The sequence below is a fragment of the Thalia democratica genome, chromosome 4 (genome assembly GCF_965202585.1).
Source record: "Thalia democratica chromosome 4, ktThaDemo2.hap1.1, whole genome shotgun sequence".
In the NCBI taxonomy this organism is placed as follows: domain Eukaryota; kingdom Metazoa; phylum Chordata; class Thaliacea; order Salpida; family Salpidae; genus Thalia; species Thalia democratica.
Window position 1 is genome coordinate 52,168,338 of NC_139168.1, and position 129,625 is coordinate 52,297,962.

Here is a 129,625-nt window from a genome sequence, read left to right on the forward strand (position 1 = left end):
TATTAATACAACTGTTTTTTGTTTTATCTTAATTTTTAATATATTAACAATTAGAATGTGTTGTTTATTTTATTAGTTCAACACTAGCTTTTAGTTTTTCACTACTTCTAGTAATTTATTATAGGCTAATAACTAACAGCTTAATTAAGTTATTTAGTATTAACTTCTAAATGTCCGAAATTCGTTATATGAGACATTATTAAAATGTCAGGTTTCAGTTAAGATTTCAGATCGGTAACGTACGGTTAAGATACAGTCAAATTTCGACCCGCTAAATAACTTGAAAACTACTTGTGCAAAAAAAAAAAAAAAGTTTTTTGATACTTAATATTTTAAAATACACTTTCAATTTGGTTTTCAGTTCACAATAGTATTTCCTAGATCACAATAATACTAAATTATTTTATTACAATTTTGATCGAGTTGTTTGATTTTATTAAATGTTATTTATTAAATTATGAAGCCCGCAACTACAGTTTTTTAACGAGTTGAAACTACAAAAGATTTTTTTAGTAAATATTAATTGCTGGTTACAAAAGTTGTCCACCACTACCCTAAAAGTTTCATTAGTTTCAAAACAATTCATATTTAAACAGGATTGATACAGATTACACAAGGCTTTTTAATAATCAAGTATTTTAATACACTTTACTGGGCGTATAAGAAAACAACTGTAACTTATTTTCTCAAGCCCTGTAAACTACTTTGAAAACAGCCACAAAAACTCTTGCATAAGAAATACCAGACTAAATTACATTTCAAACACAACTTTTTTGGATCAAAAGTTTGTACTCAAGAGAAAAACTACTTTGTAAAATCGTGGGGGGCGATTATTTTTCAAATTTCTGAAAAGGGGGCGATTTAGTAAATGAGTTTGGGAAACCCTGCTTTAGAGGATGAAGTAAAAGAGTTAAGGTTGGTGAATGAAGAACTGGAAAGACAAAAAGTAGCTAAAACATTAAAAGATGAGTTACAACTGCTGCGGCGCAGAAACAAAGAACTAACCAGGCAGATGACTCAAGCTGACCAGAGTTAAGAGATAGGCGAAAGAATAAGTAGTTCAGAAAATTAACAAAACAGTGTTGGCATTGGGCAAAGTTTTTCCACAACTGTAAGAGAACCCTTGCACTACAGTAAATCACCAAATTATTTAACCAGAGAAACTAGCACAAATCGTCCTGCTAGAAGTACTAGATAAAATCTTTCTACAACTGTAAGAGAACCGTTGTACTTCAGGGAAAGACCAAACTGCAAAGAAGAATATGAGAGAGTGCGAAGCATAAACCATGACTCAGTTAGACGGGGAGATCACAGACTCAAGTGGCTGAAGACTTTCAAATTTGACATTGAAGATGCAAAAGCTCAGTTCTCGTACTTCGAGGAGAGAATGGCCAATCATGGCACTACTGATAACGCAGAGAAATACTGAGTGCTTCGCGAATTTTGGCCTAATAATGATATGTCAGCCTATATACGATGAATAGAACCTAATAATAGGAGTTTTAGAAGTTTACGAAGATATCTCATGGAAAAAGATAGATTACTACCAAGGGTCTTACTGTCAAAAAAAAAAGCATCAATCTATCAGTGAATGTGACTTGAACAACGAAGTCAGCAAGTGGTTGATGGAATTAGAAGATAATGAAGTTTTACACAAGTCATTTAAAAATAGATTATTAAGTACAGATTCACTTGGGTTGGTTAATTTTGAAAGATGCGCAATGGACATGTGTGATGCTGACTTGAGAAAAACTAGGGATGCAGCAAGGGAAGTTAATTATTTTAACAAACCTCAACAAAAACAGCAATTTACGTTTCAAAAAAGAAATGAACCACGAACTAGACAGGTCAACTATGGGTACGGTCGTTTAAGAAACTCGAAAGGCTACAATGCTACTCGGTGCGATAGCCCTAACACATACCCAATGAGAGACATTATTGCGCCATTGACATCAAAAAGCGGCCACCCGTCCTCCTCACAGTTAGAGGAACAGAGGATGGGAGTAAATGTCCTCTCTCAGAGACTGTTATGACTAGCAGAACCAACAAGTTAAAGTCAGTCTCGGAAATTATTGTCGTCTACGAGAGACAAAAGCAATAATTTACTTGGTGAAGATAGTAATCAGAATATAGGATCAATGAGCTGTGGACCAAACCGGTGAAACTGCTCCACCCCACTTACATCAAACTATAATACCAGTGATAACCGTACTGCAAACAAAGAGAAAACAAAGTCAATATACAGTTGTTGGAAATAAGGACGAAGTAGATTTTAGAGATAGTGTGTCAGACAACATTGTAAAGGCCACAGAAGGAAAACAAAGCCAAAAAATGTTTGTTGAGAATCAGGATAGAGAGAATTCTGACTTTGAAAATTCTAGACGGCATGCAGAAAAACCTCTTCTAGTTACTCAAAAGTTTATCAATGATAGACAACTAACGACGTGCTTAATACAATGATAGACAACTAACGACGTGCTTAATACAAAGGAGAGTAACGTACAAAAATGGATGTTTACAGTTAGGAGGGCTCCAGCAGTCGACTCAAAAGACCTACAACAAAATCTACAATTTGTAGTAGATACCAGCAGCAATGTTGTGTTCCTCGTGGGTACAGGAAGTGAAGTATAAATTCTACCTAAGCAGCTAACAAATGTAGTCAATAAAAATTTTCTACCCCAAAGTAGAACGATTCAGGGAATAGGAAAGGGCGTAGTCCACCCTATTAGTAGCGCCAAAATTACCCTCAAGCTAGGAGATTTAAATGCAATCAAACACACTTTTTGGATCCTCCAGGAACCAGGAAACCATGGTACGATTGGTTTAGACGTACTGATGAACCATCGTCTAACCATATCACCGGCTTCAGCAGAACTATATGAAATAGGGTTAATACGAGTAGCCAAACAGTCTTATCCAAACGAATTGGTTACATAAATGGTAGTTTCAGTTAACAAAATGGTGGTCACTGACCAAAAGTATTCCTCATTAGAAGAGAAATCCAAGAAACTGGTAGAGGGATTTCCAGAAATCAACAGAGAGCCAGATTACAATAAAAGTGCAAAACATGATGCGTCACTTCGACACGGAGGGTCACTTTGGCACGGCGACAAAATGACGCGGTGCGTCACTTTGGCACAGCGACAAAATGACACGGTGCGTCACTCTGGCACGGTGCGTCACTTTGGCACAGCGACAAAATGACACGGTGCGTCACCATGGCACGGTGCGTCACTTTGGCACGGAGACTAAATGACACGGTGCGTCAGAATGACACAGCGACAAAATGACACAGTGCGTCACTGTGGCACAGCGACAAAACGACACGATGCGTCACTTTGGCACAGAGGATCATTTTGGCACAGCGACAAAATGACACGGTGCGTCACTTAGGCACGGTGCGTCAGTTTGGCACAGCGACATAATGACACGATGTGTCACTTAGGCACGGTGCGTCACTTTGGCACAGCGACAAAATGACACGATACGTCACTTTGACACAGCGACTTAATGACACGGTGCGTCACTATAGCATGGATTAACAAACTTATAAGCAAAACTAAACTTCTCCTATAAAAGTTTGTAAAATAAAAAGTTTCTCCGTGTAAAATTTTGATAGTAATTAGTTAAACAAAAGATTTATTATATTTTTCCAAACTATAGTAGCTTGATACATTTGAAACTATATATAATACATTGCTAAAAAATTTAAGTCATAGTATAAAAACAAAAATATTCTTAAGTTTTATTTTTTACGTTTCACGACTTTTCATATTTATGTAATGAATAAAATTTAATATTTTTTTTAGACGTTTAATTAATTATTATCAGGAATTGTTATAAAAAATAACTAAGATTTAATTTAATACAGAGTTATTTCGTAGTAAGAATAAGTCATGCGTGTTTTAACTCTAGTTTTTAAAAATACAGAGTTAAGCTGCTTTTGTAGTAACTAGCCATTATTATTTAAATATGTATTATATTTATATTCAACAAAAGTTAATAAGTTAGGATGTTTACTTAAAACTCTGTATTGAAAATGTTTAATAAACTTGTCTAAAAGCAAATAATTAAAATACACGGTCCTGGAGCCCAAATTTATGAAAAAGTTAAAAATAGTATTATGAACAGTTGAGATAAATTATGAGTCTGATGCAACCATTCATGCGCATTTATATATTTATCACTTTGAAAAAAATTTATCACTAGAGGTTATACATACAACATTGCTGCTGCAGCCTTCCAATTAAAGCTGCAGCCATTCTATTAAAGTTAATACTATAAGTCTTTTTTATTTTTACAAAACTTTTTAGTCTGATATATATAAAAATTAACTTTGAGTATGACAGATATAATAGTATTTTATTGCATATAAGGATTTCATTGCATTTATATTTAATAAAAAATAATTAAATATATTTCATAATAATACAGTAAAAGCAGATTTTAATTTGCTTGTAAAACATTTATGCTACTTTTTATTCTTGAGTTTTATTACGAAGTCTTAAAAAACTCGGTTTTGTTTTAACTCTGTTATGAAAATAATATTTAATTTTCTATTTTCAATCTTGCGAATAAAAAAAGGAGTTTTTTGTAAAAATAAAAACATTTTCTAGGATTTCTAAAAACTTTTTCTAAAATTTTAAAACAATATTGTTTATTAATTAGGAGTTAATTTCTTTCTGATGAAAAAGTAAAACAAAAAAATTTGATTTACTTTTGATATAAAATAGACAACATTTTGAAAGTATAGGGCAATCGGCAGTAATTGGTGAATCGATGTTCTATTTACCTAATTATGATGGGCAAACCGTGGTCTCCAATATCTGTATTGAGACATTGGAGACCACGAGTTGCCTGAGCTTTAGGAATATTCTAATAGGAATCAGACCCCTAATCCATTAAAAAACGCAACGAGAAAATAATTTAGATAATTACTAATCAATGTTTGAACGAGTTTAAAATCTTGACAATATCGATTGCGATAATGTTTTATTTTGCGAAGTTTTACTATTATAATAGTAAGAAAAATTGTACTTTGTTAAAGCAAGTCTACAATTGTATTACAAGTGTGTGAAAGTAGTTTATTGAGTTTTGTTTAAAGAGATGCTTGATGTAGGGAATGTTTTGCTAAAAAATCTAATTTATTTGCGGTTATTTGTACTTAACTTTTATCTATGCATTTTTAGTGCTTAGGTGCACAATTTTATTTGCGAAAGAGCACTATATTTCTACTTCTAAGTGCACGATATATGTTGCAACTAACATAAGTCGCATAGAGGCACAAAATTTCGATGTTTTAAGTCAAGTACACAATGATTTTAAAAAGATGTTGCTACTAACGTAGGTCGTCAGGGAACCCAGTATTTTAGTTCAATATTGCAACCTATTAAGTCGCCAAAAGAGTGCAAGTATTAATTTTTTTAAGCATGATAACGTAATATGAGAACCGCATTAGAATTTAGAATTACAACAGCAGAAAAGTTGCTTTCGATAACGTCTGAGTTTTAGTTTATAAAACAAGTTTTCCTCTGTATTTACATCTACTAGTTTATTGTTTTGATGTGCTGAATGATTGATCTAAAATGAAGATTGTATTTTTTTAATCAGAATGTTGCTAAAGTTTAAAAATATGTTTATATGAGTTTTTATCTTACTAGTCGTAAAATGGTAAGTCATTTTCTAATTTTAATTACTCGCTTCAAGTTCTAGTACTAAACTGTGTTTAAGTTTTTCCATTCGAAAGAAGTAAAAAATAAATTCCCTTTAATTTTGGCAGTCGTATTTTGTTAAAAAAGTTGCTGCTTTTGCATCTTTGTGAACGTTGTTTGATACAAACAACTATTTGTCGTTTATTAAGCACAGCTTTTAAGCACACCTAACACCTTACTACTGCTTAAAAATGAATATGTTGTTTATAAGTACGACGATGGACAATAGAAGGTATAAACATTATGTGTTTTACTTTATTTTATGAAGTCACAATCAAAAATTCCTGCGGTCTTTGTTTTTAAAGTCAATCAATGTGATTGTTGCTTATTCTTCAAAACCGGTTAGAAGACAGGAAACCGAAAAGATTCCTAGAAAAATAAGATCGTTGACCATACCAATGAAGATTGAAGTTTCACAACAAATCGTTCCCTCTCTTATTAACCACCGTGTCATTTTGTCGCTGGGCTAAAGTGACTCTCCGTGTCATTTTGTCGCTGTGCCAAAGTGACCCTCCGTGCCAAAGTGACGCACCCTGTCGTTTTGTCGCTGTGCCAAAGTGACCCTCCGTGGCAAAGTGACGAACCGTGTCATTTTGTCGCTGTGCCAAAGTGACGCACCGTGTCGTTTTGTCGCCGTGCCAAAGTGACCCTCCGTGCCGAAGTGACGCACCGTGTCATTTTGTCGCCGTGCCAAAGTGACCCTCCGTGCCAAAGTGACGCACTGTGCCAAGGTGACGCACCGTGTCATTCTGTCGCCGTGCCAAAGTAACCCTCTGTGCCAAAGTGACGCACCGTGTCATTTTGTCGCCGTGCCAAAGTGACCCTCCGTGCCAAACTGACGCACCGTGTCATTTTGTCGCTGTGCCAAAGTGACGCACCGTGTCTACTTGACGACCGTGTCATTTTGTCGCTGTGTCATTTTGACCCGCTTCCTGATGGAAAGCCTACTAAGAGGTTGTGAAAGTTTTACATATGTCTTTTTGGATGACATACTCATTTATTTCGAAACTGAAAAAGAAGACGTCATGCATGTGAAAAAAGTACTAAATGTATTATCTCAAAACGGTTTGTTTCTCAATACATCAAAATCAACTTTTGCAAAACCACAACTTGAATTTCTTGGTCACTTTGTAGGAGTCAACGGAATAGACGTCTTAAGTACAAAAGTTAAAGCTATTAGGGAGTACCCCGTACACTTAACCCGCAAAGACCTCAAAAGGTTTTTAGGGTTAATAAGTTATTACCACAAGTTCATTCCCAAAATGGCAGAGGTAACAGCACCATTGAACGAGATATCAGGGGCCCAAAAAGACCAAGAAGACAGTACTACAACTTAAGGAAGAACATGTGCGATCTTTTGAAAACGCAAAATTTGCACTTGCTGAGGCAGCAACTTTAGAGAGTACGAAGATCACAACAAACCCCTAATATTGTTATCAGACGCCTCTGAAACTTATGTGGTGGCAGTCCTAGAGCAGGAGAAAGAAGATGGGAAAATGGACCCTCTTGAGTTTTTTTGAGAAGCCTACTAAGGTTAACTAGGGTACGCTCTGTTTTCTGTTTAGAACTTTGAGCTCTTTTCTTAAGTATGAAACACTTTTATTCAAGAATTATAGGTAGAAAACTCATAATTAGATCTAATTGTTCAGTTTTGGTAAATGCGGTAAGAAACAAGCTTAAAACCAACTACCATCTGAACAAAGATATTTTCAGAGAATCAAAGAATATGACCCTGAAATGGTACTCATACCAGGATCAGTAAATATCGTCGCTGATGCATTCAGTCGGTCACCCCAAGCAACGTCAATGTACCTCAGACGTCATAAATCAGAATCAGATTATAAAGATTTGTTTGACCCAGAATCAGAAATTGAAGAGGAGCTGCACTCTCAATCAGAAGTTGGCCACGAGGAAGTAATTGGCGCAGAGAAGATTAAAAAGAAATCGATTGCAACACTCCAAAGAAATGAGCCCAACCTGATAGAAACAGCCCGAATTTTAAAGAAGAAAGTTGAGCTTCATCAACCAGAAAATCTAGCTGTTTTAGTTGAGGAAGGTAATAATCGAACAATTTTACCTATTGAATTACGAATGGCAGCTTTTAATGTAACTCACCAACGATAGCATTTAAGATTAAACAAACCCACAACTAAAGTTGCACAGGATTACTTGTGGCCAACTTTGAAATAAGATGTCGAACATTGGACTCGGTCATGCGTGGAGTTTCAAGTTATCAAAATAGCCTGTCACAATAAACCTAAAATTGTTTTTTATCCGCAGCGAACTGAGCGTTTCCAGTTTGTGCACATTGACACTATAGGTCCAATGGATGTAACCTCAGAAAACAACAAATATATTCTCACAAGGAAAGATCAAGGCACATGTTTATTAGTCACTATTCCAATGCCAAACAAACGGTCAGAAACAATACTAAACGCATTTATTCAACTTTTATGTGGGTACTTTGGAGTTCCAAAAGTTATCATCAGCGACAACGGAGTATAACTTAAGAATGGTTTACTTGAAGAAGCTTGTGAACAGTAGCACCATACAGTCCCCAAACAAATGGACTCATTGAGCGCCAGGACCGTGTGAAAAATCAAGCTCTTCGTACAGAAACAATCAAGACAAACTGGACATTAAGATTGCCTGTATTAATAGAAGGGAGACCCTTTACACCATCACAATACGCACTTGGAGCGTGTGTGAATCTACCTGGACAGATATTTATGAACAAAACCCAGGGGAAGTAATGAACTGTTCAGAAGCAGACATGCGACTCTTCCTTAATGTAATGGCAAACATTTGTAAGAAAAGCAAGCAGTACAAGAACGTTAACATCTATTATGAACCAACACTGTTCAGTTGCAAAAGGGTTTGGCTCAAACGGGTAAACAAAAAAAAATTAAATACCTTATATCACGGCCCATACGAATATGGATGCCTCCGAACATAGTATGCACATACTAATAAAAAATAGAGAAGAAAAAGTTTATATTAGAAACAGTAAGGCTTTCATACCTCGCGAAAATCGAGACTTAGGTGATGATGAAACTACAAGAGAAATCCCGTATAATCTTAGAAGGCGAGAAATGATAAACTATGCAGAAAGTATTGATTTTGATGAATGCAACTAGTTTTTTCCATAAGCGTAAAGATAGCAACCACTACCTGTATTGTCCACAAGACTAAGAAATGGGACTACATTACCAAAAGCTCGGATCAACTGAGCCTAGAATTGACTCCTAGGCTTCATTTTTTAACAATGGCAGCATCCAAAGGTAGCAAGAACGTCCCAGCTGACGGCAAGAAGAAGCATTTCGTCGCAAGGAAAGCTTTATTATCTACGTTTACAAAGTTCTCAAGCAAGCGCATCCCGACACTGGAGTATCCAATATGGCTATAACAGTTATGATCTCTTTTATTGCCGCTGAAGCTTTATGTTTATCTCAGTACAACAATTCATTCATTATCATGTCTGGTATTAGTAAAGGAAGAAAATATTTGGGAAAAGGAGGCACCAAACGCCATCGTGAAGTCCTTCGTGACGACATCCAGGGTATCACCAAGCCCACCATTCGCCGATTGGCTCGTCGAAGCGGTGTCAAGCGTATTTCAGGTTGTGTTCTGAAGGTATTTTTGGAAAATATTGTTCGTGATGCAGTCACTTATACTGAGCATGCCAAGCGTAAGACAGTCACCGCTTTGGACGTTTTATACGTATTGAAGCGTCGAGAACGTGCCTTGTACGAATTTGGAGACCGAGGTGGTCATGGAAGAGAGAGATAGCCAGTGGAGGCAGCAGCTTATGCTATAAAAAAAGAAGAGGAACTTTCAAAATGAAGTACTTTTTATGTTTGTTGTAAAAACTTTTTTTAAATGTATATGTAAAAGTTTGTTGAGTATTAAACATTTAATTTTTAAACTTTAAGTTTAATTTTTATTAAAAAACTATAAAAACCCATTCAATGGTCTTGAGTTTTAGGAGGGAAAATGTAACAAAGTTATTTTTGATTTTGATTTCTACCACAGTAATTTGTAATTTGACGCTAAAGAGTATTTATGTTTGATTATTGATTTGTGTATCAGTTGTTAAAAAAAATTAGTTACTGTAGATTTTGCATTGCTTTGTTTAATAAACACTTGATCACAGTTATTGTTAGAATTTTATATATATTTTTAGCAGTAAATAACTATTGGTTTTTTGTGATAAAAGTTGTAATGAGTGACTCAGATAGTAATTTTAGAGTTAAACGCTCAAAACGTGTGTCTAAAAAAAGAAGCAAAGATATTACCCCTAAAGGTAAAAAGCCTAACCAGGCTGGGTCTATTACAAACATAGTTTTAAAAACAAAACTACATCACTGGATGGAAACATAAATATTTTAATTACTTAAAATATTGTTAGTAATATAAAATAAACTACAATTATATTTTTACTTATACAAAACACAAAAAGCTTAAAATGATAGATAAATGAATCATTTTTATCTATTAAAGTTTTATAAGACTTAAATAGTAGTTTTAGAAATCACAGAGTACCTTTTTATGATGTTTTATGTACGGTAATTTATTTGAATATTTAGGTAAAAAAAATTCATGTTATAATAAAAAAGACACTTCTTTTCTCCGTATCCCTACTATACAGCTTACATCAGAGTAATACAAATAAAAAGTTAGATTATAAATGCTTACATTTTGTAAAACTTTAGTCAGTGATTTTTAGAGTTATGGAGCTAAATTAGGCGCACAAACAACTTATCAACTATGTTGCAGACAAAAATTGGGTATAAACTAAAGTTATCACCAATATATAAGCACTAATACTTATTTTTACAGCATCAAAAACTTTTTAAAATACACAAAAAGATAACAAGTCATTTTATCAAACTTACTATTTTCTATCTTACTACTTAAAGGCTAAATTTTTTTACCTATAAACAATCCTATTTACTGACTATTTACAGATTTCGCAGTGGTACTACAGTTTCTATCCTATATCGGTTACTATACAGCAAACAAGTTGTTGCAAATTTGAATTACAAAGTGCTTTTGTCTTTTGTAAATAATGAAAAAAATATGCTTTCAATGTGTACTAACTTGTTGTACTAAGTGATAGAAAATTGTAGTTCTTCTTTAAAACCTTTTTACTCATGTCTCCTAAAAAATACTTCGCTCTTAATACCGCAGTCAGTAGCTAAATAAAAAGTTTTAAATTTTTCTCAGGTTTTTCCGGTCATCACCTACGGCATTTAGCCTCTTGAGCTCGCGCTTTCAAACGTCTGTGTAACGCAGTTTTAGTCAACCAACTCACTGTGTAGCGTTTACCGCTTGTAGTTCATACTCAATATGTTACCGAGCCATCGAACCTGTGATTGCTTCGGGTGGTGTACAAAGTGGCAAGACATAGTCACAACAAACAAAATAATTTGTGCTGATACTTAGCTTAGGATTTTCTTAAACTCTTGTATATAGTCTAGCGAAGGTTTCAGAACTTTGCCATTGCTGCAATTTATTTCAGCGTTTATTGATGCGTTTAAATGAAAACTTAGAAAATTGTATAAAACTATTTCTATATTTTTTTTTTACATTTTAACATGTTTATAAACCTATATGCTGCTGTAAAAATAAAATTTTATTTCTAAGTTTAAACAAAAGCTAAGTTGTTCTGTCATAATGTCATTGTTTTTATTTTGATAAATATTTTTTTAAATTTAATTCAAGTGTCTTTTTATGATAGCAAGAAAAAATAAATATACTAGTTTTATATTTATTGAAAAAAACAATACTAGTATCATTTAAGTTTTCATTGAACTTTTACTGAGAAGAGTTGTTTTATATTTTATTATATCATATGTTAATCTTTTTGTGGAACAGTTTTTACTTTATAAGCTAATTAGAATCAAAAACTTAAAAACTACAATCAAAAACTTATAAAATTTACAAACAATATGCTGCTGTGAAAAACTCAATATGAAATATTTAACTAAAGTAACTTTTTTCTGTTATAATTTTTAATAAGTAATACTAGAATGTAAAACTGTTTATCTAAAAACAATTTTTATTCAAAAATATATAAGGTCTTATTTAAAATTTGCTTACTTAACAACATTACATGTAAAGAAAAGTTTTTAGCTGTATGAAAATCTAATTTAAAGTTTTATTAAGTACAATTAATAAGTTAAAAATATCTAGTTTTTTATAACCAGAGAATGTTTATATATAATTCTTTCAAATAACATTAAAAAACTTAGTTTAAAAAATCAAAAAATCTTTAAAACTACTTTAGTTGTAATCAGGCATTTAACTTTCTTCAAAAATATTAGATTATAAATATTTAATTAGTAAAGTGTTGATGACTTGAAAATAAGATTTTAATATATGTTAGTGCAAAATAAAATACGCAACTTTATGAAGTAAAACTTTAACGATACTAATGTTTTTTTTAACTATGTCAAAATTATTAGTGTAAACTTTAAACCACGCGACGCCCCTGGTTTAAAGCAAGGAAATGAAAAGCCTAATTCAAATTTAAAATAAGCATCCTGTTACTTTTAACATGTTTTTGTATACTAGTTAAGTTTTATTGTTGACTCAACGTTAATTTTACTTAAGAATTTTAATTTTGTTTTAATAGTAATCAAAAACAATATTTATTTGCAAATTAAATAATAATTTCAGATAAAAAGAATACTTAAAAAAAACCTGATTATTGCTACACTTTCTTAGACTTGTGCAATCGTTTAAGCTAGGAACGTCTTGACATGTGTAGCAGAACTTTACTCGTCTTAGTGTTGAAGCTGATTTAAATCCTGCGTAAAATTATAACTTAGTAATTGTTAGACGACAAAAGTCAGAAAAAAAAACGGTTTAGACCAGGGGTCGGAAAACTGCAGCCAACAAAGAAAAATGTTGTGGCCCGTGTTGTGGTTCTCAGCCAAAAACATATATTTTTTAAAATATAAATTACTTCTAAAACAGGCCCCCTTCAACAAGTGGGAAATTATAGTGATCAGTCGAAAAAATATGGTTTTTGTATTTAAATAATTGTATTAATTTTAAGCACATCAAATGAAAAACTTGTTTTTTTTTGTTTTTTTTTTTCATGTTTTATTTGGTTTGCACTCCTCTGTTTATAAAACGCATACTTGTTCCAAAATCTTTTAATTTAAGCTACAGTTGTAAGAATGAAAAGAAAACATTTATCTGAAAACTAAAATATAAACATGTAAAGTGCTAAGTTAAAAGGATAAGCGTATAAATAATTGTTTTCATGTGAAATGTTGTTTTCTATTTTAACTTACAAAACTATTAAATCAAATTCTTTAGGTTTACTTTATAGTTTTTTACAAGCTACTTAAATTAAGTTTAAGTTTTAATAAATAAAGAAGAAAACAAAATTGTTGCTTACCATTTATACGTTGTAATACTACTTGCCAAACAATTTTAGATATTTTTTTACAAAATAATATTTAAAATAATGCTGGATTTTATATCACGCATTGGTTACATAGTTTATATAAAAATACTTAAGTTTAAAACGTTTAACTATTTTTGTCTACTTACAAAATAACAACTAAAGAAATATTTGAAATATCCTTTTTAAGACTTTACAAGTTTCAAGCAATATTTTATACTTCTAATTGATTAGTTCTATATTTAACCCAAACTATAAACTTATTTCAGAACTTAGTGCTAATTTGATCCAAAAAATTTAAGCACTTAACTTATATAGTATTTTTTTTAAATACTTGTGCATTTATATTAAAGGTGAATCTAAATTTTTAAAAAAATAGTAAAAAAAATTTATGTCTATACAATGTGTTATCAAATCATTTTTATTATTTAATATACTTTAAGTTCTATGTTGTTTCCTCAGATTTTTTTTTGGTTTAACATTTTCAACAGATGTTTAAAAATTAAAAAACATCAAAACTAAAAAAAAAACAATATATTTTCGTTTAAGTCAAATTACACAGCAAATATGAAATCTTACTTACTATTATAAGATTATCATTAATAATTTCGTGCAAGTAAAGTCTGATATAATTGTGTTTACTTTTAATATTTAAGTATTATGAAAAGCTTCATGTAGTGTATAAGATATAAAGTTTAACGCTAAATTATGTTTAAAGTATAAACTTTCGGTTTAACTATTTATTATTAAATGCTTGATTTCATTTCCAAAAAAAATACAGTTTTTAGTTTGCAAACATGTAATTTTAAGATTTTTTTACTAAGAAAACTTAAGTTATTATACACTAAGTATAAAAGCTTTAGAAGTTTGTATCTTACTTTTCTAACTGAAGGAAAAATATATATGTTACTAAAACTAACCTAAATAACAAACTAAAATCAGGATATAATTTGACAAGTTCATCTTCAAATACCGGAAAATAAACTCTGACAGAAAATTATGACACACAAAAACAATAGAGAAAATAATGAAAAAGACAACGAATACATGAAAGTTTAATGAAACTTGAACATGTTGTATTAGTTGTTATTCGTAAACTGTAAGTTTCTTAACATCAATAAATGATGACAAACATTCTTATACATTCTTATTCATTATCATTTAAAAATTTGAGATAAAGCTATACAAAAAATTGTTTAACTTTTACAAATTTTAACAATCCTATAGACTAAAAAAAGTTCAATGATCCAGAGTTTATAAGCTTTTATTTAAGATATTTTATTACTTATAATAGTTGTAATATTTGTTTATAAATTATTTAAAAAAATAAAATTTAAAGATATTCAAACACCTATATTTTGCTGTTTTACTGATTGAGTTCACAAAAAAGTTCTGCGACGCTAATAAATGATTACTGAAATAAAGCACAAGCTTAGCACAGAATATGTTCTATAAAACTTATCAATAGTTTTTAAATTCATTATTCTTTATGTTATGTTTAAAATACTTTTAACATCTGGTCTCCAATGCAAAACTGATCAACAAAAAGGAACTAAGGTAACTAGAGTCTGACAACTAAACTGATAGTTAAATAAACTTTTTTTTTAAACTACTGCTACTACTACAACTGTTACAATTTTATTACTTAAATACTTTTTTAGTACTAATTGTTGCTAAACAGAAATTTTTTTGATTAAAATTTAAATTGAACATAATATTCGATAAATAATAACTTTTTTTTTATTATTGCTTTTCTACTTAAAAAAATTTTGCGCATAGTAAATTATTTTCAATGCATCCTACAGTGCACATGCACATAAGTTGAAAAAAGTGTTTTTTTAATGATGAATTCAAAAGTTTTAAGGTACATTTTTAAAGTAATTTATCAAAAATGAGTAAAAACACTAATATACATTGTTTGTTGAACGATAAAAAAAGCGTAAAAAAAGTTTGGTCTAAGGACCTGGTGTACGAAAAAAGTTTTCAGTTATCGAGTCGTACACCACAATTAATTTATTATTTTAGCATAGTAGTTTAAATTTTATTTTTCGAAGAACAAATTAACTATTTTCTTGTTTTTGAAAATTTATACTTATTTATGAACAAAGTAATTTGTGGTTATATAAATTTCTATTACAAACATTTAAAGCTATAAGAATAACTTTGTACTATTAAATTACTAATGAGAGTTTGATAATTTATATAATACTTAAATGGCTGTTGTAACACAAGTGTTTAACTTATAATTTTAATTAAAAACACCTTAATTTACATATTTTTGCAACATTTTCCGTATTTTTACCACCAGATTCAATAAATATTAATCATGAAAAAATTAATATTGTGCAAAGAATACTTTTACTGTGAATAAAAAACTTGATACGTAGTAAAAATGTATGAATAGTATTATAATTGTTTTTAAAGCTAATTTTTGACAAATTTTAAGTTGTTTTAATATATATTTTTACAAAAAAAAAGTCGTTAGAGCTCAATAAGATTTTTATTAGTATAAAAAAGTATGTATTAAACTACTTTCTAGTGCAGTGAATCTCAAAACTTTTAAAAACTTGGCACACCTAATCATTTAATAAACAGAAATTCTGTGCGAAAAAGTTAGTTCAGTAAGGACTTTTCGTACAAAAAATAACTAATACTAAGTTAGTGTTTTGCTTTTGTTTATACTATTTTAAATAAATTAAAACACCTTAAAAAGTGTCAGAAAAATAACTTAAAACTGAGTTTATACAAAATGTTTATTTGATTAGAAAATACTTTTACAACTGATCGAACTACTATGCACTGCGCATGTGTATGATTTAAGAAACACGAGTTAAGGTGCACCAATTTTTTTCTGGTTTTAACTCTTCATACAGTTTGAAATTTTTAAACCACCGAGTTAGAAGTTCAGAACCGAGTTAGAATTAAACTTTTGCAGATTTTTAAAAACTTTAGAAATTACTAGTCTAACAAATCAAAGCTATAATAGATAGTCTTTTTACATAATTTCTAAAGTTACGAATAAGTTTTTTTGGAAGATGACTCACTTGATGTCAGTTTAGTGCTCAAGTTTAACAAATTAAAGTGAAAGTAACTAAAAAAAATAACTAAATGAAAGTTTTTATTTTATGTAGGACCTGAGTTTTACTAAAAGTATAAAATAAAAAAGAGTTTAGTGGAAGTGAAAACTAATATACTTTAAAGCAAAGTTTCTCAAACTTGTTTTATAAAACTCCCCTATGGCAAAAATTTTAAAAAATAATCGCCCTCATTTGTTGGATATCGCCCATTTCCTAATTACTTACCCAGTTACTTTTTTTTTCGCCTCCTTGTAAATTAAAGTCCCTTAAAAGCCTAAATTCACCTTAAATGGCGATATTACCTACTTTTAGAAAACCTGTTAGAAAGGCTCATATTGTTCTAAATACGTTTTTCATCTGATGGAAAAAACGTGTCGAGTAGGTAGAATAGTATTTATGACTAAGTAGTTTATTCAAAAAAGTTCGGATGAAAAAGTTAGAAAGAATAGAAATTTTTGTTTTATCCCTACTACCTAAAGATTTAGAACTTTTTGGTTGTTTGCATAACAAAATCTTATGAAAAGCTACGATAGTATAAAATCGGTAGAAATTAAATTGAAGACTTAATAACTAGACTAGATAGCATTTGTTAACCATAGCACAGTTGGTCCACAACAGGAAACAAAAAAAAAAGGTTTTATCTTTAAAAAATTTTGGGTTGAAAGCTAACATTCTAGCGGGTTTAGGGCATCAAACTAAGCTAAAAAATACCATTTATAACAAAAGTTATGCCAGTTGGCTAGAGGCAATTTGGAGGATTTTTCCTTAGTTCAAATTTTGATGCTTTAAAAATCGAAAATCAATAATTAAATTTAAAAAAAGTAAAAAACTGCATCAACATAAAAAAGTGTTTAATTAAAAAATTGACTTTTAAGTCTTGTCTGACAAATTGAATAAACACTCTTATCTGTTTTGTCGGGAGCCGATCACTTCTAACCCGCTATCATTTCTAACCCGATCACTTCTAACCCGATCATTTCTAACCCGATCACTTCTAACCCAATCATATATAACCCGATCATTTCTAACTTGATCACTTCTAACACGATCATTTCTAACCCGATCACTTCTAACACGATCATTTATAACCCGATCATTTCTAACCCAATAACTTCTAACCCGATGATTTCTAACAAGATAACATCTAACCCGATCATTTCTAACCCGATCACTTCTAGCCTGATCGTTTCTAGCCCGATCGTTTCTAACCTATTTTACTTGTTTATTAACTTTTTTTTTCAGGATTTTATGCAAAAACAAACAAATCTTAATAAAGTAATTAAAACAATTAAAAAAAATTCAATTTTTAATTTCTTTAAAACATAACGATTTAATATGTTACGTAAAAAGTATTTTTTATATAATTTTTTATTTTAGTATTAACTTAACATAATATTAATTTACTTATTTTACCTAATCTTTTGAGTTGTATAAACTAATCTAATAACTTATATTTATAACTCATATATAATGATCATTAAATAATCTAAAGTTTTTGTGTTTTCAGAAATCTGTGAAATAATAACTTTTAAAAAATATCAAGAAAAATATTAAAGAAGTTTTTACTTTTAATCGTGTAAAATTATTTTTGCAATTTTAAACTTAGTTTTTAACTTAAATTAAAAAAATTTAAATTTAGTTTGCTCTATATACATCATATTTTAAAAGAAATATGAAAAAATCAAAATGACAAGTTTTCGACACTTAACTTTTATATTTAAGTTTAATATACAATATTTCTTATTTAATCTTTAGATATAATTTACCATTGGCTAAAAGAAATAAAATCTAATTTAAGTTCTAGTAAATGACAGGATCTATTTATAAAAAAAAAACGTTTACCTCTACTTTTTACTTTGTATTTAACAGTATACACTTTTGTTTTAAGAACTTAGAATTTAATGATGATAATTTTAAATGAAATTACCATACTAATTACGATTACTAAACTTTATTAATTGTATTATTCTAATCAACAAAAAACATCGGCGAAAGCCTGCAGAACAGAAGTCCGGACTTTCGTCTGCCGTGAGACAAGCTCAAATTTAACAAAAGGTTTGATCATGCCAATTCGATCATCAGACCACAAGTTTCGGTAGACTGTATTATTCTAAGTTTCATATATACTCATACTATACTCTTTAAAAATGGTATATCGTATAAATTTGCCCTAAAATTGAATGCAACTTGCCAATCTGGTCTCCATACTTAAAATTTATACTAACCATATAGAATCTCTTCAATAAAAGTAAAGAATAGTCTTTAATCGCTGCAATGCTCATTATATTTCTTACATTGACGACTATCAAAACTATTATACAACAGCTATACGTCATTTATCAATCCTCAAAAGCATGTAATGTCGGCTGACCGTCTAGCTTTTATTTCATTAATAAATTTCTACTTATATCTAAAGCAAAAAAAGTCACTGAAACTTAATCAGACTTTTTTTTTTAATTTAACAAGTCCGAGGAGGATCGTATCTCGTCTCGTTAATCTTCTTAAAATACTTCACTAAAGCTTAACAATATCCGGAATTTTATATTACTTAATTAAACTTTTTTTGTTTTATTTACGACTTAAATTAGTTTTTTGTTTTATTTACTTTTTTTTACAATCACTTTATTAAAAAAAATTAAAACAACGAAAGTACTAACAAAATAACAACTTGAATAGAAAAATACTTTTGTAAATGAAAACAAAAAAGTTATATTGTTAAACTAACTATAATTACGAGCAATAGCTCGTAAAAACTCCATCACAGTTCTTTTTTCACTTTCGTCAACTATTTTTTTTTTGTGGTTTTCCAGGCAGTATACTTATTTTTCTTTTTTTTACAGAAAGACAGTTTGATGTCTATTGACTTTGTTATTGGTGGTCATCTGTTTTCTTTTCTATGCTTAAACACAAGTGAAAAAACAGGATTACCACATGATTACACAGACTGAAATCTTCTGTGCCACTTTTCAACCTGGTCGTTGGTTCTATGCTCATTGTTTCTAGTTTTTTTTTCATTCACATTACAAAACTTAAAAAAACAAAAAAGGGCTTTAAAACAGTGGTCGCCCAACGTTTGAGTCGAGCAATATAAGGACTCTTACTAAAAGCTCCTAAAATAACTAGTAAGCTTAAAGTTTCTTATAAGAGACAACAACTTTAAGTATAGATGTTTACTAAATTTAGCTATATTTGTCACAGTTGCAAATAATAACTAAATTAGTATCAAAATCAGGGATAAAAACTAAAAATTATGAATTAAAGTGTACCTGTTATCAATAAGGGCTTTAAGAACAGAATGGTCATGATAGGACTTTTGTAGAACCTATTGTATAGGTTTTGATTAAAAAAACATATAAAATAACAAGAAATTTGTAGGAGCAAATGACCAATGACTACCATTAACTAAGTTAGAAAAATTTAAGTTGGCTTTTCTGTAAAAAAAAAAAATGTATTGCCTTGAATAACCTTTAAAAAATAGTTTATGAAAGGGAATAAAGAACTGCGATGGAGCTTTTACGAGCTATTGCTTGGAATTATACTTAATTTAACTGTTCACAAATTAATATATTGTGACGTAATTATTAGATGTAATGAATTTATTTTGTTCATTCATTGACAACAGTAAAATTTGAATCTGTTATTCTTTCCATTAACGTGAGAGTTTGTTTATATTATGATTTGTTATTTTGTTGTGTATTTTAGTTTACTTTACTTATTTTAGACTTAGTAATTACAAATATTATAAAGTTTTATAATAGTCGGATTTAATATTAAGTATTTTACCTATTATTAACTATTATCTGCAGAAAATATTTTATTTTAATGAAAACATGTATACACCTACTTTATTCTATGCTTCTATTCTTTCACTACAGTAATTATTTTTTTTACAGAATCCAGTTGAAGTGTGTTGATTGGTTAAAACACAGAAACATATGTTGGTACAATAAAGGAAGATTACTGTACAATTTGTTTTTATATTTAATTTACCAATAAATAATTTGATTATTTGCTTTTTAAAAAGTTCTATTTTTATTGGTTGTAACTTCGTTTGTGCTTTTTTTATTTCAATTCTTTGTAATAAAGTAAATGTAAAAAATAAATTTATCAACAAATATTAAGTCTTCTTTGAGACAATATAATCTAAATTTTATTATATGAACAAATTTAGATTTATTATTTTGTTTTTATAACAAGTCTTAATTAAAATGTCTAATAATAAACAAATTTTTATAATTGGGTTAGATATGATCGGGTTAGAAGTGATTAGGTTAGATATGATCAGGTTAGAAATGATCGGGTTTGAAATGATCAGGTTAGAAATGATCAGGGGTTAGAAATGATTGGTATTCAATTTAGTCAAGTATTTTTCGAAAAGACGCTATAGAATCTTATTTTTTTCATTTGTATTATAATCCAATAGTTTTAATGAAAATTTTTTCTGTAAATATAATTTAAATTTATTAGAAATTTTCAGGTATAATATTAAGGCTTTATTTGAAAAATCTATTATACATTATAAGCTCTTACAAAACAAACCTGGTTAAAATATGAGTTTAATAGCCTTATTTTATGTTTTATACCAATTTACTTTTAACATAAAAAATGCATAGAGCAAAAATACTTTACAAAAGCTACTACATAAGTTCTGATAACTTTTGTTCTATTAGCAATTTTTTTTTATTTAGTATGAAAATTCAATAGATAAAACCTTTGACAACATTAAAATTTAATACTTGTAGAGATGTAAAAACATTGAGTTTTTAAGAAATATCAATCCCTATTTCCAGTTAAACGCAATTTGGGCCCACAGTGCATGGTAATCATATAACACATAAACAATAAAGTTATCGAGCTATTAGTTTGAAAGTTACTTAAAAACTGCTTAGATATTCAGTCAAATAATTCGTTAAGCCGACTAATAAAAGTAGACAACAGTGTTTATAAATAAAATAACTTTAAAATAAAAAAAGAAACTATAATATAAAGTAAATTTTACTTAAAGAAGGTCGCAAGCAAAGTATTAACTGTAATGATAAAAGTAAAAACACTAAATAATAAATAAATTTGTACCTAACCCTACCATTTTTCTAAGCAGTTAACATTAAATGAAAAAATTAAATTTTTTGAATAACTTATTTGAAGTTGAGCTTTAAAAAAAAAACCTGTTTGAAATGTCGTACTTAATTACATCTAAAAATAAAATATCATAAGTTATAAGTCATATCCAACACTTGTTGATAAAATAACAAAACGTATTCTGTAATTTGAAAGAAAGCTTGAACTAAAAAGACTAAAACTATATTGTAAAATACAAAAGTGAATAGTAAAAGGAGCGCAGACTCTGCCCCGCAGAGTAAACAACAATGTATTTTGTCAAAGGTTTTTACATGTAGACACAAACGCAGTTTTATCATTTTTTTGTTTTAAGTAAAAATTACTATTTGGAGTTATTTGAGAACTAAAAGATTAAAATTGAAATTTTGTTTTATTTGCACTTATATGGTTAAAATTTTAAATATATAAAACTGACGAAATTTTGAAGTTTAATGCAAGTTGTATGCAAAACAGAGGATTTTCTCTAAAGATGTTATGAAAATAATACACTTATGAACGGTAGTGTGCACTGTGCATATAAATTATTTTACAATCTAGTAACATGATACAATATTTTATAAACCCTGTTTATCATGTCTTTTTCTATTAAAAATAGCTATCTATAACATAAATTTACGGTTCTCAATATGCTACTGTTATTTAAAGACACTAAAAACAATAAATACTAATAATACTAATAATAGCTTAAAATAAAGACAAATTATACAGTAATCTATCTTTATTGTACCGACATATGTTTCTGTGTGTTATAGGATTAACACACTTCAACTGGGTTCTGTAAAAAAATAATTACTGTAATGAAAGAATATAAGCTAAAGTAGCTGTATACATGTGTTCATTAAAATTAAAATAATTTCTACAGAATTTTAGAAGTGATAGTTAATAACAGGTAAAATACTTAATGTTCAATCCAACTGTTATAAAACTTTATAATATTTGTAATTATTAAGTCTAAGTTAAGTTAAGTAAACTAAAATACACAACAAAACAACAAATCATAACATAAAACATTTACTTGAATGGAAAGAAAAACTAAATCAAATTTATATACCGCTGCTAATGATTGAACAAAATATATCTAATAATTACGTCACGATATATATGAACATTAGGACATCTATTTAATATGCACAGTAACCTCTCGCTTATTTACGCACATTGTGTCCCCAGAAAAAAAATGCGTAAAGATACGAGAGATCGTAAAGATACGAGAGGTACCAAACATACATGGCTGATTTTTGATATTGTTTCTAGCTAAAAGCAGGCTCAGAACTTTTCCAATTTTTACAACTTGTTTACTTCATTTATAAATATGAAAAACAAAAGATAAAACTATATAAATTAAAAAAAAAGGATTTAGATTTATAAATAAACATATAAATTTATATAATATATAAATATTAGTGATATGTTTTCTTAAAAAAATACAGTTGAGATTTGTGTTAAGTGTAAGCTCTATATTTATTAAGTATCACAGCTACTTTTTGTTAAGAAGCTTCATTAGAATCCTTTTTTAAATGTTTATTCGTATATAAATCAATATTATTTATTTGTGTTTTAAACTCTCATTATTTCATCATACGTTCATTATTTAACACAGTCATATTTATTTCAGAAATTTAATTTAATCTCTTATTGTTAACAAAATTTCTAATATAAATGTTTATCAATAAGTCAAGGAACATAAGTTTACAAAGTCTTAATATATAGAGAGGTGATTTAGCATCTAAAAACATATTTTAAAACAAAAATATGCTATAAACCTAATTTGTGCAATATTAAAAAAAATATTTTTTTTGAATTTTTTAGAATTCTAAAATGCGTAACTAAACGAGAGTGCGTAACATCACGAGTGCGTAAAGATGCGAGAGGTTACTGTATTATAAATTTAGTTAATTTAGTCTTTATATTTGGGAAAGCAGTAAAGCGCTTTAATATGAAAAGTAATTTGTAATCTATTTTGAAAAAAAAGTAAAACAACAACCATTAAAAAGTGAATCAATAAATTTAACAACGGTAAAGACAATAATAGTCACAGGAACTTGATATAATGTATATTTCATATATTAAATGTTTATAATGATTAATTTATAACAAAATCAAAGTTTGATGCAATTAGGAAGCAGATTTAGATTAAATGTAAAAATTTAAGAAATCAAAGCACAAAAAACAAACTTGTTATTAAGCTTACAAATCACTGACCGATAATTAAGTTACGGCGACATACATAAAACCACAATGACTTAAATTGCATATATACTGTATATAATAATTATTAAAATGATTAATTATATATAAATTTTATATAAATTATATATATAAAATTAATTACCACAGAAATTTTTGTGTCAAAACTTTATTCCGACTAACGGCGTTTCACTGCTCTCAAATAAATTTAAGAACAGATCTACGGAATCTATAAAATATTAACCCACATTAGAAAAAAAGCATGTATAATTATGTCTAATGTTTATCTGAGTAGTAACTATAAACGAACTTTATGGTTTAAAAACAAAGTTTGGAATTAAAACATAAAAGTATAAAGTTGTCTACAAAAATTACAAATTTAATAAAAGCATATACTAACCTCAAAAAAGCTCTAAGAATAGACAAGTTTTTTAAAATTAAAATTAAATTAAGTTGTGCAGAAATGTTACGTCATAATAAATTTAACAAATTAATCAACAATTTATGCAGCTTAAAAACAATTAGTATTAAACTTATAAGTGATTGTGATTGTATATGAAAATGTTGTGATTTAAATAAGTGCATAAGTAGACAGAGTTATTTAAAGTAGAATCGTCGTTGTGGGGACAAATATTCGATAAATCATGCCGCTTGTTCAAAAGTGGGTCTTTATCTTCTGCTGCAATTACTGCTCTTTCTGTATTGCAAGTTGGGCAAATTCTACTTACTCCGTTGGGTGCATGTTTGATCTTTGAAACAATACTCCACTCCATGTTTGGCGTTTTACCGTATCTGTGAAAAAATCTCCAGATATAATCCGATAAACGCGTGCTTTGTTTTTTATTTATATTTTTAAAAGTATGTTTATGGTTAGCATATCTATCTTTGAAACTACCTGCTGTACTTTCGATATAAACTTTATCAGGGCCCTTACTTTCAAATTTAACTTTATAAATTACATTTTTAATTGAACAATTACCTTATAATGGGCAGTTATCTTTATTTATTTTACGGCAATTACATTTTTTAGGCATATTACTTAACTTATCACTATTAGGCTTAGTTGGTTTTGAATATTTATTTATAGTAATATTGTTATGCATTTTACTTATACTTTTGGCACAATTATCACTTACTTGTTCTAAGTGTTCTTTTACCATTTTAGCAATACTTCTAGTTATACGTTGATTTTTTTAATCTACACTATTATTAATACTATTGATATGAATATTTTCATTATTGATACTGTTTATATTATCATTACACCTTATATCTTTTATGTTTAAAGTTTTAATATGTTTTTTATTATTTTACAATAATTAAAATTATCACTACTAGGATTATCATCATTACTACTGTTATCATCGCTACTATTAGATTTAACTGTTCAAAAATATAGGTTTAATTGTTTGCTAACAAAAGATCCTAGTGAAGTAACTTCACTGGAATATAAATAAAAATAAATTGTACAGTAATCTTCCTTTATTGCACCAACATATGTTTCTGTGTGTTAACGAATCAACACACTTTAACTGGGTTCTGTAAAAATAATTACTGTAATGAAAGAATAGAAGCATACATGTTTTCATTAAAAAATATTTTATTTTAATAAATATTTAGAAAATATTTTATTTTTATTAAAACTTGTATACACCTACTTTATTCTATGCTTCTACTCTTTCATTAGAGTAATTATTTTTTTACAGAACCCAGTTGAAATGTGTTGATTCGTTGAAACACAGAAACATATGTTGGTGCAATAAAGGAAGATTACTGTACAATTTGTTCTTATCTACTATAAAATTTGTTATTTTTATTATTACTGTTATTATTAATATGATTAGTATAATAAGAAATATTTTATACATCCACGTTATTACTAACTTTATTACTAGAATTATTATTTGAATTAGCTTTGATATGTCTATTTTTAAAGTTTGAAATTACTGTTTTGTTGTGCGATTGTATTAAAGTTTTAACATTACTCATGCAACTATAAGAAATCATATAGAAGTCATCCTATTAAAAATATTATTATAAAAGTGGCTATCGGGGAAGTGTTTATCGACTAGTTTTAAAAATTAATTACCTAAATTTATATTAACTGAAGAGCAATGTGGAGGATTATACTATATTATATGTCGGTTACGCGGTTTTTTATCTACATCTAGTTTTTCATATTTCAATTTACATTTAAAACCTCGATTTTTTAATTCAGTTTCGTACGGTGCTTTTATTTCGTTAAATATGCTTTCATTCAAAGAGAGAGTACTTAAACGTTTTTGTGTCATTACTGGGAGGCTTTTTTTTACGTGATAAGGGTGGTCAAAATTAATATTAATAAAGAATTTGGTTTACGCTACGGACAGTAAGTGTTATTAGATAAACTTAAAGTAACATCTAAAAAACTCGTTATTTGCGCTTCTTAATCTAAAGTTATTTTAAAACGGATATCAAACATCAATTTAAACGTTGATTTTTTAATTTTTTTGTAAACAAAGGGTTTGAAAGATCAATGACACCGAGTCCACCATCTCTATACAATCAACAATTATCAAAAATACTTTTGAGTTTATCTAGAATGTATAACCCTACAAGAGCGCATACCTCCGCTCCATGAAAACTACCTATTGGTGTATCAAAATAACTATCAGTGTCATTTTTCTTCCATACGTCATCACCCGAAAAAAGTCACACAAATGAACTATAATGTCTGTATCTGATCTATTAAAATTAGAAAATTGGGATGCATAATCTAATGCGTTAATTAAGTTTGCTTTTGTAATAGACGGATAAAATTCGACTATATCAAAGCCAAAATAACGCTTACTACTTTTATTGTTAAACCATTGTAATAGTTCACCAGTATTTTCCATTGGATTAGAATAGTGGCTGTTCTTACGTCTTTAATTATACTTGTTAAATTTTTTTTTAGATATTTTACCAATATGCGTTTTACTTATTAGTCTGCACTTGACTGTTGCAGAAAAATTATCTTTGTGATCCTTTACTGTTATATACACTTGCAATCTTTCTAACTTAGGTATACGTTTACCAGTAATATTATATTCATTTAAAAATTCTTGTGCACGGGAGTTTATCGTATCAGCCGGATTATTGGTACATTTTTTATAGTTTTTTGTGATATTGTCTAAAAATAACTTATCATAATTTTTTCGGATGGATTTTATATAAATTATTAGTTTTATTTGCAAAAATGAAAAGTTTATTAGACTTTTTTCACTAAAGAATTAATTTTGTTAAGTAAAATATATTGAAAGTTATTAGTTTTACCAGGTTTAAGTTCAATTCTATTAATTAAATCAGTTAATTCAGATTCAAATGGTATTAATTTTACACAGATTGGTGCCGACTTTTTAGTCGGGAAAGGCACAGATTTAATTATTGTACTTAATTTACTTGTGTTCAAATGAGCAATGTTAAATTGTTGTCATTTAATTCTTTAATTAATTCTTAATACCTGTTTTTCCTGTATTAATTTAAATTTATTTAAACTCTTTCTTGCTATATCAACTAGCATTCGTATACTTGTTCAATGTTATACAAAAATGGTAGACAGCTTTTAACAGGGTGGACATTTAACCTAAAATTTTGACTTAAAAATACATGAAATTAAGAAAAAAAAATAATTAAAACAATTTTTTTTCACGAAAATCACTTTAAAGTATCATTATAGTATCTTTAAATTAATATTTTTTATTTTAACCCTGAACTTCATTTCTCAACTAAAAAATACAAGATGACGACTTCTACTGTCAAAAACAAGGAAGAAAACTATTTGAAAGTTGTAAAAAACTTCCAAAATAGCAGCGGTCACCCTGCTTTTAAAAGTAAACAAGCACATTCAATAGAAATTATTTCATGTACATAGGAATTCTTCCGTGTACGTTAGATTGTTAAATAAGTCTTTGCAGGCCAAAAAAAGTTCTACAAAAAATCAATAACAAACTGTATTAAGCAATAAATTAAATAAGCATTACTGTATAGTTGAAATAAAATTAGACCACATTTGTAAATAAGCTTTTTTTTAAGTAGAATTGTAATTATTTTTAGAACTTATTTTAAGCGTATTGCAATCTAAAATTTTTGCTAGACTGGCAGTAATTTTTTGACTCTTGTTTCAAAATAAAACAGTTTTTGAATTTAAAATCAGTAAACCAAATAGATTAAAACAATACTATACTAGCAGTGAAATTTAATATCAATTATTTTTAAATGTTTAAACTATCCGGATGTAGATTTGAATAAATGGTTTTGATCCAGCAAATCACTAGTAGTAAGTATGTAACATTTTTTAATTAAATAAAAAATTAAAGACCTTGAAAAAAATTATCTTAGAACCTTATTTATGTCAGGAAACATTAAAAAATATCAATATTAATATTTTTTTTTTTAACTTCACTGAATAGATGACTGACAAATAATTGATTATTTAGTGTTTAAAATAAATCATTTGTTTTAGAAATTATAGAATTATACTTAGTTTATTATGCTAGGTTAGTTTTTTAACATAAATAAAATCTCAAGTTTTAAACTTTTTATTCAAAAAATACTTGAAATTGTACTTCAAAATAAGTTTGTTTCAAATTGAAACTTTAAGGAAGTTTTATTTCTAATTAAAAACTTTTTTAATACACTATTCCGGATTTTTGAGCTACAACATATTATAAAAGGTTAAAATTTAATTTCTTTAAATATATCTTTTTTTTTATACGAGCTTTAGTTAAAACATTTTATTCTTATCAAATTTGTATGTGGTCTGAAAAAGTATATTTGTTTTTTAATATTAAAATTGTACAAAAATAAAATACTGCATGTTTCTAATAAATTATCTTTTTATTTTTGGAAATTAAAATTTTTATTTTTTTTAATTCTAATAATTATAAAAAACCTAAAAGACATAACAAAGTTTAATCTAAACAAGTATTTTAAATTAAATTGAACTTTTTTTTTAATTTTTATAATTAATAAAAACCGAATTAGTAATAAAGTTTGAAAAATAGTTTAACTTATTTTATTGTTCTTCGATACCTCTAATATTTTATCGTTATATTTTAATTTTGTTCCGGTTGGACGAAATTTTCTTTTTGAAGTTTGATTTTCATCAGAAGAATTGCATTGTATTTTGGCAGGAATAGTTTCTTCAAACTCACGATTATCGACATATATCGAGTCTGGAATTCCAAATATATTAAGAGTATGGCTTTGAGATGAAACTTTTGCAATAAATTCGTCCATGTGATCATTTAATTGAACTTTATCATGGGACTGTGACAAAACTGCAAACAGATATTTAAGGTGCTGACCGTATTTTTTTCTTATTTCATTGGATTTGTATTTTTGTAATCTACGCATAAGTTCATAAACTATTGCTCCTTCAATATCACCAAGTTCTGGTAATTCTTGATCAGTAAATGACTTTTGCAAATAGTCATATATATGAGAGAAATCTGGTCGTGGTAATTTTTTTGTTCCTTGCCTACCACGTTTTCGGGTATTTATTGGCTCGTACTGACCTAATTCAATTACTCCTTGAAAAACATTAGTAACATTCTTGTCACTTTCAAGGGCTTCAGCTAGATTTGTCCATTTTTCAGATGTTCCTTCACCTAACTCTTTTTTATTAAATGCTTCTATGCATAAATATCTTCCTGCATCATCAATTTGCTTAAGTGTTTTATTTGAAGGTAGTTTTTTCTGAATTTTGTGTTGCAGAGGCTCTGGAAAGCCATCTGTGTACAAGTAAGAAGAAGGATCTTGTGATACAGTTTCTCTCAATACTTTTAGGTCAGCTTCGCTCCAGTCTTTCTGAAGAATTTTTGATATACAATCATCATTCTTATTCGTCTCTTTGTCCTTAGGTAACTGGTAGTCCTTTAGCAAATAAGAGTCTTTGTTAATGCTGCTCTCTCTTGTATAAAAAGAGTTATCTAATATTTGACGATCATACTGACAGTTGCTGTTTATTTTTCGTTTGACTGTAGAATAAAGAGGCTCTGTTTCTTCATCACTTTCATAACAGTCTAGCTTATTTTTTTCAGGTTTCCATTCTTCCCCATCATCATCACTAAAAGGCTCATCATTGATCAAGTTGAACTTTTCAATACTTTTATCCATATTTAAATTGAGGTTCTCTAAACTAAATAGAAAAAGTATTATGATTAATTGTTATTTGCAAACAACAACAACTACCTGTTTGAAAATTAATGTATAGCATAAATTAAACTTAATGCGTTTAAAGAAAAAACATAAGTTAATATCATTTTATAATGTAAGTAAAGATCACCTTTAGAACTTATTGTTATTTTTCAAGTAAAAACACTAAAAAAAATACGAAAATATTTTAAAACAAATTTAATTTTTAGAAACTGGTGTTGTGTAACAATATAAAAAAAGACTTATAATTAGAAAAGTTCAATGTATATCAAAAATTGCAAATACTCCAAGATATGTCACACATGTTAGTTTTAAGTATTTTAAGGTAGTAAATTTCAATAATCAAAGTCACATGGTTGTGATAGCTAAAAGAACAAAATCATTTTTTTAAAATAAAAACCAACTATTATAAAACTTTTAACATTTAGTATTTAAATAATAATAACCTAATCCAACATTATTACCCAATTCAAAAATATCAAGTTATTTGTAAAATCGTGATTTTTAAGATTTTAAAAGTTTTAAGCTATACAAATTCGAAAAAAAGTATAGCGTCAAAATTATTAATTTTTAAATACATTTTACAATAAAAAAAAGAATATCGCTCCACTATATAAATTAAAAACGACGCCAACTGCCATCGGCTATTACACTTTAAGAGATAACTTAGTTTAAATTTAGTATAAGTTTAAAGGTATATTATATATATTTTTTGTAGTCATACTTTAATCGTTTTTAAAATGTATTATGTAAAGTACAAAACAAATAAACTTAACTGTACTGAGGTTTAAAAAAGTTTAATAAACTACATAACAGTTTACTAAAAAGATTGCTTAAAACGACTTGAAAACTTTTATAAAAATAGCATGAGAAGCTTAAAACTGGCTATTATATTGATAAAGGAGTCATTCTAATTTATAGGTTTAACTGAAAAAAGTTATTATCGTACTTATAAGTTTCTTAGAACAATTAGTTACAGTACTGGCAGTTATACATGCTTGTACGTTTTTTTTTTGTAAACAACAAAACAGTACAAATTTATAACAAAAATATAAATATTTTTACATTTCAAGTGTTTATAGAGCAGGAGTAAGAATGCAAACAAATCGATTAGAATATTACAGCACTAAGTTAAACGAAAAAGTTTACTCAAAAGTTGAATTGGATTTCACTATTGCACCTTAAATTTTTTTAAATATTATATTTTTTAACACAAAGAAAACTTAAGTAAGTTTAATTGCAATGCCCAAAGATTATTGATAGATAGACTATATAACTGAATTTAAGAAAATATATAACAAAAAAATACATTTACTTTTTTATGAAGTGTACAAAAAAAATTTCGAACTCAGACTAACAACTTTAAGCATTTTAGTATGATTAAGTATAATATTTAACTTCATTTTAATCTTAGTAGTTCGCTAAAATTTACAATGTCCAATTCTTTTTAGTACCATAATTTGGGGGCAGACGACTAAATTTAACTCAGTAAAAATATTTTAACATTTGTATTAAATGATTTAAGATAAAAAACTATCTGAGTTAGAAATATGATGTACAACTACATACATACCTATTATTTTTAGTTAATTTGACTACAAACTGTCAAAACTGATGTTATAAATATATTTTGCACATTTGTAACAATTTGAAAAAGTGATTTGCCAAAATGTAGATATCTAAGCATTAAGTTTACAAAGTACTACTTATTTAATACTGTTAAGAAAAAAATCATTTTTATGTATTGAAAATTTAAATATTAAATAAACAAAAAACATTTTGAATAAGATTTAAATTATAAGTTATCCCTACTTAGTGGTTTAAATAAAATATATACTTATTTTAAGATATCCTCTTAACTCTTCAAATGTTTATTTGGCAAACTAAGTTTCGTCAGTATTTAAAATAAATTAAAAAATTCCAAAAAAATATTTAAAATTCATGGAAGACTAGATTAGTCAATTACAGTAACCTCTCGGATCTTTACGCACTAATGACGTTACGCACTCTCTTTTAGTTACGCATTCTAGAATTTTAAAAATTCAAAAAGTAAAAATTTAAGTTTTTTTAATATTGCAGAAATTAGGTTAATTGTTTATTTTTATTTTAAAACATGTTTTTTAACGCTATCTCACCTCTCTATTTCTTTAGACTTTGTAAACTTATGTTCCTTGACTAATTAGTAAACATTTATTTATATCTCAGTGTATCAGAAATTATATTAACAATAAGAAATTAAATTAAAATTCTGAAAGAATTATTACTGTGTTAAATAATGAAAGTATAATGAAACAATGAGAGTTTAAAACACAAATGAATAATACAGCACTCTTGCCCTATATATTTTTAAAGCAACACAAAGTTAAATTTAGACACCACACCATTTCTTAGTTGTAAACAAATGCTTAATTATAAATTGAAGTTGCTAAGTAGACTAGAATACAAATTTTAAGTATCAAATAAGTCACATTTAAATAAAGATTAAGATAAAATCTACGTAAAATAAAAACTAGTAAAATTTTTCTACAAGTATTATTACTTTAAATAAATCTCAATTCTTTTTTTTATTAATATATGTATAGTTTTATCTTTTGTTTTCATGTTTATAAATGAAGTAAGCAAATTGTTAAAAGTAGGAAAGTCTCCAGTCTGCTTTTAACTAAAAGCAAAATCAAAAAAAAACAGTCATTATAGTAACTATATTTGATACCTCTCGTATCTTTACGCATTTTTTCTGTGGACACAATGTGCGTAAATAAGCGAGAGGTTACTGTAACTTTAGCCTTAGATAGTAATTTGATTTTATTTAAATCTATTTTTGTTTACACACAAGTATTTAAAATAATATCTTAAGTAACATTCATTTTCCATGAACTTTTTTTTAAATTTTCAGAAATTTAGTTTAAGCTCTTTGAAAAAAATACTGTTTGTAGATAAAATTTAGAAAAAAACAAATTGTTGTTCCGCGCCATTTTTAAATATAAAACATTTTACCATTTTAAGTTCGCAAATTAAAAAAAAGGATTATTTTTAAATAGATTTTACAAAACTTAACAACAATTCACATAAATATCATTACCAATAGTGTCACTTATTATTTTTATAATTTACTCAAACATTTTAGGTAATTATTATTTAATTATTTAGTTTATTAACAAAATCAGAACTTTTAAATAAACTTCTGTTAAACTGTGTATTTGTCTTATTCATTGTTCTGTACATTTTTACTATTTTATCTCCAACCTTTGTTGTTTTTTTATTATGACTATTTTCAAAGGCCAATTGGTTAGTAGTTGATATGTCATTTGCAGAGGCAGAAGGTGTGTATGCAGAGCTGAAGTCAAACATATACTTCCTTTCAGTTATTGTTGTCTCAGCTGTGACCTGTCTACTGTTAAATGAGTAAGGAGCAACAGCAGCCATAGGTTTTTTTTTAGTTTGAAAAGAAGGAGATTTGTCGTTCGAGGGTATTTTAACACATGTTGAGGCAATATTTTTTCTTGTACTTTGCTTTACCCACATTTGTTCATCTTTTACAACTTGTATAGTTAAATTTCCCACAATTGGGGAAAGACGATTGTAAACATGAGCAAGAACCAGCTGCTGGTCAGCATCTCTTCTTACTCTAACATCCAAAGAACCAAACAAAAGTAATTCATTTTTATTAACTTTTCTTTTTTTTATATTCGTGTCAAACAAGGCAATAGTATGAAATTTCTCATTGCGAATTTCAAGTACACCGTCTAGAGTTTGTGCTTCACTTAGCAGCTTATCAAGCTGGCCTATCACATGTGGTGAAATTGTGTTCAAAAAAATATGGCTACAGCAGGCTACTAAAGGACACATAATAACAATTATCATGCTTGCAATGAGAATGGCAACTATTGTATCTGCTTTGTATGAAGTATTAAATTCAATAATAACATAGTTAGCTATCATAAGAAAAGTAGACATAAATGTCAAGATCATTATTGGATTTAGTTTTGGTAGCAGCTTTTTAGATAAACGAGGAAACAGTAAACACACTGTTGTGTTCATATTACTTATTTGCTCTTGTATAATAGAAGAACTTGAAGCATAATAGATTGCATTAACTGGCTTAATTGTTACTATGCACAATTTTAAAATACTGTATGTAAACAAAACAATGCTTGCTGGAAGGATTTTACTATATTGTATAACTGGTTGTTCAATCAATATTCTTATTAAGCTATCCTTGTAGATAAAAATTGAGCTAACCATAGTAAATAAAAATGTTGAAAAAACAAGCAAAGAAATACTTCTTTCATAACTTTGAGCAATTAAGTTGTTGTTTGCATTGACAGTTGATAAACAAAGTTCATTTACATTAGAAATTAATGAAATTACTAATGTCATAAGCTCAAATATGGCTAAGATACTGAATGCTTCCATTGCAACACTTTTAGTAGTGAAACACCAATGTTTTATCAGCATGATAATAAAAACATTAATTATTAAAAAAAATATTATTTTTCTGCACTCGACTGAGTTAAACATCAGTTTTAGCATACATTTTAATTTGACATAACTGTTTTTCTTTTTTTGGAATGGTAAAATTGGACCAGATAGAAGAGGCTTTATTGCGTTTGATTTTCCACTCAAGTCAAAATCTAATTCTGGATCAATAGGTAGTAAAGTGTATTGATCTATACTATATTTTTTATTAACACCATTATCATAGAAAGACATCATGTAACATCCAATAAACAAATATGCTGTTAAATGTTTTTTTTTTTTTAATTATTCAGTCAACTATTAATTATGCATCAAAAATTTACTTTGTAGTTATTTATAAAGACATTATAAAATTGATACTATTTAAATAGTTATATGAAGTTATAATAATGCTAAAATATTAAACACATTTTTCCAATTCAACAAATTATAACAGGTTGGCCACTATTTTTATGGAAATTCATTCTAAGTGATCAAAACTAGCCAGAGTCAACATTTGTTTATAAGAAATTTGATTAAAAAAATTGTACAATACAATACATAAAATAAAAACTCCCTAATCAACCTTGTATACCTAAGAAAACAATAATAGAAATAGAGGAAAAATAACTTTTTTAATTTCCTAAAAAGGGGCCTTTTGAAAAAAAAAAAGGAAACCCTGAAGTAGATCTATATTTATAATAGTTAAGATACAAGAGGATACAAACAGTTTTTTAAAGGTCTAATTTATATTCTAGCAACTTAAAAAATAAAGTACACTTCAGTTTTTTATTTCTAAATATCAATACAGTGGATAATGAACTATTTACTGAGTATAAACTTACAACTTTTTAGATCTTAAATACTTAACCTTTTATTTTTTATTTCTTCACTTAACATTAAATGAAAACTAAAATATATCTAAATAAAAAAACTGTGGAATATCCTAATAAAATTGTTAGTTTTAAAATTCTCCTTTTACTCAAGCTGTAGCTCTTAACTATAAATAACATTTACAAAGTAAATAAATTATATTATTATAACATCACAGAAATTTCATCACCAAGCAAAAAAAAAGTAATTCTATGGAATCTAGGAACTTTCACAAATTATCTATTTTTCCATGGAAGTCTAAGGATTTTTTGGAATATTGAAAACTTTTAAGAAATTCTATGGAAATGGCAACCCTTTGATAATAAATATTGTATTAAGGACTCATTTTCCGTTGTTGAGATCATTAGGAATAGTTTGTTTATACCAGTTAAAATATGTCTCTTTGCATTAAAAGCCTTTTCAACAATACTCAAGTTGATTAAACCATTAACACCTGTTTAAATGAACTGTATAATTCTAACCTTATTCCTCCTCTTATTACAAAAACTGTCTGGCATAGTCTAATAAACTTGGTAGTAAAAAAATTGAGTAAAAAATCCATTATACAATTCAGCTTCAAAAATATTATTATCTACAGACAGATTCATGAAATGGCCATAAGTAGTCCACTTAGTCTTAATTTAGTCAACAATTTTGTTGGTTATTTTGAATCAATTTTTTTCTCTCAGTTTGAAAAACAAGCAAAGTATTTCAAATATGGCAACAAAATTTTTGTATCTTACATAAAGTCAAAAAAAACTGACCTGTGTCATCCTGATTTGTTTTCAAACCCTTTAAAATAAAATTTGCTTTTTGCTCAAACTACTAAAACCACATGATTTTCTTCTTAATAATTAAAAGAAAGATTGTACATGTATGCTTCTGCATTAGATGTTAACTAAACTTATTAGAAATACTTTTTTCAAGATTCAATGTTTAAATCAATTTAAATTCAAAGTTTGTGGATTATTTTTTGTATTGTGTAAACATTTTTGTAAACTATAAATAATGGAAAATAATTTGATTCTGTTTTTTAATATTTTATTGACTAACTATAAATTTACCACACAAAGTACTCACTTAAATGCATATTTATAGGGTTGCCAAATGTTTTTTGCTAATTTTTTCCAGGTCTTCTGAGTTTTTTCTAGGTTTTTTAAAAACAACTTTTTTGTTCTAATTTTGCTATAAAATTAAACTTAGCTAAAAAACTGTCTTAAATAGTATATATGCAAGGATTATTCCTTGGGCACAACAGGTCTCAATTTTGGTTTTGGAGACAAAGTTAATTTTTAAATTTATTTATTTACAAACTACTTTGTATAACAACTTTGAAAAGATACTTTAAAGGTATTTTATTATTGAAAAAGAATTATACAAATAACTTTTTACTTTTATAACATATTTTTTGCATTTTATAAAATTTTGTAACTTTATAATTAAATATAACTTAACATTTAAAGTTTTTTAGTGATTTTTATTTGGAATTAGAGTACTTTTTTCAATTCTCAAATTTCAGATTTTTCCAGGATTCAAGGTTTTTGCCAACCTTTTATTTATTATATTTCATATTGTTATTGAACTATTAAAAAAATGCTAAAAAGGTTTGGTCTAAGGACCTGGAGTACAAAAAAAATCAGTTATTATGTTGTACACTACATGCTTTTACAGTTTCCTAATTATATGGCAAATAAAAATTAATTTTTACAATATAAACTTTTACACCTTAAGAAAAAAACAATCAATAAAACAAACGAAAAGAAAAATAACCAAGTCATGTATTTACTTAAAAAAGTTTTATTCAATGACTTCAAAAACATGTATATCAACATAAAAATTAAAACACAGTCTCTGCCTAAACCTTAAAAAATAAAAATATAAAGAGGTAAAGTATACACATCAGTTTGTTACATAAAACTCTAAACTAACTACTTAATTATAAAGAACTCTATTATTTACTTAAACAAATAATACTTTAATTCTAAAATTATTCAATATTAACTTTTGTGTATATATATATCAGTTTCACTATGGAAGTGTCCTTAATACAGATCATCAATATTAAAAAGCTTACAAAATCTGCTTGTTCAAGTACAGTACTTGTTCAATATGTTAATAGAAAAATTTTATAGTTTTTTATAAGGGATATTTTACTAATTTATACCAGATAAAGGCATTAGAAATTGAATAATTTTGTAAATTTATATGAAAAATTTGGAATTTTTTTCTGACTTTAATGGACTTTGATTAAATTTTACCAGTTGAAGGCTTTGAAAACAAGGAATTTTGTAAATTTAAACTGAAAAAATCTGACTTTTAATAAATTTAATCAAATTTTCTGACTTTTCCTGACTTTTTTTCAAAACCCCCTATTTTTTCCTGACTTTTGTCTTTCTTTTCCTTTTTCCTGACCATTTGGCAACCCTGCAAAAGTACAAAAGTTCAACAGAATGTTCCTTTATAAAATAAAAATAAGATAAATAACATATAATATTCAAACATAAATTTATACAATATCAAAAGAGATAACTAAATTTACAATTAATCTGCTTTAAACACAAATGCACAATAATATAAGACAATAAAACAGTAATTTCCTAGCATGATGTCGCACCAATATCAAAGTGAAAATATCATACACTTTCAATTTTACACTTTTATAAGACAAGTATAGAGTTGAAAAGCTATGTTTCTAAACCTTAACAATAGAGACCGACGTAAGGTATGCACCCCGCGTAGAGTACGCACTAATTTTTTTAATAGTTTTTAAAAAATATAAGTTTTTATTTTATGTATGTAAGATGCGCAATAAAATTTTATTTACTATAAAATTATTTTAAGTGCATAATGCTAAATACCTTTAATTATTTACACAGGGAGATGAAGACAAGCTGTTTAGAGAAAATATGAATTAGTGCAACTTCTGCTGACCTTTCAACTACTTTCAATATTTTAATTACATGCAAAGCTTTATTGTGACATAATAAAAAAATTCTCACTATGAAAGTTTGTGTTTATTTTAAACTAAAGCTACAATAATAAAACAAAGTTTGTCACTTTGACAACTTAAACAGAATATATTTTATCAGTTACATAAAATCACTAATCTAATACTTAATTAGATACGTGCATATACTTGTATAGACAATATTAAAAAGATAAATCAAGTTTATTTATGCTTAATAAAGCACAAATATTTTACGTGCAAAAACTTAAGCCATTGAACGATTGTTATTGTTTATTGAACTCTAAAAAAAGCTTACTAAAAGTTCGATCAAAGAACCTGGGTGTGCAAACGAACCTTTCAGTTATTGAGTCTAAAAAGAGTTTAATACATATTTTTGTGTTACTAAGCATAAATAACCAAAAAACAATTTAATTTTAATAGGATTTTATTATTTTTTGTTATGTTGTAGTTATCTTATTTTTTATCTGTATACTGTTTATTGAATGATAGAAAAAAAAGCGCTCAAAAAGTTTAGTCTTAGGACCAAGTGTACGTAAAAACCTTTTGGTTATCGAGTCGTAAACTGATAATATTTCTTATTGTCATTAAATCTATAATTTTTCTACCAAGTAGACCTTTTTAAAGCATATGAAATAACTAGCAATAGGTAAGTTATTAAAGTAGTAATTCAGTTTTTGTTATTCCCGCTAATGTCATAAAATAACTGTGTTATACACAACTTCTTTTTTCTCTTTTTATTACTTCTTTACACGTTTTTTCTTTATACAATTACAATAATAGAACTTTAAGATAAATTAATTCATGTGTTTGTTAACTAAACAAGTTTATCATAAATTAAAAGTTTATGATATTAATTAGGTATCTTTTTTATTTATTAATAAACTATTTGTATTTACAGTTTGTTTATTTTAGTTATTTACGTTTATTTACTTAAGTGTGAGATAAGTAACTTTTATGTAAATAGTAGGATATATTCAGTTTAAGATTTATTATTGTAACTTTAATTTAAAATAAATGCAAACTTTCATAGTGAGAATATTTTATTTATATTACTATAAAACTTTGCATGTTGTTTAAATATCGAAATTAGTTGAAAGGTCAGCAGATGTTGCAATAATTCATCTTTGCTTATACAGCTTATCTTCATCTCTATCTGTAAATAGTTATAGCTATTTTGTATTTGTTAAATGTCCTTAAAACACCTCTTAGTGTAAATAATAATAATAATAAACTTTGTATTAAATAAAATTCATTTATATACGTAAATACAATCTCAAACTTTTTAAAAAATAATTAAAATTTAAATTTTATACGTTATGTTTTATTTATTTATATTTGTCCTTTTTATTTACCTTACGGTCTCTATTATTCAGGTTTAGTCTAGATTTATAGCTTTTCAACTCTATACTTCTCTTATCAAAGTATAAGATTGAAAGTGTAATATATTTTCACTTTGATATTGGTGCGATATCATCCTATGAAATTACCAGATCAGGATATTATGAATATGTTTATTAAATTTAAGATGACTCAGGATTGTTTTGTTTTATATAAAAAAACTCATGATAGGCTTAAAACTTCTGAAAATCTCTGGCCAGTTTTTTATAGATTTTAAATTTAAACAAATTTGTTGCTCTATCATTTATATCCAATTATATTGAAGTTTTTTTTTTTTTGATTTTTATTGAATTTCAAAAGTTGAATTTTTTTGGGTGCACGACTATTCAAATTCGGACAATTCAAATTCCGACAATTCCAATTCTTAATAAAAGATTAAAACAACTAAAAATAAAAAAAGTAATGTGTATTTGACTTAAATAAAAAATGCATATGTAAATTATATTAATATCTACAGGCCATTTTTTTCTTTTTGCAAAACATTAAATATTTTTTGATATATGGTTTATATTAAGTAAAAAACATAGTTATTTTTAGTAATTTTAAAATATCTTGAAAAGTATTTTAGATTTTGAAAAAAAGAAAAAAAGTGGCTTCAGATATTATCAAGATCTACATATGCATTTTTTATTTTTTTCAAATTTATATTACTTATTGAGATATAGTCCTTTTAATATTTTTTTAAGAATTTGAATTGTCGGAACTTGAGTTGTCCGAATTTGAATAGTCATGTAACCAATTTTTTTATAGGATTTGTAAAAACTCTGGATGACTCGGACAGTTTGTGGTCTATCAGAACAGGTTTTTTGATTTAAAGAGTGGTTATTCTGTGTAATCTACAACAAATGAAAAAATAAAATAAATTTTGCTTAAATAAAAAAAAAGATAACAGTAAATATTCAAGTATTAATTTTAATAAACCTACTTGAGTAAGTTTTCATATCAACAAACCACAACTAGCTAAACATAGATTAGTATAAATATACACAAAACCAACTAAACATATAAAAACACCAACTAAACACAATTAGGCTAGATTCTCAATTTACCCAGTATAACTGCTTATTATGAATTTTTTGTAGCTGTTTTTAATCTCATGCTTTAAATATTTTAAAGATTTTGTTATTAAGTCTTCAAAACAGTTGCTCAAAAACTGTAAGAGAAGATAGATTTTCAAAATTGTACTCTATTTTATAGTCGTTTTTTCACTGGTCAAAAAACATTTTAAGCTTCTTTTCAGGGTAAAATTTAAACTGGTCAATTTTTCAGATTGATATTCGAGTAAACTTAGCTAGGGTACAAATATAAATTAAGTACTAACTTTTAAGAGGTTAAGCACCGCGTAAGGTACGCACCCGCACATAGTACAAATTTAATATCTTAAAGCATCAACTTAAGGTACGCACGGAGCATAAAAAACCGTTTAATTTTAAAAAAGTTTAAAAAATAAACGATTTAATGAAAAAAAAATCTTAATAATAGGTTGTATAATGAATTTAAGTAATGTCTTTTGAAAAAACATACAGTTACGAATAAATGTTATAATGCTTAGAATTAGTCAATATAGTACTACTGACTCAGTAAAACAAAACCTAGCAAATAAATAAAATATTTTTAATAGTTTAACTATGCGTAAGCTTAATATTCGGAATAAGGCCTTAATTAAGGAAAAAGCTGTTGCTGTTTTTAAATTTATTGTATAAAATAAACAATAACAAAATAATAACAAACAAATAGATAATAACAAATAAACAATTAATAGCAAATAAATAAATATAAACAATAAAACAAAAAAAAATTACAACAAGATAAAAATGATGAAATAACTCAAACATATGCTAAAGCTTGCATTTTAATAGTTTGTACTTTTTTTATTTTTGCTCAAAAACAAACAAATAATGACAGAAATGACTTGGATTTATACATCTTAAGGTAAAAACAGAAGAAGCTTTTAATTTTATAGCTTATAATCAACTATTTTTCAAGTTTCAGCTGTTGAAAATTTATTTTAAATAAATAGCTTCTAACTCTTTTATTTTCGCTGTAAAGATAAACATTTTCATTGGAAACAACTCAAACTCTGTATTTGTACTTTTGAAGATAAAAACTAAAGAAGCTTCTATTTGTAAACCTATTAATATTTTATTAATAAATTTACGGCCGTTTGAAAACGATCTCAAACTAACAGTTTGTACCTCTTTTATTTTCGCTGTAAAGTTTAAAATTTTCATTGGATACAACTAAAACTTAGTATCTTTACTTTTTAAGATATAAACTAAAGAAGCTTTTATTTTTTAAACTTACAATCAACTATTTTTTAACCTACAGTTGTTTAAAACTTGTCTTAAAATATGAGTTTGTACCTTTTTTATTTTCGTTGTAAAGTAAACAAACATCTTTGGAAACAACTTAAATTCTGTATTTATACATTTAAAGACAAAAACTAAAGAAGCTGTCATTTTTATAGCATATAATGAACTATTTATTAAGTTTAAACTGTTTGAAATTTGTCACAATTAATTAGCTTGTACCTCTTTTACTTTCGCTGTAAAGTTTAAAATTTTCTATGGAAACAACTAAAACTTAGTATCTTTTCTTTTAAATATAAAAACTAAAGAAGCTTTTATTTTTAAACGTATTAATACTTTATTAATAAATTTACGGCCGTTTTAAATTTTTCTCAAATTAACAGTTTGTACCCCTTTTATTTTCGCTGTAAATTAAACAAATATCATTGAAAACAACTCAAACTTTGTATTTATACTTTTAAAGATAAAAACTAAAGAAGCTTTTATTTGTAAAGCTTATAATTAATTATTTTAAAACCTATAAGTGTTTAAAACTTGTCTCAAAATATGAGTTTGAATATTTTTTATTTTCGCTGTTAAGTTAACAAATATCATTGGATACAACTCAAACTCCGTATTTATACTTTTGAAGATAAAAACTAAAGAACCTTTTATCTTTAATGCATTTAATGAACTATTTTTCAAGTTTAATTCGTTTTAATTGTTTGTACCGTTTATAAAATTAAATGTACATTGTACATGCTCTTCTTTAAAAAGTCTACGCGGTCATTACTTAAATTTTTTATACAAAAAACAACCTATTTCTACGTCATTTTTTATACCTTTATTAAACTACATCTGTTTCCGGCTAAACTTTTGTTTAAAAACCAAAATAACATTAGAAAATTTTTCTCAAATAACAGTTTGTAGTTTGTACCTCTTTTATTTTCGCTGTAAATTAAACAACTATCATTGGAAACAACTCAAACTCTATATTTATATTTTTAAAGCTAATAACTAAAGAAGCTTTTATTTTTAAAACTCACAATCGACTATTTTTAACCTAAAGTTGTTTAAAACTTGTCTTAAAATATGAGTTTGTACCTTTTTTATTTTTGTTGTAAAGTTAACAAACATCTTTGGAAACAACTTAAACTCTATTTAAAGACAAAAACTAAAGAAGCTATCATTTTTATAGCATATAATGAACTATTTATCAAGTTTAAACTGTTTGAAATTTGTCACGATTAATTAGCTTGTATCTCTTTTATTTTAGCTATAAAATTAACAACTATCATTGGAAACAACTTAAACTCTGTATTTATGCTTTTCAAGATAAAAACTAAAGAAGCTTTAATTTTTAAAACTCAAACAATATTTTTCAAATTTCAGCCGTTGAAAATTTATCTCAAATTAATAGCTTGTACCTCTTTTATTTTCGCTGTAAATTAGACAACTATCATTGAGAACAACTCAAACTTTATATTTATACTGTTAAAGATAAAAACTAAAGAAGCTTTATTTGTAAACTTATTAATACCTTAACAATAAATTCACGGCCGTTTTAAATTTTTCTCAAATTAACAGTTTTTATCTCTTTTATCTCCAAATAACCATTGTTACCGTAAAATATTAGATAGAAAAACTTTAAAAATTTCTTATAGTTGTATGAAAAATGTTATGTCAATGATACAATCACATAATAATTTTGTTTTATCTAAATATAATGAGTTGACAGCACAAATTAATAAAAACAATAAACCTAACACATTAAAAATAATAGCAACTATTCAGATAACACACACGTAATTAATATTAGTTTAGACATAAAAGGATAACAATTGTAAAAATAACAAGGTTAATATAAACAATAATGATAACATTAATCTTATTAAGTTTGAGTTGTTTCCAATGAAAATGTTTATCTTTACAGCGAAAATAAAAGAGTTAGAAGCTATTTATTTAAAATAAATTTTCAACAGCTGAAACTTAAAAAAATAGTTGATTATAAGCTATAAAATTAAAAGCTTCTTCTGTTTTTACTTAAGATGTATAAATCCAAGTCATTTCTGTCATTATTTGTTTGTTTTTGAGCAAAAATAAAAAAAGTACAAACTATTAAAATGCAAGCTTTAGCATATGTTTGAGTTATTTCATCATTTTTATCTTGTTGTAATTTTTTTTTGTTTTATTGTTTATATTTATTTATTTGCTATTAATTGTTTATTTGTTATTATCTATTTGTTTGTTATTATTTTGTTATTGTTTATTTTATACAATAAATTTAAAAACAGCAACAGCTTTTTCCTTAATTAAGGCCTTATTCCGAATATTAAGCTTACGCATAGTTAAACTATTAAAAATATTTTATTTATTTGCTAGGTTTTGTTTTACTGAGTCAGTAGTACTATATTGACTAATTCTAAGCATTATAACATTTATTCGTAACTGTATGTTTTTTCAAAAGACATTACTTAAATTCATTATACAACCTATTATTAAGATTTTTTTTTCATTAAATCGTTTATTTTTTAAACTTTTTTAAAATTAAACGGTTTTTTATGCTCCGTGCGTACCTTAAGTTGATGCTTTAAGATATTAAATTTGTACTATGTGCGGGTGCGTACCTTACGCGGTGCTTAACCTCTTAAAAGTTAGTACTTAATTTATATTTGTACCCTAGCTAAGTTTACTCGAATATCAATCTGAAAAATTGACCAGTTTAAATTTTACCCTGAAAAGAAGCTTAAAATGTTTTTTGACCAGTGAAATTGACCAGTGAAAAAACGACTATACTCTATTTTTCATTTTTAGTTTACAACTTTCATTTAGAACCTATTGAATTTCTATTTTTGATTGTTTATATCTTGAAAGCTACTCTGAATTTAAAAAACAGTAAAAAACTGACAGCTTAGTTTTAGTAAGAAAATGACTAACTTTAAAGTAAATTAATTCTTTTACAACCTAAACTTATTGGAATTCCGAATTTTGTTTATGTTGAAGACAAGTTAAAAAAAAAATTTGAATAAAATTAGCTGCATATAGCTAGTTTTTATAGTAGTAAATTATTAATATTGCTTAATTTCATGTAGATGAAGTTGTTTTGTATTATTTTACTCTTTGGATTCTTATATGTAGTTAAAGGAGAAAGATCATCTCCTTTATTGCTTTGGGGAAAACGATCAAAGTTAGTTTAGAATGTTTTTAAATTACTCACTTATCTTTTTCTTAATTTGCTTCAAATAAAACTGTTTATTATAAAGCTTTCTTTATTCGAACAGTAACTTTTTACATAATAATTAACTGTAAAACAAATAAAATATATAGAAAAGTTGGTTTTATACTCTTAACATTTTTTTTAAATAGGGTTGCCACACACTCGGGATAACTCAGTACAGTTTGAATTTTTTTTAAATCTCAGGATAACTCTGGATAGTTTGAAATTTGAAAAAAACTAAAGAAGACTTAAGCCAGTTTAGTTTAAAGAAATAAATGCTAAAAAGTTGAAAGAAATTTTTAAAGTCTCAGTTTAGTTTTTTCTACATCTTGAATGACATTTAGTTTTTCCAATGTCAATTTTATGATATTTCAAAACCCATTTCATTTAATTTATTAAAGTTTTTTTTTTTTCCTATTTGCTTTAAATTTTATATGTGAAATAAAAAAAAACTCAGTATGACTCAGGACAGTTTGAGATCACTAAGGATATTTTTTGACTCAAACAGTAACAACCCTAGTTACGATTTAAAAAACAATTTTAAAGAGTAGTATATAATAAAAATGTAATATTTTTTGTTAAAAAAAAAAGATTTTATATTTACTTAAACATGTGACAGTCTTCAAAACAAAATTAACAGTAGTTGCAAAACCAAGTTGACTCGAGCAACCAGTCTAAATGATAGATCACTATTCAATGAAGATATGTTATCCTGCTTGTCTCAACAAAACTTTGAGAAAGTTGTTGTGTTACTTCAAGATGAGGTAGTGAGTTTTAATTTTCTAAGTTATTTTAAACATGGTTGTCACACGTTTTAAGCTTCATATAATAATATTTGTTTTTTTTCACTCTCAGAATTATTGTTTTTATTTTATGTTAATTTTTTTTATAGTATCCCCGAAAAAGATTCTAAATTTTGTTTAAAAGTCACATTTTTTAAAACTTGGGTTAGCTTACCTCTAAAGCTTGCCTCCCAGCCCTATGTAAACTGTATAGGAGATAAAAATTGTCAACAAAGAAAGGCAATTCTAACAAAACCACCCTGTGTAAAACTTAAGAAATTTTGAAGAAAGTTTAACAGCAGTTATTTTTTAAATTGTTTGTAATTTTCCTTGTTTTTATAATTTTTTCAATTAAAAAGTGCCAGCATAAAAATTTCTTCAAACCATCTTAAATTTTGCACTAGATAGTTTCATGATAAGTGCCACATGTAAAACAATTTTAAGCTAAAATCTTAAAGGTCATTTTTTTTTATACAGTTTTTGTTGGGCTTGTTTTCAAAAAGGGTCTTGGTGGAAAGCTTTATAGGTAATCTACCTAACCAATTTTTTTTTGTGACCTTTAAAATCTATTTGGAACCTTTTAAAGAGGAACCAAGAAATTTAGTCAAAAAAAAAACATAATAATGTACTTTCTATTTTAATGTTTACTGAAAATTTACTACGTTAACTCCATTATTATCATATTATTGACTACAACATTACTGTAGTCACATTTCAACTTTTTATAAGTTTTTATCTTAACAGAAAACTAATTGAGTTTTTTTTTAAAGATATTAAAATACTTTTATTTAAACACAAATTAAAAATTATTAAAGTTGGTTGGTTTCAGAAAAGCACAGTGAAGAAAAACTCCTTGTGTTTAAATACTATATTAGCAATGAAAAATCTGAAACCATAATAAGTGTAAATACAAACACATATATATAATATTAACATTGATATATAATAAAATGAGCTACAGTTCAATTATGATACATTTCCTCCAACTCATTCAAAGCACTCTGCCTTCTACTTTGGAGTACTCTACTCTCAAGCTTTTCTGGCACATTAAAACCTTGCTCTGCAAGGTAAGTGGCACTTATTTTTTATGGGGACTAAAGGAGCAGAAATGTGCTCACTCAACTCATCTATCAATCTCACTTGTTTCATCAGTATTAGCACCGTTGGAATCTTCTGTAACTTTTACATGAGAATCAGGATGTTGATGGCGTACACTGTCCTCTTGTGAGTTGGGTAGATTTCTCTGCTAACCATTGAAAGCTTTTGTTTCAATATTTTTCAAGACTGGGTTATTAAACCTTAAAAATCTTCTGTTTCTACATGTCAGTCTCAGTGGGCCAGCAGTTCTCACCACAAACTGATCATGTGGAAGGACCTCCATTACCACTCCACTCTTGTCCTATTTAGGTGGATGGTCACCGCCTTGGTTCTCCAGTAGACACCTACTGCTATCATCCTATTGTTATGGTTAATCGCTCCTGCAATGTTTTCAAAAGGACTTTTAGCAGGATCAGATAACTCTTGTGGTAAGGATGGTTGAAAGGCGCCTTGAGTATTTTCCAATTTGAGTTGATTTTACCTGCTCTCGAAGTTAAAGCTCTTGTTTAGTTTCTTTCATCTTCTGCTGGGTCTGTTACCAGCATACCTTCTGTGATGTCAATGACCTGGTTGTGGTCCTTGCATGATATTTCCATAGTTTTTGAAGAGTGGTTTGAAAAGGTTGTAACCACCTCAGTGGAAGCCTACTGGTACCATTCTTCTATTGTTCTCCAACTGGCAATGATCTCTTGGGGTATTTTGAGGCATGTTAATATGGGTTTCTTTATTGACAGTACTATGTTGTGCATGTTCCACAGGAAATTTTTGCTGTAAGCTTTTGTTTGCGCCTCCTTTGGAACTTTCTTCTTTGTTAAGCAATTACACTATGTGAGTTCAGCTCACTTTAATCTTTTTCATTTAAATTTGCAACAATTTTAGAATGCTGATGAGGCAGCTGAGAACCAAAAGTGGAAAAATCTCTATTAATAATCAGGGAGTCAATCACTGTTTTATATGATAGAAAAAACCCATTTACTGAGTCGCTAATATAGATAAAACTATTGACCTGATTTCCCTATTCTGATTGATACAGGAAGTAAATCATTCTCACCAAAACCAGCATCTTGCAAGTCTTTCCATCCCCAAAGATTCAACTCTGCACTAGTATCAGTTAAAGCATTTACCTTAAAAAACTTACTTGCTCTGTATTTAGTAATTTTAATTGATGCACGTGGATGGTTTAAGACTTTAAATTAATTCAATTTTTTCCTGTTAAATATAATTGTATTCAACATAATTCCCTTATTAGCTTTATTAGCATAAAACAGGAATTGTAATCTTGGGTTTGACCAGCATTATTATCATGAGCTTGAACAGCATTAACATTCTTTGTCTGGTTGCACCAAAACAAGATTAACAATATCTAAAAGGTTTTACATTTCTAGTTGCTTTTTCTTTGAATGGATAGAACAATTTTTTACAGCTCTGGTATGGGACGTAATCAGACTTATCTCCTACATTGAAAGTTTTTTTTTTTTTTGACTTTGGAAAGGAACAGGGTTCTCACTTCCCTATAAATCCCTAGAAATTTGCAATATTCTGAAAAATCTCTAGAAATCCCTAGAAAAAGTTGAACCAATGTAAAAGTCCCTAAAATTTATGTATTTTTGCTTAGTGAAGAAAATTTTTGTGATAATATGACCAATATTTTTATTTTTGGTTTTATAAATTTTATTTTTATTTTAGAGTTATATGCACTCCTTTTCAGAGTGAAAAACATAAAATGCATTTTAAAAATACTCTTGTTGCTGTAGTAACTAGATTTTTTTTGTATCACAGGGTTGCCACTCGGTCAGGAAAAATTAAAAAAAATTACAAAAGTCAGGAAAAAATAGGGGGTTTTGAAAAAAAGTCTGGATAAGTCAGGAATTTTGATGAAATTTAAAAAAAAGTCAGATTTTGTCAGTTTAAATTTACAAAATTCCTTGTTTTCCAAAGCCTTCAAATGGTGAAAATTAATTAAAAATCTATTAAAGTCAAAAAAAAAATTCCAAAACTTTCCTAGAAATTTACAAAAATATTTAATTTTATTTCCAATGCCTTTTTCATCTGGTATAAATTAGTAAAATATCCTTTATAAAACTGCTAAAATTTTCTATTAACATAATGAACAAGTACCTTACTTGAACAAGCAGATTTTGTAAGCTTTTTAGTATTGATGATCTGTAGCAAGGACACTTCCATAGTGAAACTGTGATATAAACACAGAAGTTTATCTAGCGTAACTTTAGAATCAAAGTGTTTTTTGTTTAAGTAAATAATTGAGTTCTTTATAACTAAGCAGTTAATTTAGTATTTTATGTAACAAGTTAATGTGTATATTGAAGCGGACACAGACCAGATGAAGGAAAATATATCTTCATTGGATGAAGAGGTTGAACTGCTAATAAAAAAACGAAGAAAATAAATTTTAGTACATAAATTAAAAAAAAAACAGTATTTAATTAAGTTCTTTATTGTTTTAATGTTTTAACTGTAAAAGTTTGTTATTGTTAAAAGGTTTGAGTTGTGAAAGTTCCTTATTGATTTAAGGTTTTAATTGTAAAACTTCCTTATATGTCGTTTCGTTTATTTAGATACATTTATGCTAGGAAATTCTAAAAAATTGTGTTCTTTATTGTTTTAAGGTTTCAACTGTAAAAATTTGTTTATGTTTTAAGATTTTAGTTGTGAAAGTTAATTCAATGTTTTAATTGTAAATGTTCCTTATATGTTGTTTGTTTATCTAGATACATTTATGCTAGGAAAAGCTAAAAAAATGTGTCTTTTTTCAGACAAGCTGTGTTTATAAGGTAATAATACAAGTGTTTTGCTGATAGAGCTGTTTATTACAAACATCAATCATACACAGATGGTTTAAGTGATGTACTGGAAGTTTGATGATAGAATTCAGCAAAAAAACTGTTGTTTTTAACCTGAATTAAAGTTAGATTGAAAGCTTTATATAGTTTCAAGTGTTTAGATTATGTATTTAAGAATAAGTTTAATTTAAGAGTTTGATTTAGAAAAGTCAGGAAAATTTTGGTAAAAAGTCAGGAAAAGTCAGGAATTTTTTTTCAGCTTGATCAGTGGCAACCATGGTATCACTTTTTTTGTACGATTTTATGATGAGTGAAAAAGTACATTTTAGCCTGAAAATTGTTTAGTGACGTAACATGCTTATTTCTTCAAAAAAAAATTGACAAATTTTGAATACCCTATTACAAAAAACTCAGATGTCCAATTTTTAGATGATAAAACTAATAAGTAGTTAATCAGCTACTGTATCTACTGTATTGTTATTCAGAAATAAAAAACTGAAAAGAAGCTATACTTCATGTATTTCCCTATAATTTTTTTTTTTGAAATTTTAGTGGGAACCTTGAAGGAAGATACCTGATACTGTGCGTGAGTTCTTTATTCAGGGTTGTCAAAAAAGCTTAAATCTTGGAAAAACCTGGAGTTCAACAATTTAGGCTAAAAAACCTGAAAAAATCTTGAATTGTAAGCAACTTTTACATCTTAAGTAGAAAAAATTTATTTTGACAGATAGAATCTGTAGTATAGATGAAAATTCTTGTCATCATCAAAAATTTTTTTGTTAAAAAAACACATTTTAACTTAACTGTAAGATATCTTTTCAATGTTGTTATACTATTCAATACATTTTTTTTTACCTTAAGCTTGATTTTAAACCAAAAATAGATCCTTAAACGTGTAATTTTTAAATTCTGGAGAAAAATTGCCAAAAACATTTGGCAACCCTGTCTATTGCATGCCTACCCATTTTTTGCTTTAAATGAGCAAAATTATATCAAAGTATGGAAATGATCTAGACAAAGTTTATTCAGTGCTGAGTACTTCTCTTTTATTGTAACTGTCACCTGCAAGCACATTTTCTTTCCACATTTACACTCACTGACTGCTATAAAATAAAAAGTTTCTGCTTTGCTGAAAACCTGGGTTGCAAATGTTCTAAATGGTTCATCAATTCAATCCATTTATTCAATGTAATCTTGATGTAAGCTCATAAGTTCTGCCCTTTTGAATCCAATTGCAACTTTTATGACCACTACTGACTATTTCAGTTTAGCCACATGTTCTTCTAACTTAGCCATCAGCCTAGGATCATTTGTCAACTTGCGCACATTGAAAAAGCTGTATACTTGCATTTTGGCTGCTTATATTTTACCCAGTTTTGAAAAGCTGCCACCTGCAAATAAAGGCAAGCCATGTTTCTTGGCTGATACCCGGTCAACTCTTGGCGTTATCAGTTAAAGTGCGTTTGGCATTACAACAGCTTGAGTGTTTGGCGTCTTGTAGTTGCATCCATGAAATGGGGACTTTATTAGAAGCATCATAAGCTGAATAGGTTTATTTTGTATGAAGAAAAACTCCTTGTGTTTAAATATTTAATTAACAATAAAAATCTGAAATGATAATAAGTGTAAATATGAACATTGATATATAATAAAATGAGCTACAGTTTAATTATGCTACACACAGTATCACTTTAGCACAGAGGGGAACACTACAGTTTTTTTTTACAAAAATTAACAATTGCTCTTATATGAAAGATTAAGGTATAAACTACAAGTCAGTTTTTTATAAAATATAAAATTTTTAAGTACTTTTTGAGATATAGATGTTTTTATAAAAAGTTTATACAAATGTATGAGCTGCAAATTTTTCAGAGTCAAATTTCTGAAAAGTTTCAAAATTCACTAAAAATATATCTACTCCTTCATTTTTTGAGCTAGAGACCTCAAATTTTCAGAAAAAAATTCTTTTATAATTTAAAAAAAATTTAATGGTTAGTTTTTACAAATATTTAAAAATTAAAGTTTTAGACAGAACAAACAATTTTTTTTTAACAGCATTTATATTTTTCAAAATTAAAAATATTCCTGCATTAAACCAATTCAAATAATAGTAGTAGACTTACTGTGAAAATTTGAAGAAAATTGGTTAAAAATGAAGGAGGAGATAGATTTTAAGTGAAATAGTTTTTTTTTTGCGTTTTTACTTTGAGCCTTTTGAGCCTTGAGAAACCAATTGAGGTCACCGACTTTGAATGCTTATATCTTGAAAGTAACCTTGAATTTTGTTAAGCACTTAAAAACATCTAAAAACTCAGATTAAACTCTACAAATTTAAATCAATTGTAAAAATCAATTCGGACCCTTCTTATTTTATTTTTACCTTATGCTTACTTGAAGTTGAATACATAGTTATCAACATTCTCTGTGATCTTTTTTAACACTGTTGTATGTGTTTTTAAAAGACTGTTTTATAGATGCATTTTAACTTGTGTGTTTTTAAGATATTTAAATTTGAATTAAATTTTACTAAATTTACATTCACTTAGTTCAACGTGGACACTTTAAGAAAACTGACTTCAGAATACTATCAGTCTGAAAAAATTCTTCAATTAAAAGTAAGAGTAAAAAAAATGTTTGTATAAATATTACTTTATGTAAAAAGTTTAAACTAAAATGAAAAATATTGAACGAAAAAAATAAATAAATAAAATACTCCAAGTTTATAAATTTTAAGTAGTGTAACTATTTTTTAAACAATGCTTTTTTGTGTTGTATTACACACTTATTAAATTGTTTTGTTTATAGCATAAAAGAAAATTAATTATTTTATAAAAAACTTTGCAATAAGTATACTTACATAATTGCACTGTTGCCACTTACTGTGAAGGCTAGTAATAAAGTTTAACACTTCATAAAAATTCTTAAATAAAATACTGAGATGTTTAAGCTAGTTTGAAGATTTTTACAAAACTCAGGCTAGTTTTTTATTTTATTCAAAAAAAGACATTTGTTTTAATGATAACTTAAAAAAGTTTGTTTATTTTTGATAAGTTTAAGTTGTGTCAATTGTTTTTGTGTACTTTATAGTCTGTGCGTTCATTTAAGGGCATAAAGAGGGGTTTAGTTAGGGATTTTTTTACATAAATTAACATCAAGTCTTATGTAAAAGCTCTAAGTATAAACTAAATACCAGTTTTTATACAAAAAAAAGGTTTTAGTAAATTTTTGATATATAGCTGTTTCTGTAAAAAGTTTTTATTACAAATGTTTGCACCAGAACTTTTTCATTGTGTATTTTCTAATAAATTAAAAACAATATATTTAAGTTGTTTTATTTTTATTATGTTAAAGCAGTTCACCTTAAATTTTCAGGAAATACTCCATAAACATTTGAAAAAGTTTTGAATGTTAGAATTATATGAATACTGAAAATTTAAAGTTTGGTATTAAGTACAGAAATATGGTTGCATTCTTTAAATTTTTGTTTCAAAAAAAAAAAAATAAAATAAAATATATAAAAATGTTGGTAATTACTTTAAAGATTGGATGAAGATTGGTTAAAAATGAAGGCGAATATAGACTTTTAGTAAAATTGTCTTTTTTTGATTTTTTAGTTTAGGCGTTCTACAAAGAACTTATTGAACTCACTGACTTTCATTGCTCGTATCTCATAAGTTAGCTAGAATAATGTTAAGCTGTGAAAAGTGTTTGATATTTAAGATAGAAATACAAAAAAAAGATCAACTTGTAGAAAACAAGGTGGACCCCCTATGTATTTAATAGTTTTACTTTGAATTTTTACATCAGTCACGTTTGCCAAAAAACCTGCAATCTTAGAAAAACCTAAAATTTGACAATTTCCACAAATAAAACCCTGAAAAAACCTTAAATTTCAAACAAAATCTTTAAAAAATTTGGTAAAACCTGGAGTAGTAAACAAATTATAGATATAAACGTACGGAATTTTGATTAGATACAAAAGATCTATCATAAAGATTAAAAGATTTAATATAATTTTAAAAAATATTAAAAAACACATTTAAAATACCTTTAGAGTATCTTTTCATTTTTGTTATACTATCTAAGGCAGTTTTAACCTGAATTTAATTTCAAACTAAAAATTAATCAAAAAACCTGGAAGAAAATTACAAAAACATCTATCAATCCTGCATCAGTGGTTTAATATTTTTTTTTCTAGTTTATTCAACATTAAACACTATCTCAAGCCAGTCTGTAGTGATTCAGACTAGTTTTTATGAATAAACAGTTTTTTTTTTGCTTAAAAAATTGATAACATTTGCAAAATTAAACCTTGATGTATTATTTAAAGTTTTTTAACAGAATTTCTTAATATTTTTAAACCTTAGATGCTTGTTAAATACAAAAAAAACTTTTTAGAACTATTTACAACTCCCCTCAACACTATCTGTGCAGAATTTTGTTCAAGAAAGTAAATTTTCAGATATATTCAAAGATAACGAAGTTAAAGTTGTTCATGTAGCTTCTGGTCTTGAAAATGCTGGTATTTTTGAATAGCTTATTTTTTATAAAACTTTTTTTTCTTTTTTTTGTATTTGAGATATAGAATAATTTAAGTTTTTGAATTAATTGAGTAAAAATTTATTTACAATAAATTTAGTATTTAGATAGAAAATAGTATTAATTTGCAAAGTACTTACTGTGTTGAAACTGATGTATGTTTCTCTGTGTTTAACTAATAACACAATTCCATTAAGTTCTGAAAAGATAAGAATTCAATGGCACTGTTAATAATTTATCACATAAAAAATTCGTTACATTTAATAGAGCAAGTTTTTTACAATTTATTGTTTTTGTTATATTCCAACTAACTTATTTTATTTGGACCTCTTTTAACAAACATATTACCAATTTAATGTATTTGAACATTTGTATTTGAATTTAAAAATATGTAACTATAGTGTTAAATTAAGGTTTATATAACTTTTTTTTTCACTTTACTAAACGTATTTATTACTCAGTTTTTATTTTAAAGATATTTGTCTGATATTTACCATTGAAATATACTTTTGTTAGCAAATCAAATCACTAGTTATTTGTCTGATGATGATCATACAAATACTATGCTAATTTGGACTGCAAGCAATAACATTGTTAACAAAAGAAGTAAAAGAGAAGTCTTATCAAAAGAAAAAGTTAAAGTGTACAATAAATGCATTACAAATGAATGCATGATATTTTGTTTTGATGAGGTTAAGTTCTACGATTCAAGCCTGAATAAGAAGATGATTAAACTTAATTTAACAACTGACAACTCTTATACAACTGACTGTCAGGACAAAAGTGAAGTCCAAAAATCATGGTTTTTGCTAATTGTTGTACAATTAAATTTTTTCAATATGTTATCTACAACTAAAAATAACCGATAGCCTAAAACTAGATATTTTCTATTATAAAATTTGCAACAGTGTTTTCTTTTTAATTTAGACCTGACATTTTATAAAAATTTACCAAATTGAAGCTGAACTTGATTAATGTATTAAAATTTAAACAAGTTGTGATGTTTTTTAATAATCAATATGAATAGCTGTTCTCAAATTAAGGGCATGGGGGGGTTAAAACACTTTTTTTTCAAAATTTGATTATATTTTATATAGTTTTTAATAAGCTATAAGATGCTTTTTATAGATTATAAAAATTCAAAATAATTTTTGAGATATAACCGGTCAAAGTCGGAGGTAGAAATAGGATCCTTATGGTAGGCGCAAACTAAAACGGCAAACATAGACTATTTCACTAAAAATCTATCTTCTCCTACGTTTTTTGAGATAACTACCTCAAATTTTCAGGAAGTATTCCTTAATATATCTAGAAAATTCTGTCAGAAAGAATTTTTAAAAACTTGAAAAATAAAAGTTCAATACAAGAAATAAACAAAACAAACAGTTTTTTTTTGTTTTTTTATTATAAATTTCTTATTTTTTTATTTTTTTAAAATTTTGTTCTGACAAAATTTTCTAAATATTGCAAGGTACATTTCCTGAAAACTTGAGGTAGCTATTTCAAAAAACGTAGGAGAAGATAGATTTTTAGTGATTTCTAGTTATTTGCTGTTTAGTTGGCGCCTCCCATAAGGATCCTAATGCTGCCTCCGACTTTGACCGGCTGTATCTCAAAATTTTTTTGAATTTTTATTATCTGTAAAAAGCATCTTGTAGCTTAGTAAAAACTATATAAAATAAGATCAAATTAAAAAAAAAGTGTTTTACCCTTCATAATGCCCTTAAGAGTGAGATTACGAGGAAATATCAACTATTTTGTAAACTTATTAAATACAAGTGGGAGATTTCTTAAACATCAGTAGCTTTCACCCGCATGTAGGTGATGTTGCCTCCGCTGTGAAGACGTTTTCTATAACTTATAAAAATGTTTATTATAGTTGTTTTACATTTTTGAATGTGTTATTAATATTTTTTACAGGTTTAAAGGAAACTTTACTACAACTGAAAACAACAAAATTCAAATTAGGTATTAATTTTATTCAATAATAGTTTCTTAGACTTGTAAAACTTGTCAATTATATTTAGTTGTTTATAGATTTTTTAAGCTTAAGTTATATGAATTTAAAAATAGTTTCTAGGAATAAACATTTACAATTTTCTTATTTACAATTTTTAATAACACTTATTATTAAAAATTTTATAAAAATTAGCCTTTTTATTAATTTTTACTAAATTAGAAATTTTTAAACTAAACTTGCAACACAGCTTATTTCAATGCAATATTAGAAACCAAAAGTTTATAATTATGTTTTAGAATGTACTATTGTACGAAGGTTTTTGTAACATTTAATATACCATTTGTAACTTAAAATATAAATAAAAACAAATTATACAGTAATCTTCTTTTTTTGTACCAACATATGTTTCTGTGTGTTAACGAATCAACACACTTCAACTGGGTTCTGTAAAAAAATAATTACTGTAATGTAAGAATAGAAGCATAGAATAAAGTAGGTGTATACATGTTTTCATTAAAATTAAAATAAAATAATTTCTACAGATTTTTACAGGTAAATAGTTTATAATAGGTAAAATACTTAATGTTAAAACCGAGTGTTATAAAACTATATAATATTTGTAATTATTAAGTCCAAACTAAGTAAAGTAAACTAAAATACACAACAAAACAACAAATCATAATATAAACAAACCACTTACTTTAATGGAAAGATTAACTTATTCAAATTTATTTTACCGTTGCCAATGATTGAACAAAATACATCCAATAATTACGTCACAACATATATGAAGATTAAGAAAGCTATTTAATTTGTATAGTAAAGTTAATTAACTTAGTCTTTATATGTGAGAAAGACGTAAAGCGCTTTTATATGAAAAGTAGTATGTAATCTGTTATGAATAAAAATGAAACAACAACCATTAGTTGATATCAATAATTTTGAAATTTTATTAGTGAATCAATAAAATTTAAGAACGGTAAAGACAATAAAAGTCACAGGAACTTGATATAACGTGTATTTTATAAATTATATGTTTCTAATGATCAAATCTAAAATTATAACAAAATCAAAGTTAGATACAATTAGGAAGCAGATTTAGTTTAAATGTGAAATTTAAAATGTAAAAATTTAAAATTTAAGAAAACAAAGCACAAAAAAACAAATTTATTATTAAGCTTACGAAGCACTGACTGGTAATTAAGTTACAGCAACATACATAAAATCACAATGACTTAAATTACATATATATTATATATAACAGGGTTGCCACACACTCAGGAAACTCAGGGAATTTTTAAGTTATAAAAAATCTCAGGGAAACTCAGGGAATTTTGATTCTTTTTTTTAACTCAGGGAAACTCAGGGCAGTTTTGGTTTTTTTTTTAATTTCAGGGAAATTTTAAGATTTTTTAGAAAATCTCAGGGAAAATTTTTTCTAGAACAAATTTCAATATTTTGTTCAAAAAAATTAATTTTATTTGTTTTTAGGTACTTATTTAGAATTTTTTTACAGTTGCGGCTAGTTTTTCAATATTCTTAGAATTAACATTGTAATTTTTTAATAAATAATAGAGTTTTTAAGGATTTGAAAAAAATTCAGGGAAGTTTCTGGTCACTCAGGGAAGATTTTTTGACTCAAAGAGTGGCAACCCTGATATAATAATTATTAAAACAATTGAATGTTGTTTTACAAAGTAGTAGCAGTCGGGTGTTTAAATTAAAGATCCCATTCAGATATTTTAAATATTTAATAATTAAACTGTGTTGCATATGAAAGTTAAAATGTAGAACATAAAACAATAAGGTGATCATATGTTAAGCAGGGGCGTAGGGTGGGGAGAGACGCTGGTGCATGCGTGCCACCCAAAAAAAAAAAGCAATATCTTTATCCTTTATTGTTTATTTTTTTTGTTTAGTTTGCCTTTTTTCAACTATGTTTTTCTAGTATTCGAAAATTAAAACGAAATTTCTAGTACCAATTAGTGACAAAATAGGGAATTACCCAGTATACTGATTCGGTGCGTAATTGCAAATGCGCACCGGTGTTGATGAAAAACGCCATAAGGAAAAATTTTATAACTACATTAACTTCATAAGAATTTAGACTCAAACAGTACGCAACTAGTTAGTGCACCACAGTAGTATAACCTCATGACAGATTTTTTAAAAGGACAAATGCTAACATTTTGTTAACAAACCATAAAGCTAAACCTGTTTTATAGTGATAATGATTCATAAACAAATTGTTGTAAAAATAGCAATAAACAACTGCTACTATTTTAAAAATAAATTGATAACAAGAATAAAAAATATTAAGAACATAATTTAAAAAAAATAACAAAAAACTGAAAAAAATAAAAAAATAAATTAAAATAAATAGTAAACAAACAGTTCATACTGTGATTACAGTTTTAATCTCACTATACAAAAAGTATTGTTTAGATTATCTAAACTTAAAATTTTTATTAAAATAACAAACAAATCAAACTTTGTTGTTCTATCAACCATAAAGTTTAAAAAATAATTAATTTTTGTAGCAAGTTATTTTAAAATTTCTTTATTCACATCATGAATAAATTTATAGCAACTTGTAAAACAGAATTTTTACAATCAATTTCTAGTCTAAAAGACACAATTGATTAATTCTAAATTTAAATTTATTTAGTTTTAAATCAAATTTTAAATGGTATTGAAAAAAAAAAATCCTTTTACCACCTGTTTGTAGTATTTAAAAAATGCTATTCCCTAAAGATCTTAAAAAAACTGATTTTAAGATAAGTGAAAAGTTATATTCCTTTTCAATTTTTAAAAGCATTGAAAATCTTGACCTTAAAAACTTATATTTTAAACATTTTGTTTTGTATCGGAAACATTTAGTAAAAATTTTCCATACTCTCAGGATAACTCAGGATTTATGAAGTTTTGGAAAACTTTAGATGACTCAGTAAAAATCAGGATAACTCAGAATGTTTTAAGTATTTTTAAGCTCAGGTTGACTAAGGATAGAATTGTTATTTTTTTACTCAGGGTAGATTTAGTGGTTTCAAAAGCTTTGTTATAAAGCCTAGTTTCTATTAGTTTAAAAACAATAAAAAAAATTCTCTAAAATAATTTAAAATGCTTATGATGACACATGACATTTTTAAACTAACTCAGGATAGTTATTTAGACTCAAAGAGCAAGGCAATCCTGATATCTTCAAAGTTAATTGTTTTTTGTTTTTTTTATGTAAAACATGTTTTATAATACTAAAGAAAAAGTAAACGTTTGTTTTCATTAATTTTTAGATTATTATTTAAAAAAATATGCAAAGTAATATTGTATGGATTGTTGCGAGTCTAAAAATATGTTAGGTAGGAAAATTATTTGAAGTTCAAAAGCTTGAATTGAAAAATAGCAGACCAACACCACATATTGCTATTAATCAAGACTGCAGTTCAAGTGGTATGAAATTTTTATTTTTAATTTTGTTTATATTTCAGATTTTCTTCATTTGTTAAGATTTATCTTTACAGTTTTATATTGTAATATAGGTAAAAATGTAGAAGTTAAGAAAAAACTAGCTCTTTAGATTTTTTCTACAAAAAATTAGAAAATTTAAAACTTTCAATTTTAATACTGAAGATTTAACATTTTTATAACAAAGATAAAGATAGTATATTAAAAACTGCAACAAACTAAAAGTATGAGTTATTTTGAGTTTAAGACAGTTTTTTTTTGTTGATATAAAATTGATACTGAACATTGTTTAGAAATTGCACAGAGAAAAATGTTTTGAGGTATTAATTGTTATACTTAGTTGACTATTTATTTGTAGTTTAAGGCCATAGGGGGGGTTAACCCATATTTTATAGAAGTTGATCTTATTTTAAAGATTTTTTGTAAGCTTTAAGATGCTTTTTATTATTTTAAAATATTCGGATTATTTTTTGAGATATGACCAGTCAAAGTCGGGCCGCATAATAGGTCACCTATGGGAAGGGAAAACTAAAACAGCGAAAAAAAGCTAGTTTGTTTAAAATCTATCGCCTCCTACATTTTTCAAACTTTAACAGTTTAATCTATATACAGTAACAAAAATACATTACTTGTGAATTTAAAAATTTGTGGCAATTTTTTTTTTTGAAAAAAAATCTTTTTTTTAAATATTTTTATAAAATTTTTATTTATTTTAATTATCTAAATTCATAAGTAACGTTTTTTTTCTTGTAATATAAGGAACATTTTCTAAAATTTGAAGAAGATTGCTTGAAAAGTGAAGTAGGAGATAGATTTTTAGTAATTTTTGAAATTTTCGAGAAAATTGACCCCGAAAAATTTGCGCCCCAAAAGTTTTAATTTTGGGGATTTTTTGAGAAAAGAATTTGCGCACTCCCTGACCAAAATACCACGCTACGCCACTGATGTTAAGTATATCCCTGCAGTAAAAAACCTCTAGCTCTATTGGGCGTAGTAGGTAAAAAAACACGGTTTATTTGTGATTTGAATACAAGCTTCCAATTAAATTTGGAACTTAACACATAAAAATGTGAAGAATCATAGTCGGAGGGTAAAGTGAATATATGAAATGTCGGAGAATAGAAAGTGACATGTGTGAAATGAATATATAAATAATAAATGAATAAAACTATAATTTACTTAGGATATATAGTTATGTTAATATATATTAAGTGAATGTGTGTGTTTATGTGAAAGATGAATGAAACATATGGAAGGTGAGAAAGCGCCAAGGTGGTATTTGATGAAGAACCGTCGGTTGTGTACACAGTTGTTCTTCTTCCAATAACACCTAGGCGCTTTCTAACCTTCCATATTTTTCATTCACCTTTCACATAAACACACACATTCAATTAATATATATTAATATAGTTATACATCCTAAGTAAAATATAGTTTTATTCATTTATTATTAATATATTTATTTCACACATGTCACTTTCTTTTCTCCGACATTTTATATATTCACTTTACCCTCCGACTATGGTTCTTCACATTTTTATGTGTTAAGTTCCAAGTTTAATTGGAAGCCTGTAAAAAAATCACAGATAAACCGTGCTTTTTTACCTACTACGCCCAATAGAGCTAGAGGTTTTTTACTGCAGGTTTATACTTAACATATGATCACCTTATTGTTTTATGTTTTAAATTTTAATTTCATATATAACACAGTTTAATTATTAAATATTTAAGACATCTGTATGGGATCTTTAATTTAAACACCGACTGCTACTTTATAAAACAACATTCAATTATTTCAATAATTATTATATACAATATTTATGTAAGTTAAGTATTTGTCATTTTATGTATGTCGCTGTAACTTAATTACCGGTCAGTGCTTTGTAAGCATAATACTAAGTTTGTTTTTTTGTGCTTTGTTTTCTTAAGTTTTAATTTTTTACATTTTAGATTTAACATTTAAACTAAATCTGCTTCCAAACTGTATCTAACTTTCTTAATCTTCATATATATTGTGACGTAATTATTAGATGTAATTTGTTCAATCATTGGCAACTGTAAAATAAATTTGAATCAGTTAATCTTTCCATTAAAGTAAGTGGTTTGTTTATATTATGATTTGTTGTTTTGTTGTGTATTTTAGTTTACTTTACTTAGTTTGGACTTAATAATTACAAATATTATATAGTTTTATAACACTCGGTTTTAACATTAAGTATTTTACCTATTAAAAACTATTTACCTGTAAAAATCTGTAGAAATTATTTAATTTTAATGAACACATGTATACACCTACTTTATTCTATGCTTCTATTCTTACATTACAGTAATTATTTTTTTACAGAACCCATTTGAAGTGTGTTGATTCGTTTACACACAGAAACATATGTTGTTACAATAAAGGATGATGTATAATTTGTTTTTATTTATTTTCCAGTGAACTTGTTTCACTAGAATCTTTTGTTAGCAAACGATTTAATCTATATTTTGAACAACTTAGAATATATAAATTTAAATTATTCTCTTCCTTTTCATGTTCAAAAACGTTTTTGGAATTATACTTTATTTAGTGATAAAATTAATTTAAAAAAATATTTCTTAAGTAGACAGTTTAAAAAAGTAAGCTCAAGGCTAATAAAAAGTTTGTAAAAAAAGAGTTATTTTAATTAATACAACCTACCTTGCAAATTACAGGGTTGCCAAAAGCCTTGAGTTCTGAAAAAACCTGGAATTAGAGGAATTTTGAAAAAAACCTGAAAATACGAATAAAAATCATCAAAAAACATGGAAAGTTATGGAATTTTAATGAATTTTAACATGTAAATTAACGAAATTTCGTTTAGATACAACAAATCAATCATAACAATATTTTTATTGTTATTTAATTTTTGTTCATCAAACACATTTGGAGTATCTTTTCAATGTTGTTTTACTATTTAAATCAGTTTTTTTTTTAACTTGAGCTTAATTTTACGCTAGAAATGGACCAATAAACTTGTTTATAAAATTCTTGGATAAGTTTAGAAAACCTGGAATAAATTTACAAAAAACCTTTGGCAACCCTCAAATAGTAAACTAAAATTTTAGAAGTTTTTTAATGTAAATTTGTACAAGAACTCTGAAGCCTATGTTAATAAAATAATCAGAAATTGAAAAACATAATATTATAAACTTCCCCTTCAGACAATTATAAAGTTTTTAATTTTATAATAAGAGGTAATTTATTATCAGTTTATTAAACTTTTCTATGTATCTCTGTGATCATTTAATTATACAGTTCTTCAAAGCTTAAAAACCATTACTTCTAAAGGGGAACGAATTAAATTTGCACGAAGAAAAAATTTCACAAGGTTACTAAATTGCATGAGGGGTCAATTTTGCACGAGTTACAATTTTGCATGGAGGGTCATTTTTGCACGAGAGTAAAAAAGACTGAAAAAAATCAAATATAAATTAAAAAGAAAACAAAAAGAAAATAAAACCTACCGAGGGTAAGGGTTAGAGTAACAAAGATAGTAAAAATTTAAAAAAAAAATACAAAAAATTAATTACTAACAAGCAAAAAGCTACCGACCGAGGGTAAAGGTTAGGGGTAGCAGTGATAATAAAAAAAAAAAAAAAAGCTCAAAAAAAAAATATAATAAAAAAGTTTATATTAAAAAAAATTAACCCGGGCAAAAGTGACCCTTTGTGTAAAAGTTTTTTTGTGCAATTTTGTCCCCTCGTGCAAAAGTATCTTTATGCAGTTTTGTATGCTCGTGCAAATTTGACAGCTACCCTTCCAAAGAGTAGAATATGCATGCAGAAGTTATGTGTAAATTTGTGTTTTTACAAAAACTATAAAAAAGAAAATCAAACGAATATTAAAATAATAAACTAAGTAACAAATAGTTCATACATAATGAATTATTTATTTATATAAAGTTATTATTTTTTTAATTAAGTCAAGTTAAAAGAAAATCTTAATTATATTTACAAGCTTTGATTAATTGAAATTAATAAATCAAAAAGCTTTATAAATAGAAAAATTATTTAATTATTAAATAGTTTTTGTTAGGTTCAAAAATATTATGTTATCAGACAAAATATTATAAGTTTTAACAAAGAGCATAAGAAAGAACAATGTTTTATTTAAGAGGATTGTAAAGTACTGGTTAAAACTTTAAAACATGAACTAAATGGTAGGTATATTTTGTAACACTTTAAGCCATAATTATATTTCTGTAACTTATTCCAAAAATAAATAAAAACATTACGAAATTTATTTTAATTGATTACGAAAAGGCCCTTTAATTTAAAAAACATGGGTTTTAAAAATTCAGGCAAAATACCAGCAATTTCCTTGAATTTAATCTTTTTCTGAAATAACCGGAAATTAAAAAAAAAATCATAGAAAATATTTGAAATTTGAACAGTTCTTTTTTAATCATCGAAAGCTTTAGAAGATGTTTATATGTTTAACAATGTGAATTAAATTGGTTTCTATTTTTACTTCAGTAGTTCAATGCACAACACATCTATCTTCATATAGGGACAAAAAATTTAATGAAAATAGTTAAAGTTTACTAGATTTTAAATTATTTAGTTTTAATTAGGCATTTTTACAGTAAATAAGTAAAAAATCATTTAATTTGATATTGTTATGTAATGTTGTAATTTAAGGAAATGGTACAAATGTTTTATTTCAAACAAATGTTATAAAACGATATTTTATTTTGAAATAAAAATAAGTGAAGAGATAAAGACTTAACTTAGATTTTCAAACTATATAGAAAAGAACTAGTAGTAAATTTAAATTAGTTAGAATAAAATTACTTATAGACGAGTTCCTTGAAAGACAAATCTGCTAAGAAATTAAAAAAAACCATCCAGGGTTGAATACTTGTTAGAAATTTATAAATTTATCTAGAAATTAAAATATTGAAAAAAGTATAAAACTAAGGTTTAGAAAACCTGCAAATGAAAGTTGATTAACTTATTAGTAAGTAAATTCACTGTTATTAAAACACATCAAACCAAAATTTAAACTAAGTTTGTATTTAAGAAAAAGAGTTTTAACATTATGATGTTATTACAATTTGTTTGCAATAGTTAAAAGAATATTTTAACTTAAATAAAAGCTCAAATTATATACTATTGCAGGTTTTCAATACACATTAGTGTTTATTAAATGTCTTTTGGTTTTAATTTTGAACTTCAAAGCTAAAAAAAGATTTTAACTAGTATTGTTTAAAATTATGTGACCCGAAAGACTTTTTTTAACAAGTTCTTCCTGCAAAAAGAATTAAATAGACCTGGCGCACCGATTAAGAAAGTTGCCCACCCCCATATTATTTTATTACTATATACTTTTTATTTGGTTTAATTTATAATTATAATCACTTATTTACACATAACCTCTTGTTGTATATTATTCTCACTAAAATAATACTTTTCAAGAGTTTGTAGAACTGTTATAGAATTCGTGATAAACACAGGAATACGTAGTAAAAAAAAATGTTTTAACTCTCAAAGTTTTGTCTATTATCTTCTAATGTTTTTTTGTTTAGACACTCTAAAATAAAACTTATAGTATTTAAAACTTAATGGATATTCTAAACAAACTTAATATTTTAATAAAAAGTACTATATACATTATACATAAACTATTTTTATTTTCTGTTATGTAAATTGTGATCCAATGATAGTTAAGATAAGATAAAGTATTAATATTCAAAATATCACGCATCCAGCAAAAAAGTTTATGATAACCAAAACTTCAAAAAAACTTCTTTAATATAATGTTTTTTAAATATTCAGAATGGATTTCGAACAAAAGTTTTATAAAACATCTGCTCGAAAATGGTGGAAAATCTCAAATGTTACAAGTACAGTTGATAATAATCCACTACAAGTCATGACTCCTAGAAGTTATAGGTTTGTAAGTAAATAGAATAAACTAAACAATTAAATTATTGATTTAATTAGTACAATGAGTCGAGTTTAAATACACCATCGGTATATCTTAACGGTGGTAAAACAAAGTAGTCAAAGATCTTTTTATTAGTTTTAAACATTCATGTTTTATCTTAAAATTATGTTTGTTCATTGGCAATACTTGACGAAGAACAGTTAATAGAATGACACAGATAAAAATTCACACTACCTTGCCACACTCTCTTTTAATTTGTCCATATTTTTGACTTTTTAATAGATTTACAATCACTTTTCAGTAGTACTTTGTTGGATTTATTTCGGAGTTTTACCGTTGACTTATTAGAATGTCTGCTATGTGTAAAATTGTCCACAAATTTTTAGGGTAACATGTCAAAATTGCACGAAGACAATTTTGCATCAAGGGTCAATTTTGCACGAGCTACAATTTTGCACAAGAGTAAAAAAAAACAGAAAACAAATATATATATAAAAACTAAAAGATGAATTAATAAAAAATCTAAAAGAAAAAAAGTTACTGACCGAGGGTAAGGGTTAGGTTAGGGGTAGCAGTGATAGTAACTATAAAAATAAAAAATAACTAATAAAATATATTATAAAAGAGAAAAATGAATAAATTAAAATTACTTAATTAAAAAGAAAAAAAAAACTACCGACTGAGGGTTAGGGGTAACAGTGAAAGTAAAAAAAAAGTAAAAAAAAATATAATAAATTAAAAAAAAAAAAAAAAATAAAAATAAACCCGTGCAAAAGTGCCTTCATGCAAAAGTATCTTCGTGCAATGTAGTCCCCTCGTGCAAATTTGATCCCTACCCAATTTTTAGTGTGTATTTTAAATTTTTTAAGAAATGCTATAAATAGATTTATGCAAACTATTTACTTTATTCGCGACCGGTTTCGGTGGCAAAAAATTGCGATCTCTTCAAGCAAAAAATAAAATATTAAACTGCATATAACAATGTTAGTTATTTATACTGTTATTTAAAAACTTATTCATGCGTGAAAAATATAAACAAAAACTAAAATGTTGCATATTCGAAAATTCAAGCATGTCAGAGTATAATTAGGTAAAAGTGGTACTAGTTTTTAAAAACGAATTGAATTGATATTGATATAATGAGTTAAAGATTAAAACTAAAAAACTGAATTCAGAGCTTTTTATAAAAATATTTATACCTTGAAATTTATCTAAATGAAATTAAGAATTGTCTAAAATTATGATTTTAAGCCAAGAGTCAACAAAACATTAATAAAACCCAAAGTCGCTGAAGATTTCAAAATCTAATTTGTGTTAAGTTAACATAACAGTCAAAATTTAAACGGATTCAAAAACTTTAACAAAAATTATAAAAATTTATCTAAGTTGAATTAAGAACTATCTAAAAATTTATTTTAATTTAAACCAAATATCAACAAAAACTCAATGAAAAAGTCAAGAAAAATAACCTATTTTGTACTATAATTATAATCTGGTTTAAATTTTGTCTGCTTTCCAGTTTATTGTCGCAATTTTTTGCCACCGAAACCAGTCGCGAAAAAAATATATAATTTGCATAAATCTATTTAAATAAGCTCTTTACATCCCAGTAAATTGAGCATTCTTTTTTATTTAAGGCAAATAACTATATAAGAAATAATATATAAAAATATATACGAAATTTTACGAATTATAGAAAATTATCTTGGCTAATTTAAAAACAAATTTATGCCTTAAGTTTCTAAAAGACACTCTGTTTATTTGATACATGTTTTTAAAAGGTATTTAGAGTTTATGTTTTGAAACACATAATTTTAGCCATTTATTGTTTTATGATGTGAATGTTTTCTTTGTTGATACTGTTATAGTGTTTTTACTTACTTCTTGCATATACATGTTTAATATTTTAATTTTCTCGTTGAATAAGTAATTGTAATAAAAATAGTAGTTAGACAACACAAAATAATTGAAACAAAATAATACAATTTTATTATAATAACAATTTTACAGCTTTTCTACTAAACTTAGTAGGCACTTTTTTTTTTTTATAAAAAACAGGCTTATTAAAGCTAGTTTAATTTTTTAGAAAAATTAGGCCAGTTTGGCCAAAATTTATTCAGTTTGATTTTTTTGGTATTTTATTAATGTATATTTTAATTAAATTCATACTATCAAACCTCATTCAAAATTTATGTATCCACTTTGCAGCTAACTTAGTTCAAATTGTTTATTTTGAAACCTATTGAATTTGATTTTCTTGTTTAACTTGAGCTATTTTTAATTAGTTTTATGACATTGAAAACATATTTAATGATAAAAATTTATAAGTATTTTTACGAAATATAAAATAGTTTTTCTAAATAAAAAAAACAGAAAATTGAGTGCACCATCGAATTGGAGTATAACTTGTCAGAGTACGGAATTGATGTACAATGTTGAGACAAAGGACAATAAAGCTGACTTTGTGCGCACTGAAATCAGTTTTAACAATTTGCAAGTTTGTTTCTTGTTATTGATCATGATTAGTTAAAAATAGTTGAATTTATTCATTGTAATAGCTAGTATACTTATATATGAATATTGATGAAATTATTTTTATATTTCATATTGCAAAATAAAGATAAACAATTTCACTTATAAGTTTTAACAATGCAAAATAATTAATGAGTTGAACTAATACTCAAATCACTTATTGGACTGAATGAAAAGTTTTTATGATAAATTTAATTTTATTTTAGCAGGGTTGCAAAAACGTCTGAAATTTTCGAAAAACCTGGAATTTAAAAAAAACAAAAAAAAATTTTACATGTAAAATGGTGAAATTTTGATTCGGTACAAAAATTCTATCATATTCAATTTTTGTTTTTAGTATGATTTATAATTTTATTTATTATAAAATAGCATAACAGTATATTTTATATTTTTTATACCAGTTGAGTCAGTTTTTTACTTTAAACTTAATTTTATAATAACTATGTACAAAAAAGTTTGCTTTTTAAAAAACTTGGAAAAAGCTGAAAAACTCGGTATATATTTTTTAAAAACCTTTGGCAACTCATTTTTAGACGTTTTTTAAGTTCTTAAAACGTAACATAGATACAATTACTTTTTTGTTTTATCTATAGATAAAAATATTTTATTTTATTTTAATGATATACTGTTTTAGCAAAGTTTTAAGTTTCTATATCTTTCATAATTTGTATTATAAAAAGTAGTGTTGCACATAAGTATAGTCGTTTTTTCGCTATACAATCTTAAAACTTGCATTATTCTGTATTGACATAAAGTCTTGAGTTTGAAAATTTAGGCTAAGAAAAACTAAAAACCAAGAATTTTAAACAAATTTTACATGTAAAATAATAAAATTCAAACTTTATACGAAAAATCTACCATATACAGAACTTTTTTTGTCTCATTAAAAATTTGATTTATTATAAAACACATTTAAAGTAAGTAGCATAACAGTTTTTTATTTTCAATGTTTTAATGCTATTTAAGACAGATCTTACCTTGAATTTAATTTTATATTGAAAATTGACAAAAAACTTTTACTTTCAAAAACATGAAAGAAATTCAGAATACCTGGAAAATATTTTCAAAAAACCTATGAAAACCGTAATAAACAATTTTAATATTGAAAACTTATACTAAGATAAAGTTATTAATTTGATTTGCTGGAAAATTTTAGGATGTCTTTACTAAGACTGTATCTTGAGATATGTTTACTTAGTTAGATAAAAGGTACGCATGTTACAACCTGACAAAAATAATCAAACAAAAATTCATACTAAGATAAAACGAAAGTTTCTGGCCGAGAAAATTGATATACTTAATAAAATCTGTAATGTATTGGGGCATAATTTTCTGTGTTATAATATCTTCAACATTTATGACAATGAAAAGTACAAAAAAAAACCGTTTTAGTTTATATGTTACTGATGAATATTACGTCATACATATGTTATACTAACAATTTCCACCCGCACACAATTCCTACTCGATCAATTCCCACCCGAATTAATTCCCAACCGACTAATTACCACCCAAGTTATACGTCACTTTTGCAAGGATCTTTTTTTTGCACGTCTTCATTTTCGTACGGTTTCATTTTTGCACAAAGCATCACTTTTGGACAAGTTGTCACTTTTGCACATTTCAAACCTCAAAAAAGTGATAAAACCTGGAAAAGTGTCACCTATGCAAAAATGACTCTCCGTGCAAAAGTTATGCTGTGTAAAAGTGACATGCAGAATTGATTGGGTGGGAATTGATTGAGTGTATCTATTTAGTGTTTTGATCATGTATATATTTTTTATTTTGTTCACAAACTGAGGTAAAGTCATGCTGGCCTGATGTAGCTCAGACTAGTTTTTGGTCATTCAGGATGTTTTTTTGCCTCAACCCTGAACATTAATTTTTTATAATTTAGTTAGTTTGTTTTATATTATTTTAAATTAAGTTATTTTTAAAAGTTTAACAACTACTAAGGAAGACTTAAAAAAATAGTTAGCTTTAAAAGAGAACAAAAACAGTTTTTTAATATTTTTAAATGAACAGCACCAACTTAAGGAAGTCTCAAAAATGTTCAGAGCGATCCTTACAAACTTTTTAAAGAGACAAAATAGAGAGTTAAAATGTAATAATACATTCGTTATAAAACCTTAGTTTAAAAAAAAAAACTATTCTTTAGTAGAAAGAGCTTTACTTATTTTTATTGATACTTAGCAAATATTAAATTTTCTCACTAAATATTAAAAATCACATTGCGTTTTGAACAAAAGTAAAGTAGTAATATTTCATATAAGTTGATAATTGTTTTCATGTTATAAAGCTGTTTTTGTCGATTAAGTAATTACGATTAGTTCATAATTTTTGTAAATTCAGCAAATTTTAAAGATATTCAAATAACATTTACAACGTTTTAAAATGAGGTTTATAACAAAAACTAACTTAATTTTTGAATTATATTATATAATTAAGGATCCTACAGTTTTTTATTTGTATTTAATGTTTATAGAACTGTTATATATATATATATATGTGTTTATTATCACCAACTAAACATTTGCCTTGGGCAGCTGACGGATTTGTTTATTATATATATAATATACAATTTGTATATATTTGTATATATTACTTTTAATTAATCGAATGATAAATAGTACGTTAGCACTTAAATACATTTTGAGATTCTTTTATTAAGATTAAATAACTTACTGAATTAAAATAATTGAAAGTTACAAAACTTTACTCATAATAACTAAGGTACTAAAATTATAACTAGTTCAACTCATATGCAAGAACAAAATTGGAATATTTTTTATTATTGAATTTATTGATACTTTAGTATGTAATAGTTTTTTAACAACGTACAATATTTCAGCTTAACTTTTTTTTTTAATTTGGTTTTGTGTTAAAACTAACTTTACCACTTTGTTGGATATTTGCATTTTATCGTGATTCGCAGACTGAAATTATCATTTAAATTTGTTAGTGGTTTGCTTTTGAGTATCTGTCGATAAAAATAAAATAATTTTAATTTTATTAAATAAATGAATCTAAAGTCCTCAAAGGTATTTATAATTTAATTGATAAATCTGTAGTGATATTACACCATCCTAGTTGTTTAAAACACAGCTTTTACTTAAAAAAATATATATTTTGATAAAAAGTGTAAAGTACTTTCTTTGTATTTGTTTTAGAAAGAATTGTCACAGTTTTTAAAACATCCCCAACATAAAAAATTTTAGTGTTTGTTATGAAACTTGTTTTTATACATATATAATTCTGCTTTAAGTGAATATCGTTCCTAATTTAATTTAAGAATGATATTTAAATAATAGATAATAAAAGTTAAAATATTTTTAATCCGATCTAGTTTATATAAAACGCAGGACTGTTAATAACTTAGGTTAGAAAAATACAGGCCATATAAGTTTAGTTTTTATATGTTTTGAGAATTAAAGAAAACTTAAAAGGTAATAATATATATACTATTAGTTATACATCTAATACTTAAGTATGTATTTGAAATTCTTGGCTACTATTACTTATATAAATTGTAAAATTTATACTTCGTTTACTTTTCACTTAGGCTAGTATGTAGTTACTCATAAAAATTTTTGTTTACTCATTTTGTTTCTTTTAGCTTCAAAGAGTGGTAATCATAAATAAAATAGTATTAGTAAATCACCATTATAAGTTTTGAATAAAATTTTATTTGACTAACGGAACTTGGAAGTTGTTTAAGTTCTAAAAGTGTTATCATAGTTTGAGTTTTTCTATTGGAATATTTGATATACTGCTTATTTTTTTTTTTTAATTTTTCGTTGTTTAAAAGTAATTAAACTTATGAAAAAGATTGATTGTGTATCAAACATTATTTTCATGAATGACGTTGAAATCATTTGCTTGAAAAAAATAACCCATATATATATTTTCAAATATTAGACATGAATGCATAACACACTAGTAAATCAATACAATAAAAATGCGTATTAAGTATATTTGTAAGTAGTAAAAATAAATTGTAATAAAATCTGTGTAATAACTTTTTATTGTAGTAATCTGATATTCTATTACTATTATCTGACTAATATTTCAATAAATATTATTTGTAATATATTGTTGAATTTCATTCTATGCAGGAAATGAAAAAAAAAAAGCAATTAAAATATTTTTATTTTAAGAAATGTCAATTTATGAAATACATAATACTAATAGTAGCTATTAGTTTGTGTTGTTTCATACTATTAGTTTGTGTTATATTAAATAATAGATATTTTTTAGCTTATAATCTTTTATTGAGTTATAATTGAGTGCTTTTTATGATAGCTCTCCAAAGATAAATAAACATGCTTATAAGTTGTACTTAGTAGATAAAGTGTTAAATAGATGATGTCACTTTGAATCAATGTGTAAAATTTTCCAACTTGTAATACAAAATTACAGTTGCAGCCCTTTGACACATCAAATGGAAAGATGATTTACAATCATGTAGATTGCAACAATTGGTTTACAGTTCCTATCTTGTTGGGATTGACAGTGTTCTTTTTACTCCTTATTTTACTTTTATATGGTTTCTATATGGTAGCCGGGATCACAACCCCTGATCGCTTTGACGATCCAAGAATTTCTAAATTATTACAAATTCCTCAGGAATAGTTAAACGGAGCATGTTTGAATCAGTTTTATATTTGCATACTATTACTTGATTGAACGTAGTAATGTTTCATTTTTTGATATGCAACATTTATTATTTTATTTGCATAAATTCATTATAATCTCTTTTTCTTGTTAAAATCTAGAATAGCTTATAGCTATAATCTATTTGATACAAATTTCAAGTCACAAAATTAATTGTTTACTATGTACCCTAGATGTGTTCATTTCAAAATTATAACAATTTTATACTTTTTGATTATTAACTTAGATGTTAAGTTCTTGGCTACAATGACAAAGCCGGATGTTTTCCGTCCATCACATTTACCATTAAACTTAACTGTACGACTAACAACAACATTCCATGCGACCTAGTTTCTGCGATTACAAAAGCCCAATGAAGATGTGTTGCATGAATTGTTGTTGGTGGTCGTGCGGTTCTGTTTAGTGTTAACTATAATAAAGAATGAATATGGACTTATTTCTATATTTTAAAATATACTTAGTATTATGAATATAATTTGTCAACTATACATATATTTAGGTTTTTGTGATTTTAAATTCGTTTGACATGTAATTATTTATAATTAACTTTATACTGTATTAAAATTTAACAAAATTTATTTTGTGCAATAAACGTTTTTTAGATATTTTGATTCTGTATTAATTTAATTCTATTCAACTACTTGTCACTAAGCTTATAATTTTTACCTAAACAAGGTTCACCAAAGCTTATAAGTGACAATAAATAAAATTGAAGCGAAAATATACATAACAAAAGCAAATTAACCAATAAGTAATCTAACAGTGAGAAATTCAGTAATTATTAATTAAATCATTATTAGAATAAATTATTTATAAATTTGGTGATGAAAAAAAAAAAAAAATTACTGTAAGATATACTGAATAAATATTACTTAGTAATAACATATGAAAAATACTTCATGGAAACTTGGAATATTGATAAAATAACAGTACATATATAAGCTGAGTAAAATGTAAATAATCGATAATTAAAATAAGAAGACCTAAAGTGAGGACACATTACAGTTAGTTCCTGTCTTGTATCAAATAATTTTGTTCTATCTGCTTCGGCAATAGCAATTCTTTCAAGGTTACAAATAGAAAAATTATTTGCTTTTTATGGTACCGAGCTTTAAATTAATATTGCACTTGCCATTTAATTTCAGAGAACTCGAAGCTATTTAATATGGCGAATCTGGATAGAGATATTGTTTGTGATTTCTTGATAATACTATGTTGTTGCCATCTAGTTTTGATTAAATCTCAGTTAAGCCAGTACTCCTTATTCTCGAGTTTAATTTTGTAAATAACTTTTAAAAGATATTCACCATTAAATGTGCAGTCAGGTTAAGTTCTACAGTTACAAACTCTGACCGTTATACTTTTTTTTATCTTCTAGGAACTTTTTATTGTGAAAATTATATTAAATATTAAGCTTCACCACACGATAAACAGCATCCGAGACAAATTACGACCGGTTTCGTCCTTATTTGAACTCGTCAGACAGTCGCAAGAAACTGCTGTTTAAATCTAACCAAGTACATATTAACTGAAGCAATCGTTTATGGATACCCACACACCGGTCGTAGGTTGTTTCGGATAAGTTTGTTGTGGGGTGTAGTTTGTTGTTGTTGGCGCGAAACATCTAAACTTGGTTGATAGTGGCCAAAATAAACACTGGTCAAAATTAATAATGTTTTTCATGTTTGGAAAACAGCTGTATGAAATTTTAATCGTGTTCTGTATTAATAAACACATCATAAAATATTTTTTTAGAGTTGAAAAAAAAGTTACGTTTAAGTACTTAAAATAAATTTTTGTTACAAGTTCAGACAGTTACTAAGTTTGAACATCATCAGATTATCAAACTGCAATTCTGAAAAAAAAAGCTTTTAAAGATGACCTATTTGATATGGTAAAAATATCTGTGCATCAAATTTCAATCAAGCTAACAAAATATATTAAAAAATTGTTAAATAAAAATATGGTAATTGTTAGATCAAATAAAACTACAATCTTATTTATACAATGCTACAACTATATAGAAATTAATATTAAATAACTTAACCACTAAATATTCAATATAAACTAATGAAAGAACTATAAAAGTTAGTTAAGAAGCTTCCCTGATACTTTCAAGTTATAAAATAAGCAATAGAACAGTTTATAAATTCCATAAGGCTGAAGTTGTTACAACGATCAAGTACCATAAATCAACGTCGCCTATAGTGTAAGTTGTTGAACTATTAACCGTGCTAAATCATTCTTAAGTAAATTGGCTAATGTAAAGCTACAAAAATTAGATCTAAATGTAATCTTACTGAATGAACAAATTCTGAAGAAGTCCTAGAATTGTTAATAATAGTGAAGATAAATCAAATAAAAATTTTATCAACTTTGAAGTCCTGTCCGTGAAAAAAATTTACATCACCAAAGTAATAAATTTTCCAGAACATTAACCATTTTCACTAACAAAGAAGTAAATACACTCATGAACACGTGCCAAAGAATATAACATACAATAATGATAAAATCTGGACAAATACATTCAACAATGACAATTTTGACATAGCAATGGGCTATTTCCATGGCGCGGAGGTAAGCGATTTAAAAGGAGTATATATCCTTAATGATATATCTTCAATCATAGGTCTATACAGAGGCGATGATCTTGGTATAGTAAAGCAATCATCCAAATCCAGTCTTAAATAACAAAAAAAATATCCTAAACCATAAGATTTCAGCAGTAGATTTTAATATAATCATTGACATACTTAACGCAACACCAACAGAGGTTTCCTGTATATCTCATTTTGTAATCTACCAGATCCAAATCTTATTTTTTCAATTTAAGATCCGGCCGGATCCTAAATGTTTTAAGTAGTTTCAATAGAGAAAAAACTTATAAAGTTTAATTATTATAATACCATTAATTAGTAAAAATTGTTTAACACAAATATTTTAATAAAATTAACACATTGTCTAAATATTTCATTTGAACATTAGAACGCTGCAAAAAAATCTACCTATACGAAATCTCAGTTTAAGTATTAAATTTCAAGCTACTTATACGACTAAACTTGAATTTTTTGCCTTGTATGACGTAAAAGAAATTAAATGTTACAATGCTTTAAAAATAACGAACTTTTTTATGATTAGTTTTACACTCTACTTTTATTAATAAAAGTTCGAACTATAAGTTGAACAATAACTTCTTTAGCAACTGTTTACATATATAAAAGTAAGTAATTTAGTAAATGAAATTTACTCATATCAACGCCATAAAGAAACCTATTCTTGTTTTTCAAGTTGTGATTAAAAAATAAAAATTTTCGCTGGTTTTTGGAAGCAATCGATTTCGCTTTTGTTTTTACAAGTAACCAGCTTCTTAAAATAACCTTTTTAGAATAAACAGAAGATGGTGGTGCCAAAAGATACTTTTTTGCCAACCTGGCAAGATATGTGTATTTTTATTGTTTGAGCTCCACCTAGACAAGACTTCAGCAGAAAATTAACTAAAACGTTATTATGAAGTTTTTTTCGTGTGCTATTATTAGTAGTAAAAAACCTTCTTTTGAAAACCTCTTCTATATTTTTCGCCAAGATTTTAGAACTACTTTGACCTGGTGGACTATTAGCTTTATGATTAAAAATCTTTTTTTGTACTGCTGCATGCGGGATTACACTTGACAACAATGCATTTTTTACTACACTGCTGTGTTACTATGTAAAAAGGTTCGAGCAGTTCATTAAGGAGGCTAACAAGTTTCCATTAATCAGCTGTAAAAATGTATTAGGGTTTAAATTTGTTGTTAGCCACGTAGTTCTGGACACTTGTTAAGGCTTTTTGCATTGATACTGATGAACCTAAAGTGACCTGGATTTTTTTTAGTTTCTCGCATGCTATAGAAGAATGATTAAAGTGGCCAACACTTTGACGGGCCTTGGCTATTAACACACTTATGTTATTTTCTGAAAACAGCGAGTCAAAAAACAATAATTTAAGTATATAAAAATTAAAGAAGCTGATCGCGGAAAACAAAGTCTTTCCAAACTAACGGCCAAATCTCAGCTAGGATCCGGATCTTTTTTTAAATAGGATGCGGCCGGATCCGGAAGATCACTAATCTCATTAGACCTACCCTTAAACAGCTACTGCCCAAACCAATTATATGAATAACGGTCCCAACAACCCTAAAAGTTTAAGTAAAAATATTCTGAAAATCATTGTAAAAGTCTATGCAAACTATCAAAAATGAAAATGTATTTAACAACATAAAGAACTTTTACCGCATGCAATAAACAGAAGCAATTTAAAATGTAATTAAATAACAAAAATAAAGTAAATTGCAAAATGAATTTTTGTCTTAAATTAAAATAAAAATTAACTATATTTTGATAAATTTTTGCATAATCTATCATTAAAAGAAAAAATATTACTACATCGCATTTTAATAATCTGTTCAGTTGTAAAACTAAGTAACTGTGAAACTATAAAAAGTATTTTTCTACATATGAATCTTCAACTTGAATTGATTCCTTTATTAAATTTGTTTGAACCAGATATCTAATTTAAAGTAAAATTAAGAGATTGTTATACAAAACTAATAATTATCTACTATTTTAGGAAGGTTTTTGAACGTATTTATATACCATTTGCAACTTAATATGAATAAGTTATTTATTTTGTTTTTTATATTTTATTACACAAAGCTTTTCAAAATCATACAAGATTTCTTTGTCAAGTGATAAATTTTAAATGAAATTTGAAAAAAAGTTTGTTAAGTGAGTAGCTTAAAAAATAACTTTAAATTATGACGTATGAATAAATTAAAATAAATACAAAAATTAAGAGATTCAGTAATTAAAACTAAAGGTATGTTTATTAATAGATTGTTGATAATTTTGTTTTACCATTTAATGCTACTTGCGTATTTAAGTTAGGTCGCTCTTCCTCAATCAATATTGATTCCAGGCTGTAAAGTTCGCTTTTCTTACATCGTTTTAAAATTTTGAACAATGTCAGAGTTTTGACAGGATGTGCAATTGAAAAGATGTTCAAATATTGCGCTGTTTTTATCTGTTCCGCAGTGGTCTGTAATTCGTCGGAATATTTGCCGTGATGTTTCTCCAATGTAAGAGATGCTCTGAATAATATTCCGACGAATTACAGACCACTGCGGAACAGATAAAAACAGCGTGTGCCGCTTACGCGGTAATTGTCTCTTTTTTACTTTCTTCTTTTTTCTCAAGCGAGTATAAATTCAACAATCTCGAGTAATTTAGACTTCTTTTTGTTTCTACTGCATTGCAACAGACTGAAGTCAGTGCAGCTTGTCGCTGCACTTAAGTTTTAATGGTTTCAATCTTGTTGTCGAGTTGATTTCGATTTTAGAACACTTTTTGAGTTTGGTTTAAACATTTAGTTTCTTTTATTCGAGTATTGTCGTCTTTTAAAAGAATTGATAATTTGGTTTATTAGTGTAATGTTGTGCAGTATTTTATCATCTTTTCGTTTCGCAAATTCATTGTAAATATAATCATTATCACAGATTCGAACTAAGTTTAAATTAGTATAAGTAACTGATTTATTAAACCTTTAGTAAATAGTAAGTAATTCATATTAGTTTATTTAAGTCGACTATAATTTAAGCGTTATCTTGGGGCATCTACTATACAAGTTAGAGCGCACGTTGCGTTTTAAATCAGGCCAATAATATTGTATAAGTAGAATCCGCGGTTAGCGACAAGCGCAATATTTGAACATCTTTTCAATTGCACATCCTGTCAAAACTCTGACATTGTTCAAAATTTTAAAACGATGTAAGAAAAGCGAACTTTACAGCCTGGAATCAATATTGATTGAGGAAGAGCGACCTAACTTAAATACGCAAGTAGCATTAAATGGTAAAACAAAATTATTAACAATCTATTATTATACATACCTTTAGTTTTAATTACTGAATCTCTTAATTTTTGTATTTATTTTAATTTATTCATACGTCATAATTTAAAGTTATTTTTTAAGCTACTCACTTAACAAACTTTTTTTCAAATTTCATTTAAAATTTATCACTTGACAAAGAAATCTTGTATGATTTTGAAAAGCTTTGTGTAATAAAAAAAAAAATGAATAACTTATTCATATTAAGTTGCAAATGGTATATAAATAATAATTATCTATTAAGCTACAATTAAACCTCTCAAAAACAATACGGTCTAAGGACCTAATGTACTAAAAAACCTTTCGGTTATCGAGTCGTTCTACTTATATACAGTTTAACGACTTGTCCAGGACACAAAACTAAGATGATTATGATAGTAGAATAGCAAGAATAAAAAAGAATGTTTATATCGGAAAAGCATTAAGAACTTTTAAATTCAAAATTTAATATTTTTCTAACAAAAGCAGACAATATTAGTTGTTTAAAATAGGAGAGATTACTTAACAACTATTGTTAATCAATATTTAAAAAGCTAGCTTTGCTAACTTTTAAGAAAAAAGAGTAAAACTGGAAAAAATTGTAACCTAATTTATTGTAAATAATTCGGAAATACTATAACAAAAGTTTTATGGTTTTTTTCAGTAAAAAAAGTTTTCAGCTATTGGATCCATCAGACCAAGGTTGCAAGGCCATCTAAATTACACAAGCCTAAGATAGCACTCGATCTATTTTGTTTCTAGGTTTTCAACATACAAGATTAAAATAAAATATCTTGTAAGTATATGGTATACAATGAAATAAGCAATGATATACAATTACTTTGGTTGTATTTTTAAAATAACAGTTATACAATGCATAATAACAGTTATATTTCGGAGTATAATTCTTCATCAATTGTTTAACTATAATTCCTTTGAATCAGGACTCTGCAAACTGCGGCCAGCAACGTAATTTTTGGCTAGAATTAGTGTAAAATAAATAAATTAAAAAAAATAAATTCTGTACTAAAAAATATACAAATTTTCTCCCCTTTTGCTTGTGAGTAAACTATGCTCCTATTTTGTTAAAAATATATAACAAAATTGCTCTTCTACTTTTTTAAGTCTAATAGTTACAAAACAAGGTTTCGTCCTGCAGGTTTCTTCAGTTATAATTAAATTTTGAAAGTTAAAACAAACATTTATGAAGATAAAATTCCCTGCTATCATATTTTCGTTTGATAATACATTGTTGATCAGAGATTGTGTTTAGCTTAGGATTACTTTTAACAGTATAGTTATTAGTAACTGAATTCTTTTCAGCCGTTTGAGCACGCGTAGCTTGCTGAGTAGCTATCTTAGAGAGGCTAACGGCTGACAAAAGCTTAGATTTTTTTACTATTTATAACTCATAAAATACTAAAATTTAAATTTATTATTAGTTGTTAAACCAGATAGTAGTTATTTAAACCTAATTTATAATAATCTAAATATAGTTTAAATTACGGAACGCTAGTACTAAGCAAAAAAATTTATTTGTCTACGTTATACCTACAATAAGAAAACAATAAAAATACCTACAATAAAACTCAAAACATATTTTAAAACTTAGTATATATAGCGATACAAAAAAGAAAACTCAGATTCGTGCAAGCCAGGTCTCGTAGATGGCTTGCACGAGCACTTTTAAGTAAATATACTAAAATTAAAAGTATGTATTAAGTAAAATACAAAATGTTTAAGTGCGGGGCCGTGATATATAATTTTTTTAGTACTTTTTAAGTATTGTTGTTTATTGTGTAACGTTGAACTCAGACATTAAAACGTTAGTGACTTTTAAAAATGACACACGATGAGTAAAAACTAAAAGCAAATACTAAAAAGAAAGATATTTTTCAACTTATATATATATATAGAAAGTTAAATAATTACAATACAATAACACAAAACTTAAATAAATAAGCTTAGAACGTATAAAGAAAATAACAAAGAGATCATAAGATAATATTTATAAAATTTAATATAAGAAAACTCGATTTTTAAATTAAGTAGTTGAAAGCATTTTTGAAACATAATTCATAACTGATAAAACGTTTAAATTTTTTAGGAGAGTTTCGTATGTAGAACATATAAGTTTTCATCGAAAATTCTCTACCCTTTCGCGCGAAAATATATCATGTGGAAACTTATTCCATAAAATCATTGTTCTGTGTAAAAAAGAATTTGCCATTGGCTAGTTTTAAATTCATATTTCTATTTCATTTTCTTGATGTTTTATCTTAATACATAGTTCTTTTGACTTTTTTTTTTAATTTGATCAAATAATATTTTATTTATACCATTTAAAAAATTAAAAACAGTTATTACGTCAAACTCCCATCTTCTATACTCCAGGTACTTCAAGTCAAGTTTAGTAAATCTTTCTTGATATGATAAATTGGAAATATTAAGCGAGTGAAATTTATCTGTTTATTCTCAATTTTGTTGATGTCTTTTTCAAGACAAGAAACCAAAGTTGAGTGTTGTGCTCTAGCTTAAAACGAATACATAGTAGAAATAAATTGATTAGAATAGTAGTTGTTTCTATCACCCTCGAGCACCAAGTCTAACGACTCATTGAAAAACAACATTGGTGAAATAAATGGTACAAATCATTATTTTTTGTAATTTAACACATTAAAATAAAAATTGCTACATTTTTTTTTTTTAACTTTAATCGTTTTACCAGAATATTTTAATAGCTAGTTGTGAAAAGAAACCCTTTGGGATTGGTAATGAACTTACGTTAGTGAAGGCGTTGTTTTTATTTTTTAAATTATATAATTCAATTAATGATTTTTTAAAATGTTTGCATTTCAGTGTGTTGTGATCACTAAAATCATTATGCGAAAAGCGATTGTTTACCAATCAGCCTAAAAACGATTGTTTTAATATCAAATAAGTTTAGTTTCTTTTTTCAATAAACTTCAGCCGATGGCAATTTGTGAGATGAAGCGAATTTAATCGAGCGTCAATAATTAAGTTATATTGCTTAACAAACAACTTTCTCTGTTTTTGATATTAGTTAAAAGAATTATTTCTATTGTAGTTCATTTTAATTGCGAGCTTGTGCTTGGGTGTAATACATTTTAAGAGCTGTAACTCAGCGAAACATTTTTGATGTAATAAAGTTAGGCAACTGATTGTCGTTACAAATAAGTGTTGTCATATATAAAATAAATACAAATAAAAATTTTTACCTTTTAAATATGAAGTAAAAAAAGTGTAATAGAACGTATTACAAATAACGGAAAAAGTTACATGAAAACTCTAAAAACTATTTTCGAGCAGTGAATTTGCTATAAAAAGTTCAATGTTAAAAAAAAAAATTAATTAATATTGATGTTTAAGTTGTTTTGTTGTTCTTTATAACATTTACAAAAAGTTTATAAGAACACAAAACTTCTAAAATTTATAAGTAAAAGTTTATCTAATGAAAGCATAATTTCTTTTGAAATAAAAAAGTGTCAGAATTAGTTATTTGCTTAGTATAAAAATTCTTTTAATTACTTCTTTACTTTAAAAATAACAACAAAATTTTTGTTAGTACGTTAGTGAAAACAATATACTGATCAACTACTTTTATTTTGAATTGATTTTTTTGTATACAAAACTATGATTATGAAGTTAAAACTAAGTAAATAAAACTTTTTTTTTATGTAGGTCTTTATGTTTAAATTTTATTCTCTTTTATCAAAAAGACTTTTGTCTTAGGTTTTTCAAAGCTTAGCCTTCATTTAATTGAAGAATTTAGATAGCGTTTAGGAATTACAAGTCTATTGTGTTAAAAATAAAAATGCAAAATTTTTGTACTATACAAATAAAACGACAAATAAAAACTATTTTTAAAGTAAGCCACCTTGATTCTTGCATATAAATTTATAGGATTTAATTTAACTTAAATGTTATGACTTTTTAATATTCTAAGTTAACTATTGTTTTTGTAAAGCTAATATTTTGTAATGAATTATATACTTACAAATTACTTAATTTTTGCCCTAGTTTTAATCATCTTGAATTAATTATGAGTTCTAAAAAATAAATTATTATCTTCGTTCGCGAAAACTGTCATAAAATTTATTAAACACGAAAACAACAAGTTTTAATCATATCACTTCGATCACTTTTTTCGATTAGTTTATTTTCATTGAAGACTTGAAAATAAATGCTCAAAAGCGTGGTCTAAGGGCCTGGTGTATAAAAAGACCCTACAGTCAAACACTATATGCTTACATTAAATATATTCAGCGAAAAAAATTGTATTTAACAGTTAGGTTTAATTAAACGTAAACTTCAAAAAAGAAAAACAAACTTTAATGAACATAAAACTTTAAAAAAAAGATTTACGTAACCTTACAGATTGAAGTTCACATGCATATTATAAACCGAAATTTATTAAAAAAAAAGTTTTATCATACTTTTGTTAAAAACGGTATAATTAAGTAATTAAATGCTAAGGACCTAGGGCGTGTCTAGGCTTTATTAAGTTTAGTAGCACAATTTTTTTTGAAAAGTTAAAGAATAGTTAGTATTAGTATAGTAGCTTTTAATATACATATTTTTAATGATTTATTTATCTACGCTAATGTTAGAGTATTTGTTTATTACAATGTAATTTAGCTTTCAAAATGTTCATATTAAATTAACAATAATGATTTTATATATGAATGTAATAATAAAGTATATAATAAACAATAAAATAAATATATAACACCATAAAAAAATATTTTTAGTCATTTAATAAGGTTTTTATTTTTTCAAAAAAATTATTTACAAAGTCATCCTCAATAATCTCATTAGTATAAATAAATCTGAAAAAATAATTTAAGTTGTTTTGTTAAAAGATAGTGTTAGTAGACATTAGCTTTTGGCTAAAACGTTGATATAAAACAAAACTAAAAATTTAAAACAAGTACATTTTCATTTTACATTAACTAATATTTGTTAATAATGTAGATATTATTAATATATATTAATTGTTGGTTGAAACTTTAAATACAAAATAATTTACAAGCTAGAGACAAGAATAAAAAAATTAACTAAAATTTAATATTGTTAAATTTGTTTCTTGAAGTTGAATTAAAACTGTTAAGACTGTGCACTAAAATAAATATCAAAACTATGATTATCTATATCATAAGCTAAAGTTTTTTAATTATAACTGTTACTTGTTTTGAAGTTTAAAAGCCACTCAAGCACCGGCAACTCGAGCACGGGCGACTCGGCGATTTTTTTATTTTCTGCACCACCTAAGAAAAACACCACGCAAAGCCACTGGTAGGTAATAAATTTTGGTTTAGACAGTTTAAATAAACTATTAAATGTAAAATGACACAATAAAAAGTTTCTGATTTTAGAATTGGGATTATTAAAGTATCTTTAAATAACAGATCAAAGCTAAACATTTTTAGTTACAGGCCAATTTAAATGAAATGTTCATATGGCACAATATTGATTTTGTGATTGAGTAGTTGAAGTGACATGGTCAGTTTTTTGTAAGCTATAAGAATCAAAACATTAAACATTAAAAAAACGAATATATACTATAATATATTATATATTAAAAAATACATCGGTAATCTGCTTTTATAGAAGTCATTTTTTAATTGGTGTATACTAAAATAAGTAAAAGTTTGTTTCACTAATACTTATTTTCTACAAGTAAATTAGTTTACTTTAACTTTAATAGATAAGTACGTTGAAGTGAAACTGAAAAGTTAAGTCCAAAAACAGTAAAAAATCTTAATGTATTTACATATACTAACATTTTTGATTAAAAGTTTTATGCGAACTATTTAAAAATTTATTTTACAAACAGCTTTTCAAAAGTTAAAAAACTATTATGAAATCATAAAGAAGTTTTAATTTAGAACTAGTTTTAGCCATTTCAAATAGCGCATTGCACAAAAGTAAAACTTCTAAATGTTTCTATGGTGCTTGGTTGTTTAAATTGTTGTACTTAACATTTAAAAGTTTAGTAAGGAAGCATAAGGAAGTCTTCTTTAAAAAAAAAGATTCAACGTAGTTTTCATTTACTAGTTAAAAGTTCCTTTTTATTTCTGGAGTAGCACAGGCTATATGAAACCAGTGTGAATACGCCACTAATAAGGGCAAAAATGCATATTTAAAGAAATTTTAAAAGTATAAAAAACTAATTAAGGTTGTGTACTAATCCGTATTGTTGTAACCAAAAATATAGAAATCATCTTTATAAATCTGTTTAATTTTTGTAATAGTTTCGTTAGGAAGTTTGCTAATCTCATTAAAAGCAGAAGTTTTTACAACTGCAGTTTTTCGTTTGTTGATAAAAACTTTATTTGTTTCAAGTTCATGTTTTTGCAAGTATTTCAGTAAGTTGTTAGAATCGCTAACTAGGTTATCAAAATCTATCACATAATCGTAGTTTATTTGACACGGGAAGCACAAATCAACCATATTTCTCCAATGAATGTCTGTGTTTAAATACCCATTTATGTTGTATTGACCGAAAACTATCCTGTAAAAATATTTAAAAGTAAAATTTATTTTTTAAATTGTAAAAGTCAAATTTTTTTATTACATCATCATTAAACAGTTTATCTAAACAAATTTAAAGACAGTTTTAGGTGCTGACTGATTTTTTTAAACAGCATAAAATCAATATTAAACTATATCACACGTATAGTAAACAAGCATTAAACTCTAAATATCTAAAAAACGAAAGCCCGTTGGAAAACCAAAACAGCTATTTTTTGAACGCAAATAATTTATTTGACGAAAGACATTTCGCTGCACATTATATAAAAGCAGCTTATCGGACTTTTAAAGTTTATTATAAAAGAATCATTCAAAAAAATGTTTACTTACTATAATCATATATTTACAATTACAAACAGTAAGTACAATTATACCGTTCAGCGCTTAAAGAGCTAATTTAATCTTGAGGATTCTATAGGACCAAATTATCTACCAGACCAGTCGTCTATGTCTTATGCTCTCTAAACACTTAGGTAAATTCTCACTATTGCCTTAAAATAAAACAGCTAATCACAAACAACTAATTATTAATATAATTAAACTTTTAAATTAACTAACTTTATATAACAAAATAAGGAATGAAATTTAATTTTAAAGTTTATGTAAAAGATACAATTCAGAAAAACGATAAAATTACTAACTTAAAAGATAAAAGTTTTTTTAAATGTATTTTAAAAGTATTAAAATGAATACTGACACAACAAATGTTTTTAAATCAAATTTAAGAAAAACTGATAACATTATAATATTTTATTAAATACTTCTTTAGTTTAGTTTTTAGTTTAAAAATAAGCTGTTGATCAACACTTAAACAACTCAGTCTAACTAGTATTGTGCTTAGTTGACCTGTAATTTGCTTCAGTTACTATCTATCTCTCTAAACCTATCAAACTATAACTTAAGTTGGATCCAGTAATAACAAACTTATTACTTTAAAAGATTACAATACCGACGTTACAACTTATTTGATTTTGAATTTGTGTTTGTTTTCACCATAAAAACTAAAGCTTGGCATATTTTTTTTTTAATTGTCTGAAGTTAATAAGTTTTATATGATAATAACTTGCATAATTTTCTAATCAAGGTTTTGCTTTATATAACTTACTACAGAGATTTTTTTTTAATTTTGATTAAATTGTAGATACATATTTGTAGTAGATAAACCTAGTATATAAATACATATTGTATTAAGGTACTTACTCAATATTAAAGTTGTCTTTAAAACTCAGTAGAGCTCTTCACATATTATGGGCAGCGAAACGTCGTTAGTCAAATAAAATAATTGCGTACAAAAACAGTTGTTTTTAAATATAAAACTACAAGTTTTAGCTCAAAGATTTATGATGTTAGCGTTAATCATTTGTTTCACAAAAATATTTTAACGTTTTTAGTCAGCACATAAAAGTTGTTTTCACAAAGTTCAATAGTATTTTTCACTGTAACCATCATTTCTAAGAATTTACAGTATCTTATCAAAGTGTTTCTTTCAAAAAGTTTATATGCAGTAAAAAAAAGGTCATTGATGAAGTACCCAGGCAAACTAAAGGTGCGTAATTTACAATTTTGAGACAAGGTTTAATCTTTTAACAGTGAATAAAGCTTATATACTTTTATATTTAATAAAAATGCAATCTTCTGTATTAAATTTTAGAGTTACTAGATATTTTTTTTTATATGTACATTAGTCGTATCAAAATCATGTTTTTGTTCGTGTAATTTAATATCACTTTATTTTAAACTTCATTTGATTCTCATTTTCTAGATTTTGTGCGTACCTCATCTATGTCTTATACCTATTGTATTTATTATAAAAAAATCTAGATGAAAATTTAATAAAAGAATTTAACTTTAACTAAAATATTATAAAAAGCTATAAGGTAGGTACCATTATTTAAACTTAAAGTAGTAATAAGTATTAAGTTATATATGCAATAAAATAGATGATGGAATTTAATACTTTTAAAAACAATAGTTAAAAACATAATTTATTACGATTTAAATATAATTTGATTTTTTTTTTGTTGCCATAAGTTGTTATCGTTAGAACATCAATAAATGGTTTTTATCCTACTATATAAGATTTCATTATTTAAGAATTTTAGTTAAATATATGCTTTTGTTAGTTTTTAACAGATTTTTTTATAATTCACGAAAGCATTTTAAAATTATCTACTTTAAAAAAAGCTGAGCTTATTTAATCGTCTTTTACTATAGTTGTTTCGTTTTTTTAAATAGTTCTAAAATTAACACTACTTCAAAGAGAAAAGGTTATAGGTTTGTGTTTATTGAACTATAAAGAAATTAAATTTTTGCTTGGTATATACTAATAATGACTTTAAATAGTTTTTATTTTAAATATATTTTATGTAAGTATTTTGAAATTTGTAATAAAAAAGTTTTTGAATATCTTATAACTATTAAAAAAAATTTATTACTTTAGAAAGATTTCAAAAGAAACTTCTCCTTTTCGTAACTTTTTAACAGCATCTACAACTTCTTTTTGTTGAATACGGTTCAAATTTCGAAATATCATAGTTTTTTTCAACTGCTTTTCAAAATCATTTTGTGTAAAATTTCTGTCAAAATATTTATTTAATTGATGTATACTTTTTAATTATTTATACTCACGTATGGTCAAGTAAGTTTGTTTAAGCAAATGAACTCAACAATTAATCAGTCTTTTGATATTAATACGAAAAAGTAGAATATTTAAAGTAAATTAAAAAATTTAGAATTTTATAGAATTTTAGAACAGAAAACAATAATATGCTTCAAACAAAACTAAAACTACGTTGTTAATGTCGTTTGTTTTCTTTGTAATTTGTTTATTATTTTATTGTACATTTAAGTCTTTGTTTCTGGTTCAAATAGCTGATGATTGTAGCAATAACATGAAAAAGTTGTTCTTTTTTTTAAAGTGTACATATATACTTCTAGTATTAAGTAAAAGTTGAAATATCGAGGCTGTCTATAGCGAATTGTAGAAACCAAAATCCTAAACCAACTAAATACAACTGCTTATATAAATGTTTGGTGGATGGAAATAGTTTATTAACAAATGTCATCTATAGAGCTACGGCAATAACATCGAACAGTAAGTAGTATGTACAGTAATCAGGTTTGTAGTTTGAATAAAGTACACACGGCATAAATGTTACTTTAATAACAGCAAATAAAAGCTTAAAACTACGCATTCGAAATATATTTGGGGACTTAAAGATAAAAGTATTAACTGGGAATTTTAAGCAGGGACAAAAATAAATTCAACTTAAAACGAATCGGTACTCTATGTATTATGGAAAAACATAACATCTCAAAATTAAACAAATATATGGCTTTAGATAACCGAAAAGACTTTTTGGTAATTGTAAATATTTTCCTAGCTGTTGTTTTAAGAATTTTTGAACGTTTATAGAAATTTTATATTTTTAATCACTTTTTAGTTAAAGAGCTTTTAATCGTAAAACAACTAAGTTAAAGTGAAATGTCTAAACCTCAAATATGGATTTTTAACAAGAATTAATTAATCTTACACCCTTAGTTTTTATAACAGTTATGGTTTCACCATTCATTACTAAATTAGTCAATAAACTTCAACCTTAGGATAACATTCTAATATTTTTTTGTTTTTAAAGTAAAATTTTTTTAATTTAAATTTTATTTTTGTTTACATAGCACTATTATATTTAATCTCGTAAGCAACATCCAATTTCTCTGACTTTCAAACATATTTTTTCAGAACTTTAGCTTAAGCACTGATAAACTCATTGAGAAAAACACTGTTCGCATAATAAAATTTTGAAAAACATAAACGTATCAACTATTCTTGAATAAGTTTTTTTCCGGTGCATAACTTACTAAAAATATATAACAGAATACATTTCATTTTCTTTAAATTTATCTAAGTACTTTCAAAGTAGGACTCATCAGAAATAGTTTCCCACTGAATTGGAATGAATACAAACTGAAATAAAATTATACTGAAGTTTAAAGTTTTAAGATATAAAATGACGTAATAATCAAATGTTAAAAATTAAATAAGTGCTAATGCTAAACAAATTTGGTATACTAATAAAACTCGGTAGAATTAAAACAATCTAAATAAAGAAGCGATAAAAATTTTAAATTAAAACTATGCTTAAAAATAAAATTTAACAAGAAACTAATTAGTTTAAAATTACTAATATAAGAATTTAAAAAGTCTAGTTTGGTAAACGAACTTTTTCTGCTTACATAAACTGGGCCTTAAAGATTGAATACATAAGGCTTCCAGAATATGCAATTGAAATGAGTTCTCTGCTCTCACTAAGACTGAAAAATTGTCCTTTTTATAATTTCTAACACACTCAGGATTGTCCAACAAATGTTGCCCAATCGCCGAAAAGTATTTTTTAGTTGGTTTCTCAGAACGACCATCAAACCACTTTTTCAAGACTTTCGGAACATGTTGATCGATTCTTACATGAAACCTTTTAGATGTTTTTCCCACGTAGTCACTACCACAGTGACAACTAAATTTATAGATGATGTTACTTTTTTCATAGGTGGGAGAAATATCTTTGTAAATTCTACTTAGAGGTCGATCAGTATACAAAACTATTCTTAAATGAACAGAGCTGAAAACTTGGCTTATTTCTTCTGAAATTTTCTTAGAAAACTTCTCAGAAATATTTCCAAGGTAAGGAAGTTTTAAGTATACTGGACACTTCTGAGGGCCAATCATTTTTAAAGCTGTTGAACTTCTAGCTGTTGTTATAACTTTCGAAACTAAGTTACCTGGATAACCAAGCGAAAGGAAAGTGTTTTGAAGTGTTTTCAACTAGCCTTCAAGAAAACAAGGAGAACAAAGTCTGGTGAAACGCTTCACCACACCCGTTAAAACTCCTAACTTCTGCTTGACTGGACCAAAAGAAGCCCACGGAACATATAATACTTCTGAATTTAATTTACGATGAATTTTAGTTAAAAGTTCCCCCTCAACTGATCGTTGGACACAAACATCTAAAAAGTTTTACGAATTGTTGTGTTCTTCTTCTTTTGTAAAACTGAGATTTTTGTGAAGATTATTAAGATCATTAAGAAAACTGGAACTCTCTTGTCTATTTTCAAACATAACAAAAGTGTCATCTACGTATCGAAGATACATGAGAGGACTTTTACAGTTCAAAAATAACTTACTTTCTAGGTAACCAACAAAAATATTAGCCAAGATAGGACCTAAAGGTGAACCCATTGCAACCCCATCTATCTGTTTATACATTTTACCATCAAAACTAAACTCAACACCTAACACAGCCATGTGTAACATTTCTTTGCACACAAATTCCGGCATCTGAGGGTGTTTTAAATCGGAATGATACAATACCTTTAAGCAAATTTCATTTACAATTTCATTACATTTAATTATTACGTCATTTTATATCTTAAAACTTTAAACTTCAGTATAATTTTATTTCAATTTGTATTCATTCCAATTCAGTGGGAAACTATTTCTTGAATAAGTAAAACTCTTTAGTTTTTTTTAAGCGTCAAAACGTATAACATTAATATTCACTTAATTTCACAATATTTTAATAAACAAGTACAAATATATTTTTAAAGTTGCAAAAATCTAAGAGCTCAAAATAAATAAAAACTATTTTATTTTTTTCAGGAAGCACATAGACCAGGGTTCCCCAAACTTTTATTTAGAAGGTCCCTTTAAAAAATGAATAAAGCTATGGCCCCCTCCGAAACTAAATACACCTGAAACCTCTTTTTTAATCTTTACCGTCAACTCCAGAATAACTAGTGTAAGTGGCTCCCTTTTTTATAGCTTATGGCTCCCTAAATATCTAAGTTTTTATAGTATCTAGTATAAGTTTCAAAATTACCCTTAAGTACACCTAAGACCTTTTTTTCTTTTTGTGCTCTTCACCATAAACTCCAGAATATCATTGTTTATTTAACTATAAAAAAAGCGCTCAAAAATCTAGTGTTAGTTTTAAATTATGGACTCAAGGCCACCCTGTGGCCCCTTTACTACTCACCCCCCCCCCCCCTTGGCTCCTTTGCTGCTTATGGCCCTTTAAATTTCTGTCATGGCCCCTAAACGGGAAGTTGAGTATCTCGGTAAAATAATGTGAGCATTATGTTTAATAGAAAAAAATATATTCACAAGTGTATTTAAGTTATTTGATGTTCTTGGGTAGGTGTCAAAATACACGAATGTATAATTTGCACAATGGGACTCTTTTGCTCGAAGACACTTTTGTACAGTATCACTTTTGCACGGATAGATTTTTTTTACTGTCACTGTTACCCCTAACCCTTACCTTCAATCTTTAAACTTTTATTTATTTATTTTATAAGTAACAATCTTACATTTGGTCGGTAACTTTTTTTTTTCTTCTTAAAATTTGTTTTTTCTTTTTTTCTTATTTAACAAGTTATTTGATTCAAGTTTACTATCACTGTTACTCCTAACTCTTACCATTGGTCGGTTTTCTATTTTTTACATTATTATTTTTATTTTTTTTATTTACTACTTTTTATATATATATTTTACTAATACTAAACCTCCTAACCCTTACCCTTGGTCTGTATTTTTTCATTTTTACTTTCGTGCAAAAGTGACCCTTCGTGCATGTTTGACCCGTCCCCGATGTTCTTATATAAAAAATTTTAGCTTTAAGCTAACTTGCACAGAATAAAAGTTCTAAAGATTGTTTATTATACAAAAAAAATATTCAAACTTTAACTTTGTTAGGAGAAGTTTTACACAGTTTATACTTTTAAGAACCTGATTTTAACGCCGTGAACTAGCTCTGGCATATACTTGTTTGCTGCAGGCTTGCCAAAGTTATTTTTGTAGTAAACTCGTGATCCTTTATTTGTGAACTTCGAAAAATAAGCTGATACAAGCCTTTCAATTGGATGTCTTTGTACAAAAAACTTAAGATAGTTTTTCATTCTTCGCTCTCTTTCTTCTTTACTTAATGTCTTTAATAGCCGAAACTCTTTGTTATGACCAATTATAATATCATCTTCGCTAACTGTCTTATAATCACGCTGACCAGCAAAATGCCACAAAAACCTTCTCCAAGTTGTGCTTGCTGCCTTTATATTTTAGATAAATGTTTATTTAATTTACTGGTACACGAGTAATTGTTTTAAGTAGAAACAGAGAATATAAATAGGTTTCATGTAAAAAGTTTATGTAAGTAAACATTTATAAAACAAAAACAACTTTATAAGATTTAATCTATTTTTCTTGATTTAGATAAATATTAATATATAAGTTATTTTCAATTCTTTTATAAGCACTTTTTTTCACAAAAAAATATACTTGGAAAATTACCGAATATTAGAATTAAACAACTGATTCGTCAAAAGAAACTTATAACAATTTAATTACATCGGTATAACGTTTTCTAAATAAATTTAAACAAAATTTTATGGCAATTAAGTTAGAGAAAAATAAATTAAACTTGATAAATCTACGATAACTTAAGTGTATAAAATTAAATGATGTAAGTTTAATTTTTATAGTTCAAACTATAGTAACTCAGTTTATTACGGCAAAAACGATGCCAAAATAACTGAGACTAATAAATTTAAACAAGGTTAGTTCACCTTTAATTATACAATAAAACGTTGACTTATAAAATAGTTTTTGGTTTCTATATTTTTAATGAATCGTGGATCAAAAAAGTATTAGCCATGATTTAGTTAAGTTTTTATAAAAAAAATATTATTTTAAAAGGTTTTTTTTACGGTAGAAAAACATCAGACTTCCTCTTCCCTCTACACTACAACGATAAACGTTTTTTGAATGTCGAGCCAGTAAGTTGTCATCACCTGTAATTCTACCTGCCCTTTCAAAATTAACATTAAACTAACCAAAAAAAAAATATCTGTTCAACTTAAAAAATCTCTCTTGGTAACACTTCATTTGGCAAACACTAACAAGGTTAAAATTTGAACAATAAAAAAAACTAAGTTTTGGAAAGTAATGAAGCTCAAATCCCCAAACAAGCATTTTCCGAAGCTGCAACAAAAAATACATCAACAATCCAATTGTGTGGTCAACGCCACCAGTGTCAACTCATAATCAGCTGTTACAAGCTAAAATAATCAAATATCTAACAGAAAAATAAAGTTCTATAGATATATTTAGAAATAAAAAATACTGAAAAAAGTAGAGAGAAAAAAAAGACATTGAAATTTAAGAAATAAAAATCAAAATATTAAATAATAATAGTTAAAAAGTTTGTTAGTACAGTGCTTATTCACTTACCCAGACGCTCACTTATCCGGACAGTTTTAGTCGAGAAGAAAAGAAAATCAAAATTAGACACAAACTTTTTTGTGTGATACAAAAAAGCTTTCATGCTGTAAGAAAATTTTAATTGATTTTACAAATACTGCAACTTAGTTCACTATTATTTCCTAATAATACTACTAAAGCTTACATTCTAACTTTATTCAAAGTAATTTATCAAAAAAGTTTTTGTGTAAAGTAGGTCAGTTTTAAAAAATTTATTAAGCAGTGCTATTTACAATGTATTTTTTTTAACTTTTAAAGTTTTTTTGATAGTTGATTAAGTTCAAAGTTGAGTTTATAAAATTAATATATAACAGTTATTTTATGTTTGACTTTTAGTTAACAATTTTTTTAAAGTTGTTAACTCAAAAACTTTGTAAAAGATGAAGTGCATGAAATTTTTATTTATTTATAAGTTATTCAAGTTTGACACACTCAACATACAAGGTTTTAAAAATAGACAAGGTATCAAAAAAAAACGAGTTGCACTAACCATTAAAAAAGAAACTAGAAGTTTTTTAAATGGTAAAAAACAATGTGTCAAAGTCTTTAATAATGGAACAGTTTAGCATAGGCAGGTCGAATTTTTACGAAGTTTTTATAAGTGAAGAAATGTTTTAAGCAGAAAAAGAGGAGCTGAGCTATTATTTTTTATCATGCATTGCATAATATGTAGCAGTTATATTATTTGATTAAAAAAAATGTTTTTTTACTTATCCGGAAAAATGCTTATCCGGAAAAATGCTTATCCGGACCTGTTTAGTGAAAAATGTTGCCCAACATGTCCGGATAAGTGAATAAGCTCTGTATTATCTTAACACAATACTCAGAAAAAAAAATTAACTAGCACTTTACTTTTAACTCTAACTTTTAATGCTGAAAAAAAAAACAAGTAAATGAAAAAATAAAAAAAAACTATCTTAAAATCTAACACAGTAACAAAATAATAATAATAATTAAAATAGAATATTAATTATAAATTTACTCTATTATACTAGTTTTCAAACAATTACTCTTTAACTAACCAGACAACCATAAAATAAAAAGACCCAGCACAATCTGGTGTACATATAAAATGCATCAAATTTTATATATATAAAATATACATTCAAACGCACTCTAGATCTACCCCTTGTAATGATTTAAGAAAAATAATTTATGATTCTTTTTAAAACAACCTTTTCTTTAGGGATATAACACTCATTAATGAACACTTTATATATACTTAAATATTTTTTTTTGTATAACCTTTCAGGTATACTTTTCAAAATTATAACTTTGTTTTGGTGCTAAACAATAATAAAACACTTATTTCATGCAGAAACTTTTAAAGAACCAGTCTTAAAACTTTTTACGTACAGATATCTGAATTTTGTTTTAATTTAAAAAGTATGTTATCTCTAGTTTTGAAGAAAATAAAAAAGGAAGCAATTAGAAACCTACAAATTTTAGTCAATGTTAGAAAAATTAAAATAGTTAATTTTAATTACAAACTTTTGGCACTTCACAAAATATAAACTTGTATTTGTCGTTGTACACCATTCTTGAAAAAATGTCATTTTTACTTCTTGGTTTATAAGTTTTACATCTATTTTCAATTTCTAATAGTCTTTTTTTAACTGAAGGATCAATCCAATCAGAATCTCCATCAGCTGTTAAACAGATTAATTTTACTACTACCTTATTATATCTTACTATATATGTTCTAGATAAAACGTTAAAAGGTATCCGAGTGGTGTGCGACTCGATGACCGAAAGGTTTTTTCGTGCACCAGGTATTTAAATTTCAAAACAATTCTCTAATAATATAACTTTACTCCATTTAAATAAGTATATTAGCTAAATCCCGACAACTATAGATTACTTCAATCATTTTCATGTTTACTTTTTTGTTATTGTTGACGTTTATACTATTTTGAAACTTGTACGTATATACTTTACTGTAACATTCTTTTAATCTTAAGTTTCTATCTACTTACTAATCTTTAAAAAAGTCTTATTTAGTGAATTTTTATCAATTTCTTATCTGAACGTGAACAGTATTTATTTAACATTTTTTATTTAAATTAATTATGGCGTATCTATTATCAAGCTTTCATAAATGGTAATATTATATTCTATAGCTTAGATATACAAAATAGTAGTTGATCAAATAAGTTTGAATCGAAAAATTTTCTACTTCAATAAATATGCAAAGTATTTGTTGGTATTTTTTATAAAAATTTTGTACCACAAAAAAATTAATGCTTGTTAATTTACTCACTTTTAAAATTTATAAAAGTCATATTATATAACATACATTGTATGTGCTATTAATCATTAATCTATGGTAGCTATGAATTATTTTTAGTAAATACACATGTTCACTTAATTCATATTCTACTTATTTCTTGCAGTACTTAATACTTTTTACAGAACTCCGAGAAATATACGTTATATAATATAAAAAAATTAAACAGATTTGTTTTTAAAAACTTATATAAACCTAAACAGGGGTTAATAGAACATTGAACAATTTTTGTAAAATTTCCTTGACATTTTCCTTGTAAGCATTTTCTACTAAGTACTTTGCTGCCATTACCACATGTAACACTACATTGTCCATGAACCCAGTTTCCCCAAACACTTTCTATTTTAAACATTATTTAATTATCTTATCAAATTTAGATATTTACTAGAACTTAACATAAACAAGTAAAGCTCTTATTTTTCTATACAGTCAGCATAAAAAGTAAACTTTTTTTTGTCAATAAGAAAGCAAATAATTTTTGTAAGCCTAAATTAATAGCTTTATTTATAGTGGTACTGTAAAAACTAGTTTTTGATTGATATGGTTCTCATTATCAATAGCTTCCTACTTTTTATAGTAAATATAAAACAACATGTAAAATTTTACTTAAAATAAAGGCTGATAAAAAAATTAGCTACAAAAAACGACAAATTATTTTTCAATCAGTTCGTCTTTAAAAAGGTTTGTTTAAATAATATTAAAAAAGATTAGGTGGAGTATTATTTTACAACTCTTATTTTGACAGTTAAAATTATTGTTATTCTATGCTTCGAGTATTTTAAGATTTTGTTTTAAAAACAATGTTTCACTCAAAAAAAAGAGATCATCAGTTAACAATAAAGTCTTATTTAAATATATTTCTAGTTAAACAATTTTTTTTATTATCTGATGATCTATTTTTGAGTGAAAAATTGTTTTGAAGATAAAATATTAAAATATTTGATATTCGTCTTATCAATAAGTTGAGATCTTTAGTTGTTAAACTTCATAAGTTATTTTATTTTTTTAACTAAAAGATGCATGCATTTGTTGTCAATAAAAGTTTAACAAAATTTAAGTAAAAATAATAATTGTTGTTGAAAATGGTAGGTTAACTATGTTTCAATGTTAACTTATTTTATAAAACTTTATTATAATAAATCAAATAGAAAGTAATTAAGTTAGATATTTTTAAACTTTATTGAGTTTAAAACTTAGGTTTTGTAAGTAAATCTGAGTTTAAAAGAGTACTAACAAAAAATTAAAGAAACTTTATCAAAAATCTTTAAAATTAACAATATAAGTTTATCTTCAACTAAAGTGTTTAAAGATTTTAGAACTTTTATTGCTAAAAATTTAAAGTGGAACCACCATATTAAATAACTTTACCGAATTGCATTAACTACATCTTTTCAAGTTTTAAAGAGCTTTAAGTCTACGAATATAAAAAACCTTAAAAAGTTGTTTCTCATATACAATGGTCCTAAATTGGAATATAACACACTAAAATGGTCTCTATACTTAAAAAAAGATATTAAACATATATAACTTATTCAAAGAAAATTTACTAGATTAATTTCAACCGCTGCAATATTTCTTATACGTCTTACCTTGATAGATTAACAAAACTTATTATTAAATCTTTAAATACAGGAAAATTGAATTTACCTCATTAGTTTTTTAAACTAGTGAACGATGAAACTACAATTAATATACAACGAATTTTTGAACCTTATAGAACTAATTACTCACTGAGAGGAAATAGCAAAAAAAATACATGGAAACATAATTTCAATAATGAGAGTTGGCATAATTCTTTTTTTATCGGTCAGTGAAATGTAGAAAAACTAGAGATAAGTAAAGTGTTTGTTAGTAAAATTAATAAGTAATTTCTATCAACCACTGATTTAGTTTTAAGATTTAGCTTAGTCCACAGTTCAATATTATTAGCCTTTCCTCTATTAATGGTTAGTCCTTTTTCAATTTTCAATGATCATTTATCTGGTCAGTCTGTTGTTAATGTGCTTGGGGATTTAGGTTTTGATTTTTGTTGTTAGTCAATGCATTCAAATATTTCATGTTGATCGTTCTACATCAAAGCGTAAATAAGTATAATTTTTAGATAAAAAATTTTGCTTTTTATGATAACCTATAAATTTTATACTAAGTTATGTTTTTTTATTTATTTTAAACAAAATGATCTTTTTGTGTTATTTTAATTTTTTATTTTTTCGTTATGTGTCTTTCAGTTTAAGTGGCCTAGATTGGTTTTGATGCCTAGGTCCATCATATGAAGAATAAACTTGAAATAATAGTAATCTAAAGTATTTATTTTAAATTCATAGCTGAAGTCTTAAAGTTGTTTAAGCCGTTTATAAAAGGTTTAGATATGCTATCATTTTTATTTTGTAACTATTATACATGAAAAAAAATTCAGAAATCTATATGTTTATTCATTGAACTACTAATTCTTGCATATAATTATCGTCAAAGGTTAAAGTTATTGAAGCTTGTAATTTATAATCTTTTTTTTTTTATGCACGACTAAGTTTAAGGCAAAACTTTATGCAACTTTGAGCAAATACACATAACTTTTACCTCATAAATGCTCATCATGTATAACAAAAAAGTGTAAAACCGTATTACAACTTACATAAAAAAAAGAATAAAATATTTATAAACTTTTGATTTGAAAATTATAATTTTACAAGATTTTTTTACCAAAATTTTAAACAAGTATTAAAAAATGAGACTTACCTACTTGTTGTTTCGTCAATACTTGATTGTTGATTCTTTCTTTTAAAGAATTTTGTAATTTTTTTCTGTACAGGCACTTGTTACTGCTGATAAACCAAATGCAAAACGTAACAAATAATATGTTACAGAAAACAAATAACTTACTAACATCCATACTTAAGGATAATTATAATATTAAACTTTCTAAAAAGTAAAAAACTTTTTTTAATATAAGTAATTAATTAATACACCAGTTGGATAAGCGTTTTTGGATGCCGATTTTTTAGTAGTAAGTTTGTTATTTTTGATGACTTTTCTTAGAAGACAAAAAAGTTAGAGCAAAAGTAAAAATCTTAAACCGAGCTTTCAAGGTTTTCGACCGGACTTATTGCAAAGTTAAAATAGTATCTGTTAGTTTTCTAAGCACAGTAACGTTTAGTCCATTAAAATGGTGTTTTGCTTTAGTGTCTAGAAATTTCAGCTTGATTTCAACAGAATCTAGACAAAATAATCTGAATTGTAGTTTATTCATTTCGTAGTTGAGATTGTTTGAATCGTTGTTTTTCTTTGATGAGAACAAATATATTGTCTACTTTCTTCGCGTAGAATAGAGGTTGTGTTTAGAAGTTTACTGTTGATGAGAGTTTTCTTTAGAAATTACATACCGACTAGTTATAACTAGGTATTTTAGGCTGCCAATCGCAAACACTTGGTTGTTTTGTTTTTAGAACTTTTATGCGTAAAGAAATAAACTTTAGAACATAAATGTATAATTTTTCGTAAAATAACCTTAGTGATTTTAGTTTATTAAAAATTATATACTATTTTTGTCATAAACAATTTTTAATATATCCTTGATTACTTTTTTAGTGGAGCTTGAGAATACACGCTTTTAAAGTGTTTTGTATAAAAAAGTTTTTTTATCTTTTATGTACAAATTCGATTGATGATAGCACAATAAAGTTACCATGCAAACAACCTTTTAACTAAGTTATTCTCAAGACTTTATACGTTAAATAGCACTGGTCTTATTGAGTAGTTATCTAGGTACGTTTCAACCGCACCATATAACTTGCCAAGGTAGATAGTTTCATAATTTTTTGGTCTACTGTAGTAATAGACAACTTTTAAAGCTTTCGATTAAGACTTACAAAAAGTAATCCGTACTTGTTAAAAAAGGTATTAAAAGGTCACATATAAAAATAAGTTAAACTAGAAATTTAAAAGAAATTTTTTTAAAGTAAAGTTGCAGTAAAATTAACATTTAACAAGCACTGTACTAAAAATTAAATAAAGAATAAGTCTTTTTTTTTTTGAAAAATCCAAGTTTTATGTGAATTGCACAAGATATTTTGAAGTAAAACTTTTGTCGCGGGCCAGAGATTTTTGTTGGGCCTATGTTGTCTATCCATAGTCTAAGTTCTAAATACAGTTTCTATAGAGCTTTATATCTTCAGAAATAAGACTAAGTTTTTTAGAACAACAATACTTTTAATTATTTCAATTGCTTAAATTGCAAATTTTTTGAGATATTTCTCATTGTTTTACGTACTAGTAAGTTTGGTATAGCTTCACATTTGATTTTGCTTTCGATAAATGCTTCTTTTGTTTCACTAAGATCAATGTTGTTATTAAAAGTTAGGTTAAGTGTTAATCAAAGAGTAAAACCCAAAACTGAACACTCTAATTGCTTTGAATGAAAAAGCAACATTTCTAAACATGTATTAGTTTTGATATTTGTGTTTACATTAAGCAATTCATGTTTTTGTTATTTACTCAAGTTTTTGGAGCTGTGTGTGTAGTAATATCTTAGGCTAATAAAAAAAGTGTTAATTTACAAAGTAATTTGAAATTGTTTATAACTTATAAGACAGAAAGTTTATTTCTTAAAATGTTGCGAACAATAAAAAAATTGAAGAATGAGTTATCCTTCAAAAAGAATCATAAATATTTTTAAGATTTATGTGATGCATGAAATTTTTAAAAAAAGCACAATTTTTAGTTAACTTTATTCATATTACAAGCTTTTTGGTTTTACTTTATTTGTCGACTGATAATCATTTGAACTTACTTTTAAATAAAAGCCAAATACTTTAACGTACGAACTAGGAAAATATATAAACTTTTTAAAAACTAACTTTATTTACAAATTTATATTTAGGACAGTAATGTGACAAGTAAATAAAAATAGTTTAGTTTTAAAATTTCTTAAAATATATTTATCTGCAATTGGGTGCAACTTTATTAATTTTCGAAACAACTTAGAACTACTTATGATCATTGTTTAAATTTTTCAAAATTTAATGTACTAATTTGTCATATCTAAATATTTAACGCTTATGTTCAGTTATTATTATTTTCAAGTTGTTAAATATATTTTTTATAAAAACTACTTTGAGTAGCTTTTATAAAACTTCATTAAAACTTCTAAAATACTGTACTAACTAAAATTTCTTCATAAACCTTTAGTAACTATGCAAACAACAAATTAAATATTTTAGTATGATAGTTTTGAAGAGGTTTTTTTTTTTTTCTATCACTCTTCAATATCGGTGGAGCGATTAGTTTTATTTTTTTAAACAATTTGAAATATTGAAAAAATAACAACTTATGTGATTAAAATTAAATATTAAAAATATCCGCAGCATAAAAGTTCATCAGACTAAAAATTATTTTAATTGTTAGTACAAATCCTACCGTATTTAATGTTTTTCATGCAAGTTATAAAAATTGCTGTACATAATTTGCAAAATTGCGAACACTTTTTGAATTTCGACAGAATTTGATATGTAAATAATATATTTATTTGCAAAAATTTTTTTAACTAAGTATAACAAGAATAAAAAATACTATTTTAAATTTTAAAATTATAACCTAAAAAAAAGTTGAACTGTTTTTTTCCATTAACAAAAGCTAATATATGAAACTATATAATCCGTTTTTTATTTAGTACCATGTTTTTATTCTCATTGGTAATGGTTTAAAATGAACACAATTTATTTCAATCAAAGTTTGAAAACAAATTAAAACAGAGTTTTTAATTAAAAAAATGTTTTATGTTTTTTTTATCGTCACGGCAACAATCAGTAACTACATCTAGCAAAGCCACAGCACTTTAAATTTATCTGATATTCTTTTCAATACTAAGAAATTATCAAAAATTTATTCAACGATTGTTACTTTAGCTAACACTGTTTCACCTAAAAGGATCTTCAGAGCTTTTAACTAATAATAAACTAGCATGAAGCACACAAATACATATAGTAAGATCAAGTAATGAGATAGTAATTAGCAATTAATAAGTCATCATAATTATAAACTTGAGTGAATTTAAAGAAAACTAGTTAATTAAATTTTTTTTTACAGAATCTAAAAAAAACCTAAATAAACACACTCGTCAAAAATAAATAATGCTTTTAAATAAAACAACAACAATAATAATAAATAAAACTTAAGGTGGTATAGTAAACATAAAAAATTTAAAACAATAATTAAAAAAAATTTAAATAACAAGATCTAAAATTTGGCACATAGAAGTTAATCATTTTCTTATATTAATTGTCTTAACTCTATCCGTTTTAGCAACGGCCATTGTTTCTAAATTGCAAATGGAAGAATTGTCTACCTTTTTAGGTACTGAGCAGTTGATTTTATATAATGATTGTCATTTAATTTCAGAGAATTTGATACTATTTGATATAGAAAACTTAGCCATGACTGTTTCTTGTGATTTCTTAAAAATGCTATACTTGTTTAAAAAAAAAAATTCCCGTTGAACCAATTTCATAATCTCTGACTGTAGTTTTGTATACACCCTTTAAAAGGCATTCACCATTTAATGGGCAGTTTATCTTATTTAAATAATTGTAAATTTTGCTCGTTTTGTTCCTATTGAATACAATTAAAGTCTCGTATATCTGTAAAAAAAAGTGTTCTTTTTAAACCATTACCAATAAGAATAAAAACATGGTACTCAAGAAAAAATTGAGTGTATAATTTCATATTTTAACTTTTGTCAATGGAAAAAGTTTGTTTGTTTTTTAAAATTAATAATTTAAAATTCTAAAGAGTATAATATATTCATATTATACTTAAATAAAACTAATTTAATAGGAATACAATTAAAATTTGTATAGCTGTCTACCTAACATAAAAATATCATCAAATCTCATAATAAAAAGATTTTAGAAGCAGCAAATAAAACGAACAAAATTTGCAATAGTAGAAATAAGATACCCTGCCCAATTTGTGATGAATGCCTTTTAAAGTTTCTTTAAAAACAAGATAGCAACAGCACAAGTATAGCATTTTCTAGTAATCACAAGCAACAGCCATGACTAAATTTGCTATATCAAATAGTATCGAACTCTCTAAAATAAAATAGCAATCGTCATATAAAATCAACTGCTCAGTACCTAGAAAGGCAGATAATTCTTCCATTTGCAATATAGAAATAATGGCTATTGCTAAAGCGGGTAGAGTTAAAACAATTAATATAAGAAAATAATTAACTTCTATGTGCCCAATTTTAGATCTTGCTATTTCTAATTTTTTAATTATTTTTGTAAATTTTTTATGTTTATTTTACCACCTCAAGTTTTATTAATTATTATTGTTGTTGTTTTATTTAAAAGCACTATTTAATTTTGATGAGTGTTTTTACTTAGTTTTTTATTAGATTCTGTAAAATGTTTACTTTTTTTTTAATTAATTATTTTCCCTTAAATTCTTTTAAGTACATAAATATAATAACTAATAATTACTAATTACTATCTCATTATTTGATCTTACTATATATAGTTGTGTGCTTTATTTTATTTTATTGCTACTTAAAAGCTCTGAAGATCCTTTTAGGTGAAACAGTGTTAGCTAAAGTGACAATCGTTGAATAAACTTTTGATAAATTAGCTCTTTAGTATTAAAGACTCTAATTTAACAGTTTTTTAACTTATGCACTTTGAGGTTAGTTAAAATTACCATATCAAATTGTGTTTAGTTATAATTAGTAGTACTGTGTATCATTTAAGTTAGGTAAGAGAAAAAAATAATCTTGCTTATTTTAGAGTTTTCATTTTTAATACTGTTATATTGAAAATAATTCCTTTTTAAAAACTGGTTTTCTTACTTTATTTCATTTACAATTTTAAGACGAATAAATTTTAATTTAGTGGCTTCTACTTTTAAATATATTAAAAAAAGTAATAAACTTTTTGATCAATTTAATGACTGTATATATTCTAGAACAAAAGTTATAAAAGTGTTCATTTTATTTAAAATCGCATTGAAAAATCTATTTAAAGTTTAAGACAACTACAATGGAATATATACTACTTTGATAAAATAAGTTTGACTTGTTAACAAACTACCCTATTATTTTAGCTTCATTTAAAATTAAATTTAAAATTAAAATTTCATTTTAATTTCATTAAAGATACTAGGCCATAAATATCAATTTTCTTTTATATATACTTGCATATGCAACCATAAAATTTATCTAGAGCTTAATACTTACGTGTATTACGATTGCAAATTTTTTTGATAATATTTAACTAAGTGCACACGTTTAAAATATTATTCTTGTTTTTATAAGCGTTTTTAATGTATTTAGAAGCAAAATAAAACTTTTTATGAATGTTTATAAACTAGCTATTTTACGACTATACTAATGCATACTTCTTTTAATTAGTGTAAGCACGAACTAACAGATGTAAATTATAGTGGTTTTTTAGTTGTAATATCTTTATTTTTATAAAACGATAACAGACTGAGTTTTTAAGGCGTTAATTGTACAATACCAAAAATATATGTTATAAATAGTTTCCAAAATATTCAAATGTTGAGCTATTGTAAGTTTTTATATGCTTTGTACGTTTCTGATTTATACTAAACTACGTATGAAAAAGACTATTTTTCTAAGTTTTTGCTTATAAATTCGGTCAACAGTTTTTATTAATTACAAAATAAAGTAGAAAAATTCTTGCAGACCGGATTTGTCAGAAAATATTGTCAGAAAATATATAGGCCGTCGTACTTTAAATAAAATAAACACACTAAAGAAGTTAAAAAAAACACATTTTAAAAGTAAAACTGTTGTTCAATAGTCATTGATAAACATTAAAATTTCCACATAGTTAAATCAAGGGAATGTTCGAAAACAATCGTTATATTTTATGTTTGGCAAGACGTATGTTGCCAACCCATACACTATTGACTGTAACTTTTTTTAAACTGGATTTAGAGTTTTGGTATTAGATTTTAAATCACTGTTTTGAACACATTACTAGATTAGTTTAACATGGAGGTTTGATCATGTCTATTCGATCAGCAGAATACAAGCCTTCGGTAAACTGAGACCCGGGCTTTATTATGTTAAGTATTATGCCATATTTATACAAACTAAAGATCTAAAACGTTTAACTATATTTAATATTTTACAAAACGTAAGTTACTACTTTTTATTATGTCATCTAATAGTAAAATTTTAAAAGCTGCTAGTTTTAGCGTAGTAAAAAACTACTTAAGTTTACATATTGATACAGACTTTTTAGATGATAATTGTTTTTGTATTGCCGATCATATATTCATAATTCTTTTCGACGTTGAGACAAAATGTTAAGTAAAGGTGTGATAAAATTTATACTTTAAGTAGCCAAATACAGATAGTAGACCTCAAAAACTTTATAAAAACAGATAAAGAATGTTTAGCAAACCTTAAGATAGTTAATAAAGTTCTTATTTGAGATGTACTAAATGGAAAATTATTTTTTTATTAATTACAATCAAACTGAAAAAAAGTGATATCAAATAATTTACGAAGTAATAAGTTAGTTAGCAGTTTCAATATAGAAAAATTACTTAACATACAACTGAAAATAAAGACGTAAAGGGTAAAAAAAAGAAATTTTACATGAAAGTTTCTGAGCCTTGATACCGGATATCTCTTTCTTTTTTAAGTAAATAAGCTATGGCTCAATTTTTATAAGCGGCTGATGAGACACCTGTATTCATCTAAATTTAATTATCAGTAACTAAATTATAAAACAGAACAAGTTTTACCAAGTTTGTATAAAAAATAGTTTACAAAGCATTGTATTAGTATTTTACATTTACTTTATTTTTAAAATAACAATTTTTTTTTTGTTTTCGAAGATTTTTTTTTAAATGTATTTAATTTATTATTTCTCAACATAAATATAAAAATATCAAGCATGTTACCTAATGATTTTAATATAAATTGTTTTAACTATTTGCCGCACTGATATGCAACAAAATAACTTTATATGGGAGTTTAGTTAATCTAAGCTTGCTTTAATTTCTAAAAAATCAAATAAAAATAAAGCAGCCACATTTAAAAAAAGGTTTATTAGTTAAATTTAAATAAAAAAACTGGTTTAGTTTTAAGTGTTATCCAACAACTATTATCTACTAACTTGTAGCTTTTTATGGTTTTTTAGTTTTTGTTTCAAATTAGAAATCAATTTGAAATGAGGATCTCAATACTATTAATCATTAATTGAGTAAGCATTATTTTACAAATAAACTCACAAAACAATAAATTTATAAATACTAGTTATTTAAGAATATTTAGTACTTTTTTAAAACATACAATTTGTTTTTTTTTATATTAAAGTTTTAGCAAATACTTAACTTCTACAAATACTATCTTCTTCTTCTTTTTTTCTGATTTAATTACTTATACCAATGGGATTATTGATTAAGACAGTGTTTATAAAATATTTTTTTGAGAAATAATAATAAATGATAACAAAAATATTTTTTAGAATTTAATAATTAGTTATTTTTATTAAAAAAATAAAACATTAACGTTAATAACATTTGAGCAGATACTTAAATAATTTTAAAAGTTGTTATACTAAAAGCTACTATGAAAAATACTTCATTTTCTATCAAAAAAGAAAAATTACCCAACTTAAAAAAGCCTAAAAAAGCTCTCGATATGCATCTAACTGTTTTTTTACTAAATATTTACTTTTTTAATTTAATTTTAAATAGTTCTAGCTTAACGCATCAAACCGAACCTAAAGTGGCTCATTTAGATTGGAATATAAATTAAACACAAAGATTTCTCATTTAAAAATACTTGGTTTCGAACACCAAGTGTCTTCAAGAAATTATTTTAAATTTTAAATTTGTTCTGACCATTTAAGATTACTATTTATTATAACTCCCAACTACTAGTACTTTTATCTATTTTACTTCAAAACTTGTGTTTAAAAAGTAATGTTATTGGTTGAAATAATACAATTCCAGTTTTATTTATTTTCAATCTATACTCATTTTCTTTTAGAAGATTTGAAAAAAATTTAAGCTCTAAACCAGGGGTCGGCAAACTGCGGCCCGCGAGCACATTTATTTTTTGAGTGGAATGCGGCCCGTGAAAGAAAACTTTGTGGCCCGCGAGCAGGTAATTGTGGCCCGCTGAGCAAAAATATATATATAAGTCAAATTGTTTTCGGTAATTTTGTTTAATTTGACTAATTACCTTTTAAGTCCCTGTATAACATTTTAAAACAATCAAAAGACTTTTCTGCTTTAGCTTTAAAATGTGAAAAAGACAGTTTAGCATTCAACGAGTGTTTTTTTTTCTCAGTTTCTTAAGAAATTTTTCTTACAACATCTGAAAAAATAGTGTTAAGAGTGTTTGGATTTAGTAAGATATTTATATAATAGCTACTTCGTAAACTAACTAAATGCAAATTTTTTCAATTATGTAAAAAGTAATGCAAAATTATTAATTAAGATGTAATTTCTTTAAATTTAGGTATTTTGTTAAACATGTATTTTAAACATAAGTTTCTTTTAGATGTTTTATCACTATAACTAAAATTTGAGTGTGCATAAAACCATTTAAAATAACATAGTAATAAGAAGTAAAGTTTATTTTATTTCGGTTTTGACATATTTTGATTTTTTAGAAGTTTCCTTTGTACTTTAAATCATTCTCAGACACAACAATCCACACAGATTTTTATTTTTTGAACCATTATTTTTTTTAATACTTATTTAGATTAAGAACAATTTTCTATTGTTATTGTTTTGTATGTAATATCTAAGTGTGTGAAGACACATTTAAAACAATATATATGACCTAAATGAAAACAGTTTTTGTTAGGTATACATTTTCATTTTTCAAACAATTTATTTTGGAAAATAATATATCTCTATACATTGCATACTAATATACACAGGTGTGGTTTTTTTCCAACTAATACAAACTAGATTTAGGGATAGTAAATATATTAAATTTTTATACTCGTTGTGTACGACTCGATAACCGAAAGCTTCCTTTGTACACCAGGTCCATAGACCAAATTTTTTGAACCTTTTTCTATCCTTCTAAAAGCAATTTATATAATTAAACAAAATAGTTTATAATTAAGTAAACAAACAAGTAAACGTTGCCACACACTCAGACTTATTCAGGTTAGTTTGAATACTTTTCAAATCTCATGCCAATTTAGGCATCTTTTTTAGTTTTTGGCTTGAATTGCTTTTTTTATTCTAAAATACCCTTAGTTTTTGATCACTCACGCTGGCTTTTTTATTTGAAGAGTGGCAAAGTAAACTTATAATGTATGTTTTGTTCTACTCAAAGTTTGTTTTGAACTATATATATTTATATATATGTTGATTTTCTAATCTTGTAGCTTCTATAATTTAAAATGTTATTTATATTAGTTGTATACATATAAATGTGTACATATAGTGTTGCCAAAAAACGACGTCGAATTCTTAAAAAGCTTGGAGTTAAACAATCTATGCTTAAATACAAGATAATTTCAAAAGCATACGAAAAAGCTGTAAAAAATTTCGACATACAACATGAAAAAAGCTTTTGTCAAAATACAAATTCAAAAAAAAATTTCTTTTTTGTAAAATCAAAGCTAAATCTACCACCTTCCTTTCCTCTTTTACTTAATGAAAATAATTTACCATTAACTTTTGACTTTTATAAAGCCTCTTGCTTTATCAAATCATTCCAAAAAGTATTTAGCAAAGATTATGAAGATGAACATTTTAAACTTAATGATAAAAGTTGTCCTGAAATGCAGGATTTTTTTATTAGTAATAATGAAATATTTGAGTCTGTAAATCATTTAAAAGATAACATACTTAGAACAGCAGAAAATATACCTTCATATTTTTTAAAACGAACTATTTTCTCTCTCATTTTTCCAATCTCGTCAATTTTTAATTGCTCTTTGGCTATATATTTCATACCAAGACAATGGAAAATATCTTATATTATACCAATACACAAAAAAGGAAACAAAAATAATCCATTAAACTACAGACCAATTTCACTAACTAGTAGCTTTTGCAGATCTTTTGAACATATAACTTCATTAAAAATACTTGATCATCTTTTCTTAAATAATTTTCTTATTTTCTCCGAAACAACTTGGTTTTCTTCCTAAACGAACTTCCTGTATTCAATTATTGGATTGCTTTCATTCATGGTTAATATCTTTTTTTACCAATAAATCTATCAATGTAATTTATACAGACATCAGAACGCGTTTGACTCTGTCTCTCATTTTAAGCTAATTAAAACTTTCACTCAATACAAAATTAATAGAAATCTAGTTGAATGGTTTAAAAAATTACTTCAGGATAGAACACAAAGAGTAGTTATCGGTAACACGTTCTCAGAATCCTTACCAATTTTTAGTAGAGTTCCTCAAGGAGGGGTTATTGGCGCACTTTTTATTTAATTTACATGAATGATATAGCCTCAGAAGTTGATTCTAATAGCAACATTAAGCTTTTTGCAGACGACACAAAAATATCTAAGTTTTAGCCAATCTAAGTTAGTTTTACAAAAATCTTTAGATAAAATCTACCATTGGTTAAAAGAAAGAAAATTAAACCTAAATCCCAGCAAATGTCATGTTTTGAATATTCACAGAAGTACACCTATTCCTACGTTTGACTTTAAAATACACAATGTAATCTTACCTAAAACTGAAGTATTTAAATACCTTGGAATTTTTATTTCAGATAATTTAAAATGGAACCATCACATTAACTTTATATACCGTACTGCATCAATTTTATCTTTTCAAGTTCTAAAAAGCCTTATATCTACGGATTTGGTAGTTCTTAAAAAATTGTACCTAGTTTAAATCCGTCCTAAGATGGAATACAGCACACCTTTATGGTCTCCATGTTCTATAAAATACATCAACCAACTAAAATCTATTCAAAGAAAATTTACGAGATCAATCTTTAATCGGTGCAACATTTCATATACGTCTTACATAGACAGACTAACAAAGCTTAATATAAAAACTTTAGAGTACAGAAGACATGAATTTGATCTTATTACTTTTTTTAAACTGATTAACTATTGATTCTCAAACTTTCTTTCAACCTTATAAAAATAATTACTCACTCAGAGGTAATAATAGAAAATATACATGCAAATTTCATTTCAACAATGTTGGTTGGCAAAAATCTTTTTTCTATCGTTCGGTAAAAATGTCGAACTAACTTCCAAATGAACTAGTATCGTGCAAAAATCTTGAACATTTTCGATTAAACCTTAAAAAGTTTGATTTAAATAAATAATTTACCAGTAAAATTTATAAGTAATTAGTTTTGTTCATCTCTTTAACCATTGATTTTGTGTGTGGTATGTAGTTTATTGGTAGTTTGATTTTTAAGGAACACCTTCCCCTTATAGATCTTAAGTACTTTTTAATTTTGATTTTTTGGCCCGTCTATTGTTAATGTGCTAGGGGCTTTAGATTCTTAAGTTATTCGATGCTCAGTTGATTCGTAAGCTAGATTTGTGAATTGTTGCTGCCACATGTTTGAAATGATTTTTGACTGAATCTGCCGTGGTGAAACTTTGAAAAAATGATGAATGGCGAATAGTTGTTGAGATAAATGTTCTGCAAGATGAAGATTTCTGTCTAAAGTTGAAAATAAATGCCATTTTAAAATTCTTGTTTGATGAAGAGTGGTCTTTAAGATTGTTCCTAGAATATCAAGCAAGGTTCTGAAGAATTTTGACAAGAGATGCTTGCTTCAAAGATTTGTTGTTTTTGAATGTATAATTGGAGATTGCTGACTTTGGAATCGTTGAATATTTTGGTTGTGAAAGTTTTAGTTTTTTCAGTTTGTGCCTTGTATGGGTTTTATGTTTGTCTTAACATTGTTATTTGTTTTTACTTTTTATGTTAGTGTCTTTCAGTTTAAGTGGCTTAGGTTTTAATGCCTAGGTCCTTCGTTTGACAATAAACTTCAATAATAATAATAAAATAATCTAGAAAAACCTGGAATTTAAGAATTTTTGAAAAAACCTGGAATTTTAAACAATTTTTACATGTAAAGTAATGAATTTTCGATTTTACACAAAAAATCTAACATTAAATTTTTTTTTTTGTTATCATCATTTTTTATTAAAAACATTTAAAGTAGCTTAACAGTATCTTTTTAATTTTGCTAAACTATTCAAGACAGTGTTTTATGTTGAACTTAATTTTATACTAAAAATCGTACCCAAAAACGTGTACTTTCAACAACCTGGGCAACCATGAAACTGTTTACTTCATTTTAAGGGTTAAAAATAGCGCATATATTTTGTTTGACATACTTCATGTTTATACTTCACAGGAAAAACATTTTTTTAAATAGGTAATAATAGAATTTTTAAGTATAATAACTAACTGTTTTAATTTTCTTATCTTTAACATCCCTTGTAGGTAATCAGATTTGTAAAGTTTCGCAGTATAATCTTTTGTTATTGTATGTAAAACCTTATATAGAAATTATCATGCACAGTAACTACATTTGCTACTTTATAAATTTTCTTAAGAACATTTTGTTGAAACTGACTTAAGCGACTTTTTTTTTGTTTCTTGAGATAACTTCTAACTAACGTTTTTTAAGTTTACATTTACTCGTTTTAAATGCAATTTTTTTATTGCAGATAAAGAATTGCTATAATGCTCAATAAAAATAAATTTTTATTCTTCCGTTAAAAGTATTAAAGAAACTTAATTGTCCATTCAAGCTGAATTTTAGTATTTTGTTTCTATATAATTAATTTACTGTTAATAAACTTTGTTATTTCTTTTTTTCGTGAACTTTATTTTTAAAAGGTAGTCAAACAAACAGGCTATTTTGAAAAATTGAAAAATCAGACTAAGTTAGACCTATTATAGACATAACATAAATGTTTTAAAAACTCAGGCGTGTGAAACTTTCATTTAAAAAACTTTTAATAAATCTTCGAACTCTCAGAATAGTTTTTATGACAGTATTGTAGTTTATTAATTGTATTTTTTTTATTAGTTTACTTTAATATTTTGCACTTTTTTATGACAATGATATTTTAGTTAGGTATTTAGGCTTGATGAACAGCAAGCTTTTAGTATTTTCAACTTTTAATAAACTTAAGCTGGTTTGATATAAATTAGACATTTTCGCTCTTAAAGTGGCAACCATGTAAAAAGACTAATAAATTACTAACAAGCTATTATTTTAAAGTATTTGAGCATTAATTATGTTAGAAAAAACTTTTTACATTTTTTAGGATACAAATAAGTATCATTTTTATTTAGTTAACTAATTACTGATTTGTTTTAAAGTTATAAATAAATAAAACGCAAAAAATATTTTCAAAAAATAATGTTTTTTTAAGAAAGAAAAAGTGGTTCATAATATAAAAATGTATAAGTTGACCCATAAATGTTTTCAAGTTCGGTTTTTATAGAGAGTAAAGTTGTAAGTAAACTAATAAAAACAGTAAATTAACTTGATTAAGTGATTAAGATAGTAGAAAGTTTTTAAAAACTTAAGTATATTAGTCAATGTAAATTTTATTTCAATGAATATGTAAAGCTAAATAGGCATTTTTGTGTAGCTAAATGTCATTAAAAAAAAAAAACTAAATAAAATTAAAATTTACTTTATTGTGACTAAAACTAAAACCAAAATATTTTTTAATGAAACTAAAACTACGGCCCGCAAAGACTTTGTAAACTTGAAATTTGGCCCGCGAGCTGCAACTGCCTGCCGACCCCTGTTCTAAACTAAGGTTGTAAGTGTTGTGTTAGTGTTTGCTTTACTTTTACTATTCTATACCGTAAGGTATCATCTGCAATATTAAAAACCCTTAATACGGTATTGTTCAGTAAATTATTAAAGTGTATAAAAAATGAAGGCTCTTAAAATAAAACCTGTGGTAATCCTGCATCGACATTTTTTATCTGTTTATTCAAACTCACCTACGACAACAAACTGTTTGCTTCAGCTATTAAATTAAGAAATTGTTTCCTTTCGGCTAAAAAATTAACAAATATATTTTAGCTTTATGCCATAACATTCTATTTTGTTTAGTAAAATTCTTCTGCCAGCATTAACAAAAGCTTTACTTATTTAAAGTTATACCGCACATACTACTTTCTTTCCCCTTGTCAAATATGTTAGGAATCCCTTCTAGAAATACAGACAAAGCTATGGTGGTGAAATAGCCCTCTCTAAACTAGACTAGAAATTATTTAAAGCATTGTTATTTGTTAAAACTATACAAACGATAGTGTATTTAACGATAGTAGTCTTAAAATAATTCTATTAAAGTTAGATAATATTGAGATTGGCCTGGTAATATTTTTGATTCTGACTTAAATTTTGGTATTATTTGTGCTATTTTGAGATATTTCAATATTTTACATCAGAATATAATTAATTCACTAATTACTGTGAGTCATACAATTAAAAGTTTTATTTAAGAAAATATAAAACTTGTAACCAGGGGCGTAGCTTGAGGAGGGACACTGGCGCATGAACCCCTCCTAAAAAAATGTATTATTTTTATCCGTTAATCATTTATATCCCTGCTTTTTTTTTACAATCAACAAAATCGGCGAAAGTCTGCAGAACAAGTCCGGACTTTCGTTTGCCTTGAGACAAGCTCAAATTTAACAAAAGGGTTGATCATGCCAATTCGATCATCAGACCACAAGTTTCGGTAGACTGAGACCGGTTTCGTCCTTATTAGGACTCATCAGTCAGTCACAACCGAAAAACTTGTAATCGTCAATCTACAAACGGTTTATCATGCTTTCGCATGAAGCAACCATTTGCTGGCAATGATTAGTGACGTCAGCATTGTCTTTGCCGTGCAACGTTTAAAACATTGTCCACTAGGCAAGACATCTGGTACGCTCGTTTTAGTACAATCAACAAAATCGGCGAAAGTCTGCAGAACAAGTCCGGACTTTCGTTTGCCGTGAGACAAGCTCAAATTTAACAAAAGGGTTGATCATGCCAATTCGATCATCAGACCACAAGTTTCGGTAGACTGAGACCGGTCTCAGTCTACCGAAACTTGTGGTCTGATGATCGAATTGGCATGATCAACCCTTTTGCTTTTTTTTTAATTATTTTTATTTGTTATTTGAAAACTTAAACGAATTTTTCGGTTTTCGAATACCAAATATACAGACACGGTGCGTAAATATCATTGTGTACCGGCTTTGATGAGAAACTCCGTAATGAAATTTATTTATGCTCATGAAATCCTTATAAATAAAAACTCAAAATGTGCTCACTGGTGTTTGTGCACCGTGTTAATATAACATTTATGATTGATTTTTTTACAAGGAAAAATGCAAACATTTTGTAAACAAAACATCATTCTAAACATATCCTATGATGATAATGATTAAAGAATAAACAACTTTTCATAAAAAAAGTAATAAGTAACTTTTAATATAATGAAAAATAAACTAATAATTAAAATAAAAAGGACTAATGATAAATAATAAAAATATTATTAAAGTTAATGAAATATAAATAAAAAATAAATTATTATTAGCTGTAAACATAACATAATAATTAATAAATAAACAGTGAATACAATGTTAACTTTACTATACAAAAATACTTAGTAATTTTAAAACTTATAATAAAAGTAGTTTCTTGTTTCTTAAAAAGTAAACAAACCACAAAGTGTATTTCTATCAACCATTTTAGTTGAAGAATCATCAATTTTTTTATAAATAAGTTTACCAGTTGTTTTTCACTTATTTTTTCAGATATATTGCTTTTGACTATCAATTTCTATCAGTTAGTTAATTTTATTTTTATGTAGTTATGTATTAACAAAAATAAACAGGGTTTAGACATTTTATTGATAGCTAAAGGACCAAAATTTTAGTAAATTTAAATTTGAAAAAAATAAAATTGATAGGTAAATAAGTGTTAGGGTTATTAAAATTCACTGTAACAAAAGAAGGGTCTCTGAATTCTTATTAAAACATATATATTTAAGTTATGGAGAATTGAAAATGAGTAATAATTAAGTTTTGAACAACATGTAGGAAACATGTTTTTAATTTTTTATCCAGTAGTTTTTATCTAAAATAAAAATTTAATTTAATTTAAGTCATAAACTTAATCAAATTGTTGTTTATGAAAGTTTGCTTTCTAAAAACTGCTTATGATATTTAAAAAACTTATGCCTAAAAATAATAATAAAATTGTTATAATTTAAAATAAAAACTATATTTTTTGTACATTTAAAGAAATTCTGAAAAAATTGACCTTAATTTTTTTTTTAATACACTTGTTTAGTATGAGAAACTTTTTTAAAACTTATTATATCTCAGAGTTGCCACACACTCAAGATTCTCAGGATATATTGAAGTTTTATAAAGTGTTAATATGACTCAGTACAGCTCAGGATACCCACAGGATATTTTTTAACTCAGGCTGACTTAGGATAGTTTTGTTTTATATAAAAAACTCAGGATAGCTTTTTTTTAAAATTTTAGGACAGTTTTTTTTATAGGTTTTCAATGAGGTTTAGTTGATTCAATTGAAAGTTTTTTTTTATAAAAAAATTGTTAGTTTGTTTGTATTTTAGTTTTGAAAAGTATACTGTAGTCTATGAAAAATTAACTAAACATTTATCTCGGTTATCATTTAGATTTTTTATAAACCAAATATAAAACGTAGTATTAGTGATATTGTATAGAACGTTGCAAAAAAAAAAGCTAATTGTTGAAGTTTAAAATATCAAGTTAAAAAATAGCAAACTAACACAATTACAAATAGTTCTATTACTAAAGAATCCAGTTCAATCGGTATGAAATTTGTTCTGTCATTTTTAGTAAAATAACATTTATTTAATAACTTTATTTCTACAAACTTTTATATATCTATAGTTTAAAAAATCTAAGTAAAAATACATATAAAAATAAAAAAAGTCAATTAAAAATAGTATTTATTGATTATTTTTAATAAACAATTTAAATTTTTCAACTTTAAACTTTGTTTTTTGGTTTAAAAACGTTTTTACATGTTTTTATTTTTTACCATTATTTTGTCATTTTTTACCATTATTTTATCATGTCTTAATTTAAGTTTACAAAAAGTGAAAAGTTTGATTTTTTGATTAATTTCTTTATTCTGTGTATTGAAAACTAAACCTGACTAAATTTTAATTCTTTTATTTCTTTTTGTTTTTAAGACTTTATGTATATTTTAATTTGTATTTTTTTATATAAAAATACAAGTAGCTCTTGATACAATTGAATCTTTAAAATATTTTTTTTACCTTTTATTTTCTTAGCTTGCAATTAGTAATCTATTATATAGATTTTGCTATATTCGTTAATTCTGTCTTTTCGAAGCAAAATCTGACTAAACTCTACCTTTTATTTTTATTTGTATTGATAATTATTTTGAATTCTAAAAAAATATTACATGTTTTAGACTAGTTTTAATGTTCTGGACAATACATTTAAAGGTATCCGTGGTGTACGACTCGATAACCGTAAGGTTATTCGTGCACCAGGTCTTAAGACCAAATATTTTGAGCGTTTTTTTATCGTTCAATAAATTCTATTAGAAAAATGTCTTTGTTATAAGGTATTATTACCTTTAACTTGTTCTACAAATTTTTTAATAAGCCTGATTAGACTTTACTTTTTATTTGCTGAATACTTTTAAAAATGTTTAGTTGTTTTTTATTTAGTTTTCTATTAAGATATTAATAACTTTAGTAATGTTTTCCTACTTACGTGCAAAAGGTTCTATTCTAATATAAAAAAGCTGTTTATTAATAATTAGTTAAGTGTTAGTTTTATGTTAGTTAGTTTACATTTGTGCACGTACAGAAAACTATAATCAAATTTAAATAAAAAAACCAGCTATGGTTGTTTGAAAAATTCTAAATAAAAATTCTTTTGTACAGTAACTTTGACTATTTTATATAGTAAAACTATTTTATTTTAGTACTTAAATTAAGGGTTTTTTATAGCAGCAGGGTTTCCCAAAGTGGGCCATGACAGACACTCTGGGGGCCATGAGCAGTAAAGGAGCCACAGGGGGGCCATGAGGTCATTTGAAACTTACACTAGATATTGTTGAGTTGTAGATGGAGACAATAAAAAAGGTCTTAGGTGTTTTTTATGGTAGTTTTTAAGTAATTTTGTTGAAGGGGGCCATGGTTTTTAAAATTTATTTTAAGAGGGCCATTTGAAAAAAGTTTAGGAAACCCTGTTATATAGCATAGATCAAAAGTTTTATAATAGGGAATTTTTTTGTAATCAGTAAATTTTGCGCACCCCTTAACAAAAATACCACACTACGCCACTGCTTGTAAAGACTTATTTTTGTCTCAATGAACATTATTCAACGATAATATTTTTAATAAACCTATAATAGAAAAAATAAACATTTCATTTTATAAAGTTTTACTTGAAATGAATAAAATGTTCATAATAAATATAAACATCGATATCACTAATTGTATAAAAACTGATTTGTTAAAAGTTTTGATGATAAATTTTTAGTATAGTTAATTTTTTTTAGCTTTCTTTTATGTAATGAAAAATGATTTTTTCTAATCATTTTAAAAAGACTAGCTTCAAAAAAGTGTTTAGATTTCAGAAGAAAAAACAATCAATAAAGTAACAACCATATAGTTATGTAAAAACCTATATTAGTTGACATGTGTTTTGCAAGTTAAATTAAAATTTAGCATGTTAAAACTGAGTTAAATTTTCAAATATAACAAGTTTAAAATACATGTTATTCTTTTTGAAAGGGTTATTTGTCGTTTGAAGGGGTTATTTATAAACAAAATGCATGTCTAGCTATAACAAAATTAAATCTCTAATAAGTTAATTCGAACGAGTGTAATTAATCTCAAAGAACATCTTATTGTTGCCGGCAAATTAAGCTTGCAAAGAGTTTTTTTGTGTCCGGACAAGCTACATAAAAATAATTAAAACTCATAGTCAGACTAAATCCAATATTTTAAACAAAGAACTCTAATTTTCTCTCTAGTTTTGGCACTCTCGATTTTCACTTGGACTTAACGTCGTAAAATTTGAAAACACAAACTTTTCCTAAAAACCAGTTGATTAATTTTTGAGCTATTTAAACTTTATTATTCAATAGCAGGGTTTCCTTATTTCTATCATAAGACCCCCATTCAAGAAAAAAAAAACTTTTATCCACTCAACAAGATTTTTAAAAAAACTACCCTTAAATGAGTCTGAGACCTTTACTTTTTGCTCTTCATCATCAACTCCATAGTGTCCAGTGTGCCTTTTACTACTCACACCCTACTCCTTGGCCCATTTGCATCTTATGGCCCGTAAATTACTGAAATGTATCTTTCGCACGTTGCTTGTGGTTGGTCTGATGGACCAGGTTGGCTACGACGCGAAGAGTTTGAGTCAACACCCCTTATGTTAATCCCTCTGTTTATATTACGTTGGCTACAGCGAGTTTCGGGGTTGATGACCTTGTTTAAAGTATGATGTTTGTTCTCTTTAGAGAACATACTATCCTTTTTGGTGGTCTTGGATCTGTTACTCATTGTGCTATACCAAGAGTTAGGTGTGGCCCACTAGTTTATTTTAAATTACTTAAAGTTGGTTTGTAATTAACAGAGATTTATAAGAGTACCATAAGCCGCTTGCTAATTTAATTAATTATCAACAAAAAAGCTTATTTATTCATTTTTATGTAAAACCAAATTACAGATAATTTCAATATAATTAAGTATTAACACCAAAGTTTATTTATTAAAATTTATGTAAAACCAAAGTACAAATAACTTCAATTTAATTTTATTAACAGCAAAGTTTATTTATTCAAATTTATGCAAAACCAAAGTAAATTTAACTTCAATTTAATTTTATTAACAGCAAAGTTTATTTATTCAAATTTATGCAAAACCAAATGAAAATTAACTTCAATTTAACTTTATTAGAAATATATCAATTTAAGAGACAGAACTAAAAATAAGAGATTAATAACAATACTCACAATTTAGCACATAGAAAAGTCAAGCTTGAGCTGCCACAACATCTAATAATTTTTAAGGCGGCAATTTAGAAAGTAAACAAATTAAAAAAACCCTAATTAGAGAAAACTCTTTTGCTGAATTTAATTTATAGCCAGAGGCGTTACATTTTCCCCTCTTATTAAATATTTTTAGAATTTTAACTTGGGTTTTTTTAGAAAAACATTAGTTTTAAGGTGTTAAACGTTTGTTAAAATGAAAAAATCTTTAAATATAGTCAAGGTGAAAACCATTATACACTAGAGCACTCAAGTTAGAGATATATAAGCATGCAACATAAGTTTATAACTTTCTTTTTGTAATTTACATGTAATAATCAGAAATAATATTTTAAGAGATACTTATGATCATCAACTTTATGTGCTAGAAGGTACTTGCATATAACAACATTTATGAGCTAATTCAAAATCTGGATTTAAACACTCTACTAGCTATTTTTAAAGTAAAATTAAAACTATAAGTATTTAAATGTAGTAAATTTTTAAGACACTTTTTAAGTGTGGTAAAAATGCTTTTTTAACAAAAATAAAAAAGAAATTGTAAAGAAAAGACTTTTTTTAAATATAAATTTACAAATTCCTAATTACAATCATGAGTCAAAAATTTTTTAAAAGTCAATGTTTACCGTTCATGATGATGGTTCCTTACTCTTCCACTGGAGGTTGAGGCTCGGCCTCTTCTTACTCGCCTTCTCCTCCTCTTCTCTGGTTGCTCCAGCTGCGGCCGCTCTTCTTGTAGTGGTTCCCCCGGAACTCTGACGGGAAGTTTGGCTCCACTGACGTCCTTCTCCGCGAATTAATCGCTGGCGACCTGGCGTTGTTCACCATCGTCATCAACGCCAACGGATTCGAGGGTCTGCTTGACATCATCAGCAGACGGGTTGGCATTGCCCCCATGGCATCCAAAGGTGTGCTGCCATGTATGCATTTCCAGACGAATCGACATCGTCACTACAATTCTGCTGTTCGTAGTGGCAGCCTGTTCTTATTAGAATGGTTCATTCTGAGGTCTCTGGGGTGTGGCAGTTCGACTTACCCCACCAAACTAGATGAGTGAAAGTTACTGAGCCATGATTTTTACAATTTGCCAGTATTAAACCTTGGCAAGCTTTCCCAGTGCATTTACGAATGAATAATGAACATTCAATATGGTCCACAAAGTTTACCATTACATGTTGTCATACACACAAAATAAGTGAATATTAGAAAAGCTTAGATTTAAAAATTAACAGAAACATGCTTTTTAAATTTAAAACTATAAAGTTTTTAAAACAATAGAAACCATCAAACTGTAAAATAGCAGGTTTTCTTAAAAAGTTTTTTTGTGTTTGAAAAAAAAAAATTAGTTTCATTAAACAGGAGACAATCAAAACTCAATGCAATATAGAAGATTTTAGACTTTTATATAAAATATCACACAGTACCTATTTTAGCTAAGATAATTACAAAAAAAAATACATGTCTATAAGATACTAATTTTTAATGGTTGTACAAATAAATATAAAATCAAAAACCCCATCAATTTTAAAATTAAAAAATCTTAAAGTTAAGTCATTTAACAGTAATATAAAAAATGCAAGCAGCTTCTAGGTGTTGTACAAAATAATCAGTGAAAATCAACTGTTGCTTATTTGAATAAGCCCCTAAGTAGTATTCATCTAAAAAGTACCAAATATATTTTTATGCTTGTACAAAAAAGGAAGAAATCTTGGAGTTTTCCAATCAGAACCAACGGTTCTCCATTGTAGCAGTTGTCAACCAGTTTTGTAATTTCCTAGTTTTCGTCGCTACTGCTTCCTTCCTGGCAGTTAATTACTTTATCCCAGTTAATCACTTTTTTCCTTTCCCTTAAATTATATCTGTTTTCGGGCTTGCTAAACTCAACTACTTTTTTCAGTGTTTGGGCTGTTTCAATCATGTCCGGTTCACTTTGTTGCAAGAGAGCCACAGAGTTCCTGTCGATCCTTTCTGGTGTGATTATCTCCTCTTCTATTTCCATGGACTCGTCTTCTGAGACTTCGTCTTCAGAGTCGGAGTACCACATTTCCTCATAGTCTGGATCCGTTTCGTACCTACCCATGTACATCGTTGCCGCTCGCGGTGGTCTGCTAAGAGCGTCTGCCACCACATTATCTGTGCCTTTAACATGGATGACGGTCGGGTTGTATTCTTGTATTCTTTGGAGATGACGTTGCACGTAGGGGGATTGATCTGTCAACTCCTTCTTTAATGCGTTACAAAGGGCCATATTGTCAGATCTTATTATTAGTTGTCGCCCATAGATTCGACTGTGGAAATGCTTAATGGCCATAACTAAACCTGTTAGTTCTTTGTAGTATGTACAACGTGCTCGTTTGTTTTCCGGAATGCTTCTTGAAAAGAAAACAAGAGGTACCATCACACTTTTATCGTTTAGTTGTTCTAGTGAGGCACCTGTGTGGGTGTCGAGGCATCAGAGAACAAAATGAGAGGTTGACCCTGGTCTTCAAACGACAGGGTGGCTGCGTTAGCTAATGCTGTCTTTGTGTCCTCAAACGCTTTGATATGAGAATCGTCTAACTTCAAGATGGTTCGGTTGGTCTTTTTTTGTCCCCCTGATATTGCGCTTAAGGGTGCCAAGATTTCTGCTAAACCAACAATAAAGGAATGGTAGTAGTTAGCCATCCCAAGAAACCTCTTGAGATCTTTGCGCGTAATGGGTACGGGATACTCTTTAATGGCCGCTACTTTTGAGGCTTGTACATTGATCCCCTCTACGCCGATCACGTGCCCGAGAAATTCTAATTTCGACTTAGCAAAGGTAGTCTTTTTTACATTCAAGAACAGTCCGTATTTTGACAGGGTTTCAAATACTTTTCTCACATGATAGACATGCTCCTCTTCCGTGTAAGAATATATCAATATGTCGTCAAGATAGACATAAGTGAAGTCTTCGCATTCCCTCAGCAAGGCCTCCATTACCTGCTGAAATTTCATCGGTGCGTTTTTCAAACCAAAAACGCACCGATTGGGAATGAAAACACCACTATGAACGATAATTGCAGCACATTTTTGGGAGTTGGCTGCGAGAGGCAGGCTGTAGTATGCCTCTTTCAAATCCAAGTTTGTGAAATATCTCGTACCGCCAGGGATGATCTGGGCAAGTTCGTCAATTCTAGGTAATGGGTAACTTAACGGCCGTGTTGCTTTGTTCAGCGTGGTATAGTCGATACACACGCGCATACTACCGTCTTTCTTTTGTACGCAAGTAACTGGAGATGCCCCTTCGGTTGCTTCTCCTCTAGTCACCACTCCCCGATATAAGAGGTCGTTGAAGTGGTCTTGTATGGCTGCTCGTCGGCCACCAGGTCTCCTGGCTTTGACCATGGCAGGCTTGTAATTATCCAATATTATCTCGAGCTCGTAGTTTGGCTTTGGCTTTGCGTGGTAGGTTGGCTTCCTGGTAATTTCAGGGAAGTCCATTAATAGTCTTTTGCATTTTTCTTCTAACGGAGTCGTATTCTTACCACCCAGATTGGTGTGGTTGACTGAAGCGACTATTGGGGTGGGCAACTCAGCAGGTGCGAACAGTCTAGCTGATTCGTTTGACCCCATCTTGCATAGTTGAGAGGTAGATGGCAGGATCGCTAGTTCGTTCTTTCTTAACAGGTCCATGCCAATAATGCCAAAGTTGCGTGATTCTTGAGTAACCCAGAACGAGTGGTTGTTGGGTTCTAAATTCCCCAATTGAAGTTCGACATCCGCGCTACCAATGGGGTGGGTTGTTTTGTTACCAAACCCTTGGATGGTTCTACTTTGTTTAGGAAAATATTTGTCTATACCGTTAGTCAATTCCTTCGGCAGGATTGAAATTTCGGATCCGCTGTCAACCAAAAAGATAACATTTGTGTTTGAATCCGCTACAAATAGTAGGCTCTGAGGGAGGTTCTTCGGTTTGGGTGCAGGGAATTTATTCAGTTGAAATGTCCATTTTCAACACTTTTATCTTTGTTGTGATTGGTAGTGTCGAGAGATTTTTGTTGTGGTTCTGGCTGCGGTTGCGCTGACCGTTGGGACTGCCCGTTGTGGTGCTGGGTAAGGTAGCTCGGATCGTTGGCGCTGGTCGTGGAGGTGCTGGCTTCAGTGGCGCTGACCGTTGACGCTGGCCCTGGTGGTGCTGGCTGTGTTTGCGCAGACCGTTGGGACTGCCCATTGTGGTGCTGGCTAAGGTGGCTCAGATCGTTGGCGCTGGTCGTGGAGGTGCTGGCTTTGGTGGCGCTGACCGTTGACGCTGGCCCTGGTGATGCTGGCTGTGTTTGCGCAGACCGTTGGGACTGCCCGTTGTGGTGCTGGCTAAGGTGGCTCAGATCGTTGGCGCTTGTCGTGGAGGTGCTGGCTTCGGTGGCGCTGACCGTTGACGCTAGCCCTAGTGATGCTGGCTGTGTTTGCGCAGACCGTTGGGACTGCCCGTTGTGGTGCTGGCTAAGGTGGCTCAGATCGTTGGCGCTGGTCGTGGAGGTGCTGGCTTTGGTGGGGCTGACCATTGACGCTGGCCCTGGTGATGCTGGCTGTGTTTGCGCAGACCGTTGGGACTGCCCATTGTGGTGCTGGCTAAGGTGGCTCAGATCGTTGGCGCTTGTCGTGGAGGTGCTGGCTTTGGTGGCGCTGACCATTGACGCTGGCCCTGGTGATGCTGGCTGTATTTGCGCAGACCGTTGGGACTGCCCGTTGTGGTGCTGGCTAAGGTGGCTCAGATCGTTGGCGCTGGTCGTGGAGGTGCTGGCTTTGGTGGCGCTGACCGTTGACGCTGGCCCTGTTGATGCTGGCTGCGGTTGCTCAGAACTTTGGTTCTCATCAGGTGTTTCTGCTGCACTACGTGAGACTGTTTGCTTTATATGAAAAGTCATCTTCGGTTTGTTTGAAGGTGTGGACACTTCATTTCCTGGATGACTTATAGTGCAGTGTGAGGCATTTCTGGTTGGTCTCGGTTGAGATGGGGGTTGCTGTCGAGGGGCGGTTTTATTTACAAATTGGACAGCTTTGGTGTGAGATAGTGTAGCCCCAATCACTCTCCCTCTCACTGCGGAGAGTTTGGGATCTCGTTTTTTGCATGAGGCGGAGATATGGTTTGATGGCGCATACTACATCTCCTGTCTAAACAGGTATGGGTATTTACACCAAATCTCTGATGGTTTCTGCATATAATTTCATTGTTGTTAATGGCTGTCCATTGCTGTTGTGCTTGGGCTGGTCTGTTTTGATTTGAGCGCGGGGCATTGCTATAGTTTATATTTCTGGCTCGTCCCTTTGCCTCTTGCTCATTTGTGTCGAGCATTACTTTCCAAGCAATTTGAAAGTCTTTGTCTTTCAGATGAAGCTTCTCCCGTAAACGATTTTTTAAACGAGGAGGTGCTAAGTGTATTGTGAGAAATTTTGTTAATACACCTTCATTTCTGAACTCAGCTAACCAATGATTAATCTCATCACCTAGTTCCCTACTTGACATGGAGTGCCTGTCAGTTCTTGCCAGTAGCACGTTGCTTACTCGCGCTTGCCCACTCATTAGGAACTCTTTCAACGTGTCGTAGTTCCTATCTTCTGGTTTATATCTGTGGTAGTAGCTCTCTCTCTCTTTCCAGGTCACTAATGTTTCAAGCAGCCTGTAAAGATCTTGATCCGATCGAATGTCATAATCGTTGGCGATCTTCTCAAAGTGTTTTAGCTTTATTTTTAACTGCTCTGTATCGCGCTTTAAATATCCAATTTGACTGACAAGATCGCCCTTTTTCTGCATTAGTTTATACAGCTGGCTTGTTGTTGTGCGGGGCGTACTGCCACCTATGTCTACTGTGACGTCATACCTACTATCTTCTGGCTGGGGTTGGCAGTCGTAAGACGGACTGCGAACACATGGTTCGAAGTTTTCTTTCACACCTGACCCTCCTTGCTCTACTGAAGGTCCTCTATAGTTCGGAGGAGAGCGACTGGTCACCTGGCTCCTTGGTAGGTCTTGAGCCTTTGAGGTGTGTGAAACCTGGTGGGGAACCTGGATTTGAGGATCCATGTATGTATTCTGTCTACCCTGAGTTGAGATGTCGTGATTTGTCCTTGTGGATGGATTTGGACTTCTCAATTCATGTAATTCTTTTTGTAATTTTCGAAATTCCTCTTGAAGTTTAGCCTGTCGAATTTGTTCCTTCAAATCTTTGATCCCCTGTACTATCTCCTCGGCGCTCAGTTCTTGAGGTGGCACTTGAATAGGGGGTCTCCTGTTGTTTTGGAGGGAATAGTCCATGTTTAAGTTGTTAGGTTGGAGTTGTTGTTGGAATGGCATAGGTGAGGTTCTTGCTGGAGGAATGGAGCTGTTGCTAGGTGGTCCTGTCACCCTTGGTGGAGGCCCATAGTTGCTAGGTGTAGAATTTTGTTGGGGTGGGTAGCTTTGTCTTGGCAGACCACTTGGATTAGGCTGGTCTCTAGGTTGTTGATAACTGCCCATTGCTGCCTGAGGTTGTTCCTCCTCCTGGTTACCTCCTGACTGATCCCCCCCTGCGTTCATGTCAATCTCGGCACTGATTTCTATACCCTGTGTCTCAATTAAAGCATGTTCACTCTTAGTTGGGTCACCATATCTTTCGCACGTTGCTTGTGGTTGGTCTGATGGACCAGGTTGGCTACGGTGCGAAGAGTGTGAGTCAACACCCCTTTTGTTAATCCCTCTGTTTATATTACGTTGGCTACAGCGAGTTTCAGGGTTGATGACCTTGTTTAAAGTATGATGTATGTTCTCTTTAGAGAACATACTATCCTTTTTGGTGGGCTTGGATCTGTTACTCATTGTGCTATACCAAGAGTTAGGTGTGGCCCACTAGTTTATTTTAAATTACTTAAAGTTGGTTTGTAATTTACAGAGATTTATAAGAGTACCAGAAGCTGCTTGCTAATTTAATTAATTATCAACAAAAAAGCTTATTTATTCATTTTTATGTAAAACCAAATTACAGATAATTTCAATATAATTAAGTATTAACACCAAGTTTTTTTATTCAAATTTATGTAAAACCAAAGTACAAATAACTTCAATTTAATTTTATTAACAGCAAAGTTTATTTATTCAAATTTATGCAAAACCAAAGTAAAAATAACTTCAATTTAATTTTATTAACAGCAAAGTTTATTTATTCAAATTTATGCAAAACCAAAGTAAAATTAACTTCAATTTAACTTTATTAGAAATATATATCAATTTAAGAGACAGAACTAAAAATAAGAGATTAATAACAATACTCACAATTTAGCACATAGAAAAGTCAAGCTTGAGCTGCCACAACATCTAATAATTTTTAAGGCGGCAATTTAGAAAGTAAACAAATTAAAAAAAACCTAGTTAGAGAAAACTCGTTTGCTGAATTTAATTTATAGCCAGAGGCGTTACAAATGGACCTTTTTGGGAAACCCCATTCTATAGCTTTTAGTGTTTGTAGCAGTTTTCATTTTAAAAGTTTATTTGTTTTGAGTTCAAAAAAAGTTAAAGTATAGAGTTGTAGTGATTTAAATTAAGTTAAATTATTATGTTAATAGTTTTTGTTTTTACATAATTCAGTTTGTTAAGTTTTTTGTCTGTTAAATATTTTATATTTTTACTAGTACTTGTTAGACAATTTGTTCAATTATATTTTGTGTTTTGAATTATTTGTTTATTGAAATTATTTTTGTTAGTTGAGACTAGCTTTTATACAAATTAAGTTAGCTTAAATAAAAACTTAAATTTCAAAAAAGTTTTGTTTTTATTGAAACTCTTTAGTAAGTTGTAACTGAGTCGGAATTTTTATAATTATCTTAGTTGCAGCATAAATACTCTATACCTTTCAGATGTATACAGAAATAGTCCTACTTAATACATAAAGCTTAACAATACTTAAAAAAACAGTAGTTCATTTATAACTAAAAAAAAAAGTTGTGCTTTATTCAATAATTTTATTTAATGTAATGTAAAAGTTTACATAAAAAAAAAACAGAACTTAGAAACATCAAAGTAAAAAATTTACCATAAGAATCAGTTTATAAAAAATACAATCCTTTAAAAAAATAACAAAATAATAAAAAAAAGAGAGAACTTAAAAATGGTTAGAACTTGAAAAGTTTAACTCCCAGTAATAAGTTCCTAAAACAGTTTATTAAAATAAGTCACTTTGTCTCCAGAAAATATGAATAACTGTTTATTATTTGATGACTGAGAAATTATATAATGCTAATAAAAACGTTATGGTAAGCAAAAACATATCACAAAATAACCACAAATAAAACCATTTTTTAGAATATGTTTGTAAAAAAAAACGAAATTTACGGCAAATATAACAGCGACATATAAAAGAAGCTTGTATAATTTGTTAATGATTGTAATTTGTTAATATAATATTCACTGGTAAAAAAAAAGTTACAGACAAGTTGTTTTATCTGTGACGAATATAGTAAGAAAGTATAAAACAAAATTCGTAACTTTTGACTTTTAATAGCTTAAAACTTGACTAAATACGGCTGTAATTTAATACTATGGCAGGTTTTTTTAGAAAAGTGTACAATATAGTAGTTTTTAAGTTGTGGAAAAACATACAAAAAAGTTTATAAATCAAAAAATGATTTGAATTTACAAGACTTGTGTACTTTTAACTTTTGAGGTTACAATAATAGTTTCCGACTTAAATATAAGGAGAATGATATCACTTTAAACTTTTTAGTTCTATTTTCAAAACAATATTTCACTCGTTTAAAAATTTAAAATAATTTAAACGAGACCCTCAGTTATTTAATAAACTCTAAGGAAATTTATACAAACATGAAAGAAGACATTAGGCTAAGCTTGAAATATTACTGGTAACTATGTGTAAAAAACAAAATAAAACACATAATTTTCTACTCGTAACTTAGCAAAATGATAAAACTAACAAGTTATTTTATATTTAAAATATAAATATTTAAAAGACTAAGATAAAAAGCAAGATTAGTTTGTTTAATTTCTTAGTTACGGAATTTTCATTTAATTTTTAGAATTACCTATATGGTTATTTTCTTAACTAAAAAAGATTGCTCGATTTACTGAAATGTAAAAGCTTATTTAAGAAAAAAATATACAAATTAAATACTTTATTTACTTCCAGGTTTCGATGGCAAAAAAATACGACTTTTTCAAGTATAATAAAATAGTAAACTGCACATAACAATGTTGTCTAAATATAATGTTATTTTAAAACTTATTAATGCATGAAAATCTTAACAAAAAAAAAGTTAAATGTTTGAAAATTTAAGCTTATAAGTGTATAATTGGGTAAAATTTGTCCTAATTTTAGAATTTAGTTTTTCAAAAACTGCCATTGTTGTTTTAGTCTATTGAAGGTGGCTGAACGTATATTGGGAGCCTTGCTATAAAGTTATTTGCCTTAACTAAAAAAGATTTCTCGATTTAATGAAGTGTAATGAGCTTGTTTAAATAAAAGTGTAGAAATTTAATACTTTATTTAAAACCAGATTTCGGTGGCAAAAAATTACGACCTTTTCAAGTATAATAAAATAGTAAACTGCACTTAACAATATTTCTTATTTATTATCTTATTTGAAAACTTATTCATGCATGAAAATCTAAACTTATGAGCTCTTTACATTTCGGTAAATCAAGCATTTTTCTTTTAGTTAAGACAAATAACTATTTAGCAAGTTTAGCATAGTTTTGTGTTAATTTTGTAAGTTTATAAAAAAAGGTATATTTTACGGGTGGCTGCAGTAGTAATATTTTTGAAAACTTTTTCATTCATAATTTTACAAAGTGATATACAGTAATAATACAACAGTACAGTTATAAAATTAGAAATCCTTATCTTTACCTGTTTTATCCAAAATTTAAAATCTATATCGTTACTCCTTTCTGAACTACCTAAACATATAACGACTCAAACAAAAAAGTAATAATAAAAACTTGAAATAATCAAAAGTCAAGTTTTACCCAATCAAAAGTGCCTTAACTTTTCAGCTGTAACAGTTAGCACTGTTCTTTTCTTTCTTTTCTCTCAAAGTTAGAAACGCTTAAATTCAGTAAAGCGCTAGTTTTTTGATGAGTTAATTTTTGAGAGCGCTAGTGAACGTTATTGATAAGTGTTGTGTTCGCCTCGTACTTCTTGTACGAAGGCGACTGTCTTTTATATGAACTTGTGAATTGAAGTAGTTTATTTGTATATTTTGTTATTATGTGTAATCGCATTTTCTATTCATTGTAATACAGCTTTGTGTTTCTAGACTCGATTTCTTTATATACGATTAGCTTAAGCATTCCAACAATCTAACTACTTAATTAGGCTTAGCTTAAATTATAGTCTAAGTTTAGTTCGCAATTCATTAAGTCGACTTAGCTGAATAACTTAGCTAAGTTATTTCTAAACATTTAAATAACATCACCGATAGTGTTACAACGCATGGAGTCAGATAATAACCAGTTTCGCGTAAAATAACATTAGTAAATCGGGATTGTTAAACAGCTGACAGATTTGATAACGAGTCTCGTTCAATTCTAAACCGCCAACAAATCTTATCCAATTAATTTCAATATGTTAAATTCCTACTCGAATCAATTCCCACCCAAATCAAATGAAACCCAAGCTAATTGTCACTTTTTCTAGGACCGGCGTCATTTCGTACGGGTTTCATTTTTTCACGAAGCGTCACTTTGGCACGAGAACTCTTTTATTCAAGCCGTCAATTTTGAACAATTCGTAACTTTTGCACTGTTTAAAACGTATCAATTCTCACACAAATCAAATATCTCGCGGTTAGCTTTCACCCAATAAATTTTGCGCGTCACTTTTTTACGAATCATCATGAGTGACGCTTAGTT

At 26.9% G+C, this 129,625-nt stretch overlaps 4 protein-coding genes across 7 annotated transcripts; 2 read left to right on the forward strand and 2 right to left on the reverse strand.

Annotated features, from left to right (window-relative positions):
- Nucleotides 1-9,185: 9,185 nt before the first annotated feature.
- Nucleotides 9,186-9,500, forward strand: LOC145833440 (histone H4 type VIII-like). The gene has a single exon (XM_082940618.1). The coding sequence runs from the start codon at nucleotides 9,186-9,188 to the stop codon at nucleotides 9,498-9,500; it is 315 nt and encodes a 104-aa protein (XP_082796744.1).
- A 20,103-nt stretch (nucleotides 9,501-29,603) lies between these two features.
- Nucleotides 29,604-34,418, reverse strand: LOC145835171 (zinc transporter 6-like). Of its 3 annotated transcripts, none has more exons than XR_014369835.1 (2): nucleotides 31,823-34,418; nucleotides 29,604-29,670 (listed from the first exon to the last, which is right to left on the reverse strand). XR_014369835.1 is itself a non-coding variant. In XM_082942733.1 (2 exons), the coding sequence occupies exons 1-2, from the start codon at nucleotides 34,398-34,400 to the stop codon at nucleotides 32,823-32,825; spliced, it is 1,467 nt and encodes a 488-aa protein (XP_082798859.1). In that variant the 5' UTR covers nucleotides 34,401-34,418; the 3' UTR covers nucleotides 29,911-32,822. The 3 variants fall into 3 exon arrangements, 1 of the variants encoding a protein (XP_082798859.1); XR_014369836.1 differs by lacking the exon at nucleotides 29,604-29,670 and adding an exon at nucleotides 29,911-30,867 and having other exon boundaries at nucleotides 31,261-34,418; XM_082942733.1 differs by lacking the exon at nucleotides 29,604-29,670 and having other exon boundaries at nucleotides 29,911-33,330; nucleotides 33,442-34,418.
- A 10,405-nt stretch (nucleotides 34,419-44,823) lies between these two features.
- LOC145834095 (V-type proton ATPase subunit S1-like) lies at nucleotides 44,824-73,250 on the forward strand. The gene is made up of 9 exons (XM_082941440.1): nucleotides 44,824-44,856; nucleotides 45,527-45,650; nucleotides 52,114-52,182; nucleotides 53,966-54,089; nucleotides 54,623-54,908; nucleotides 56,027-56,074; nucleotides 65,328-65,444; nucleotides 67,813-67,936; nucleotides 72,391-73,250. The coding sequence occupies exons 2-9, from the start codon at nucleotides 45,591-45,593 to the stop codon at nucleotides 72,601-72,603; spliced, it is 1,041 nt and encodes a 346-aa protein (XP_082797566.1). The 5' UTR covers nucleotides 44,824-44,856; nucleotides 45,527-45,590; the 3' UTR covers nucleotides 72,604-73,250.
- A 10,914-nt stretch (nucleotides 73,251-84,164) lies between these two features.
- On the reverse strand, nucleotides 84,165-98,612 carry LOC145834435 (carbohydrate sulfotransferase 11-like). 2 transcript variants are annotated; one of them, XM_082941863.1, is made up of 6 exons: nucleotides 98,434-98,612; nucleotides 95,893-96,036; nucleotides 94,902-95,059; nucleotides 91,884-92,200; nucleotides 87,538-87,678; nucleotides 84,165-85,082 (listed from the first exon to the last, which is right to left on the reverse strand). In XM_082941863.1, the coding sequence occupies exons 1-6, from the start codon at nucleotides 98,585-98,587 to the stop codon at nucleotides 84,755-84,757; spliced, it is 1,242 nt and encodes a 413-aa protein (XP_082797989.1). In that variant the 5' UTR covers nucleotides 98,588-98,612; the 3' UTR covers nucleotides 84,165-84,754. The 2 variants fall into 2 exon arrangements, with proteins under 2 accessions (XP_082797989.1, XP_082797991.1); XM_082941865.1 differs by lacking the exon at nucleotides 95,893-96,036.
- Nucleotides 98,613-129,625: the final 31,013 nt, after the last annotated feature.

What these genes read in the sequence shown, in the direction of transcription:
- LOC145834095 (XM_082941440.1), top strand. Translation starts at nt 45,591, where the DNA reads ATGTTATCCTGCTTGTCTCAACAAAACTTTGAGAAAGTTGTTGTGTTA. An exon ending in AACAACAAAATTCAAATTAG is followed by an intron (nt 56,075 to 65,327) that starts GTATTAATTTTA and finishes TTAAATATTCAG; the next exon opens with AATGGATTTCGAACAAAAGT. An exon ending in ATGACTCCTAGAAGTTATAG is followed by an intron (nt 65,445 to 67,812) that starts GTTTGTAAGTAA and finishes TAAAAAAAACAG; the next exon opens with AAAATTGAGTGCACCATCGA.
- LOC145834435 (XM_082941863.1), bottom strand. Translation starts at nt 98,587, where the DNA reads ATGGATGTTAGTAAGTTATTTGTTTTCTGTAACATATTATTTGTTACG. An exon ending in GTTCACGGCGTTAAAATCAG is followed by an intron (nt 87,679 to 91,883) that starts GTTCTTAAAAGT and finishes ATATTTTGACAG; the next exon opens with AAATTTTACACAAAATGATT. An exon ending in TCTTTTGAAATCTTTCTAAA is followed by an intron (nt 85,083 to 87,537) that starts GTAATAAATTTT and finishes ATATTTTTACAG; the next exon opens with GATAGTTTTCGGTCAATACA.
- LOC145833440 (XM_082940618.1), top strand. Translation starts at nt 9,186, where the DNA reads ATGTCTGGTATTAGTAAAGGAAGAAAATATTTGGGAAAAGGAGGCACC.
- LOC145835171 (XM_082942733.1), bottom strand. Translation starts at nt 34,400, where the DNA reads ATGATGTCTTTCTATGATAATGGTGTTAATAAAAAATATAGTATAGAT. An exon ending in GATAAGCTGCTAAGTGAAGC is followed by an intron (nt 33,331 to 33,441) that starts ACAAACTCTAGA and finishes ATTACTTTTGTT; the next exon opens with TGGTTCTTTGGATGTTAGAG.